Genomic DNA, 104,271 nt, shown 5'->3' on the forward strand with positions numbered 1-104,271 from the left:
GCAACGAATAAAAAGTTACAGCCGAAAAACGAGAACCTGTGTTTTCGACATTTTTCAGCAGGTGCTTTTTCCTTCGTAACTTCTCTGCTGTTGATCCCACGCCATTTTTGCTGCGTTTTCTGAGTTCCTGGGTGTCCAATTAGTCGAGTAAGGGTCATTTAAATCGAATCTGAGACCAAAAATTTTTTGCCCGAAAAAAAAGTAAGGCTAACCCCTTTGTATTTTTGGCGAAAATTTTGGCGATTCCGAAAAGTGCTGGAATAAATTATTTCTGGCACTATTCCGACGTAATTTTGCGAGAGAAATCGATTGGGCGCAGTCCCAATACGCTGCGAGCAACGAATAAAAAGTTACAGCCGAAAAACGAGAACCTGTGTTTTCGACATTTTTCAGCAGGTGCTTTTTCCTCCGTAACTTCTCTCCTGTTGATCCCACGCCATTTTTGCTGCGTTTTCTGAGTTCCTGGGTGTCCAATTAGTCGAGTAAGGGTCATTTAAATCGAATCTGAGACCAAAAATTTTTTGCCCGAAAAAAAAGTAAGGCTAACCCCTTTGTATTTTTGGCGAAAATTTCGGCGATTCTGAAAAGTGCTGGAATAAATTCTTTCTGGCACTATTCCGACGTAATTTTGCGAGAGAAATCGATTGGGCGCAGTCCCAATACGCTGCGAGCAACGAATAAAAAGTTACAGCCGAAAAACGAGAACCTGTGTTTTCGACATTTTTCAGCAGGTGCTTTTTCTTTCGTAACTTCTCTCCTGTTGATCCCACGCCATTTTTGCTGCGTTTTCTGAGTTCCTGGGTGTCCAATTAGTCGAGTAAGGGTCATTTAAATCGAATCTGAGACCAAAAATTTTTTGCCCGAAAAAAAAGTAAGGCTAACCCCTTTGTATTTTTGGCGAAAATTTTGGCGATTCTGAAAAGTGCTGGAATAAATTCTTTCTGGCACTATTCCGACGTAATTTTGCGAGAGAAATCGATTGGGCGCAGTCCCAATACGCTGCGAGCAACGAATAAAAAGTTACAGCCGAAAAACGAGAACCTGTGTTTTCGACATTTTTCAGCAGGTGCTTTTTCCTTCGTAACTTCTCTCCTGTTGATCCCACGCCATTTTTGCTGCGTTTTCTGAGTTCCTGGGTGTCCAATTAGTCGAGTAAGGGTCATTTAAATCGAATCTGAGACCAAAAATTTTTTGCCCGAAAAAAAAGTAAGGCTAACCCCTTTGTATTTTTGGCGAAAATTTTGGCGATTCTGAAAAGTGCTGGAATAAATTCTTTCTGGCACTATTCCGACGTAATTTTGCGGGAGAAATCGATTGGGCGCAGTCCCAATACGCTGCGAGCAACGAATAAAAAGTTACAGCCGAAAAACGAGAACCTGTGTTTTCGACATTTTTCAGCAGGTGCTTTTTCCTTCGTAACTTCTCTCCTGTTGATCCCACGCCATTTTTGCTGCGTTTTCTGAGTTCCTGGGTGTCCAATTAGTCGAGTAAGGGTCATTTAAATCGAATCTGAGACCAAAAATTTTTTGCCCGAAAAAAAAGTAAGGCTAACCCCTTTGTATTTTTGGCGAAAATTTTGGCGATTCTGAAAAGTGCTGGAATAAATTCTTTCTGGCACTATTCCGACGTAATTTTGCGAGAGAAATCGATTGGGCGCAGTCCCAATACGCTGCGAGCAACGAATAAAAAGTTACAGCCGAAAAACGAGAACCTGTGTTTTCGACATTTTTCAGCAGGTGCTTTTTCCTTCGTAACTTCTCTCCTGTTGATCCCACGCCATTTTTGCTGCGTTTTCTGAGTTCCTGGGTGTCCAATAAGTCGAGTAAGGGTCATTTAAATCAAATCTGAGACCAAAAATTTTTTGCCCGAAAAAAAAGTAAGGCTAACCCCTTTGTATTTTTGGCGAAAATTTTGGCGATTCTGGAAAGTGCTGGAATAAATTCTTTCTGGCACTATTCCGACGTAATTTTGCAAGAGAAATCGATTGGGCGCAGTCCCAATACGCTGCGAGCAACGAATAAAAAGTTACAGCCGAAAAACGAGAACCTGTGTTTTCGACATTTTTCAGCAGGTGCTTTTTCCTTCGTAACTTCTCTCCTGTTGATCCCACGCCATTTTTGCTGCGTTTTCTGAGTTCCTGGGTGTCCAATTAGTCAGGTAAGGGTCATTTAAATCGAATCTGAGACCAAAAATTTTTTGCCCGAAAAAAAAGTAAGGCTAACCCCTTTGTATTTTTGGCGAAAATTTTGGCGATTCTGAAAAGTGCTGGAATAAATTCTTTCTGGCACTATTCCGACGTAATTTTGCGAGAGAAATCGATTGGGCGCAGTCCCAATACGCTGCGAGCAACGAATAAAAAGTTACAGCCGAAAAACGAGAACCTGTGTTTCCGACATTTTTCAGCAGGTGCTTTTTCCTTCGTAACTTCTCTCCTGTTGATCCCACGCCATTTTTGCTGCGTTTTCTGAGTTCCTGGGCGTCCGACTAGTCAGGTAAGGGTCATTTAAATCGAATCTGAGACCAAAAATTTTTCGCCTCAGAAAAAAGTAAGGCTAACCCCTTTGTATTTTTGGCGAAAATTTCGGCGATTCTGAAAAGTGCTGGAATAAATTCTTTCTGGCACTATTCCGACGTAATTTTGCGAGAGAAATCGATTGGGCGCAGTCCCAATACGCTGCGAGCAACGAATAAAAAGTTACAGCCGAAAAACGAGAACCTGTGTTTTCGACATTTTTCAGCAGGTGCTTTTTCCTTCGTAACTTCTCTCCTGTAGATCCCACGCCATTTTTGCTGCGTTTTCTGAGTTCCTGGGTGTCCAATTAGTCGAGTAAGGGTCATTTAAATCGAATCTGAGACCAAAAATTTTCTGCCCGAAAAAAAAGTAAGGCTAACCCCTTTGTATTTTTGGCGAAAATTTTGGCGATTCCGAAAAGTGCTGGAATAAATTCTTTCTGGCACTATTCCGACGTAATTTTGCGGGAGAAATCGATTGGGCGCAGTCCCAATACGCTGCGAGCAACGAATAAAAAGTTACAGCCGAAAAACGAGAACCTGTGTTTTCGACATTTTTCAGCAGGTGCTTTTTCCTTCGTAACTTCTCTCCTGTTGATCCCACGCCATTTTTGCTGCGTTTTCTGAGTTCCTGGGTGTCCAATTAGTCGAGTAAGGGTCATTTAAATCGAATCTGAGACCAAAAATTTTTTGCCCGAAAAAAAAGTAAGGCTAACCCCTTTGTATTTTTGGCGAAAATTTTGGCGATTCCGAAAAGTGCTGGAATAAATTCTTTCTGGCACTATTCCGACGTAATTTTGCGAGAGAAATCGATTGGGCGCAGTCCCAATACGCTGCGAGCAACGAATAAAAAGTTACAGCCGAAAAACGAGAACCTGTGTTTTCGACATTTTTCAGCAGGTGCTTTTTCCTCTGTAACTTCTCTCCTGTTGATCCCACGCCATTTTTGCTGCGTTTTCTGAGTTCCTGGGTGTCCAATTAGTCGAGTAAGGGTCATTTAAATCGAATCTGAGACCAAAAATTTTTTGCCCGAAAAAAAAGTAAGGCTAACCCCTTTGTATTTTTGGCGAAAATTTTGGCGATTCCGAAAAGTGCTGGAATAAATTCTTTCTGGCACTATTCCGACGTAATTTTGCGGGAGAAATCGATTGGGCGCAGTCCCAATACGCTGCGAGCAACGAATAAAAAGTTACAGCCGAAAAACGAGAACCTGTGTTTTCGACATTTTTCAGCAGGTGCTTTTTCCTTCGTAACTTCTCTCCTGTTGATCCCACGCCATTTTTGCTGCGTTTTCTGAGTTCCTGGGTGTCCAATTAGTCGAGTAAGGGTCATTTAAATCGAATCTGAGACCAAAAATTTTTTGCCCGAAAAAAAAGTAAGGCTAACCCCTTTGTATTTTTGGCGAAAATTTTGGCGATTCCGAAAAGTGCTGGAATAAATTATTTCTGGCACTATTCCGACGTAATTTTGCGAGAGAAATCGATTGGGCGCAGTCCCAATACGCTGCGAGCAACGAATAAAAAGTTACAGCCGAAAAACGAGAACCTGTGTTTTCGACATTTTTCAGCAGGTGCTTTTTCCTTCGTAACTTCTCTCCTGTTGATCCCACGCCATTTTTGCTGCGTTTTCTGAGTTCCTGGGTGTCCAATTAGTCGAGTAAGGGTCATTTAAATCGAATCTGAGACCAAAAATTTTTTGCCCGAAAAAAAAGTAAGGCTAACCCCTTTGTATTTTTGGCGAAAATTTTGGCGATTCTGAAAAGTGCTGGAATAAATTCTTTCTGGCACTATTCCGACGTAATTTTGCGAGAGAAATCGATTGGGCGCAGTCCCAATACGCTGCGAGCAACGAATAAAAAGTTACAGCCGAAAAACGAGAACCTGTGTTTTCGACATTTTTCAGCAGGTGCTTTTTCCTTCGTAACTTCTCTCCTGTTGATCCCACGCCATTTTTGCTGCGTTTTCTGAGTTCCTGGGTGTCCAATTAGTCGAGTAAGGGTCATTTAAATCGAATCTGAGACCAAAAATTTTTTGCCCGAAAAAAAAGTAAGGCTAACCCCTTTGTATTTTTGGCGAAAATTTTGGCGATTCCGAAAAGTGCTGGAATAAATTATTTCTGGCACTATTCCGACGTAATTTTGCGAGAGAAATCGATTGGGCGCAGTCCCAATACGCTGCGAGCAACGAATAAAAAGTTACAGCCGAAAAACGAGAACCTGTGTTTTCGACATTTTTCAGCAGGTGCTTTTTCCTTCGTAACTTCTCTCCTGTTGATCCCACGCCATTTTTGCTGCGTTTTCTGAGTTCCTGGGTGTCCAATTAGTCGAGTAAGGGTCATTTAAATCGAATCTGAGACCAAAAATTTTTTGCCCGAAAAAAAAGTAAGGCTAACCCCTTTGTATTTTTGGCGAAAATTTTGGCGATTCTGAAAAGTGCTGGAATAAATTCTTTCTGGCACTATTCCGACGTAATTTTGCGGGAGAAATCGATTGGGCGCAGTCCCAATACGCTGCGAGCAACGAATAAAAAGTTACAGCCGAAAAACGAGAACCTGTGTTTTCGACATTTTTCAGCAGGTGCTTTTTCCTTCGTAACTTCTCTCCTGTTGATCCCACGCCATTTTTGCTGCGTTTTCTGAGTTCCTGGGTGTCCAATTAGTCGAGTAAGGGTCATTTAAATCGAATCTGAGACCAAAAATTTTTTGCCCGAAAAAAAAGTAAGGCTAACCCCTTTGTATTTTTGGCGAAAATTTTGGCGATTCTGAAAAGTGCTGGAATAAATTCTTTCTGGCACTATTCCGACGTAATTTTGCGAGAGAAATCGATTGGGCGCAGTCCCAATACGCTGCGAGCAACGAATAAAAAGTTACAGCCGAAAAACGAGAACCTGTGTTTTCGACATTTTTCAGCAGGTGCTTTTTCCTTCGTAACTTCTCTCCTGTTGATCCCACGCCATTTTTGCTGCGTTTTCTGAGTTCCTGGGTGTCCAATAAGTCGAGTAAGGGTCATTTAAATCAAATCTGAGACCAAAAATTTTTTGCCCGAAAAAAAAGTAAGGCTAACCCCTTTGTATTTTTGGCGAAAATTTTGGCGATTCTGGAAAGTGCTGGAATAAATTCTTTCTGGCACTATTCCGACGTAATTTTGCAAGAGAAATCGATTGGGCGCAGTCCCAATACGCTGCGAGCAACGAATAAAAAGTTACAGCCGAAAAACGAGAACCTGTGTTTTCGACATTTTTCAGCAGGTGCTTTTTCCTTCGTAACTTCTCTCCTGTTGATCCCACGCCATTTTTGCTGCGTTTTCTGAGTTCCTGGGTGTCCAATTAGTCAGGTAAGGGTCATTTAAATCGAATCTGAGACCAAAAATTTTTTGCCCGAAAAAAAAGTAAGGCTAACCCCTTTGTATTTTTGGCGAAAATTTTGGCGATTCTGAAAAGTGCTGGAATAAATTCTTTCTGGCACTATTCCGACGTAATTTTGCGAGAGAAATCGATTGGGCGCAGTCCCAATACGCTGCGAGCAACGAATAAAAAGTTACAGCCGAAAAACGAGAACCTGTGTTTCCGACATTTTTCAGCAGGTGCTTTTTCCTTCGTAACTTCTCTCCTGTTGATCCCACGCCATTTTTGCTGCGTTTTCTGAGTTCCTGGGCGTCCGACTAGTCAGGTAAGGGTCATTTAAATCGAATCTGAGACCAAAAATTTTTCGCCTCAGAAAAAAGTAAGGCTAACCCCTTTGTATTTTTGGCGAAAATTTCGGCGATTCTGAAAAGTGCTGGAATAAATTCTTTCTGGCACTATTCCGACGTAATTTTGCGAGAGAAATCGATTGGGCGCAGTCCCAATACGCTGCGAGCAACGAATAAAAAGTTACAGCCGAAAAACGAGAACCTGTGTTTTCGACATTTTTCAGCAGGTGCTTTTTCCTTCGTAACTTCTCTCCTGTAGATCCCACGCCATTTTTGCTGCGTTTTCTGAGTTCCTGGGTGTCCAATTAGTCGAGTAAGGGTCATTTAAATCGAATCTGAGACCAAAAATTTTCTGCCCGAAAAAAAAGTAAGGCTAACCCCTTTGTATTTTTGGCGAAAATTTTGGCGATTCCGAAAAGTGCTGGAATAAATTCTTTCTGGCACTATTCCGACGTAATTTTGCGGGAGAAATCGATTGGGCGCAGTCCCAATACGCTGCGAGCAACGAATAAAAAGTTACAGCCGAAAAACGAGAACCTGTGTTTTCGACATTTTTCAGCAGGTGCTTTTTCCTTCGTAACTTCTCTCCTGTTGATCCCACGCCATTTTTGCTGCGTTTTCTGAGTTCCTGGGTGTCCAATTAGTCGAGTAAGGGTCATTTAAATCGAATCTGAGACCAAAAATTTTTTGCCCGAAAAAAAAGTAAGGCTAACCCCTTTGTATTTTTGGCGAAAATTTTGGCGATTCCGAAAAGTGCTGGAATAAATTCTTTCTGGCACTATTCCGACGTAATTTTGCGAGAGAAATCGATTGGGCGCAGTCCCAATACGCTGCGAGCAACGAATAAAAAGTTACAGCCGAAAAACGAGAACCTGTGTTTTCGACATTTTTCAGCAGGTGCTTTTTCCTCTGTAACTTCTCTCCTGTTGATCCCACGCCATTTTTGCTGCGTTTTCTGAGTTCCTGGGTGTCCAATTAGTCGAGTAAGGGTCATTTAAATCGAATCTGAGACCAAAAATTTTTTGCCCGAAAAAAAAGTAAGGCTAACCCCTTTGTATTTTTGGCGAAAATTTTGGCGATTCCGAAAAGTGCTGGAATAAATTCTTTCTGGCACTATTCCGACGTAATTTTGCGGGAGAAATCGATTGGGCGCAGTCCCAATACGCTGCGAGCAACGAATAAAAAGTTACAGCCGAAAAACGAGAACCTGTGTTTTCGACATTTTTCAGCAGGTGCTTTTTCCTTCGTAACTTCTCTCCTGTTGATCCCACGCCATTTTTGCTGCGTTTTCTGAGTTCCTGGGTGTCCAATTAGTCGAGTAAGGGTCATTTAAATCGAATCTGAGACCAAAAATTTTTTGCCCGAAAAAAAAGTAAGGCTAACCCCTTTGTATTTTTGGCGAAAATTTTGGCGATTCCGAAAAGTGCTGGAATAAATTATTTCTGGCACTATTCCGACGTAATTTTGCGAGAGAAATCGATTGGGCGCAGTCCCAATACGCTGCGAGCAACGAATAAAAAGTTACAGCCGAAAAACGAGAACCTGTGTTTTCGACATTTTTCAGCAGGTGCTTTTTCCTTCGTAACTTCTCTCCTGTTGATCCCACGCCATTTTTGCTGCGTTTTCTGAGTTCCTGGGTGTCCAATTAGTCGAGTAAGGGTCATTTAAATCGAATCTGAGACCAAAAATTTTTTGCCCGAAAAAAAAGTAAGGCTAACCCCTTTGTATTTTTGGCGAAAATTTTGGCGATTCTGAAAAGTGCTGGAATAAATTCTTTCTGGCACTATTCCGACGTAATTTTGCGAGAGAAATCGATTGGGCGCAGTCCCAATACGCTGCGAGCAACGAATAAAAAGTTACAGCCGAAAAACGAGAACCTGTGTTTTCGACATTTTTCAGCAGGTGCTTTTTCCTTCGTAACTTCTCTCCTGTTGATCCCACGCCATTTTTGCTGCGTTTTCTGAGTTCCTGGGTGTCCAATTAGTCGAGTAAGGGTCATTTAAATCAAATCTGAGACCAAAAATTTTTTGCCCGAAAAAAAAGTAAGGCTAACCCCTTTGTATTTTTGGCGAAAATTTTGGCGATTCTGGAAAGTGCTGGAATAAATTCTTTCTGGCACTATTCCGACGTAATTTTGCAAGAGAAATCGATTGGGCGCAGTCCCAATACGCTGCGAGCAACGAATAAAAAGTTACAGCCGAAAAACGAGAACCTGTGTTTTCGACATTTTTCAGCAGGTGCTTTTTCCTTCGTAACTTCTCTCCTGTTGATCCCACGCCATTTTTGCTGCGTTTTCTGAGTTCCTGGGTGTCCAATTAGTCAGGTAAGGGTCATTTAAATCGAATCTGAGACCAAAAATTTTTTGCCCGAAAAAAAAGTAAGGCTAACCCCTTTGTATTTTTGACGAAAATTTTGGCGATTCTGAAAAGTGCTGGAATAAATTCTTTCTGGCACTATTCCGACGTGATTTTGCGAGAGAAATCGATTGGGCGCAGTCCCAATACGCTGCGAGCAACGAATAAAAAGTTACAGCCGAAAAACGAGAACCTGTGTTTCCGACATTTTTCAGCAGGTGCTTTTTCCTTCGTAACTTCTCTCCTGTTGATCCCACGCCATTTTTGCTGCGTTTTCTGAGTTCCTGGGCGTCCGACTAGTCAGGTAAGGGTCATTTAAATCGAATCTGAGACCAAAAATTTTTCGCCTCAAAAAAAAGTAAGGCTAAACCCTTTGTATTTTTGGCGAAAATTTCGGCGATTCTGAAAAGTGCTGGAATAAATTCTTTCTGGCACTATTCCGACGTAATTTTGCGAGAGAAATCGATTGGGCGCAGTCCCAATACGCTGCGAGCAACGAATAAAAAGTTACAGCCGAAAAACGAGAACCTGTGTTTTCGACATTTTTCAGCAGGTGCTTTTTCCTTCGTAACTTCTCTCCTGTTGATCCCACGCCATTTTTGCTGCGTTTTCTGAGTTCCTGGGTGTCCAATTAGTCGAGTAAGGGTCATTTAAATCGAATCTGAGACCAAAAATTTTTTGCCCGAAAAAAAAGTAAGGCTAACCCCTTTGTATTTTTGGCGAAAATTTTGGCGATTCTGAAAAGTGCTGGAATAAATTCTTTCTGGCACTATTCCGACGTAATTTTGCGAGAGAAATCGATTGGGCGCAGTCCCAATACGCTGCGAGCAACGAATAAAAAGTTACAGCCGAAAAACGAGAACCTGTGTTTTCGACATTTTTCAGCAGGTGCTTTTTCCTTCGTAACTTCTCTCCTGTTGATCCCACGCCATTTTTGCTGCGTTTTCTGAGTTCCTGGGTGTCCAATTAGTCAGGTAAGGGTCATTTAAATCGAATCTGAGACCAAAAATTTTTCGCCTCAAAAAAAAGTAAGGCTAACCCCTTTGTATTTTTGGCGAAAATTTCGGCGATTCTGAAAAGTGCTGGAATAAATTCTTTCTGGCACTATTCCGACGTAATTTTGCGAGAGAAATCGATTGGGCGCAGTCCCAATACGCTGCGAGCAACGAATAAAAAGTTACAGCCGAAAAACGAGAACCTGTGTTTGCGACATTTTTCAGCAGGTGCTTTTTCCTTCGTAACTTCTCTCCTGTTGATCCCACGCCATTTTTGCTGCGTTTTCTGAGTTCCTGGGTGTCCAATTAGTCGAGTAAGGGTCATTTAAATCGAATCTGAGACCAAAAATTTTTTGCCCGAAAAAAAAGTAAGGCTAACCCCTTTGTATTTTTGGCGAAAATTTTGGCGATTCTGAAAAGTGCTGGAATAAATTCTTTCTGGCACTATTCCGACGTAATTTTGCGAGAGAAATCGATTGGGCGCAGTCCCAATACGCTGCGAGCAACGAATAAAAAGTTACAGCCGAAAAACGAGAACCTGTGTTTTCGACATTTTTCAGCAGGTGCTTTTTCCTTCGTAACTTCTCTCCTGTTGATCCCACGCCATTTTTGCTGCGTTTTCTGAGTTTCTGGGTGTCCAATTAGTCGAGTAAGGGTCATTTAAATCGAATCTGAGACCAAAAATTTTCTGCCCGAAAAAAAAGTAAGGCTAACCCCTTTGTATTTTTGGCGAAAATTTTGGCGATTCCGAAAAGTGCTGGAATAAATTCTTTCTGGCACTATTCCGACGTAATTTTGCGGGAGAAATCGATTGGGCGCAGTCCCAATACGCTGCGAGCAACGAATAAAAAGTTACAGCCGAAAAACGAGAACCTGTGTTTTCGACATTTTTCAGCAGGTGCTTTTTCCTTCGTAACTTCTCTCCTGTTGATCCCACGCCATTTTTGCTGCGTTTTCTGAGTTCCTGGGTGTCCAATTAGTCGAGTAAGGGTCATTTAAATCGAATCTGAGACCAAAAATTTTTTGCCCGAAAAAAAAGTAAGGCTAACCCCTTTGTATTTTTGGCGAAAATTTTGGCGATTCTGAAAAGTGCTGGAATAAATTCTTTCTGGCACTATTCCGACGTAATTTTGCGAGAGAAATCGATTGGGCGCAGTCCCAATACGCTGCGAGCAACGAATAAAAAGTTACAGCCGAAAAACGAGAACCTGTGTTTTCGACATTTTTCAGCAGGTGCTTTTTCCTTCGTAACTTCTCTCCTGTTGATCCCACGCCATTTTTGCTGCGTTTTCTGAGTTCCTGGGTGTCCAATTAGTCGAGTAAGGGTCATTTAAATCGAATCTGAGACCAAAAATTTTTTGCCCGAAAAAAAAGTAAGGCTAACCCCTTTGTATTTTTGGCGAAAATTTTGGCGATTCTGAAAAGTGCTGGAATAAATTCTTTCTGGCACTATTCCGACGTAATTTTGCGAGAGAAATCGATTGGGCGCAGTCCCAATACGCTGCGAGCAACGAATAAAAAGTTACAGCCGAAAAACGAGAACCTGTGTTTTCGACATTTTTCAGCAGGTGCTTTTTCCTTCGTAACTTCTCTCCTGTTGATCCCACGCCATTTTTGCTGCGTTTTCTGAGTTCCTGGGTGTCCAAATAGTCGAGTAAGGGTCATTTAAATCGAATCTGAGACCAAAAATTTTCTGCCCGAAAAAAAAGTAAGGCTAACCCCTTTGTATTTTTGGCGAAAATTTTGGCGATTCCGAAAAGTGCTGGAATAAATTCTTTCTGGCACTATTCCGACGTAATTTTGCGGGAGAAATCGATTGGGCGCAGTCCCAATACGCTGCGAGCAACGAATAAAAAGTTACAGCCGAAAAACGAGAACCTGTGTTTTCGACATTTTTCAGCAGGTGCTTTTTCCTTCGTAACTTCTCTTCTGTTGATCCCACGCCATTTTTGCTGCGTTTTCTGAGTTCCTGGGTGTCCAATTAGTCGAGTAAGGGTCATTTAAATCGAATCTGAGACCAAAAATTTTTTGCCCGAAAAAAAAGTAAGGCTAACCCCTTTGTATTTTTGGCGAAAATTTTGGCGATTCCGAAAAGTGCTGGAATAAATTCTTTCTGGCACTATTCCGACGTAATTTTGCGAGAGAAATCGATTGGGCGCAGTCCCAATACGCTGCGAGCAACGAATAAAAAGTTACAGCCGAAAAACGAGAACCTGTGTTTTCGACATTTTTCAGCAGGTGCTTTTTCCTCTGTAACTTCTCTCCTGTTGATCCCACGCCATTTTTGCTGCGTTTTCTGAGTTCCTGGGTGTCCAATTAGTCGAGTAAGGGTCATTTAAATCGAATCTGAGACCAAAAATTTTTTGCCCGAAAAAAAAGTAAGGCTAACCCCTTTGTATTTTTGGCGAAAATTTTGGCGATTCCGAAAAGTGCTGGAATAAATTCTTTCTGGCACTATTCCGACGTAATTTTGCGGGAGAAATCGATTGGGCGCAGTCCGAATACGCTGCGAGCAACGAATAAAAAGTTACAGCCGAAAAACGAGAACCTGTGTTTTCGACATTTTTCAGCAGGTGCTTTTTCCTTCGTAACTTCTCTCCTGTTGATCCCACGCCATTTTAGCTGCGTTTTCTGAGTTCCTGGGTGTCCAATTAGTCGAGTAAGGGTCATTTAAATCGAATCTGAGACCAAAAATTTTTTGCCCGAAAAAAAAGTAAGGCTAACCCCTTTGTATTTTTGGCGAAAATTTTGGCGATTCCGAAAAGTGCTGGAATAAATTCTTTCTGGCACTATTCCGACGTAATTTTGCGAGAGAAATCGATTGGGCGCAGTCCCAATACGCTGCGAGCAACGAATAAAAAGTTACAGCCGAAAAACGAGAACCTGTGTTTTCGACATTTTTCAGCAGGTGCTTTTTCCTTCGTAACTTCTCTCCTGTTGATCCCACGCCATTTTTGCTGCGTTTTCTGAGTTCCTGGGTGTCCAATTAGTCGAGTAAGGGTCATTTAAATCGAATCTGAGACCAAAAATTTTTTGCCCGAAAAAAAAGTAAGGCTAACCCCTTTGTATTTTTGGCGAAAATTTTGGCGATTCCGAAAAGTGCTGGAATAAATTCTTTCTGGCACTATTCCGACGTAATTTTGCGGGAGAAATCGATTGGGCGCAGTCCCAATACGCTGCGAGCAACGAATAAAAAGTTACAGCCGAAAAACGAGAACCTGTGTTTTCGACATTTTTCAGCAGGTGCTTTTTCCTTCGTAACTTCTCTCCTGTTGATCCCACGCCATTTTAGCTGCGTTTTCTGAGTTCCTGGGTGTCCAATTAGTCGAGTAAGGGTCATTTAAATCGAATCTGAGACCATAAATTTTTTGCCCGAAAAAAAAGTAAGGCTAACCCCTTTGTATTTTTGGCGAAAATTTTGGCGATTCTGAAAAGTGCTGGAATAAATTCTTTCTGGCACTATTCCGACGTAATTTTGCGAGAGAAATCGATTGGGCGCAGTCCCAATACGCTGCGAGCAACGAATAAAAAGTTACAGCCGAAAAACGAGAACCTGTGTTTTCGACATTTTTCAGCAGGTGCTTTTTCCTTTGTAACTTCTCTCCTGTTGATCCCACGCCATTTTAGCTGCGTTTTCTGAGTTCCTGGGTGTCCAATTAGTCGAGTAAGGGTCATTTAAATCGAATCTGAGACCAAAAATTTTTTGCTCGAAAAAAAAGTAAGGCTAACCCCTTTGTATTTTTGGCGAAAATTTTGGCGATTCTGAAAAGTGCTGGAATAAATTCTTTCTGGCACTATTCCGACGTAATTTTGCGAGAGAAATCGATTGGGCGCAGTCCCAATACGCTGCGAGCAACGAATAAAAAGTTACAGCCGAAAAACGAGAACCTGTGTTTTCGACATTTTTCAGCAGGTGCTTTTTCCTTCGTAACTTCTCTCCTGTTGATCCCACGCCATTTTAGCTGCGTTTTCTGAGTTCCTGGGTGTCCAATTAGTCGAGTAAGGGTCATTTAAATCGAATCTGAGACCAAAAATTTTTTGCCCGAAAAAAAAGTAAGGCTAACCCCTTTGTATTTTTGGCGAAAATTTTGGCGATTCTGAAAAGTGCTGGAATAAATTCTTTCTGGCACTATTCCGACGTAATTTTGCGAGAGAAATCGATTGGGCGCAGTCCCAATACGCTGCGAGCAACGAATAAAAAGTTACAGCCGAAAAACGAGAACCTGTGTTTTCGACATTTTTCAGCAGGTGCTTTTTCCTTCGTAACTTCTCTCCTGTTGATCCCACGCCATTTTAGCTGCGTTTTCTGAGTTCCTGGGTGTCCAATTAGTCGAGTAAGGGTCATTTAAATCGAATCTGAGACCAAAAATTTTTTGCCCGAAAAAAAAGTAAGGCTAACCCCTTTGTATTTTTGGCGAAAATTTTGGCGATTCCGAAAAGTGCTGGAATAAATTCTTTCTGGCACTATTCCGACGTAATTTTGCGGGAGAAATCGATTGGGCGCAGTCCCAATACGCTGCGAGCAACGAATAAAAAGTTACAGCCGAAAAACGAGAACCTGTGTTTTCGACATTTTTCAGCAGGTGCTTTTTCCTTCGTAACTTCTCTCCTGTTGATCCCACGCCATTTTAGCTGCGTTTTCTGAGTTCCTGGGTGTCCAATTAGTCGAGTAAGGGTCATTTAAATCGAATCTGAGACCAAAAATTTTTTGCCCGAAAAAAAAGTAAGGCTAACCCCTTTGTATTTTTGGCGAAAATTTTGGCGATTCTGAAAAGTGCTGGAATAAATTCTTTCTGGCACTATTCCGACGTAATTTTGCGAGAGAAATCGATTGGGCGCAGTCCCAATACGCTGCGAGCAACGAATAAAAAGTTACAGCCGAAAAACGAGAACCTGTGTTTTCGACATTTTTCAGCAGGTGCTTTTTCCTTCGTAACTTCTCTCCTGTTGATCCCACGCCATTTTAGCTGCGTTTTCTGAGTTCCTGGGTGTCCAATTAGTCGAGTAAGGGTCATTTAAATCGAATCTGAGACCAAAAATTTTTTGCCCGAAAAAAAAGTAAGGCTAACCCCTTTGTATTTTTGGCGAAAATTTTGGCGATTCTGAAAAGTGCTGGAATAAATTCTTTCTGGCACTATTCCGACGTAATTTTGCGAGAGAAATCGATTGGGCGCAGTCCCAATACGCTGCGAGCAACGAATAAAAAGTTACAGCCGAAAAACGAGAACCTGTGTTTTCGACATTTTTCAGCAGGTGCTTTTTCCTTCGTAACTTCTCTCCTGTTGATCCCACGCCATTTTTGCTGCGTTTTCTGAGTTCCTGGGTGTCCAATTAGTCGAGTAAGGGTCATTTAAATCGAATCTGAGACCAAAAATTTTTTGCCCGAAAAAAAAGTAAGGCTAACCCCTTTGTATTTTTGGCGAAAATTTTGGCGATTCTGAAAAGTGCTGGAATAAATTCTTTCTGGCACTATTCCGACGTAATTTTGCGAGAGAAATCGATTGGGCGCAGTCCCAATACGCTGCGAGCAACGAATAAAAAGTTACAGCCGAAAAACGAGAACCTGTGTTTTCGACATTTTTCAGCAGGTGCTTTTTCCTTCGTAACTTCTCTCCTGTTGATCCCACGCCATTTTTGCTGCGTTTTCTGAGTTCCTGAGTGTCCAATTAGTCGAGTAAGGGTCATTTAAATCGAATCTGAGACCAAAAATTTTCGCCTCAAAGAATGAAGGAAACGTAAGTCTCAAGTAAGAGGGGAAAATCAAAAATGCAGGATGAATTTGATCGGAAATATCCACACGTTCTATTTTTCAGAGAAAACTGCCGACGAAAATCTTTTCGGTCAAAAAAACAGTAATTTTTTAACTGTATTCTTGCGAAAAGTTGACGATTCTGAAATGTTACGGAATAAACGATTTTGTGCTTTATAATAACGAAATTTTGTTGTGTCTTGTATCGCCGCGAACATTGGGCGAAAAGTTATTGGTGAAAAACATAAAATCCGCATAGGAGTCGTAAAGAGTTGGAGGAAAGAATTACATATACACAGCTACAGAAGTTTCAAGTTTATTCAACATGCTCTCATTTGAGTACAAGTGTCACCATACCAGTGTGTTATTATCATGCAACTTCACAAACAGAGCTACAGAGATAGTTGAAAATACGTACAAAAATGCTTCCATAGAACACATGAGATACCTTATAATATACGAGGAAATAGGTTTATAGTGTTCATTGTCTCTAGCACAATAATAAAAGTTATACATGACACAGTTATTTCAATATCTCTCAAATGCAACTGAAGTTCAGCCTTTGAACAGGTGCAGCACACCTTTGTATCGTCACTTGGATAGTAATAATTCAAAAGTCAACTGATTTGTATTTTTGCTGTATCCACTCAGTCGTCGGTCTGACGCGGTTCTAAGAGTCGTTGGATTAAACGTCAAGTCCATTTTCGATTGAATGTGGCTTTTTTCACGTCTCTGCGGTCAATTTTCTTGCTAATTCTTCACCTTGTTCAGTCAAGTGCTGAAATCAGTTAGGTAAATAATGTATCAGTTGTCACAAATGTCGGTTGTCACACCAAGATTCAATTCCAACTTTCTCTTTCGGTTTCTTTCTGGCAAGGACCGGTAATGTAGTAATCACTATTTCTGGAACAATGCAAAATTCAACTTGCGGTTAATATGCCAAAAATACAGTAAAACAATCATCTCGTTATTCATTCTTACCCTGGTGAAATATTATCGTAACGCTGTTAAACGGTATTTTCTATACCTACTTGCGAGTTTACGAAGTACAATCATCCGGTACAACCCGATATACTTAGATCAATTTGCTTTCTTGTTTACGAAAGTCTGTGCGTGTTTCACATATGAATGTTTGATAATCTACAAATGATCGACTGCACGATTTGTGGAATTGTTCTTCAACAACATCGTTCCCTTACACCGTTTCTCGCGCTCCGAAATGCGTCATTATCCTTGATGAAATGCAGACCCATACAATATTTCTGCTGGCTGCATTACCCGGGATCTTGACCGTGTCAAACATTCCCATACGAGATGAGAAAGTCGATTTATCGTCCGCCGCTGTCAGAGCTTATTCCAATTACAATTCATTTAATTCTTTTCTTTGTCGAAAGTACCATTGATATGTGTCCAATATTTCAGGTCAATATCATCGACGTTTGTTTCGGGACGCCAGAGACTGGGAGAAGTATCTTGCTTTCGGAAAATCTACCGATTGTGATATATCAACAAGTTTACGAGAGTTTTAAATTCAGCGTTTTCACCGTAAGGCAGAGAGACTTCAATTTTGTTGGAACAGAATCACCGGGCGAACTTATACTGAAACACTACGACCATTATTTGGAAGTACAGGGGAAGCCAAACGGAGTTGTAATGTACGCTGATCAGGTGGATGATCTCGAGTCTATATTGCATCATATGAAGTACGTAGCATGGACAACGTGGAAGACCAGGGAGCGTTATCTCGTCATTATACCAAGTATCTGCAACATATTACATTCGCTTTTATTCATATTATCAACTATATGTATCCTAACGTACCTTTTCAATTATTTTCGTGAAGTAAAGGGTTGTAATACTTGATTCACAGAAAGCATGTGCAATGTGGCTGACTGCAACGAGGTGTTCAGAGTTATTTGGAATCACTGGATTCTCAACACGGTGATACTGTGCTCGTCCGAGATTACAGAAGACTCGTTAAAATCCGCTAGAATCAAGTTGTACACCTATAATCCATACTCGTCCGATCACACGCAACCGTGGAGAATGATTTTTCAAGAGACCATCAATGTTCCTTTAAAAGCGGGAAATTTCAATCACCCCTGGTACGTCTATGAACAGGAATTCACCGAGATGAAGTCCCTTGAAGATTGCAAAGATTTGTACTTCGATAAAACTCTAAACCTCGACGGATACGTCATCCCGATAAGTATGTTCACAATTCGTCCTGAGATACTTTTGGATGAGACGAAATCTGGCGTTGAAAAATTTATTGGTACGGATGGTTTCACGCTCCAGGCACTTGCGAAAAAATTAAGATTCGACGTCGTTGAGGTAATGATTTTCCTGGTAATATTCCATGCCTCAAGTTTTCGTCGAAGTTGGTAATAAAATATTGTACAGCATGCGCTTACAGGTTTACAACAACGAAACTGATCGTTATGGGCAGCTGCTTGAAAATGGCTCGTACATTGGGGAATTGAAAGACCTCTTTTACGGGCTGTCCCACATCGTGGCCGACATGCATCACTTGCAACATTTGCCTGGTCTCGAAGCAACCTATCCCCACACCTCGACTGCGATATGCTTTGCATCTCGTATTACCGGCTTCTACCCGCAATGGATGAACATTTTTGTCGCTAAACAGATATGGATCGGAGTTGGGCTCATAACTTTATTCTTGACCGTGGTTCTTTACCTGTACAATAAATCGCAGGGCATTGTTTCTACATTCTTGGACGCCGTACGATTCGTTATCGGTAATTCGGTAATCCGATTGCCAGAATCCATTAATCACAGACTGACTTTCGGAATAATTTTTCTCGCCTTTATCGTTCTCGACGCGGTATTCAGAGGTAAGTATTTCGCTTATTGATCATCTCGTACGCATATGCAAACTCGTTTCAAATCACATCGCAGGTCGTTTCGTATCAATTTTGGCGTATGCACGCCGATATCCAAACCTGGATACCATCGAACAGGTCAAGGAACACGGGCTGGAATTTTACGGCTTCGGACCACTTCGATATTTGATTGATGATCCACTGCTGGGCGAACACTATCACGAACTTCTTCCCGAAGAGTGTCTGGCTAGCATAGAACGTGACGGAAAACAGCGTGCCTGTCTAGCTCACTGTTTAACGTTGCCATCGATGATGGTGAACTCGACGATTATCCACAGGGCTTCCGAACCCATTATATCCGACTATGCGACGCAAGTTTTTAATTCTATCATATTCATCGTCTCAAGATACAGTAACCAGAAGTTTGAAACCCACCAATTGTACCGATGATTTGAAAATCTTTAAGTATTGAACGTGATTTTAGGTTCATAGTAACCCTGAATTGGCCAATGACAGACCGTTGGAACTTTGACGTTCAGAAACTGGTCGAGGCTGGTATTGTAGAAAAATGGCGTTTGGATTTTGACCGAGTGATGGAGATAAAATCATGGAAAACACAGAGGATGATTGAGCCACCGCATGTTGAACCAATCGCTGTAAACACCCTGCTTTCCGCTTTCGTGATACTTATACTAGGACTGTTAATTGCACTTGTAACCTTCGCCTGGGAAATTAAAATCAAATGTAACTCATATTACCAATACTAATGCCTTAATTTCATTTAATTATCGCACGGATTTCTTCGTAGGATAATCAGAAACGACACAAGAAGATTCGCCATTGCCGTCGGTAGCTGGCTGGGATATAAATAACAAAGCAGAGTGATGTTTCTTTAGCAATAGTACAATATCAGTCTTTACTTTACTGAATATATGCAGTAAAATATATTTATTATAGTATTGTACACTAGCTTGTACTTTTAATTAGACTTACAATTAGAAGCTTATCTTTTTATTACATTACATTTGAATGTAGTTCTCACTGTGTATTTAATAAGTTTAAGATGTTACACCTGAACAATGTCGATTAAAAGAGATCCATTGAAATAGCAATCTTAAAACTCTAAGGCAGGAAAATACCGAGAATCAGAACTATTTGACTCGTAAAATAATAGCTAATTATTTTTTCCTCAATCGTTTTGTATACTTATTGTGAAATGAAATCGGGAAAAGTTAGTGAGTTGTACAGTCACTGTGACACCACATGCCTAGCTGCTGATTCTGCCATCTAACACGCAAGCCTAGAACTCATAATACTGCAGAGTTGTGTTCCATGTCCGATATTCTAGAAGTGGTGATTCTCTCTGTGCCTATGTATGTGTGTGTGGGGGTGTGCACCTTTCCCACCTGTATCTTCTTGCTATATTCCAGATAAGAATCTTCTTTTTTCTCTGTTTTATATGGTTAATTAATACAATAGTGGTAAATTGTGGTCCTTCAAGCTCTTTCCATCCACGAGCAATTGCCTGCTCGCATTATTTTTCAACAGCGGAACAGAAGAACTTCAGTTAAATATCAACGAATTGTCGCAGTCAACCTTAAGCACATTAGGAGAGATCAATACGAACTTTGATCAATAAAAAAGTAGCATATTTACCAAACAGCCATGGGTGAATCCGAGAAACCCTTTGCCTGTCCCTCGCCTGGCTGCAATATGGTAATTTGTGTTTGATATCAATTCATTATTCCACTCATAACCTCAATACTGTGTGGGGACTTTCTCTCTAATATACACTTACTACTTGTTTCTTCTTCGCCTTCGGTACGCAGAGTTTTGTCAACGAGGATCACCTCACTGTTCATAGAAAAAAACACGATATGATACTCAACCTTGGCTCAAACGGCAAAAGCGGTGTCTTCGTAGGTAAAGTATAGATAATTCAAATGACTAGGTCTACACTTTGCTTTTTATTTTGACCACATTTTATTCTTCCTGTTCCCTAACAGCTGACCAGACACCTACGCCAACCAGGTTCATAAGAAATTGCGAAGAAGTTGGGCTCTTTCAGGACCTACAGAATGTCAATCCGTTCGAAGAAACATTCCGACGAGCTGTCGAAGCTGGAAAGACAGGCGGAGGACTCGCGGTTCCAGAAGTAAGATCGATACTCTTCATTCTCTTTGGCGTCGAGTGATAAAGTATTAAAACTCATTCCATCAGATCTTGGGCTGTCAACTGAGCCTGAGAATCAGTAAAGTGATGGGAGATTTAGGACGAATTCAGAAAAATTGTATGTACGTCTTTTCAATTTTCTTCTGGATGATTTGATATGTTCATTTAAGTTTCCAGTCGACACCATGGATTACCATGCCCAAAACATTAACTATAACTTAGCTTCTCACCTGTGTATTCCCTCTTATTTCCATTAGGTGGGAATATCAGACGATACTCTGCACACACCACACATATTTCCCCACATAGACGTTCCGTCTACAAACAATCAAGCCTTGCTTCGGAATGGCATTGCGGAATCGCCAGTGATCAATATCGGAGATTCGTCGGATGATGATGAAAAGAATGCGAACAGAATACATGTCGATGTGCAAAATTTAGACCACGGAGAGAATTCTAAAGAGATAACGACGGTCGAGCTCGACACTGAATCCCGAGACTCGAGCATTGAGGAAAGTATTATTGTACAGGAGGCAGACGGAGAGTCTTTATCAACTACTGTAATCAATCTGAACGATGGTTTTGGGCAACAGAACGATGTTCCGCAGCTGTAAGCGATTTGAATTCTAGCGTTCAAATATGGATACATCATTTTAGGGTAATAAAATGAAATAAAATGTCTTTCGTTTCATCACAGTTCTATAAATGGCAAGGAGGTACAGCTATTGATAAAAACCGAGGATGGAAAGCTGATGCAGCTGTCAGCGATACCGGTTTCTCAGTCTCAAATGAATCCGACAACCATCGATATTCAGTCCAAATCTCAGACAGTCGTCATCAAGACCGAACCATCCCTGAATTGCTCTGATGGGAAGAGAACAACGAATTCGGCATCCTCTAGGCTCTCTATGGCAAAAATGGTTTGTACATAATCGTACCATTCCGCCAAAAAAATTAGTAGCAATCTTTGGCTTCACCGTTTTCAGAAGCTGAAGCAAGTGTTGAAGAAGAACGAAGTGTCTTCCGACAGCCATCGTCAGGACTTGCAAGCATCGCCGAGGATTTTGGTTGAAGAGCGTAGCCCTCCATCTGACAAGAAGCTGGATATCTTGGAGCGAAATAGAGCCAGTTCGATGCGCGCCAGAGCAAAACGTAAAGCGTGGGTTCAACAGCTTGAGAGGTCAGTCTACAATGTGAATGAGGCCAACGCTGCGCTCCAGATGGAGGTTCGTGCTCTTCGTTCCGAAGTGGCAAAACTGAAGACGCTGTTGCTTGCGCACAAGGATTGTCCGGTGACTAAAGCGATGGAGCAAGGTGATTGCCTGACGTTCTTTCTAAACGAAGTTCTGGTCCTCTTTTCCAATCAGTTTTTACCTTCTCGTATCTTGTTACAGGAAACAGTATAGTTCTTGGGCCAAAGGTGATATCGGTGAGCGCAGAGACGGTACAAGGAGCTTCGTTGCCCCTTGTCGGTTCAGCTGTGAAACGGAAGTCAGCGATATCGGCGGATGTAGGGGGTAAACCGGCGAAAAAGAAACCAACAGTATCGACGACTAAACCGATGATCCTGCCCAAATCGGCCGCCCCGCTTTTGCAGAAGGCAAAAATTCTGAGAAACATATCCGCCGTTCAGGTTGTTGACGTTGAACGGGTGATAAGTAAGGGATGTGATAAGGGGAAGCAGATATTGATAGTGCAGAACGAGAGGCGGGAGACATTCACGGAGAACAGTCAAAGGCAGATAATCAGGATGAATCCGAACTTTGAAATCGAAAACGCCGCTTCTAAAACCACCGGATCGTAAACGATTCTTGGCCGCATTTAGCCCAGGAAATAAGGCTGGATTTTTCAAATACAACATTTTTTGCCCGTGAAATGACGAATGAATCGATTTCACCAATTTATTTATTTACACATCCGTGTATGGGACGCCGATATTGATCACGATTATCGCGGTCAGCCCCATGCTGTGATGGGTTTCCGTTCGAGTATCCCGATAACCGATTTTTCAATCTGCGCTTCGTAAGTATTTACGTTTTACAAGATTTGTCGACACTTAAAATCACGCGTAAGGGATAAAATGACGTATTGTATTTACGCAAGGAATAACATTGTGTAATAAATATACCTATGTTTAATGAAAGTATACACGTCTCGTTCATTCACTTACCTCCTGTCTAAATAATTACATATTTTATACAAACATCGATCAGTTGGAAAAGTACGAGTAAGGAGGAAATCAAGAAAGGGTAAAGGGTTGAATTTTTCAAAATCTTTCCATAGGGGATTTATTTGTTTATTTAAAACATTCCGTTTACATAATTACACGTGTAATATTTTGTAAGTCAGGCTGAAATCGAAAAACACTGTAAATTGTTAAATGACAACTAGCCAAAAACTTCGGCGATCGCTCAATTAAACTCTTAGATACAAGTGCAAAATCATCTGTTATTCACGGAAATGTAAAATGTAATCATTCATTATTCTCCCGTGAAAAAAAAATGTTCTCTTTCGAATAAGGTAGTGAAGTGCGAGAGTCAAAATTTTTTTAAATACCTCTAATGCCCAATACTTTTATAGAATTGTGAGGGTAAAACTGAACTGCATTTTTCTACTTTCAAAAAATTGAACACATTTGGCTGCTAACACTGGCTGCCAGCTTCAGCTTCATTTCGGTTTATTGAACTTAACTCTTAAACACAGTATAAGCGAAACGTGCGAGATTATATTCGGCGTACCTCAAACAACATTCGAGACTTCAAAAGAGTACAAAACACGTGTTCGGCATTCTCGCGCAAAAGAAATAGTACGGTAAAGGAAGAAACGCTGCTGGATCTCTATTGTTTTTTAAACTTGTACCGGATAATAATCAAAAATAAACATGAAAAGCAAAATATAACATTACGAAATAATAACCGCGAACCAAATTGCGCTATATGTATATCATAGACTTGCTCACTTATGCACATGATTTGGCAATTTAGAAAGCGTAGTATAAAGTCTGTGAAGCAGCCTCTCGCAGATTGTCGTAATAATGACTCCAGGGTTTCCCAAACTGCCCTGACTAGTCCTTTTTTGCACTCATTTTTTATTCCTCCTCTTCAGAACTCGGCGGCTGCCAAATATCTCGGTAGACGTACACGTTTTCCGATCGCGACGTACGTGAGAAGGCGAAGGATTTCGTATCCGACGATGAATCAGATTCAAAGCCCTCGGTTCTCGTTCTCTTTTTATATCGCAACGCGCTGCGGCAACAATAAATTACTATTCGCAAAAAATCAAGTAGATGAAGCGAGTCGGAGAGATAAGAGCAAGCGAACAACGCAGTGATCAATTTTTATTCTTCAATCCAGCGAATCTGTACTTATTATTATACACCGAACGATATTATCACACAGTTTGTTTTTTCATCAATCCGTATACGGATTGAATTGACATTGACTTGTAAATCGCGAAGTTTCGCTCTTATGATAGCGCGTCGCGGTGAATCTTTCATCGCTACTGTCATACATACATATGATACAAAGTCGAAATTTATAATACTTGCGAAGTTACAGCTTACGAAATTATTGTAATTCCTAGGTCTCGTCTAACGATCTCAATATTGCATGGAATCAGTCTCGCGATGATTCATTTTACTCCTCATTCTTTTCGCAATTACCCAAAGTATCTCAACCATGCACTTTTTGGCCCCTGAAATTCGGGAAACGTGGGAATAATAACACGTGTCGAAAAAAAAAAAAAACACACACACACATTTACTTGACGAGTTTCGGGATACGAATAACTTTCCTGGATTCCGCTACGAAATAACGATGCACCGTTAAAATTCGAACTCTTCCCGTTTCTTTCTTTATTTAATACAGGAAGAAAAATTGTGAGTTTTAAACAATCTCTATACTTACTCGACCTTTGTGCGTGCCAACCCAGTACAAATTCTTGTTGGCATACAATGTTCAACGATAGATAATCTCTTACTGCTTAAGACTTCGTTTCTCTCATCCTCTTATTATCATATGTATACTTTATTTACAATGGCATGTAAGAAAAGATATTATAACTGTTCTAGGTTCGCGGTCACGGCAAACGCGTTCTCAATTATACCGTCGTTCGTAGTTTTCCCGTCCAATTTTCTGCAGAGAAATTCTTAAATCGTCGTCGATTGTTCTCTATGAATTTTCTTTCGTTCTTTCTATTTTTTTTTTTTTTTTATATGCATGAGTACAAGTGTAATTATGTGTACGTGAACAAAACGTGGGCGTTCTTTTTCACGCCCTGCGAAAAAAAAAGACAAATACGATTACCAATAATCAAAGTAACTAAAGAGAAAATTGATTCGAGATTGATTGAAAAATTTCCCACGATGAGTTCGTATCCCGCGGGCCCTTATCAGTTCTCCGTCCAGTAGGTATCGAACATTTAACACCGGGCTAGAGAATGATAAGGGACTTTGGGCACTTTGCAGTTATTCACTTGCGCACGTAGTACGGATATTCAGGAGAGAATATCGCCGTCGAAACGATGAAGACGACCGATGAGAGCCGCTGGATATTCTGCAACACGTATATAAATTCTTAATCACGATAACGTTATCATTATCATATCGTTATCTATTCGCCGTTATGCAAATAAATTAACAATTATGTGATGCGATATACCAATGAGCGAAGTTTAGGTGTTGAACTGAAAATTGATAAATATCGATACTGTTTCCTGAATCGATTTACTTTTTATTTCAGCTCAGTTCAATTTTTCAATGCAAAACACATCGAACTATTTATAGTTTGTTTTAGCAGTTATATTTTATTCCGCGCGCGTGGAATATTCATATTTAACATGAATTTGTACAGTAGGACTTTTTTTTTTTTTTTGTTTCTATTCATTAATAAAATATTTTTACTCGTGCATAGAACGAGACAACGGCATTTTATTAACCGTCGATACGACTGAAAGTATATACCTATAATGAAACGTAATTTATTTATAGCGTAATGCGATGCTCAACACTTTTAAATCAAACTGGCACGAATTGCTAGGTTCAGTTTTTCAACGGGGTGAAATAATTACACAACATTCTGCGAAAATTTTGCATAAAATAGTTTTTCTTCCTTTACCAATTGAACTACGTGAATAACTGTGACATACGATGTTCTGATTACAGATCGACCAATAGATTGAAAATTTTCTACACAATCGAATGATGGAAAAAACTGGTAAAATAAAATAAAATTTCAATCGTTTGACGAGTTTTGCTAACGCAACCCGCGGCTTGGGAACCGCTGCCATAGTCCAGACCATCAGCAGCAGCAGCAGCAGCATCGGACAGACGGACTCTGATCTGGCTGTGCAAAGCGGGGTTACAAAATAGGTATAAATAATCGAACCCGGCGTCGCGACGCGGCGAGAGGTTTTACGGGACTTCGGATTCCGTACAGGAATTACAGGTATACGATGCAGTGTATGGAAAAATCGCGATATTTGAAAAATGAATACCGACGGAGATGAATGATTGAATTATAGGAAAAAATGTAACGGTTGATTAAAACGATAATAGATAAAATCTCTGCCGTTAGAATTTTAGGTATCTAACAATTGGTACATACATATCGCGTTGTGGAACGTGAGTCCCAAGTTTACGAGAGCGTAGCTCTTTTTCTCTCTATCGCTCTCGTTTTCACCGCATATCTACGTCGTCGTCTTGTGCACACTATCGGTGCTCGGTCAGTAAATATCGCCGACATATCTGTATGTGTATACGTGAGAGAGAAAGAGAGATAAGAACGACCAAATGATAAGGTCGGTAGAGAGCTGCAGTCCGCAGCTTTGTATAAAAGGAGAAAAAGGAAAAGAAACTGCAGGCGGGCAGAGACACAAGCAGCAGGCCTTTGAGGGACCGGAAATTTCGATATGAACACACACGCGCGCACACAAGCCTTGCGTTTCAAAAGGAAACGGGTAAAGAAAAAGAAAAGAAATATTATTTACCCGACCTCTGACTCAGATTTAATTTAATGTGAAGAGGAAAAAAAAGAAAAAAAAAAAAAAATACCGCAAGGGTGCGGATAATTAATTCGAGCTTGTATTAATCGACGTTAATGTAGACGTGTGCATTTTTGGGTATACGATGCAATCTTTAATTGCACGCTGCGAGTGTGACGTAACAATTTTATGGAATTTCGTCCAGACGTTGGAATTGAGAATTACAAAAGGATGTGAGAAAAAGAAGAAGAAGAAGAAGAAGAAGAAGAATAAGAAGAATAGCGAGAAGGAGGTAAAAATAAACTGAATTTAAAAAAAAAAAAAAGAGGAAAAATGGCTACGACTATTACATGTAATGGCAATATTAACGGCGACGGGTCGCGTCTCGACGAATTACTTCAGACCTGGGGACGAAAGTCCAAATGTGATATTACACAATGCGCAATATTTGCCCATTCTAGATATACGTGGATGAATGTATACATACAGCCTTGAAAGACGAAGAGGGAAAGAGAGGGAGGCAGAGAGAGAGAGAGAGAGAGAGAAAGAGAGGGATCTCGGCTTCTTTTATATTGTGTGCGCAGGATATTTCGATCCAAGCCAGCTGCCTGGCCGTGTATCGTTGCGCGTCTACGCATATCTAGAGATTTAGACGCTCTGGAGTTTAGAAATCTAATACCGAGCATCAACGCGCTGTTGGAATATAAAAATTTATCGCCACGTATCTGGCTTCAAATAGTAACTATAACCAGCCCACCACGATGACCGGGCACGATTTAATCGGGGATATTTGCCCCTATCTTATTTTCAAATTCAATTTCCGTCACGAATGTATAAAGCTTGGCTCATCATCGATACATTTCATATTAAAAAAAAAAAAAAAAAACAAGAAGAAGAAATGGAACCGTTTAAACCATTTCCAAAATTGTCTTCCATGTTTTATTTTTAATTCCGTCAACTTGACTTTGAAAAACTGCCTTTATATAATTACAGGATATCACAAAGTGTATTATTCTGTTCCCAATATCGACGTAGCTGAATAAGAGATCGTTAATCACATATCCCGGGATGAAATTAATATGATTGCCTTCGAGGTAAATATATTAAATAGCGTGACAATACGATTTGAGCTCGGATTATGCGAAGCACCAGCGTCTCGTTAAACTAACACAACGGAATGCAGCGGAGAAAAGAGTGAGAAAGAGAGTTACATCATTGCGTTTATTATACGACGAACGCTACGTACGACGTCTGTTTTACATGCTCTACCACTTGAAACAAGTGCAGCTAATGCGCGGCTTCCCTGATATATTTTTATTACACTCCGCTATACCCTGTGTGACGACCACACGAGACTTCCGACATATGCAGCTTGCGTCTTCTCACGACTTGAATAAAACTGTTCAGAAACGGTTACTTTTTTTTTTTTTTTCTTTCAAGTCATACGCAGGCTGAATCTCCTTGAATTCGGTGAAACTGAAAATACTGAACCAGGATAAAAATGAGCAAGTTTAATAAGTTTTTTATTCAATAATTAACTGCACTTGTCGATCATTTAGCTTGAATATACTTTATGTTATAACCGTCGATCGGAACGAATGAAATGAGATTTTTTTTACTCTTAATAATATCAATAGCAATGATAATGATTTGAATAAAAAATAATTAATTCACGAATTGTGGGCGTTGAATACGTAAGAAAAAATTCTTATTGACAGAGAAAACTAAATGATGCGATTAAATTTTCGCAACTGCGTCGGCGGCTCTGACGGATTTTGTCGTCGTTCGGTAGAAGCGAGCATACGGAGAATTTTTACAATACCTCGGAGTTCGGTTGGCTTGAGTTTGCAGAATTGTATAGAGCCTCGAGGCGGCAAACACACCGCGACTACTATACTTTCTTTATTTTTATATCTAGGCCAAAACGCGGAATACACCGCGCCTACAAATACAGAAATAAAACCAACGATATAAATCCACCGTCTTGCCGCTCACCGTTCGCCCCACTTGTCAGCCAGACAGACACGCGTTCTCGCCTGTCCTGGTTACCCGTAAGCCTGTTTCGCGAAAAGCTGTAAAAAGCTTGAAGAATATCTAACGGATCAAAAACAAATAAAATAAATAAAAAATGAAACAGAAAGAAAATGACGCGAAATACACCATACCGTCAATTTTGGTTTCATGAAAAACAATTTCCCCACTTCACAGGCAATCTTATAAGCACGTTCAATTAATTCGCTTCGGGATTGATTGAACACGGAACACACTGAATATCACAATATCGTAAAAAAGCAAAAGCTGCGCGGGAATTTAATTCCGTTGCGTTAAAGTTAAAACGAATAAATAACCAAATATTAATCTCTCGATTATTCGGCAATGGTGAAAAAGGCGCGCGAGAGAGCGCGTCTGACCGACGCAACGATTCGGAGCTCGGAACATCGACTGAGGAGCGATCGCGGGTGAATGAGGAGCGGAGGGTGGAGTCGAGCGGGCGAAGAGCGCCGACGAGCGACGGAATCGGACGAGCGAAGGGCCGAGGGGTGGGGGAAGGAGGGACCTCAGTCGATCTTCTCCGTTGCACCGAGGCGGACCGACCTTGCTCCGTTTTTCTCCAGCGTAAGGCGATGCGGTGCGGATCAGAGACAGCATCCGCAGCAGCGTCCGAGGACTCGAATGGATTTCGTAGTAGCCGCTTCGGCGGCATCGAACAGCAATATATGGCAGGCGTCTCGTTGCGCGCTGTTATCCAGCCTCTGCCGGTGGACCGAGTTACTCAACACCGCCGAGATTAGAGCGGATCAAATTCAATCCCGTGCTGATGATGCAGGCGACCAAGAGATGCTCACGGAATTCACGCTGCTCGGTTACTTCGCTGTTCGAATTCTTTCCCTCGCTTATTCAATCCTTTCGTTCATTTTTCATTCGCTATTGGGATTCGAGGAATCTCCACAGACTTACAAATCGACTCGTTAACATTTTTTTTTCTTTATACGTATAGAGCAGTATTTTATACCTTGCATCGTCGAAGGTCTTCTTTCTGCTCCTGAATTTCGGTTTCGCTACGGAGGGACACGCACGTGTTTCCGAGACAAAGTCCGTGGCTGTTCAAGCTTCTGATAGAAAAGAAACGACCCTGGCTCTCGACTCGCTTGCCCGGTGTAAGCCGAGGACCGTTCCTTCGCCTTTGGGGGGGACTCAAGTGGCTCACACGCACACTCAGGCACGCGGAACTATAACCAGGGCCCAGTCGTCCGTTCGTTCTTGGTAAACTAATTATATTCTTGTAGTAGGTCCATGCAGCGCAGGCTGCTCCAGCCTTCGACTATAACGACAGCTGCTTCGCCGCACGTTTTCAAACTGCAATGAATCAGAGATGAATAAATTAGCGAATTAGCCACTTATTTACAGATCGATTATAGCGGTAAGTATCCTTACAACCTATTGTACAAATAATGGATTTATTTGTATATTTAGAAAACTTTGACAGCATATATCTTTGCGGTGTTTTTGCTACTTCCAATGGTATACCAGTAGGTTTTCAATAATCGAGAGTAATCGTTGCGATATAACGTAAATTATTACTGTTAGAAACAAATTGATTCAAAAAAAAAAAAAATGTGAAAATTTTACAGAATAATTCATTTCCGCCACTAGACATGTACATGTTTTACATGAATTACAAGTGTTGGGGTCGTTGATTACGAATCTGAAATCAGGCATTGAAATTTCAATATGGCGAACCCAAACGGCGAGCTCAAAAATCCCCGCCTAGAGTTTTTTCAACAAATTACTCGATCAAATTTGAAATTTTCAAAATCTGATTTTACATCCGTAATCAGCGACTCGAAAAATCATAAACCACTATCTTATTATAAAAGTTGCGTAAGCACAATAACATGTAACTCAAAAGTTTACGAATCGCAAACTTTGACGCAGAACATTGGCGAAAGTCTCATCTCTCATTTATACTTTTTAATATGGACGTGTTCAACTCAGGATTCTTATTCCTTGTGACAAATTTTTCTGGCGATAAAAATAATTACTCCACACGCGTAAAAAAAAAATCGATATCAAAAGAAAAGTATCATAGAACCGATCAAACGAGAAGGGAAACTTCGAGTCATCGTGAATTCGTATAGAAATAATCACGCAGAGAATATACATACGATATGTAGAGGTATACATACCGAGAGTTCTTTGTTCGTTAAAATTCTTTCCGCGATATTACTCCGTTCGAGACGTACGGTTACGTAAAGAACAAAAAAAAAAAAAAAAAACAAAAAAAAAAACAAAAAAAAAAAAACGCTTCTGGATATCGTCGCTGATATTTCGATCAACGAGGAGGCGGCTTCCGTCGATGGAACAAAACAGCACTTCACTCGCTACTCGCTCGCACGTTTTCCTTTCCAGAAGAATGTTAAATACCAACGACGACGATACCGCCGCAGAGAGATAGAGACGGAGACTTTTAGCGAGGATGTAGTGATCCATTAAGGTTCGAAGCGTTTCTTTGTCAGCGTTGAAAGCCGGTCTGCTTTTACGCACGGCCCTTCGTATTATACAGCGATCCCGTATTCCGACCGTTGCACCTCTTCAAATACACACGCGCACACACACATATATATATATACCTATACGATTATATTTTATCTACAGCTTGGGAGATAAATTTATACACGAAGACGGGAAGGAAAAGTTTGTTAACTTGTTTAAAAATTCTTTTCTTTTCCGTATTTACTGTGCTCTTGTTTACTCTGTTTTATTTATACTTGTTTGTTTATTTTATTTAATTATTTTTATTAAAAAATTTTTCGTCCCAATTTCGATGATCTCGTTTGTACAATTTGACGTTTCGCGTTATCCCTTGTACATCAGTGGAAAATTGTAGACTATAACGAGGAGTAATTTCATCCGCGCAACCCATGTCTTTGCATTACTTTTTTTATTTTTTTGTCTCTCCTTGTTTTTTTTTTTTTTTTTTACGTAGTCTGTTATTTTCGCATCTCGGTGAAAATTGTCGTGCAAAATATTTCAACTCAAACGGCGTTTGCGGGTATAATTTTAAGGGTGGGTTAATAAACGTAGCGTATAATTTTCTAATTGAATTCACATCAAAGCTCGTTTTATATACTCGCCTACCGACATTACATACACGTATGTATATACGAACATATATTTATATATATATTGTACATATAAAATGTCACGCCTCACTGAAAACGCGCCCTTCTTTTCAAAGATGAAATAAAATATACGGTGCAAAATAAGGAGGTGATTGAAGAGAGAAGAAACTGGAATAAATTGGTTAAACGAATTTACGTATAACACGTACGTACGCATAAGTAACATCGTAGATCGACGATTTGGAAACGTTGTACAATTCCGGCTCATAAAAGTCAGCCTCGGGCCTTCAATTGTTTGATTAAATATCACGAACCCTGGCATACAATACATTACGTATCACACATGCGAATACCTACCTATACGTGTTCATTTACCCTCCAGCGGATAATAATTACCTCTGTATCGCGGGCTGCCATTCAAGCTGCGAGAATGAAATTTAAAACGTTTCCTCTCATTATATTGTTTACACACCTAACGTACAGGTGTTCGGCCGCGAGCTTAAGCAGACCCGATTCGACAGAGAGCAACATTATCGAATACAAAGAAACACGTTATGACAAGTTTGAAAATCATGCTTAAACATCTTACTACTTTCACGGTGTAATCTTTAATCAAATTGATTAATATTGTCTCTGAGAAGTTTTGCTTTTCTTTTTTTTTTTTTTTTATTCAAACCCGATACCGTATTTTTTGTAAAAAGTAGAAAAGAAAGAAAGACGCGAATAAATTGAGAAAGCCCGATTTAATGACAACGGCAACAAGAATAATAATAATAATAATGATAATTGTTATTATCAGGCAACAGTGAACCCGATACGCACACGCGCGCATAAATTGTTGCAGGAGGAATCGGGAGGTGAGAGGAGGATGCAATATATCGTCACTAACGAGCCGGTAATGTGCGGAAAACCGTAGTGCCAATAATTTCTATTTGCAGTTTATCTACACCTGCCTATGTACGTACACGCGTGTTATGTATAGACATAACATACATTTACGTGTCGGGTATAACGGAGGCGTCCACGTATGCAGAATCGTTTACTCCAAGTTTATGCACCCAAGCGTATAGTAACCGTGTAAGGTTCAGGTATATCATGTATCTATAGACGTATGGGTATATATATTACGTATAACGGAGGAAACCGCGTTCGCAGCTTCTTGCCGTAATCAGTGTGAATCCTCGAGAAATATATCAGTCTAAATATTTCCCGCAGACCTTAATTACTTATATATATATATATATATATTATATTATATTATATATATACTGGGTGTCCCAATTTAAAACACGCCTTACGTTTTCAGCCGACTTAATCGTACAATTGGAAAATGTGGCATGCAAGGGTTGTACAATGGCTCAGAGGGGGAGACGTGAAGAATTTTTTTTCACGCATTTCGGTATTCTAACCGGCGACGCTGTGGAGGATGGATCAATTTTTTAAAATCAAATCATACGTTTGTTTGTTTCAACTCAGATACTCTTTATTCGAAAATGTACAACTTTGTCGGGAGTTTTTTAAAATTTTTTTTCTTTACAAAGTGAATAGTTCGTGAGATACGACAAAAAATGAAATTCTCGAAGACAAGGGGAGGTGGATCGAAAAGGATCGCGTTTGGAATTAATCCGCGGGCATTGGTAATTCTATTCGTCGTGTCTCAACTTCCCCGTGTCTTGCGGAATTTCATTTTTTCTATATTACAATACACGCTTTTGCTTCTTCAATTTTTTCTCCCCCTCTCTTTGAAAGGAATTCGTTTGATCGTTCGTCTCTATTTTTCGAACAATCGTTTGTTGTTCCTTCACTTTTCATCAAATTTTCATCACACTCGGCGTATGGATTTTGATCTCTAAAAAAAACTGCCTAAATCGAAATGTTCAACATAACGAAAGAACGTGTTTCGTATAATTTAATTTAATTCTAAAAGTGTTCTCGTTTCTTATACACGATGTAGCCATGCGCAAAATATACGAAGTATGTGTCGTATGCGATAAACTTTCCTGCGCAGTGTGAAAAACGACAGAAAAAAAAAAAATACGATTGTCAGCTACGTGCAAAAGAGATGAGAAATATTAGAGAAAGGGTTGGGTGAAAATAGACAATGAAAAGAGACAAAGTAATGAGAGGAAAAGAAAATGGGGGGAAAAGAGAAAGAGAGGGAGAGAGAGGGAGAGAGAGGGAGAAACAACCATGAAAAGTGGATGGATGTATGTACATTACGGGTACACGGTAGCGCGGTGAGGAAGAAACGTGAATATATGTATACAGATACATTCGAATACAATGGGCGCCTCATTATCATTCCGTGTCAGAACCTGGCTCACCTTTGACCCGGTGCAGCAGGCCGTCGGCTATGAAAACTCGGGCGCATTTTCAATCTACGAGTCTTATGTACATACGTGTACGTAAGCTTGGGAATATACGGGCTGCGAGATATGGACGCAATTCTCTCTAGCTTCGTATCGTGGAATATAGCGTACATGACATGGGAATTCAAAAGGAACGATGAAAATAGTAGAAACGATAATTCGGAAAAACGATTTTTCCGCGATACTTTTTATCAGACGTGAAAATGGAGGAGTCTGTCGGTTTGTTCGACAACCATCCGCGATGAGAACCTCGTTCGAATACTTCAAGATTCGTTAAAATTAAAAGAAAAAAAAAAAAATGATGAAAAGTAAAAATGGTATTGAACAATCGATTCGATGTAGTGTTTGATTCTTGTTTTTTTTTTTCAATCAATTTTCGCGTCGAAAGAATTTTCGGCAAAAGAGTCTGCGGCTGTTATAATAATTGAACAACATGACGCAATAACGTAGGATAAATAAACAAGGGTAAAAAATATTGGCGAGTAAAGTAACGATTATTTGTTGATGTTGTTTTTTTTCTTTTCATCCCATTTGTCACACCTTTTTATTTTCATTTTCCTCTCTAGTCAATTCCTGCACACCACGTAGCATTATTTTTCATTACATATACGCACACTCGCATACTGAAAATAATGTAGTTGTATCATGTTTGTATCGTTACATACAGATAACGCTTTATTGATTTACTATAAGTTTGTTATTAATTTCCGAGTTTAATTACACCCCTCGGCGGCGAGTGGTCGTCGACCGTATAAAATCTACGAAAGGAAATTCTATGAAACCTTATAACCAGAAGCTACGTTTCTATCGGAAAAATAAATCTAACCATTGTTTAATAAGAGTAGAATTAATAATAATAAAAAAAAAACAATCGGAAATACTATCACGAAAATGAGAAAAATTTCTTGACGTTAAACTTTCTGAATCACGTAATAAGAAGAAAAAAAAATGATCGTCTCAATTTTCTCTTCACACTTTTTCTAAAATACTGTCGAAAATCATCGAAAAAAATATATATATATAAATAAAAATGGGCAAACTTCGTCACTATTATTCATATATTATTTTTTCGCACTACTTTAAACAATTTTTCGTAAAAATTATCATTATATATATATATACATGTATATGATTTTACATCACTTTACGGAAAACGCGGTGCGGTGCGATACGATACGAAGGTTTGCGTAAAGTGTTTCAAGGCGTTTTATAGTCGAGGTCAGATAATCTGATTAACCAGAGTGTTTTTGATCGTTCAAAGATATCGCGTGTATATATATATATATATATATATATATATATATGTATAAAATGTATACATATGTATACGTGTATACCGATAGTCGTAGATACTTTCCTCCCAAGTATATAACAAGAGCACGAGTCTTCCGCCCTTCTGCTCTCCTCTACACGTATGCCACCCATACGTACACTCTTGCACGCTCTCTCTCTCTCTCTCTCTCTCTCCCTGTATATATATATACACACATCTATATCGCAATTTTGTGCTGCTTCAAGATATCCGTCGTGCATCCGTATGGATCGCGGACCAACAGGCAGCGAGACGACGCTCAGGTGCCTGTCGTCCAGAGTCTACTACCTGATTCGATTACGCTACGGGAATGCAAACTTTACCCACGTTAAGCCCCCTCGACCAAAGCTAATGCAAGTGTTGTCGCGGATATTCTCGAGAATCACTCCGACTCGATCCACGCGAGCGATGACCGTTGCATCTCGATTGTTGTATCCTCGATAGATCCTACATTTTTATAATTTCTTTGGTTTTCAAGATTCTTAATCTTATTCGACGAGGCGATGGTGATGGTCGACAAATATCGACAACGATACGTAACGAATGAATAATTTTCTTGGCAACAAGTTTGATATTTTATCCAAATACTCTACGCGAAACGTGTGAAACGCGGCATTTCCAGGACTAAGGTAAGCCCTGAGGATACCAACGCTCTGCCATCGTCCAGGAGGCGACAATCCATTCCGGTTATGGTGGTGCAGGGTAAGGTCAATGTTTTCGGGACGGCGGACCACCGGGGTGAGAGAGTTGTTGCCATGGCGACGATGGAGAGGAGAGGAGAGGAGAGGAGAGGAGAGGAGAGGAGAGGAGGAGAGACGGGGTTCCTACCAGGGAGGAGGTCACGGGGTTCAGAACCTCCTTCCTTCCTTCCTTCCTTCCTTCCTTCCTTCCTTCCTTCCTTCCTGCCTTCCTGCCTTCCTTCCTTCCACCGATGGTAATTTCCTCGTCAGTGCCACGAGCCATTATGTCTAATAAATATTTCCCTAAACACACACAATTACAATCCTCCCGCGAAAGAGGAAAGAAAAGGCGTGGCGCGGTTCCTCGGCTCTTACGTGCAATGCCTGCTGCGAAACGACCGGAGGTCCATTCTTCTTATTTCTCTTCGACAAAGCCTCCGTCGTCAGTTTCAATTTCAAATTCGCAAATTTCAAGACACGTACTTTGAGCAAAGATTTTACCAGAATCAATCAGAAACAAAGGACGAAAATAATTGAGAATCATAAAAATTATAATCGTCAGAATTTGGGGGTGACGAATGAGAAGTTTCGAAGCGGAAAGCTTAGAAGCTTTGGTATCATCATCTTCTTCTTCTTTTTCGATCGGCTGTCTCTCGCCGCTTTCAATTAAAAATTCACAAATCCCCAAAAATTCGTTAAGCAATGTTTAGTCTAAACAATTTACCGATAACTTGTGACCATCGTCGTTGTCATTAAAATTTAATTTTCTCATCGTCTTTATCGCTGTTGATTATTTTCTCCGATTTTCATCTTATCGCAAAGTATTCGACATTCTCGACCAGACTGACTTGGACAAAAATTGCGAGGATTTTAACGCCCCAAAAATCGAGGTCTCACTTATCGAAGCAGCGCAGCCTCTTAAGATCGGTCCGAAATGAGTAATCTCGACGCCTAGCTCTCAGGTCAAAGGGTAAGAAGGAACTTAAGCCCGTCCTCGATTCCGAGCTTAACGAGACGCGACGGCCAACGCTGTTGAGAAACATTAAGTTTATAACACAGGGAAAATTCATCACCTAAAACCCTCCGGCGTTCTCGGCCCGAGGCGAAACACGACCGTCGGGATATAAATCCGCCGGATAATAATTGTGAATGGCGTTTAACCGGGATCGAATTATAAACGGCGAACGACCAAAACCGTCTGCATGTCAACGTCGCGACGCGAAACGGCGAAGGGCGAAAAAGGATGCGATTATTTCGCTCTGAACCCCTGTCTCGTCGCCAAAACGAGCAAAATTCATTCTCGAATTTGGACACGAATTTTCCCCTTTCGGTCCGTATCGTCTCATCTTTCGTACTCGCGGCAGAATTTTATCACTGTACTAGATTTCTAACAGACATGTCAAACAGAAGAAACGATTAAAATATTTTCAGGAACCGTACTAACGTGGGAAAAAAATCATTGATTGAAATTTAAAAATGTTACGGTCAACCTTTCCCTGACTTGGCGAGGAATGCCCCGTATATATGTACGTTCGTACATTAATGTACGTCACACCGGCGGTAATTAGCGCTGCGATAACGTACGGCATGCAATGTGAGCTCACAGAGTTTGTATCCACATTACGTGTATGCGTATAAATTACGTACGTATTTACGTGCGAATATGTACCTATACATGTACGCGTATTATGCACGCGTGAAAGAAAGTTGCAAGCACGGTTCGCAGAGACTCGCAAGTTTTCACGGTGGAAAAAACGTTAGGTGTATACGTATAGAGCGGTAAGGTTTGTAATTGAGCGAAAAGAGTAAAAGGATAAGGAAACGGGGGGAAAATTTTAGTACCAAAGACGAAAAGAGAGGAAAGAAAAGAAAAAAGAAGAAGAAGAAGAAGAAGAAATTGACGGTGAGATGAGAATATTGCGAATAATAACGAGCCTGCGCTGTAATTTTCATCTTTGTACGAATTTTGTTTGCGACATGCGTTATAATTTCTAATTAGAGAAATTATTCGTGCTTGTATAATTGATTTTTTATTTTATTTTTTTTCACATCATGGATGATGCGATATATCTGAAAACAATTTACTATCCTCTGAAGATCAACAATAAATAAATCGAATGTATTGAAAATCTGTTCCTTTTGTCGAAGAATTTTTCAAATGTATAATCGTGTCTCCTTTTACTTTTCAAAAATTCCCGTGTTATGTTCTAATTTCAACGAATCTCGAACTTTTCGAATCTCTAGGATCTGAAAAGGAGGCATTTACAAGAATGCACCAACGCGTCAATCGTTGGACCGAAGATATATTAACAATAATAACATACAATAATAAAATTTAACGACAGATCGAACGCGTTTAAAAAATTTCCTTGTAATATCCGAAGCCTGGTTAACGTTGTCGTTGTTGTTTTGAAAAATATTATATCACATTCGTCAGCCGTTCCTCGACTTCCATTTATTTCCGATCGCGGAAGTTGGAACACCTGTGCACACGTTAGTAACGAGTAACCGATAAAAAGTAAATACATGAGTGAAACAGGCAAGTTAATTAGCAGTATCATTCTCGCAACGATCAACGAGTGATTTTTTCTCAATCGTTCGTTCAACGCAACTTGACAAAGCCACGTTAATCACACGCACCTGTCGTGCGACTCTTGGTGCAAATTCTCAACACAGTACAGGAATAACGTTCGATTGTTCGAACAAAGTCCGAATCCAGGCGTAAACGACAATGCCGATACCTCGTTAATTAAATTATAACGCGGCGAATGTAAAGAGTGATAATAAAGGGAAAGAAAATAAAAGTAAATAAAAAATAAAAAAAAAACACACCTGAACGAGAGAGAGAGAGAGAGAGAAATAGAAAAACCGAGGGCATCAAAAGAATTCTACCGGAAGGCGAACACTTATCAGCGAACCGTTATCCGCACTCCCGCGATTTCTCTACGTAAGTAATACATACCATTTTCACCGTGGCTGTAAGTAACTGCACATACTTTACGTATGTTCGTCTATACGTATAAACGTACGCGGTCGGCGACCGGAACAAGTTGGAAAAAAAATCTCGGAGAACGAAACTCAACCCTTACCGTTTCTGTACCACACCACTTTTGCACAGCCTGCCGGGTAGGAAATATGCATGCATGTGTGATACGTGTGTGTATTTGCATACGTATTATCCGCATACCGAGTACATACCTCACTCGACGAGGTTACATATTCTGCGTCACTGATGACGAGAGAGAAAGAGAGAGAGAGAGAGAGAGAGCCGGATAAAATTATACTTACAGGCACGGTTCGCGTCTTGGTAAAGGTATGAAATAACGTATATAGAAAGAAAAAAGAAAAGAAAAAGAAAATTGTCTAGTAAAAACGAGACAGTTGAGAAAGTTGAGTTGACTGTTCGTCAAATTATCAACATACCTGATATTTGAAAATATAAGATAATGTAATTGTAAAAAGAAGAGGCTTGGATATCGATGATTGTTAAAAACCAAGTAGATCGATTTGGATTTCACTGTACCGCGGATAATTTTATTTGCAATAGTATATTCACCCTACAATATCGTTGGGAACAGATTTAAAAATTTTTTCTCTTCGCTGGTCAATTCGATGTCGATTACATTTGTTCGTCATAATCGATATCTGTGCAATATTGTATAACAAAATATGGAACGACGTCAACGCGATGAAGTAAAATATAACCTACCGAACCATCGTAGAAATCGAATTGAACGAATCTGTTGAATTTTCAACCATTTTGCTGCGATTTGAAATAAAGTATCGACGTAGTGGCTTTTATTTTTATAATTCCATCGGTCACTCTTCGTGAATTTTCACAAACACGAGCTTGCAAATTTCGAATATAATTATTCGAAAAATTATCAATGTTCGGCTATATCGCGTCTGACAATGTTTGACGAAAAGTATCACCCTTTCAACTCCAACAATGTTAAACACACGTTGCACGTATTCGTTAAAGATTAATTCAACCAATTACACAAGTTTCATAATTAGGTGCTACATTTATTAAAGACGTAGGTTATACGCTTGTGCGTATAATGGCTACGCATGCTATTCACTGTTTAAGTAACGAAACGCCGTCTGCGGGGAGTTAAGAGGTCGTCACTAGGCAACAGCCACATGTCGAGAGGTGGGCACGCGAGCAAAGAAAGAGGGTCTCCTTCTACAGTGACCAAAGTGACAAGTTTCACAACTTTCGCAGAGTTAATTAATTTCTCCGGCAGGTTAATTACAAATGCGTAAAAGCTGGAAATTTCCTCGTCGCAGGTGTGCGAGAAGCGACGAAAACGAAAAAAAAAAAAAAAAACAACAACATAGGGAAAAATTTTGCCAATTATTTTCAGCATTTATTTATCGTCAATAATTTTATGGCTGTTACCAGAAATTCTAGTATCCGTTACTCTATATTTCCTTCCAACCGTTGCAAAAATTTAATGCTCGTGCAACGATAAATTAACGTTAAAGCCTCGTTTAACTAAAAAAAAAATCAATGTAAACCTCGCAAACTGATTTTGCGTTGCAATCAGCAAAAAAAAAAAAAAAAGTATCAACGATAGCGCAAAATGTTTACGCGTACCTAGTTTTTCGTAATTCCAACAATGTTCAAACAGTTTTTGTTTAACGATACCCGTTTTACTGAATTTTTCTAGTTACTGTTAACGAATGAAATTTTTCTCAGTGTATCTCGCCACACTTTTAACCTACAATAAAAATGTAGGAATCCGATCACAGCGGCAGTTTGTCGCACAGACCGGAATTTCTCTAAAAACCTTCACTTTTCTCGCACCGATGAAAAGTAAAAATCCGCAAGAGCCCATATCACGAGGATTTTTGCGACATGGCGCAAGCGAGGGGGGGGGGGGGAGGGGGGACGACGAGCGGACGTGACGATTAGGCTAATCTAGATCCGTACACACACACGTGCGGACGCAAAAAGATAGGCAGGAGAAATGCGTCGAGGCACGTAAAAGATACGAAACGTGCACAACGAACTATACCTATTAGTTGAACCATCGATACGTCTGCGCGTAGATAAACTATACATATAGACACGTGTATGCACGATAAGCGTTGAGGCTGCATTCGGTGCGCGTGTGTGTTGAAAAAAAAAAGAAAAAAAAAAAAAAAAATTCCATACAATTAAAATATTATTTTTTCCTCGACGACAACAATCGTCGTCGCTAATCAGGTATTACGCGCGGAACGCCGATCGTAACGTAAATAATTTTTGCACACACACACGCGCATTCTTACATCACGTTGTATAATATTTATAAACACACGTAGAGATATTACGTGCATCGTACACGCGGAAATAATTATTCTCCTCGTTTCGCCGGAGCTAACGCGTCGTCGTAGCGATAATATTTACCGAATACTCCGAAAATTACGATATATAATAAAATACTATCGTACCCGTGGCATGTGTATTTGATTAAATAATTCGTCGTATGCGTGTAATAACGACAAGACCCTACAATTTTATAACCCGATTTTATACACGACGATTGCGTTATCGCACCGTTTAAGCGAAACGACATACGCGTAGGTCGTTCTTTCTTTATCCTCCGAGTACAAGTAAAAACATGGTTAAAGTATGGAAAAAGAAAGAAAAAAAAAAAAACAACCGAAATGGTAAGCGGCAGAAATATTTATACTTACAAAGTTGAGTTGGGGCGGTCCACGGAATGGAGTGTGCGTGTACACGATATGTTATCAGCTTCTCGACCGGATCTCATTCAGCCACAAACTATATCGACGATAAAAAGAGAAGAAGAAAATTCACTCACTGTACCGCACGCCGTTAAAATATCATTATTATTATTAATAATAATACCATCGTAATTATTATTATTACTGGCAATTGCGTACGTAACCGTTTTGAAACAAAAAAAAAAAAAAAAAAAACTCCGTTTCACACTTTGCACCGAATGGATAAAAAAAAAAAAAAAAATTAAGGCCAGAGAAACGAAACAATAAAAATACGCGCGTTGCGTAACGAGCGGTAAATTTCATTCAATGAATGACCGAGGTCCTCGTTCCAGTTCACACTGCGCGCCAGCACAAATTATAACAACAACAACAAAGCGCGACATATATGAAAATTCGCGTGTGAGAAATAAATTAACGCCCGAAAAAATTATGTACGCATAGGCGTCTTCGCGTTAATTGCTAGTATTATTATCCATATGGATAAAATCCTCTGACGAACAAATTTGACCTATCGTTTATATATATATATATATATATATATATATATATATATATATATATACCTATATGTATATGTATTATACGTATAATGTGATAGCGTGTATCACATATTCGTTTATCGAGAATTTCAATATCGAGGCTCACGGTTAGCTGGCGCGAGGTAGACTGCCGGATTATTCAACGCTATCAGCTGAACCCCCCCACCCCCCACCCCCCACCCTGCCACCCGCCCACTTCTAGTCGCCAAGTCGCTATACATTCGATACATGTAACAGCGGGGGTGGGGGGGTATTATTAGTTTCAATTCGAAATACAAGTAACTAGGTATGCAAAACGTGGTTCAATTAATTTATTACATCTATTTATTTATTTATTCTTGAATTTAATAGACTTTAAACACGGTGAAATGTAAACGAACGATAAATTGATGATGAAAAATTTAACGGTCTTTCGACGTATTTATTTACACCGAGTCTATTGTTGTAACCTAAATTTTATTATTTTTATTTTGCAGTTACTCGACAACGCGTGTGTATAAACTGTCAAAGAATTGAAGAAAAATTATACGCATTAAGTAAATAATAAACGATCGTCGCAGTTTTCCGATTTATTCTTCGTCGTTCCTCGTTAGCTTTGCGTGTATGCACGTTACACGGACCGTGGAAATGAAAAATTGAGTTTTCGAATTCGGAGCTGCTTTCATTCAATGTGTTACAGAAGACGGAGAATAGCAGCGATTTCCAAAGTTTTATCGAAATCGTTCGATATTCAAGGATCGCGAAATTCAAAAATGTGCGTTGTTTCAACGATTTAATCCATTTGTAACATGAAAATTTTTTCATCAGCTTTACCGCAACAAATTTTAATAACAACGCGATAAATCGGAGCGAAAATTTTTCATTTTAAAATTGCACAAATCATTTAAAAGACACACAGATTTTTCAGTTTCACAAATTTCACTACAATGAAACCTTTGGGAATCGCTTTTATTCTGCGAATCCTGCGTAACATGTCGGACGAGGCAGTTTCAAATTCTAAAACTCGATTTTTTCTTCTTCTTCTTCTTCTCTTTTGGCAAAGTTTAACGCTCGCAATATCTGTGTTTCCTTACCCCTGATCTTCTCCCCTCATTAATTCTCATTAACGAGCTAATTGCGACGCATACGTTTACCAGGTGTTTGAATTTTATATCGTTTCGCTTAACACCAGCGGTGCACGAACACTTGCGGGTTAATTTCTAAGGTGTAACACCGTTCGCTACCTCGCGCACACACACGCGTAAGCATGCGCTGAATCCATTTACAAATAGATATATACGTATACGCGAACTTGCCGCCAAGGTATTCTATCGTAGATTATTTATGGGTTATTTTAAGCCCCCTGAGTGTGCGGCTGGTGTAATAATTAACAAAAAGCATTACCGCTTCCAATCCCTCCCCTCCCCTTTTTCCTCCTCCTTCACCCTCGCTCCCTGCTACTTGTATTGTAAAGAGGGGTTGCTGTTCGTTCGTTCCTTCGTTCCTTCGTTCCTTCGTTCGTTCCTTCGCGTTTTGCGTAAATTATTATACTTGTGGATCATCATGTACCTTTAATAACGACCCTGCAAACGGAGCAAAGATACCACCTGGTCTCCCGCCTCCATCCCTTCCATATTCACTATCACCACCCCCCCCACGATTTTACCCCAGGGTTCGCTCATTTACTAATGACTAAGTCCCCATAGATCACGAATGATATTTTTTTTCACCCTCTTCTCCCTCCCCGCGAGACAAGAAAAAACCCCGCCTCACCTGCACCCTCCTCCGGTTAATAATATCTGTTTGTGTGTTTAATATCGCATCTATTATAAGTATACGGAATGCCAACACAAACTCACCGATATTACTTTTCCTTCGCCGTTTAACCGAGCTACCAACCCCCGTGATGCGGTAAATTATGGTACCTACGGGCTTTTTCCCGGGTTCGATAATATCACCCTCTCTCTCTCTCTTTCTCTCTCTCTCTCTCTCTCTCTATTTCCAGGGTTCCGACGCTGCGCGCGGCGTGAAAGAATTTTCATACTTATATTGGAAAAAAGAAGGCGGGGGAAAAAAAAAATCACCCGAATCGGACGATTCTATTTTTCTCGATAGTCAAAAATGTCCAGTTTACACAGAAACTGATCGCGTGGACGAGCGTTGGCTCCTGGCTTATATCGTTCGATTTTATTGCCGGACATTATTGCATAAACAAAGACGCGCGAACCTGACAACGTACGTCGAAAATTTGATAAATCACTTTTACTCAACGCGGCAGTATTAATACGTGGTTTTCCTCACATCGTTCCCCGCGTCGTTTCTCAAGCTCGTTTATCCCCGCGAATCATTGCTTCGATTCAAATCTTGGCACTATTGCGCTTCGATGCCGCGTTTTGATGATACGGGAGAGAAGGACGTGACGCGACGACGAAGTTCGTAGAGCGGTATTTTAATCGAACCGTGGCACGCCTGGTTAGATCATCGCCACCGCATAAGCATAAGCAGAAGCAGAAACAGCAGCAGCAGCAGCGGCGTAAAGACTAAACAAACACATGGCGAGTGAGGCGAGAGTCGTGAGAAGAGACTCGGATGGGAGGAGGACCGTTTTCTAACCGCCTCGCGGTCAGAAATTTCCCGGTATTCGAACAATTTGAGAGATTTTGAACCGCCGAAAAGTTTTCATCCCGACGCTCTTAGCTCAGCCAGCTAGCCTGGGTACCTGCAACGATCCATTCTGTCGCAAAACCCGGCCTAGAACCCTCGGAGAGGCGAGAGGACCCACGTTTTCACAAAGGTCAAGTTTCCGTTCGGGTAGAATTCTCACCCCCGGAATCCAGCGACGTCTCAAGAATTTATCCGAGCCCTGAGAAACCGGTAGAATTTTCTCGGTATTCGACGGAAAATTTACGTACGGTGAAAATTTTTTAAATAACCACGAGTTCCGTTTCCACGTTTTATCGAGAAAAAAAATAATATATATATATATATATATATATTGAATGTATTCAACGCTGACCGGAAACGCGGCGCCGGATGCTCGGGTCCGTTATTCTTGAGGTAGATAAGAACGGGACCGAAACTCTTGTTCAAATTTGACTCTATCGGTCGAGCGATTGCGGGCTGCGGATACGTAGAATTCGAAAATTGTACTCGAAGTGCACTTTGGTAGAACGAACAACGCCGAAGGTATTTTTTCTCCGACCGTGTACACGGATTACCCGGGTGTAAAAGTATTTCGTAAAATTTTACGTCGTTTCACGCTATAGGCGAAGCTATCTTTGCCGTTTAATTGTTTCAACAAAGGTCCGTGGCGACACACTCGTACACAACACTTGCCAGATATGAGTTTGTTATCTTAGTCACACGGTTAGCTGCCTGCTGACGTCTCCAACTTTATCGAGTCAACGTTACGCGATGCAAAATATATATTGCCAGATCCGTAATAATAAATTCTCCGTAAATCGCCTGAAGCGAACTTTCGTCACCGAAGATACCCTTCCGCGACTGTTTTCACGTTTACGAAATTGTCATTTCCGATACAGCGATGTTTAAAAAATTCTATCCCAATCGATCGACTTCGGTCCGTGCAATTGCCAACAACATTTGTCAAATCGTACCCAATTGATCGTCAAGAGTGTAAGATTGATCAAAGAATCGATCGATACCACAGTTGCAAGTACGAGCGAGTAAATGGAGGATGATTGTTCATCTTCGTCAATTGAGCAGAGAAGTATCGACGTCGAGCCATTCGGGAAATCCGCGTTTTCGATCCAACGTCCGTGCTCCGAATGGTCAGGGAACGACTGACCGTGAAGCGATAAGAGACGTTGTCGCGTTAGTTGCAATAAAAGTAAGAAACGCTTCGTGTTCGCGTAGCGGGACACAATAAACAGCAACACTTGACCGACTAATAGATTTATTGCCGGACGTTTCAACGGCACGCCGGCATGACGAGGACGGTGAAACAGCTTGGCAGTTATCCCTTGACCGTTTACACTAACTCACCAATTTAGTACTCACGCTCTCTTGCCCGACGCACAAATATTTACGAACATAACGCGCAGCTGGAAAAGAAGAAGAAGAAGAAGAAGAAAGAATTCCGCGGTCAATTATTCCGCAACGTTTCTTCATCTCCTTCATTAATCACAATTTTTTTCCTCATTGCCTCCGTTAGCTCAACGTCACCCCAACGTAACCATTGAACAGACATCGTTCCACGTTTGCACAACATTTTGTAAAACGAACGCTGGAGGAGCCGCATGGGAAAATAATGTCAGGTGAAAACTTTGGAAGACTAGATTTCCGTTCTGGCATTCGAATTATTCCCGGGTCGAGGTGCCAAAAATTTGCAATTAGTCCGATTAGCCAACCGGCGGATCGTCTAACTTTGGCAATTGTTCCGGGCCGCGGTGTCCCGGGTAATAATATGTTCCCGGTGACAGGTTTACCGATCTATCTAAACGCTAAAACCAGTCCCCGTATCCAATCTATTCCCGGATTGTGGGGCACTAAGATCCGGCAGTGGTGGAATTATACACACCCGTCTGCGTGGTTCTGCTGAGTGTATTATTGAAACGGGCATTCGGAATCCACGATTGCTGGCAAGTAATCGTTACGAGAGCAGAGCGAACTCAGAGCCGGTTAATTTCAGAGTTGTTCGAGCGTTGTCAGCTGCGAAGTTGATTCTAACCAATGTTGAATGGATTATGTCGACGGGATTGAGGATCTTTCAATTTCAATACCGTGACCATTGACAGCGCACAAGTGAAAATCAGGATAAAAGGATGACGGATCGGAATCTCGTGGTCCCGGAGGAAGAGAATAACGAGTTCGACCGTTAGTCCCGGGGATCAGCAATCGCCGGGGTCCCCTTCTCAAAGACAGAAACGCGGATGAAAGACGCGCATTGGTGGGTAGGTAGGTACGCGTACCCCAAGCCTCTAGTCATCCCTGAAAACCGGTACTTTCACAGACGCACCTAAGCTCGTGCGGTTTACAATGCAGAAGTGCAAGCAGGAATTTCACACAGACGGATCTGGGGTACGGCATGGAAAAGACGCGACACCGCGTCCATAAATACCGGAGAAACGCACGTGTGTGCAACGTGCGAGCGAATGATTTTTCCGACCTATGAGGAACAAAACTGCCTGCGTCTTGTTCCGCAGACTTTTTTACTACAGAGTCTTTCAACCGTGATCAACGAAACTCCGAAGCACGTTACATTCGGTCGTTTGTATGCTTGGCTGGGTTGGATTCGACTTGTTTTCAAACACCGTAACTAGACCGTTTCATCGTCACTGTTAATTCCTCTTCTCGTTTTCCGTATAATTGGAAAAACTGGACCGAGTACCTGTACTGTGACACTTTCAAGTTATTCCCAATTCTGCGTCAAAATATTTTCAACTATCGACGTCCTCTCGACTCGCTGTATTCCATTCAATTTGCCAAATGGATGGTTGTTCGAAGGGTTTCAAGGTTGGCTTGCGGTTTGACTCGTCCAAAGTATGGACAGTTTCGAAGATTCTCACCCACCAACGTTCTACAAACGGTGTTCGATGTTCGATGTTCGATTCGACGTCGTTCCTCCACTCTGACAATTCACGCTGTCCAACTTCGCCAAATTCCAACATCACCGTTATTCACAGTGTACAACCGAGCTTTGCTTTCGGCGTTGATCGTTCTGGTTGAAAACGATGGTGTTGAACGACTTTACGAGTTGTGTATCAGCCTGTAGTCGATGGGCAGAGCCGAGTGGCTCGGGGACAAAAAGATCTTCTACTTCCACTTCTTCTTCTTCTTCTTCTTCTTCTGCTTCTTCTTCTGGTTCTCCATATCCCCGTCACATGGAGCGAGCCGTGGAACCGGGTGAAAAAAAGAGGGCGAAACGTGCATGCATGCCTCTGAATGCTCATAGACTCGGGACGGGGTCGCGGCCGGCTTTGTCGAACGTTGAGGCCGCCTCTCCTCTCCTCTCCTCTCCTCTCCTCTGCGCCTCTTTTGTCGCGAAGCAACAAAGAGCGAAGAATACATCCTATCCTTGAAATGTGGAGCACAGCTGCCGGTTATAAGCCTCGATTCCTCGGCTGATCCTCGGGCAGAGTCAGTGCGCCGTGTCTTCCCGATTGATACGAGCCCGTCCGTCTTCAGAGGCGCAGATTTTCCAACGGTGTCCGACCGGAAGTCGGTTTCATGAAATTCGGACCAAGTATGGAAGTCGGGAAGCCGTCGAAGCCGCCGAGGCTCGCACACCGCGACTACTTGATTCGACGGCTGGCATTCTAATGAGGAAATAACCGTTTAGGTGATGTTTTATCCATGCCGCTGTTGGCTCATACCCTCAGCTTCTACGCTGCATATGTGCCCGCCGCCGCAACGACCAACGACTACAATTATCGTCACATTGCGCAATAACGCGTGCGTTCGTTTTGACACGCCTTATTTTTCATTCGCAGTAAGCGCGAAATTGCGTGGGTAGCTAAATAAAATACGTCTCGTCCTCGGTCCGATTAATTTTTCATTTACTCGTCGAATTACTAATTACTAATAGTATGATAATATCAACCCGTCGCATCCGTACGTAACGTGTGTTTCAATTCGATATTTTCAACTCTCCAGTGCGGTTTATTTCCACATGACAGAAACCGCCGGAAGATTAGCCGATCGATCGCCGGCTAATTCGCTGTAGTCTGATTTTTTTTCACCGTTGCAACATTTTCGTCTCTTCTTCTTCTTCTTTTTTTTTTTTACGCTTCAAACTAGCAACGAGGAGAATTAACTCCGCTGGGAATGGGGATTATACCTGTGTCTGTGTAAAATGTATCTATATACGATCGTTCGATCCTCCTATACATGTATACTTATATATGTGTATGCATATACACGTCAATTTCATCCGACGGTACTCGACGGACCGCAGAGTTTCCGTTATGTATCGGTTTTCGAGGGTGAAGAATAAAAGAGAAAATAGAAATTAATACGGCTGAATAATCAATTTTAAATGTTCTCTTAATCAATACAGGGAATAATAATTTTTTCATTAATCCATTTCCAATATCGTCGAATAATTTTACGCGCAAAGGAAATCTTTCCGAATTACATCGATTGGTTAGGTACGTCGTGTTTCATGTTTTATACGTCGCTTGTACATTTAATCATGTAACGACGACAGGACGAACAAAATAAAAATTAAATAAAAACAAACTCAATGACGGTTGTACGCGAAGCTCGACGAGAAACCGGAAGAAGCGCCTGATGCTGTACGGGTTAAAATTTCGAGTTATTCATTTATTCATATTTTCATTATTCTTCCGTACCGTTAGGGAAAAATAATGAAAAAATTCCAGCTTTGAAGTATGCGTAACGCGTATATACACACACACACATATATATATATATACACAGAGAGGATGAGAAGCTTATCGGAATGCGTTACATCGTTCGTCGTGTCTCATCCCCATCCTCTCTCTCTACCTTTCTCTTTATCTCTCTCGCAAAATTGATTGATAAAAAAAAAAAAAAAAATCAAAATTTGATGGTATCTTTACAAAATTACAGGATCGAATTTAGGGTGTTCAATTCGATTCGATTCAATTCGATTCGACGTCGATCGGTAGAGATATTTTGTCATCAACGAAACGGTGCGCGTCTCGAGTTTTTCAAATCGACTTTATTGTTGTCTCCAAATCGTTTTTTTTCGCCGGACTTTCCCAACGGCGAGACATTGTCGTCCGACCTCGTCGCGTCACGTAAAACGTCGGAATTTCGTCGCCTTCGGCCTCTCGGAGGGCGAGGTTATAAATCTCTCTCCTCTACGGTCTAGCCGAGTTCACCGGGCTCTTAGGATCCGGGGATGAAATTAATTCCCAGATAAGATACCGCCACAATTAAACACACCGACGTCTAATTTAAATCCCATAACCCAACCGAACCACCCCCACCCCTTTACTTTCTCATTCCCTGACTGGAAATGCCGCCGTTTTAAGGAACCCTCGACTTGCTTCTGGCACCTATAAACACCTGTCAAACAAGTCGGCGACTGTCGGTGCGGTTTAATCGTCGCTATCACACGTCGCGATTCAAGTTATCGTCTACGACATCCACCGGCGTCGAGTCACAAGCTTACGTACATCAACGAATTCCTTTTGCAAATAATCCAGAAATTCCCCGGACAAATTAATTAACCCAAATGTTTGCCTAAGAATTATCTACCGGGTGAATTATCATCAAGGGGTGAGAAATTAATCTGTACAAAAACTGTGAAGTACAAACTTTGACACTATAAATTTCCATGCGCGTACCTAAGTTCAATTGTTTTTTTTTTCTTCATTATTCGCCGATAATTTGTCAATATAATTAACAAGAAGAGGAATAAAGAGGGGAAAAAAAAAATATGTCCACGTTTTTCAATGAAATTATTTACAATGATTTGTCAACTTGTCCGTCATTATTCTTATCTGGTACGTAGATTTACAAATAGGAAAAAATAAACGAATAAAAAGCTGCGTGTTCCTTTTGCGAAGAGAGGCTCGTTTTAATTGACTCCATTTGTTGATCAACCCTCCCCCCCCCCCCCCTCCTCCTCCCCTTATCTCGTATACACAGTGTAAACGAAAATCTTTTGATCATCCGCGAACTCGCGGATATTCGTAAGGAAATGAGAAGAGAGAAAAAAAAAAAAAAATGTACAAATTCACAGAGAGAAAGAAGTAGGGAACAAAAGGAACGCCACTGTAAAAACAAAACGATAGCACAGGTGGAACAAAGTAGAGCGAGAAAATAGCCAAAGAGAAAATAAAAAAAAATAAATAAATAAAAAAACAAACGATCAACAATAATAAAAAGCAAAAGAGGAAAAAAAAAAAAGTGGAAGAGAACGTCGAAGCGAAGAAGAATTAAACTTTGGCGAGATTGCGAGCCGGCCGAAAATCGTACGCGTGTGTATCCGCGGCTTATACGTACCTGTATACATACATGCATACGTACGTATATATATGTATATATAGATATATAGTATAAATACATACTATACATATGTATACAGGGGCAGAAAAACCGAAACGGCGTCAAGCCTCAGGCCGGAAAAGCACTCGGCGTCGGCGATCCGGCAGCTCGCAACTTTTGTTTTTTATTTTCCTTGGTCGTTTTTTGTTGCTTCTCTTCCTCCTTCACTCTCACTCTCTCTCTCTCTCTCTCTCTCTCTCGTATTTTCATCCCCTGGGGACGAACGGCTGCTACTTTAGCCTTATTATTTCCCCGCGCTTTGACCGACTTGCACACTCGCCTCTCGATTCCCCGTGACGGTCTGTATTTTCATTGTCACCCAAGGGGCACGCAATTCGAAATTCGAATGTAGTACAGGTTACGTGTAAAAAATCACTGCGGAATCCGCATCGATACCGTCACCCCGTCATCGAGGGGTCAGATTCTTTCTTCGTATACTTATAAACTCGTTCGTTTACAATAATCATTCGCTTACCTTGCCAATTATACCAAGGTGGCTACGCAATTTATCATTACATAATATAATTTTCTGCATTTTCATCTCCGCACAATGCTGCGCTGTAGGTCCAAGTATACGTATTATTTAAATACGCGATGCAATATTCCCTGGGACGATACGTATATACACATATATATACACGCACACGTATAATGGTGTATCGTGTACCGAGATATGAAGAATTATCGCCCACCTCTTCCTTCCATTTTTCCTCTTCCTTCCCTTCCACCCTTTTCTTTCTTCCTTTCTGCACGACGCTCTTTATCCTGCAGAATTTTCTTACAGACATCATAATAATTCCTTTGCAGGTGCCGAGAGGGGGGGCGGAGGTGGAAGGGGATGGATACAAAAGGTCCGAGGGCCGTTCTCTAGCTCTGGCCTGACACTAACCACCGTTATAGGCTTTTCTTGCAGGGGTGGGTTGCTGTATTGTATATAGAAGAAAGAGAGCAAAAGCCTCGCAAATTGGCGAACTTTCACCGCTGCAACTTTTCCCGTGTGTGTCTACCTTTTGTGTTGTATGTATTTGTCTGCTCGCGCTCGCTATTTCGCTTTTGGCTCTGTCAAATATATTTATAAGTATTAAGGAAGTATTATTATCCAATAATACACACACGTTTATATATATATATACATACATATATTATGTGGTGTAGTCCAAACGAACGTGAACGAGTTTTGACCCTGACCTCCGCCGAATTGGTCGCCGATTTACTTCCTACTTCTACTCAACCAAATATACCTTTTCTAATTTTTTCAAATCTTCTCCACCCACCGTTTAGAAGTATGTATTTTAGATCTCATCTTCCGCGATGCGAGAATTGTACGTTTGGGAAAAAGTTGCGAAGGGGAAAAAACTGTGTGTGTTCTTTTTTCGAACGGGTCGAAAATAATTTTTTCAGAATTTTTCGGAAATCGTGAGTCATCATTTTCAACGAAAAGCGCACAGAAATTGATTTTTCTCGAAAAATACGACACTTTTTGTAAATATTCTCCAACTGAAGAGAAAACTTTTTTACATCTGACACAAGAAAAAAAAAAAAATATCAAACCTCGTTCTCGAACGATTAATTTCATTCGGTGAGTTCGAGAGGAAAAGAAGAAACTGAAAGCAACGTTCAAACTTCATTCTCCCGAAACTTTTGCTTCACTCAGATTATCACCTCGGACAAGTTTATCGAACATCGCCTCTGCGCATACCGATACAATCACTAATTTACATAAATGGTAAGCTAAAGTCGCTTTCCGTGTTCAATTTTTGAGCAAAGCTTTTAGGTTGGAGTAAAGTGATAAGGGAATGAAAAAAAAAAAAAATTAAATAAAAAAAACAAATGCAAGGCTAAACAGAAACTTGACAAAAGTTAAAAAGGAAGAAACGAAATAAAATATGTGAAAATTAGGTTCAAAGTGCGGCGGTGGTTTAACGGTCAGAAGAGATAGTGACCGCCATGTGAATACGTCACGTGTACAATGTACGTACATGTCCGTTAGGATGAACCGTATTCAGGGTGTTGACGAATTTTTTGTCGCCCTACCCCCGAAATCAACTTTGAATAATTCAAATAAAATTGGCTAATTTTTATATAGTCTGCATTGCGATCAAAGTCTCTTACGGAAATTATATCGAGAAATCTTGTTTTTTTTTCTGCATATATTTTATTTCGGAAAAATTCGTCCACACCCTAAATAAGGATCAGCTTAATCACACGTGTCCATGTATATTCCAAAATTATGTAAGAGATGCATTTGCGGGTAGAAAGGTCGAAAATTGCCGTTTGTTTACGGAGACATGAAAAATCGACACGCGGGTTTTCACGTGTATAAATATTATGTGTCACACGAGTTAAAGCTGGAATTCGCTTATCTCTCGAACGAGCGACTTGCACTTGCATTATACGCGACACGTACCGCTGTGCGATACATCGATATTCGCGTTGCTGTTTGAAATGCCACTGTGTGGACATCGCACGATCCCGCATGCCGCATTTTCCTACAGTAGGATGAATTTCTCTATTCCACCATTCTCAATGATCTGCTCTCTTCACTTCACTTCACTTCACTTCACTTCACCTCACCTCACTTCTCTTCTCATCTCTTTTATATCGGATAAAACGCCAGCAATGTGCGTTCGTATTAAGGATTTTCTTCTATCGACCCCTATGCCGATCCCCCGTAAAGAAGAGTAAGTATACCAATAGAAAAATTGAAGATAAAACGAGGAAGAAGATGAAACACGCATATCTTCATCCCGTTCCCTTGCATCGCCTAACAATGAGCCCGCACTCTGTGACATAAAACGAACGTTGACAATCAACGCTGTACGTGCATAGCGCGTTGTATTATCATATCCTCCAGAAGCCTACGATGGACAAAACAAATTTATTAACATACGTCGTAATCGTAGATAAATGTATACCGTATAATATACCCATATATGTATAAAACAGTTTGTGTCGCGTTGTTGTCGACAGACGAAAGATATTCTTCCCTCTCACGTGTATAACCTATGACGTCGATTGTCCTCCTGCATTGTGCGTCAAATCCTCCTCCTCCCCCCCCCTCCCCCTCCCCCCCATCATCCGGCGGTTCAAGGGATAGAAAATAAGATTGCTTTTCACGCTCCGACAAACGGCTCGACTCGGCTCGGCAACTCCTATGCACTTGTATGATTCTTATCGTTCCACGTGGATCCATTCGCGGAGCATCGAAACGTCTCTTACGTGTAATCTCTTCTTCGTTTCACCTTCTCCGTGCAGCGAGAGAATAAAAAGAAGAGAGAAAAAAAAAAAAAAAAAAGGTAGAGGGAGAAAAGGAAAGGTGAGAGATAGCCTGTGACAAAAATCGTTTCATTTCCGGTTCTCTGTTGTAATATAGGGCTCGTCTCACCACCGCGCTTCATCTTTTGTTCATCCATTTGCCTCCCCCCCCTCCCCCCCCCCCCCGCCGTTACCTTTCCCTCAACATTTCTCCCTTGGATATCTTTGCCACTATCCTACTGTGAAGCATCGTTCGAAATTCTCCCGCATGAATGAACAACGGGGTTTAAGGTACCCCGGAGATTTTAAATAACAGATTCTTCTCCGCCCCACCCTCGTTTAACAAAAAGCAAACATCAACGAAGAAGCAGAAGAAGAAGAAGAAGAAGAAGAAGAAGAAGAGGAAGAAGAAGCGAATCGAATATAATACGTACATTTTTTTTTTTTTTCTTCTTCCACTTTCGTCAAAATTCACGTTCAATAAAATGCCAAGGAGAAGTAATTTTTCTTCCGTTTGAAAATATACACGTATATTCGTGTACCGCGCGACGCCAACTTCTCTCAACGTCAGTCGACTTATGATATGTTATACGTATCTACCGGCGTGTCTCAAGTGTCGGGAGTCAAGCTAAGTCACCGTTAATTAGGTACACACAGGTGTAGCTTCAACACAAATGGCCCATATTTCGTCAACGTCAGGTTGGGTTAGGCTTAAAAATTGGGTATAAATGTGACGCGCGTTACGTGTATACGATATACAAATGCACGCGTGTACGTCGATGCCCTCCCCCCCTTCCCCTATAAAATTCACCCAACTTTACAGAGGCTGATTATAGAAGGGAAAAAAAAAAAACACAAAACACAAACTTACTCTGTCTCGACGATCGTAATCCAAGTAACTCTACGTACCCCGGTGATGAAACAATTATCTTCTGTGCTTATGCACGAGGAGTTATAATCAGCCGATCTAAAGTTCAATGAATTTCATCAGAGTTCATCGATCCTTCGTACGTAAATTGGCGAAACGCGTTCCGCAGCTCTTTAACATCCGGGTAAAAAAATTACCCACGTGGCGATGTTGCTGACTCTATATTCACCAAAGGTTTAGTCGTGTGTGTGTGTGTGTGTGTGTGTTTATACACATATCGCACGTACGCGTGGTCAAGTATTGTATACGCACATTCACCCTTCGCGATCGTATGTCTCTGGTATCCCTCTCTGCAGAGGCTAACGAGAGAAGCCTTACAGACGTATGAAACATTGATTTTAAATGAATATCCTCCTCGCGAAGGCGCGAAGACCGGCTTGAGAAGTTGGAGCTGGTTTAAAAAAAAAAAAACAACAAAACAATGTAAAAAAAAAAAAATAAAAAAAATACCATCAAAAAAAGGTCGAAATTTTGATTTTGTTTTTTGGTTTCCTTTTTCGATACCATCGCTCGAACGCGGTACAACGAGTAGTTGCACGAATAGCGCGGGGATGCGAAACTTTAAAAAAAAAAAAAAGAAACAGAATGTCCACGACATCTCCCACGTAAGACGCTTGGATAATAAACAGTAGCGTGAAATTGATCATTTTAACGATATGAGGAAATTAATCTCTCCATCTCTCTCTCTCTCTCTCTCTCTCTCTCTTTCTCTCGGGGAATGCGAGGCGGGTGGCGAGGGTTTGGGATTCGGTGAGGGGTTGGCATAGATTATGAGACGGGTGACATTCTCTGACATTTTAGTAATGTCGAGGAGCCGGTTCGCTTCCTCCCTCAGCAACTCCGCCTCATCGTTCGTCGGTATCTATCCTGCCCGAGGGGAAAAAGCACGAGGCGAGTGGTAGTTTCAACCCTACTCTCCGACTGCTAAGGGCACCAACGTACACACACATGCATAATTACGTACGTACGCGAGTATGATACAGAGATAAATGTGTAATAGACGGTTGTAGAATGACACCTAGTAAAATTGTGCGTTCCATACGCACTTTGGACATACATTGCGTCTACGTATTTAGCACACCCTGTGCATTCTCTCGAATGGTAATGTTTTTTTTTTTTTTTTTTTTTTTTTTTTCACCAAAAACCCTGACGTGTCCGTCTTTTCCAATAGTTTCGACTAAAATCTGCTCTTCTTCTCCCCGCGCATGTAGCAATGATAATGTAGTAATTGTATAACGAAGAGCGATTAATAATGGTGTGTATATTTTTTAAATTTTCAATATATATGTTTACATAATATCTTGGGTGTACGGTAGAACGACAAAATATTGTGTGCATAGGGAGCATCCCGATCCGTCGTCGCAATATTTGAAATTCCGGTCAGCATTTTGGTAAAATACGTATATAATATACACAGACGCATATACATATGTGTGTGTGTGTGTATATATATATATGTATATAATATTTCCGCTTGGTCGTCAGAACGGTAACGACCGAAATAAATAATAAAATACGGTCCAGCACCTAGATGCGGTACGTGCTCCGACATAATTTCACGCGTTTCGTTGTCCCTTCGCCTGCTAAATTCAGTCTCGTTTCATCCCCGAACGTCAAAAGCTACCTTACAAGGTACTCTATGCTGCAACATGCCCGGCTATAATAGACCCAATAGAAGATTAACGTATAAATAATTCTTTACGGCGAGGTCTATTTTTATCTTTTTTTTTCCAATCAACGTAATTTACCACGTACAAGTTTTATTTTTATTTTAATATTTTCGCTATCGTCAGAGTCTGGTTCGACGTTGACTTTGCGCGAAACGTCAACCAGATTTCAACGATCGAATAACATTTTGCATCATACGTACAGGAATTCTGTGCATAGGTGATGGATAAATTTTTGATTCGCCGTATTGAGAACCGCTGCTAGAGTAATTGTTCGACGTATCTGCGGCGATATATAATAAATATGTATTATATAGGGTATAAGTATAGTAACGACGAGGTGCCGCGCTATGCATCGTATAAACACCCACACGTTGATACGACTTCCTAATATTTGTACAGTTTGATTGGAGTCTGTCCCACGGACGGTGATCGCATCCCGTATATTTATGTTTAATTCACGCACATTAGCGCCGATGTTTCACATTTGTTTCGTTGGTAATAGCGATAACGGTGTCCCTATATTACCGCAGAGAACAGACCATACCTAAATTTTTTTCTCATCCAAAAAAATCATTCGACAATCGTTGTGCGTTATTGTTATTTTTTTTTTTTTTTTGATAAATTTGTCGTTGAATTTAAACGAATCGAATGGCATGAATATTTCAAAAATTGAATAATAATAAATAAAAAAAATAAATATCTTAGCCTACGTGGAAATCGGATTTTTCATTCTCTCGACTCTCGGCTCTCGCTCTAGCGTCTCGAGGAAATAAAACATCGTGCAGCGACGTGAGGATAAATCGAATCGTTTCGAGGAATCCGTTGAAGAGATAAGCGAGGAAGAGTCGATCGAGAATAAACGGTAACCGTTATACATATGCGAAATGTTTTGAAGCGGAAATAAATTCGCGTCGAGGATTGCGGTTTTTAGGCGAAACGCGGGGAAAAGGTTTCGAATCTATCGGCACAGCCACCTTACGTCGCGTGCGAGGATCCAAGCCCGCAGCTTTCTTACGGGGAGCTTAAGTTCTCCACGCCCGCGCTGCTGAAAAGGAACGAAACGAAACGGAACGGAACGGAACGGAGCGAGACGCGAGAAACGTGGCTCGCTTCTTTATCGACGGAGCGTCAAGACGTCGCTCGCGTCACTCCGTCGGATGAGAACACGGCTTATGAGAGGGAGGGAGGCGATACGAGTATGCGGTAATTCTCATGGCTACATACGCTTCGAGATACAGGGTGCAGGAAAGGGCGCAGTGGCGTCGAAATAGAATATTTTCATTGCGTAGAATTTTGTCTAAAAATTTCCCCTAGTTATAGCAATTTATGAACCGTGATGCGAGAATTGCGAAACGATCGAAAGCGCTTTCGTTGACTCGGAAAAAAAAAAAAAAACTTCCTCAAGGGTTGCAAATTTTTGTTTCGTGAACTTTTACATCGTGATAATGTTTTTTCATGACGTAGAAGCGATAGAATTAGATTTGAAAAAAAAAAAAAACAAATTCGCGTAATTGAAGAAAATAATGACGACAAAATATCTACAAACATGATGTCTGCCTGGTAGTCAAATTTTTCCGAGGAGTTACGCCAGTGAGCTAGGGACGAAGCTTATGCCTGGCGTGGGAGAATCTTCGTGATAAATGTACCCGTATATAATATACATATATGTATGCTATCTCTAAACCGTTTCTGACTCCCGTTTGTCATCCCCTTTTTCTCCTCATTTTTTTTCTTTTTTTTTTTTGTTTTTTTTTATTTCTTTCTCTTTATTTTTTGTCACATCGTGTAATCCGGCAACATAAAACGATATAAAAAAATGCGACAAAAGAATACGTCCGAGGTGACGGACAAAATGGCAAGTTCGCGTAAAACCTTTCGTTTGAAATCGAACGATTTCTCGAAAATTGGCCTTAATTCTGTCGACTTCCGAGGTCTTCTCGAAAAGTAGAAATTTGAATTCATTTTTAATCTCTTATGCCGACGACGTATCGACAATGCATACGAGGCTTGTAAATTACTTCGGGCGTTTTCCGTGAACCTCGTCGCTAAAGAACCCGCGTACAGAAACTGAACAATTTTCAACGTGTGACAAAACACGGCAATAAAAAAAAACACAAGCCTCTGTAAGCCCGTGTAATCTTTCGGCATTTGGCGATGAGTTTCACGGAAAACTCTCGGTAAACAGTAACGAGACCGAGGGAATTAGACCGAAGCGAGTTTGGCAGTACCGGAAATGTGTCTGGAATGAAACCCCGGGTTTCGCTCGTCGCCGCCGAGATTGCGTGTGTGTATCGTCGAAGCACCGCGAGGATGCGATCATGCCCGACATTCTCAGCAACAACAACCGTCCGCAAAGAGGGTCGCGAGTCCCGCTGTTTGAACAGGCGAGAATGCCGCAGGGTTTGTACACGAGGCAAACACGTACGTGCGTAAATATTATATACGTAACAGGATATCTACACGCGTATTCGGCGGTACCTGATGATCCGTGTACACTCCGAGACGGTGATTCTGTCACGGTTGATTTTTTTCGACGATCCGGTTCCGTCGGTAATGCAGATTCAGTTTACAGCGCCACCGCCGGCCGGCCGTGAAATCAGGCTCAATCGTTGTAAGCACAACGTAACCCGTGACCGTCGAATCTGGTACTTGACCGTAATCGTAACCGCTTCCGTAATCGTTTCGTGTTTCTCTAAAAATTCTAGGCTCGTCTACGATCTCTGTACGGTGTAAACCTGTAGAAACACGACGGTTCGAAGTTAAAATTTGGCAAGACTCTACTGAAACCGATTCTGCGAAAGCGTTACCGATATTCTTAGTTCCTTATCCTCCAACTTTGCAAAGACATTGTAAACCGTTCTTGACCTAAGAATACGAAATTCGACGATCATAGGTTACGTTATATTACGAAGATTGAGTCTGTTTGACGGTCGGCCGACGGTGGCGCTGCAGGCTGAATCTGCATTACCAACGTAAGGTAAGTGTACAAGTTATTAACCCTCTCCCAAACATTGATCTTTCTCGGTTCTATCTGTACGATCCTTAGTGCTAAGATCACCAAAAAACAAATTCCGAGTGTCTAACCCTCTAGGAATTTGTCTTAGTCATCGAGAAATTCACAATCCGTGCGCGTCGTCAATTTGTAATTTTGGAGAACAAAAGGGTCGATAATTGTTGTGTATAAACGTGTCAATAACTGGTACACTTACCTTAACCGACAAGAATAAAAAAAATTAGGCGTCTCGCAATCGGTATCACTGCGACTAAGTGTACGCAACAACCTTCGCGTATCGTTACTACGATCGCCTATTATAAATACGCGCAGGTAGTCGTGTATAATTTTCGCGCATGTCGAATCCGCGTCGCGACTTCTCTGCACGTGTGAGATTGCGTGGCATCGATCTTCGCAACCCCGTCGTTACGGCTTATCCCCGGATGGGAATTCCGCACCGCGAATCCCGAGGCCTTCGGGGGCCACCGCAGGATTTCATAGACTGTCGGCCGATCGAGCTGAGCGATGCACCTGCGCCGCTAAAGAGACGAGTAGTTGATTCATTTTCTTACGGCTCGAATCCCCTGAGTACGAACTGTGCTCGGAAATATATAATAATAATAACAATGATAATAATAATAATAATAATCGATTTTTGTCAATTTTTTTAAATTTTGGATATTCAGCAACACACAATGACATTGAAGAGAATTGATATCGGTTGACGATGAGTTTAAAGACACATACAGGTTGATGAATTGGTACTATTTTATTTTTGTTCTTGTAGATTTGAAAGAATTTCATTTGTTGCAGCAAATAATATGTAATCAGAATAACAATTCGGATTATTTGTCGTTAGTGAAACTGCATCAATTCGAATCAAGAAAACGTGTTTTCCGCCCTGTTCTCTAAATTCAACAGTTTTTGCAGTGGTTCAAAGCGTATTCCAGACACTTGACATTGGTTGAAGCCAACAATTTTCATCGAGATCCAGAACTGTTGAATTTTGATATGTTTTTTTTTTAACCGTACAAGCTATAAAAATTAACAATACGAACACAATTACTTCGTTGCAAAGCATTTGACTGACAGAAATTTCGTTTATAAGGTTCGACGAAACACCGCTACAAGAAATCCAAATTATTTCTCATTATACCGATATCAAATCCAAATGATGACAAAAAAATGTCCCAACTTCCGCAGGTTGAACGCTGCTTTATCCGATAAATGTCTCGTTAGATTTGACAGGAAAATATTTCGACTAGAGTGGGAGAAAAAAAAAAACGATCTCGTACAGTAACGCGGAGGGTGAAAACGGAGCGTCTGAATCAATCGCAGGTTACGAGGGTTTATATATAACGAACCTAACCTAACCCAACGCGGACCAGCCTAAACCATAAGCCTGCGAATGATCAGGTTGAGATTATTATACGCGCAGCCTATAATAACGGTATCAATGCCGATCGAAGGGTGGCGCTGAGGTGATCGAGGGGTAAAGACGTCGCAACTTCGCAAGGGCGGGATATAAGATCGATGCACGGAGAGGAAGTGGGAATTCTTAGATTGAGCCAACTCCGAGGAAATTCTCACCCTCTCTCCGATTGTTACCTTGTCTTAGTTTTCTCGCTGCCTCAGCGAAAAACCCTCGGTAATCCTCGAGAGCATGAGGCCAAATTAAACCGAACCCGTGGCAAATTTTTTTTTCTTTTTTTGTTTTTTTTTCCAACCACCTCGCGGTTAACCCATAATAAATCGAACGATTTTTACAACCACTGAATTCCCCCTGAATCGTACAATTGCTGCAAATTTTTCCGATTAAAAAATGATACGAGAATACATGATACTACACCGATGTTCTTGTCGTTAATGGAATCAAGGTGTATTAAATTTCAATCTATTAAAATTTTCTTCAACCCTCACGTATTACGGGGGAATCTTTTTACTCGGATGTAAGTTCTGATTAACCGTCTCGAAACTCGAGGGACAAAAATTGTCCCCGAAAGGCGGCAGCGCATTATTTATACAGATATATACCATATACTCGTATATATATATATGTATAGATACAGGTATACAAGTAGACGTAAGATAAGAGAGCTTATTTCCAAATTGTAACAAATGATCTCCTGCCAGGTTGTATCAAGTCTCTCTCCATTTATCCATTTATTCATCCATCCGTAACTCGTAGTTGTCAGATATACGGTACTTTATCCCTCGCGTCATCCTGACTGAATCTACCCGAGCAAAACCAAACGTCGAGACCTCTGTTTTATTTCTTAAAAATTCAAGATTGCCTCCTCCTCTCAAAATTCACGATACTCGAAGCCTCGGTTGGCAAGTCTCATTGCACAAATTATAATACACGGCTGAGAGAGTTCCGGTCAGTGAAACGATGCACCCTAAAAAGTCGGACAAAATTGGTCGGTCGATTTGAAACGAAGCATCGATATCTCAGCTTTTGCAACTGATTCCGGTTTATTTAATTTTTATTCACTCTGTTCCTAAAATATCTTCGATACTTGAGCATCGCTAATGCAAAAATCGCGAATACGAATATTAAAAAAAAAAAAAAAAGTTTTGTCTCACTCAACAACAATGCCAGAAAATGTATTGCCGTAATTGAATTTCTACTTACTACAGAAATAAATACCCTTGCGTTGTCCTGGCATGAAAATAAAAAAAAAAATAAAAATTTCATTCCTTTCGCTGGCCACCGCAGGCGGAACACATCTTATACGAGTAACGTTTTTTTTTCCGTCGGCGACGCTTGCGAGCGTAAGTGAAGAGAGTGAAAATAAGCGATATTTCACTCGGTCGGTAAAGACTGACTATAGCTATCGTCCTCTTAATCTTCGTCCCTGGCAAACCGGGTTTATTATTTACCCCGAAGGATGACGACGCTCGGCGCGAACCGTCGTCGTATATAAATTGGTAAAAGAGAGTGTTTATTTTTCCAACCCCGTGGATGGCGGCCTCGCCTCCTCAGTCATCCCTCACCCGATTTTTCCCTCCCACGTGGGGTCGAGCTGTACCCCCGGTTTGGGTTTCGTAGGATCATTATACAGGCAGGCGGAAAAATCCCGAACCCCTGGGATACCAGCTCCGTTTAGTTTTGCCATTTTATGTATTATATCTAGGTATATATATATATATATTATATACGAAGAACCGTTTTCCGCCACCCGGGCATGCAGACGACGCGACGCGTCGCGACGCCTCCTTTGCACCGCCGAAACGCCTCGGGCCGTCGACTGCCTCGCTAACGACGGCATTGTCAGCTCCTATCCATTGTGCATATTCTAGTCCTCCGATGAGGAGGCGGAGAGCGAGAAAAAGCGAGCGAGAGAGAGAGAGAAAGCGCAGGGATCCCACTTCGCGCTTTTGCGAATAAAAAAAAAAATTCCGATGTATATATATATATATATCTCTTCTGCACATGAATCCATGACTTATACGTACTGATATCTAAACATATATACATACACGTACATGTATAGGCGTCAATGTGTGCACACGAATGAATAATTGCGAGCCTCGAGCTATACGGAATTTATTATTATACGCGAACGAGTGTAATTGCACGTTATTGTATCTGATATTATATATCACGACGTCATATATAAACGTATAAAAGTTTCTAATTGAATCAATTAATTTGCGTTGATAATCATATCTGAAATTAATTTTAGCATCTTTTTGTTTTTCTAAATTCACGATTGCGGATCAATCGATTCGAGGTTTTTATTTATTATTTGTCCTTTATTTTTTATTTTTTTTGTCTCTTCGTTACTCACAAAGATCGCGACGCTTCACCTAACGTACGATCTACTTACGATGTATCTACAGAATTTCAATTAACACACAACGATAATCATTACAATTTTCATTTATCGTTGCAAGCATTATTCGACTGATAATTGGCTGCCCACGTACCGAAGAGTTCAGGCTAGAGATGAAACGGAGATAAAGACCGTCGGTTAAAATTGACGAATCCGAAAAACAGGAACAAAAAAAAAAAAATATAGAAAATAAATACCCACAACGTACACTCGACGCGTAAAAGTTAGTGAAAATCAAATATTCAGATTTGAGTTTGTTTATGTTGTAAAAAAAAAACTTTTCCTCTTACTCGTGGTTCAATCTTCTTCACGATAACAAGCAAGAAAGTGAGGAAGAGGAAGCGAGTTGGATTAGATTTAATTCCCAGATCGTGGCGAATCACGAATTTCACGCGCATTTCGGTTTAAACGCGGTGACACGCGATCTCTTCGTTTAGCTTATACCGACTCCACGCCTCACAGAGGTTCAGATTGCCGGAGGCAATTTGACAAGAAACATATTTCTGCGAACGTGAGGAAAAAGATCTTGTGTCATATTGTTCCAGACAATTCTCGTCGCTTTGTAAAAAAGTTATTTCCTGAATCACGCGATAATTAATTAACATTTCCATAAACCGTACGCGTTTTGCATTAATATTCCATACTGTTTTTCATTCTTCACAAACATTTTTCAACAAACATTTACACGTATCACCTGTTGATGTTAAAAATAATTCCGTATAAAACGAACAAGAAAAAAATAATACGTAGAATCGGTATAATCGTAAGTAGAACAGAAACCTGTCGATTTGAATAATAATTTTTCTTAGGGCCCGATTTTTTTAACCTGTGGCAAAAAAAAAAAAAAAAAATTCACCCAGCAATTTTGCCGTGCAGCGAAAGCTCCGAGAGAAATTCTAAACTCCCCTCCAGATCTTTTATCGTGCAAAGAAAAAAAGTAAATCTTTTCTTCGCTGTAAATTTGATTGTAAATTTTCAATTGCTGCACCGAATTTGTAAATTTACAACCAGGCTATATTCACAATGTATAAATAAATGCACGACGTTGCCGAGAAATTTGATCGTCATTTTATCGGCCTGCAATACCTCCCGGCATTCAACGATCCTTTCTACCTATAGGCAGGTTAACAACACATGTTCGATATCGGGGCGACCGACCCTGCATGCCATATGCGAACCAAAACCAGCTCTGGACCCTCGGAAAACTCGGAACTGGTTGGGCTACCGAAAAGCCTTTTTTCCGAACTTGCCAAATATCTGTTTTAATTTCGATTCTCTTCCCTCTTTCTCTTTCGCTGCTCTCTTCCATTTTTTTCTTCCATCCATTCACCTTCGACTGTTTAAATTTTTATCTAACGAGGTAAAAGGCTTCGCGATTTGTCGATGTTTTACGACAATTATTGTCTGTGATTTCGGTCTCTTTTTAAGCTCCTCACAATCGTACAAGCTTATTTATACCACGCTTATATTAAAGACGCGAATTTTTACAAAAGCAAGAAATTTCCGTGTATGTCTGTTACAAAAAAAAAAAAAAAAAAAACAAAATCGTTCCCACAATGCAGGATAAACAATGTCTTCTTGGGATCGCAACGATTTTCGAAAAGAATATAACTCGCGAAACGTGAATCTGGACCATCTGCGATCGATAAAGATTTTCTACTATGCAAAGTCGTGTTCGAAATGAAATCCCTCTCAGCTCAGGGTATATATACTACATAGATATATATATATATATATGGTAGAAAGGAATATTCGCGCGCGGATTATCGTCTATACACGTCGGTTTGAAGTAACCCCCGTCTAACCGTCTGGCTTCTGAGAGAGCCGTTGCACCCCTTTGTTCGCACGAAGATATTACGCAGGGTGTAGAGTCCAAAGTTAATGGCGAGGTAAATTTGCCAAATCAAGGAAAAAACGGAGAGATCGCGAGAGAAAGAGATCGCGAGAGAAAGAGAAAGAGATAGACAGAGAGAGAGAGAAAGAGAGAGAGACAGAGAGACAGGGAGCGAGTAAGAAGAACAAAAAAAAATAAAAAAATCTGTTACGAAATATCTAATGACGCAAAAAATGAAACTTGGAACGAGTGTACAAAGGAAAAAGAAGAATTATTAACCGCCCCTCGTGTATGAAAATACAAATTAAGTAGCTGACTCACGTTTTACGCATCCTGGAACACCGACGAGGATGATGACCAAGCAGAACTGGATCAAGCATGATGATCACACAAGGGTAGGGGGGGGGGGGTGGGAGGGGGGCCGAAAGAAACTGCACGTTGATGATTTTCCTTTTTTTTCTTTTTTTGTTTTTTTTTTTTAACCCCAGATTCCGTCCTTCGTACAAGCGGTATAATTACGTTGCCGTTGTTGTTGTTTAGTATGAATCGAATCGTTGATTCTTCGATTCGTTCGTAATAACGAACGAAACAGAAATGAAAGCGTGCAAGCAAAGGAGCGAACGAACGAACGAACGAACGAATGAAAATGAAAAGAGAAACGCAGCCCAGTGACCGTCGTCGACTGGCGACGGGTGTCAGGGTGAAAATGTCTCAAATCGACGTCACAATACGCTCCTCTCCAACGTACTGAGGTCTCCCCCCCACGTCCTAGCCTTATATAACACCCCCTCCCCTAACTTCCCCTCGTTCCCCTGCGGCGACCCCCTCATCCCCACCCCTTCGTCATCCCGGAATGGTAGGGGATGATGGCTCGGAGGCCGTGGTCCATGCACGCCGCCCTTCCGAAACTCGCTACTTTTCCAGATTCCTCGCCCGCCGTCGTCCACGTTCGTCTTTCGCCACCTTCGCACGCGTTTGGATCGGTCAGACTGTAAGGAACACAATCGCGTCGCGTAATACACGAAACACTGTTTCTACAGGGTGAATCGGAATTGGAATTAAAATTCGTATCAGCCGATATTTCACCGCCTATATTGTACGGTACACAGAGATATAATCGATCATAGTTTCAAAATAACGCTGCGACGGTGAAAATTTTCCGATCGGCTATGCGAGGTGGAGGAAAAAGGAGAAAGAAAACAAAAAAAAAAAAACAAAAACGAACGGTATTCGTTGCGCGAATGACCCTAATGAAAATGTTCACGTGTTGAATAACAAAATGTTTCTGAAGAATTCTGCTTGTAATTTATTCCGTCATTTGTTTTGAAAAATTCGATTAAATTTTTCACGCAATCGCGTAATAAATTACGAATGCACAAATTATCAGATATACTGGATTAAAAATTCGTATTGTTCGGCATATAGTTGATTACAGCATTTTTCATTCGGTATATCTGATGATTCGTACTTTCGTAATTTACTGTCCGAATTTTCATGTATAGGTACATATATGTTATCGAATTTTCCAAAATAAATTATATAATGAATTACACACTGAATTCCTTCAAAATGTTATATGATCTTACACAACTTTATAAATATACCTTGACATATATGGGGCATTTTACGTCAAATTTGCAACCCATACACCTCGGACTCCTCGATTTTGAAAATTTTTTAGTATGATGTTGCAGCTGACACGATAGGGTCTCGGAATTTTTATCAGATTTTTTTTTAGCCACCAGTGAAGTTTACAAAACTTTGAAAACCAATTCCGAAAACGGCGTTTTTAAAAATGCGAATAAAATTCATACTGATTTTATGATTCTAGATACGATTTTCAAGCATGACACGATAATGGGATCTCGATACTTACGATAATGTTTTCGCAACTTTTTAGTCTTTTCATCTCGGAATTCGGATTTTTTCTTTTTCTCTTTTCCCCGATCTAAATAAATCACGGAATCATGAAAAATAATGTGATTCCGCAATCTATGCGGCCATTATCACCTCATACTTGAAAATAATATTTCAAATCATAAAATCCGTGTGAATTGTATCACATTTGAAAAAAAATGGCGTTTACGAAATTGGTTCTTGGATCTTTTTTAAATTTCACCGCGGTGGTTGAAAAAAAAAAGTCCGAAAAAAAAATTATCAAAATCCAAGGGGGATGAGGTCATGTACCTCACCCCCCTTAGTTGCAAATTTCACGTGGAATGCCCCGTAATAATATATATATATACAAGTAGGTTGTTTCCCTGTTCAACATTGCTACGGGAGATAGCGAAAGGTATAATACCGGACACCGTTATTGCTCCGTGGTATCAGATCCGCATTTCCTGTTGCAGGTTGCCGCCGACGAGGGGAAAGAATTAGAGGCAACGTGGACGCCTAATGACCGCAAAAAGATACACAGAGGTGATGCGAGGCGAGCGGCTCGCGCAAGCCCGACGAATCCGATCGAGAGAGAATACTCGGAACGAAAAATCGGCTCTCTTTCTTGTTGCGTGTCGTATACACAGATCTGTGAACGTATCAACGCCTGTCGTCGTTGCATTCTTTTCCCGCGTAACGACGAACGGAGTGACGCAATCGAAGGAAAAAAAAACGAGCGTTGACGTATTTTTTTTTCGCGATCCTTCAGCGAGATTCGAACACCCGGCTGCAAGTCGTGTGAAAATGAAATGGAAAAAGCTGCATGCACCGAGTCAGCTCTCGCAAAATTACTCGCTCGGCTAATCTTCTTGCCCGTCCTCTCTTCTCGAGTTATACCCACGTTTTCATGTTCTTCCAACGACTTCCTCTAACTCTTTTCCTCTGTTTCCGGTATTATTCGTTTTAAATTTGAGTAATCACTTTTAACAAATTTAATACGATTTTATAAAAAAAAATAAGTAAAATGAATAAATAAACTGAAATGGATGCACCCGTACGGATATCTGAATTTTCCCCGAAAATTTCACGAATATAACCGACAGCCGCATATTTGCGCGAATATTATCGTGAAATTCCGACGTTCCCGCGAGAATGCATCGAAATTCGAAACTGAAAGAGATGAACCGGGCGAGTTTGGACGTTTTACTCCGACGCGGGATAAAAACCGTGAGCAATGGAGAAAATAGTGAAAAAACAAAAAAAAAAAAAGAAGAAGAAGAAGAAGAAAACAAAAGTAAACAAACAAAAACGGGGAGACGAAAAATTACAAAATATTCCTTCACCATTACGTACCGAGTAAATAAATAATTAGCACTGTGTTTGTAACACATATGCATACGTATATATATATATATACACACAGCGGTTGCAACGACGAGTTTTAGGGTGGAAAAGGGTAAAGGTGAAAGTTTGGGCTTAGAGCAGGCATGAATAGTACGAGTTGGTAGAACAGGACCAGTCATAACCGTATCGTACATGTCACGTGCATAAATATCATTATCTCCAACAGGGCGAGTAACTCGATTTCGTTGAAGTAGGCGGGACGGCCGTGGTCGGTAAGGCAGATCCCGGCATTCCCGCAAACCCCGAACTGCAGGGGTTTTGATTTATTTTCTCTACATTAGGTTAAGTACCCGTTGTTTGACGGTTCTGTGTGTGTTTCGCCGTCCAGACGAAATAACCCAAAGCACCCTGCATCACGGGGTTTCTCCAAGGTGTTCGGGCCTTCGTCTCCCTGGCTGCGTACGCCACGCGGAGAAAACTAAGTAAATTAGCTATACAGGCTTAACTCGATTTTCCCACCCCATCGACTGTCTCTCCGACTCCGTGTGTGCGTGTGTTTGTGTTTGTGCGTTGTTTGCGTGCAAGGCGACGCAACGCCCTGCACGACGACGTCCGGCGTCGCCAAACCCTATGGACCATTCTTTTCGCGTCACCCGTGGATCTCCGCCCAGCCGCTCGGTCGGTAAATGAAACGAAGTCCACGCGAGGCACGATTTTTTCATATAAATCGGAAGAATCGCGAATCTACGGTCACAGATTTGACGCGGTTCGGAACCTTTTTGTTTCAGGATACGCTCGGAAGGAGTCGATTGAGCACAGAAATTGGACAAAGCATCGAAATGATGATTAGAGATTCTCGGTGTCAAGGGTCAGTGAGTAAAAAACACATTCTTCGAGAGGCTATCCTCAGAAAAAATCAATGTACTTTTGATTTACTCGTAAAGGTGAAACTTTCTTGTTGAAAGAGAACAAGCAGGACCGCAGCAACGGTAAATTTAAGCATTAAATTTCCATAATCTAAGTATTATCCGTTAAACGAGGTTGGATCCAAATTAATTAGCCACGCGATCATCAATATCGAAGGAATTAAGCCTTCAAATTATTTGTCCGGTTCTCTCGGCGGCGTTATTTGATCGAAGTTCAACTAATCGTTAAACAACAACAGATTTCACGTACAATAAAGTCGTCGCTCAAGAAACAGGGACGAAGAAAAAGAGGAAAATCCGCGAGACCTTACCGAGTCTATTGGGTACCGCATCGTTTCACAGGACGAAGGACGAAGTGAAATAAAATTAACATAAATCCGTGAATCTGTAACCATTGCGACGACTATCGGCACAGGATTTTTCTTACGTACCTGTATACCTTTGAAAACAAATCGAAAACCAGCGTACAGTTGTAGCTAAAGACGCGATCTGTGAAAACAGGAAAAGAAAGTTCAAATATCAGCGAAGCGCGGTGAGTTTCCCTCGAGCGATGCATGCGTGCATGAAAAATCGTCCAAAGTTTTCTCCAGGGTTTGCACTTGACCCGCGGTTGGAATTTTTTTCGCGAAATTTTCGAGCCGCCTTGCCAAATACTAGAGCAGTATACAGGGTGTTCCAATCTAGAAGACGCGTTACGTTTTCAACCGACCTAATCGTTCAATTGGAAAATCTGTTCTACAAAGGTTGTACGGCTCGGATGAGGACACGTGAAGAATTTTTTTCACGAGGTCCGGGATCGTTACTCGTGATGCTGCGGAGGGGATGGAGCGATGATTTCTTTTTTTATAAAGTAAATAGTTCGCGAGGTACAAGAAAAAATCAATTTCTGCAAGACAAGGGGAGGTTGAGACGCGATCCAAGAGAAATCCTTTATAACCCATCTCCCCGAAAACGTAACGCGTCTTTCAAATTGGTACACCCTGTATGTAGCGCGGTACCGGAGTACTGGAGTAAGTACTCTAGCCTCGCCCGATGCTCGGTAAATAAAGCTGCCTAGCAGCCGCATATATATTCAGTCGTACGTAGTAGGTACGCCTACGTACAACGCATGCGAACTTGCAAAATGAAAAATGAAACCACGTTTTCGGTACTTGCGCCCGCATCAGCATCTCCCCGAAATATTCCCAGGAGCGGAAAGTCGAGCCTCTGGAAAGCGGATGTACTCGGATGGATGTAAAAAAAAAAAAAAAAAAAAAAAAAGAAATCGGCGCTACTCAAAATCATGCTCCGTTCTTCAATTATTCATCTTCCATCAATATTTTTTGCCACATCAATTTCCAAAAACTACATTCATACATATTTATTTTTATATTTCACTCTGCTTATCTCAGTGTCGCGCCTGAATCGCTTTTCTACAACTTTTTTTTTTTGCAATCCTATTTCATTCCACGCTTACTTTGTACATTTACAATTCGTCTGGTTTCCTCGTTGTACATCGTCCTAACCGTTAGTCTGATTTCACTTTCGGCTTGTTAAATTTTCTCGGTAAATCAAGTCGGCGTCTTTCTCTTTCTTGGCTAAAAGTTGTGAAAGAGAAATCGTCGTAAGATGAACCCCTCTTCTTAAAAAGAACAAAACAACAAAACTCTAAAAACCGCGACATGTCGAATAATCGCCGCTGTATACGTATAATAATAATCGAGCCGCGAATGAATCGGGCGGTCGTTTTCGGGGGGTGGTTGAAAAGTGCGCGGGGGTGGCGGTTGAGGGAAAAATTCTTTCACCGTCGGTTTCGCCGTATAACCACCTCGCGAGGAGCGAGTAGGTACCGTCCGGGGTTCGGCGGGGGTTGGCGGTTGGGGGTGGGTGTCCTTCCGTCCACCCGTAGAAATTCCTCGTCGGAATCTGGCTGCCTCCCCTGAAACGGGCCTCCACCCCCACCTTCCTCGCCCACCGCGCCTGGTGGGGATGGAGGGATGCTGTATCCATGGATACGCGATGCGGAGGGGCGAGAGAGCGAAGGGCCGTCGACATTGATCGCGCGCCTCTGCGCCCCGAACCGAGGCACATATCCGTCGTCGTTGCGAGAGCGTAGAAGGGGTGAGACCCCTACCCCCCCCCCCTCAAACTCCCGTTTTTCCACCCTCCGCCGCCCCCTCGGACAACACTCGTTCGTTTTTTTTTGCCCCCCCCCCCCCCCCTCACCCCGTTTTTCCGTTTTTGCGATATATTTTTTTTTTTTTGTTTTTTAGCCTCTTTCTTCTTCATAATCTATACGCGTATCGATGCTCTTCGATTCCTGTCGTTTTTATTTTTATCTTTGTTTATTTACTTTTTGTTTTTTTTTTTTGTTTTTTTCCCACATCCCGCGAGCCAACGGCCGCAACGAATTTCAATCATACGTGCGTACAATTTACCGCATTTCTATAATCACGCTTCCCGGAGACGACGTATCGTGCGATCGATTTTACGATTTTTACACGGATTTTCCGTGTTTGCGTTGCTTTTTCGTACGGTTTTTGCTGGTTTGGACGAGAGAATGAAAGATGAGAAGAGAAGAAAATTTCATAAAAATTTCATCAACGGTTAGATTTACAAATGTTTACTCATTCGATCACCGCTGTTGCTTTAATCCGTTCTGAAAAATCTATTGCCCAATATTCGGTAAAGATCGATCAATTTCAATTTCTATAATATTCAGGGAAAAATCACCGTTTTAGGTTAGACATATCACGTACGTGTACAATCGTTCGGGATCTTTGTCTGTATGTCTATATATATATATATATATACACACACCTACGTTTATGTACCAACCGAAGGGTGGATAACATAAATAGAAACATACGATACAAGATTCGAGCACGGGTCAACATCTCGGAGTCACGGAACACCGGAACTTGATGAAAAAAAAAAATAAGAAGAAGAAGGAGAAGAAGAAGAAGAAGAAGAACAACAAAAGTGGCAGAACATGAAAGGCTTCAAAAATTTCTTATCCCCGAGGAATTTGTCGTACACGATTAATTATTAAATTTCCACACATTTCATTTATATCTTCATCCCTACGTTATCGTTCGTTTAAATTCAATTCTAGTTTATATAATATACGAAAATAAACCTGATACATTAATTATTTCAGATACAGTTCGAGGAAGTGAAAAAAGTAAAAAGAATTCAGGGAGTGAAAAAACATACGCCTCGTTTAATTAATTAGCTACTTTTGATTTCATTATATTATACAGGCATATATATACCTACACATATACGTATATATATATATATGTATGCATCCTCAACAGCCGCAGCAGTATTGTATAAGCGTTTATAAATAATATACAATAATACGATATGAACTTCTTTTTTTTTCTTTGTTTCTTCTCTCCTTCGCTTATTCATCTTCTTTTACGTATTATCATTGCTATTATTATATTATTTTTTCTCCTCCTTCTCTGTTGGTGAATGTTTTTTTTTTTTTTTATTTCATTCTCTTTCTTTCTTTTCTTAGTTAGCAGAAAATTCAACCAGCCGCAGCCGCCAGGAAACGACGGTGAAAAATAAAGTTTTCTCACCCGCAGCAACTTTTCATTGAATACACACCCTCGACTCCGTCTCATCCTCCTCCCCCCCTGCCATTTTCCAACGACACTATTCAAGTATAAAAATATTTCCAATTTCCGTGCGATGCCGCAATAGATGGATATATAAATATATAAATATATGTATATTTATTTATACATACGTATATATATATACGGAGGTCCGGGCTTCTAATAATTATTCTTGCAATTGTGCAAAATATATATATATTTATAATAAAGTATATACCCATATACTTACACGTCGTTTATACTTCGCGGTTCATCATTAAATTGAGAATGCTGCAACGTATATTGCAGCCTTTGTTATGTATACGCACACCAGCGCACTTCTCTGCATTGTGTATCAGCATACAATGTAATAAAAGTTGACGGGCATTATTGTTACTATTATTACTATAGTTATCGTTATGATTTTCTACGTTATTAAACTTGCTTCTCTTCGATAACCGCACGTACCATATATTTTAAATATACATATTTATGCACACTCGGTTGAACTTTTTAAACTCAGGGAATCGTCGATGCGTGTGTGATAGAAAAAAAATAAATAAATAAATAAAAAATAATAATATAAAGAAATAAAAAATATACACATATATGTTTGACGGACAATTTCTTCTTGCCTCACCCCCAATTTGCCGGTAAGTGAGACAAATTTTCGTTCCTCAATTCCTCGGGAATCGCTAAAAAATTAACGAGGCTAATTATCGTTGTTCTGCTCGTGGAGGGGAAAACGGAAAGTGAACAGAGTTCTTCGATGTCGTCTGCATTCGTGTTTGCGAAACAACTCGTGATTGACTTTGATTTGAATGAAATCGATGATAAAACGGATAAAGCAACGCGAGCGATTGATCCGAATGAATTTGAATTTAAAATAAGAATTATTCTAATAAAAAAAAAAAAAAAAACATGAAAACGAGAAAAATTCAATTACGCAAGAAAACATCGTCCATCGACACGTGCGATATATTTTCCCAACTTAGGCACATCTTGTATCCCGCAACTATTTTCACGTATCAGAAAAGCTTGAAATTAATTGACGGTCTATCGATCGGCCGATTAATTAAATAATTAATCACCTCGATCAAGGCGATATACCAACATATATGTATATGCGGGGGAGTTTAACGGGGGTCGGAGAAGATCAAGCGCAACATTTTTCACCTTTATATTATTATCATTGCTCGACCTCCCCCCTCTCACCCCCTCATCCCTTGTACACCGAAATGCCCCATACAAGATACAATTATTATACTTGAGTGACCCGCGAGATGAGTATACGTCACGCGATACCCTGAGGCACAGCCCTTACGCACGCACCAACTACGGTATTACTACTTAATAATGTCCAATAGATCCACTGCTCCCGATCATTTCTTCCTTCTCCCCCCATTTTACCCTGAATAAAATAAAACAAAAAAACAAAGAAAAAAAAAACAGCTATTCCCACTCGCCGAAACTGCGATGGGCGGGAAGTATGTAACAATCATTTTTATTTACTTATTTATTTATTTATCGTTTTCTTCAAATTTCACTTTAATACCGACGGACGAATCTTCAATGATCGTAGTAACATTTTGGTATTATTTCGCGGTGTTTTTTTTTGCTACCTCGACAAACGTATCCTCGAAACAAATTATTACGAACGAGCGAGCGGCGTTTTAACATCGATTCAAGCTGGACAGACTGAAAGAGACGGTGGCAAGAGTGACCTTTGGACTAATTGGAAGCAATTGAGAAGCGACGCGAAGCCTGCCGCGAGAGAGAATAAGCGTACGTACGCGTATATCGGGTTTTTTACCCCCGACATTTAATACGGCGTGCGACTGACGCCTCCGCATGTGATATTCCGAATGGTCGAAAGTGTATAATGGTAAATTATACGTGCCGCAATATTAGCGTGTGAAATACGAAGAAGAAAAGACGCGTGTCACGGAGATCGATACGCCGATACCTCTACCGTAGTAACGTGTAATCTATGACGTAATACATATACGAGTATATCGCAATCTATACGTGTAATAAACCTTGCATATCACGGTGACGGAATTTTACACGTGCAGCTTTGCACGAATACACATCGCTAGTGTGCGAACCGATAATTTGCTGTGCACCGTCGTTCCGATGGGAATTTTTTACATTTTCCTTTTAAAATTTTTTTCCGTTTTTATTTTTCACCGTCTCTCTCACTCTCTCTGTCTCTCTCTATCTATCTCTGCTTTTCAGACACGTTCCACTAATTAAAAAATTCCAGCGAAAAATCTGATTTCCGTTATTACCTGATTTTTTTGTTTTCGTTGTTTTTTTTTCTTCCCCTCGTCTCCCCCCTGTATCTATTTTGTCGGTTTAGTTTCGCGTGTTTTTTTTCCTTCTTCTTCTTCCTTCGGTCCCGTTTCGTTAACTCGCTTCGCGATGCAGCGAGGATCATCCTCACCCCTCTCTTTGATCGAACAGACGTCTCTTGCATCGGTGCGAAATATGCGAAGTTTCCGGTGTGAATAGAAGAAGGTTTTTTTTGTTTTATTCCAAAGAAATTACACACGCTGCTAATTAGAGTGAAATATTAATCTGAAAAGCTAATGATGTTTCAATTCGGATTTCGATCGAAATGCAAAAAATAAAAAAATAAAGATTCCATCTCACTGTACGAGTTATCGTATGTACGGGGAATTCCATGGGGAACCCAACGGACCTTTGATTCATACGTCATGTTTGATTTTGTTTAAACATTTTTCGGCAATTCTCCCAATTCCGAGACCGTACCCTGATTTTTTTTTACATTTTTTATCCAGCCGGTTAATTATTTGTAAATATCGAGAGTGATTTGGAAAAGGAGCTTTTCTTAAAAATCTGTAAAAAAAATTCCAAAAACTGTGTTTTCATTTTCCTACATTTAAAAACCGGATCCGTGATGGACCGATGTCTTTTTTTTTTTTCTTTTTTCCTATCTCTCTTTAAAACTTTTTGTCCTCTTGGTCAAATCTCCTGTTTCAGAATTTGGACAATCAACAAAGTCGAAAATAGCAAGGATCAGACCTTTGGCGGATTCGAATAAAATCCATCCCCATATATATATATATATATATATATATATATCAATCGTACATCACATCGCGCGTACAATTTTCCGCTACAATATTTTCCGACAAAGCTTATCACGTATCGAATTCCACTTCGTACGCTTCTTATAACAATACGTCTACTTTCCATCCGACAATGAGTTTATTTTTATTCGCAACGTCTGATATAACAAACGGCATCGATATGCAGCCCACGTCATCTATCCATTTATAAATCCATCTGTCCGTCTGTCCGTACACATACATATAATTAATCTGCCACGAGTACAGCAACAAAAACAAAAGCAACGACATCAATAATAATAACAATAATGATTCAGCAACACCTGCGAACGCAAAGGTGCGTTCGCGTCGGAATAATTTACGAGGGGTAAAATTTTTTTACACCAACATTTACGCATAATCCTGCTGCGGTTTAAAAGTTGCACAACCGCGTCGTCAGTGATTTGAAACTTGTTTTCCTTTTTCTTTACTCTCTGTCTCTCTTTTATATTATATATATATATATATATATATATATATATATATATATATATATATATATATATATATATATATATATATATATATATATATATATATATATATATATATATATATATATGTATAGTTAATAGCAGAAGATGGTTGCGTTGGTGTAATAGTTCATTAAAAGTACGATAATGCAATTTTTAATTCAAAGCGTTGGTGCAGCCCAAGTTTCCCGCGCCAGCGGTTAAATTTTTCGCCCCCCTTTGCCCGCCCTTTACTTTTTTTTTTTTTTTTTTCCCTTTTTGTTTTGTTTTTCACCCTTTTTTGTCCCCTCCCCCGCCCCGTTCCCCTCGTTTAAACCACTCGGCCGTTCCACCTCCCCGTTGCGGCGACCGTCTGCGGCTATCAAGGAAATTAGCCGCGGAATGCAAATATGGTTTTTCACATCGTCCAAGCGTGCCTGTGTACACGTAACACGCGTTACACGCGTGTGCGGATATAACACGGGTATTACAATATTTGCGTTTTTTAAAAAGGGATGACTATATATATATATATATATATATATATATATATATATAATTATACACATATATCAGATATACTATACGTTGCATTCCGTTATCCTTTTGTTTGTTTCTCTTCGTCTTTCGTTATTAAAATTTCTTCGTACGCGTTTAGGGTGAGGGTTTATTTTTTTATCTCTTCCTTTCTACAACTAGTTCCCATTAACCGTACCAATCGACGATATATCGCACGTGTATTGGTTATCTAACATAATTTACTCGCGATCGTTAATAATACGTGCACGGTGAGGAGTTGGTTGGCTGTGAAATTCGCCGCTAGGCGCCAGAAAATACAGGCAATCGTATCTAGGATCGGTTATCAATACGTAGTCTGCCTGTTGGTCAGTTTTGCAAAACAACTCGCGATACGGCATCGGGCGTGTGGTGAAAATAAAAATCGTAAATATGACGATAAAATTTTGAAAATTTCATATCCTTTATACGCATGGGTATACAATCGGTATAATGCGCGATTAGTTTTCTATCTGTTTGAAGAAGAAGAACAAAAAACTATCCTCTCTTTCCTCCATCCAAATAACGAAATTCACATATACGAAACGTAGAAAAGAATCAAACAGCCCGATTCCATGCATGCGTACAATTTTCAAAATCAATTTTTGTTTGACGCAGAAATGAATCAATGGCGTATGAGTTTAAAAAATTTACCACCGCCATTTCGTAGAATTTTTGCCGTTTCTTTGTTTCTTCGTCAAATGAAAATTCGTTGGTAGTATTTTTGTTCACAATTGTGTACAGAACGGGTCTGTTAAGCGTTTGAGATACGTGGATCTCGATATTCGTTGATTATACACGTCAACGTCGAAATCGACCAGGGCACCCCTCTAAGCTCCCAGTATTTTTATTTTTTTTTCTCTTCTCTTCTCGTCCTTTCTCTTTTTCAAATTTGGCAAAAGCTTGTAAAGCGAGTACGGCCGTTAACGTTCTCCTGGCAACGCGTACAAATCCATCCATCCATCCATCCACGTGGTGCATCGCATGTACGCGTCTGCTATCGGCGTCGTAGGCCTATTGTTTGTTAGACACAAAACAGAGTCGAGTCGAGCCGAGTCGCCTACAAAGTGGCTGCGCGAGCTTCGCTCTATTGCTGCGGAGAAGGTGAAATGGGGGGGGAGGAGGAGGGACGTTGTCGTATTTGTGTTTGTCTGTCAGTGTAGCCTGGCATTGCGGGGGTGGAATCGCAGCGGTATCGGAGAGAGGGTATTGTCTACAGAGCTAATCAAAACCACCCCTTTCAACAATACCGAACACAGGGAGACAGAGACCCCTGTGCTTCGCAACCCTGTGTATAATATTCCGTCCTGTCGTCTGTCTGAGGGCTCGAATTCGTATATTATAAGAGAAATATGATAACGCCGTAACCGCAGTTATACCTTGGACATACCCTGATCAGGCTGGAGGGAATCAGGTTTCTCGAATTCGTATTGAAAAATGTCCTCGTGACGTCAGAGCCTCGTTTTCGGCGCCATTTTGTCATCGCATAACCTAAGTTTTTAATTTTAATGGAGGCGAAACGTAATTCTTGAGATTTCAAATCACTTTCGTTACGTATTATCGAATGAAACGTATTCACAAGAAACACGGTCAAAGGTCAGCTGTCAGCCTGGTTCTGTTAGTTTGATTTTTTTACCACCAGATGACGCGATGCAAAGCGAAGAACCGATTACCTTTAATATAACCTACCCGAAAAGAGAAAGAGAAATTGGATTTATGGAAGAAATTTGGTTCAGGTTTTTATAGAATGTTGGAAAACTTGTTGGTGAGATTTCGTTAGTGTTAGTTTCAAGTTGATACGAATTCGATAAGATTTCACTTCGTAGATTTAAAATCATATCCGGTTTAATCGTTGTCTCCGCTATCTTTACGTGTCTTTAACGACACGTTTTTCGCATCAATTTTTATGGAGTGAAAAAAGAATCCCAATATCAAAGTGAAAATACGAGTTTTCTACACCCTCGACCGAGTCGTTTCTGCGTCAGCCTGCAGGGTAAGCTGCAGATACGCTAATATCAACTTTTGCTCGAACAGTCGACATTCGTCTTGACGCGGATTCCCAGTCGGTAAGACAGGAGTCTAGATTTTCAAAATTCGCAACTTCAATCTCGAAGTCGTTCGTGATCGATTTGAATCAAATTTTCGGTTCAATCGTCAAAGATGCGAAATTTCGATTTAATATCAGAAATCGATGGATCGAGGAATGAACTTTATTCAAATTTCGTCCCTTTTATTCTCCCGCAAGTAATTCACACAGTTTTCCGCTTCGTTCTGACGCGATGTCGACATCCCGGATTGACCAAATCAGGTCTCAGGCTTCAGGATAAGAGATCGCGAATCGGACGCGACGATTCTACAAAGCTTGCAGCATTAGAAGAAAATTAGAAGCATTATCTGACGATCTCCTCCAAGTCCTATCTCTCCTTCGATCATTCCCACTCGGCGTTTGAGAGACGTTGAAAAAAAATCGCAATCGTATTATTACCGTACACCTCGTTCTGTAAACATTATTCATCGCGTTCGCGTTTTTCCCCATGTTTGCAAATATTATTCTCTATAAAACGGTCGAGAAGCTCGATTGTGAAAAATAAGGGTAGGTACGTAGCAAATAAAGAAAAAAGAAAATAAAAGGAAAAAGAAAAAGGACGAACGAACTACACGCGTATACCTATAATACGGGAAAATATACGAGGTCCCGTAAGATTCGAGAAAAACAAATATATTAGAGAAAAAGCCGCATGCTGCAGACAACTTTCTATACGCGGCAGAGAGACATAGATATCTATCCAGCGGTAGGTAGAGGTCTCATAACCGAGACACATGCGTTCGCTTTCTTCGGCTATCCTTCATCCAGGGTAGCAAAACCTGGTAAAACCTCTCGCGGGAGAACTCGGTAATAGATTTATTTGACACCCGTTACACGACACTGATACGCCCTATCCGGTAGGCCTAACCGTATTTATTACATTCGATGCAAGGTAAAATTCTCTCCAATATTTATCTCACATATATAAATTTACGGGAGATATTAATTATGACGGGGGAAAAGATTTTACATCGTTCTACGATCTTTCTTAAAAATCAGGAACTTGAAAACAGAACTGGTTGAATTTCTTATTTTTTCTATTTTTTTTTCCATTCATTTTAAATGTTAGGTTTCTTGTAGTGAAAAATAAAATATTTTGCACTCTCATCCAATTTTGATACCACGACATTATTAGAGGTATTGGTTTTGACCGAAACAAATGACAAAGAAAAAAAACCCGTTGCTTCGACGTGGAATGCCCCGTATATAATTATTTTCCGTTCAACTATGCTCCGCGTATCGTAATTCCTAATTTTATGCCTACAAGATAAATTTACATCTTTCGAATCGATCATCATTACTATTTTCATAATTTTACAATATAATTAAACCTTGTATACCCGCACAAACAAACGACCGTGCGCACAAATTTTCACTAAAATACGATCGTATCTACGCTGACATACACGTGTACGTATATACGATATATAACGGGCATGAGATATTACAGGGGTGCAAGTAAACTGTGCGTGCTAATTAATAATCGCCAACTATAAATTTTCCGATATAACCGTAGATTCGAAATCGAATTTTCCTTTAAATTATACCGGATGTTGATTAATTGTACAAGTGCACGGAAATTTCTTACCAAGGTATACGTAACAATAACAACGTTACAAGATGAACGCAGGCATAGGTATTATAATGATGTACAAAATCGCGTCGATCGTGATTATTGGATAATCGAAAAATCCCTAACAAACGAGATCGATATGTTAAATAAAATTAGTTAAATCTGACATATAACGTATAACCCGTATATTACAGTAACAAAGATTGAGGAAAAATGAAACAACAAATATTCACGATACTGTATATTCGTAAAGTGAATTTTAATACTCGTCGCCAGTCTACGGTAAAAAAAAAAAAAAAAAAAAACAAAAAAAAAAGGTATAAAACTGCAAGCTCTGAAATTTCCGCAAGCGGGTGGAGCGGTATTAACTGTTACAGGTATGCGTATGCGATGCTGGGTATACGCGTGTGTGAAAATTAAACAACGCGCGCGATGCGAAATCGGTTGTTCAATGATCGAGCTTGCGGCAACGGGGTGAAGGGACGGGGAAACAGCCACTTTCCAGGCAATTGTCACGGACAAAACGATGCGATAAGAGAGAGAGGGGGCGAGAGAGAGAGAGAGAGAGAGAGAGAGAGAGAGAAACGTGGTCTGCGGGTTGAGTTGCGAATTGTGCAGCGATATATACCATGCACGGTGAAACGGAACGGAAACGCTGAAGAAGTGCAGAGAACGCGGCTCGAGAGGTAGAAAGAAAGAAAGAAAGAAAGAAAGAAGGAAGGCAAAATCGGAAAAATACGAGAGGTAGAGTCGGAAAAGCAGCGGAGAAATCGTCATTGTGAAGAAGAGATTTCGGATAACAATGACGACGGCTGACACTGCGGTTCTGGATACAGATCATCCCTGGATATTAAAAAGTCCTCCCACTGAATATCCGCGTCTATACATACATATATATGTATATACATATATATGTATATATATATATATATTTACGTACGTACATTTTGCACATAGCTTTATGTATTTACCTACCGCAAACAGCCTGGCCGCTTATGTTTCGAGAGACGATTTATACAACGGGTTTTTACGTATTTATGGGAAATTCGATGCAAGCCCGATAAACGATTTTGTTTAAAAAAAAAAAAAATTCTGCTCCAAGTCCCGACTCTGAAACAGTGTCATGAATTTCTTTTCAAATTTTTTTTACGCAACTGCCCGATTATTCATAAATATTTAAAGTCATTTCGAAAAGGACGTTTTTTTTTTTTTTTTATTTTTTAAATAAGCAAAAAATTCTCACAAGCTGTATTTTCTATTCCAAATATTTCAAGACTGGGCCGATTTCTTTTCCACTTTCTTTCGTGGCTTTTCATTTTTTTGATCAACTAAAAAATTGTTCAAGGGGTCTGGAGATTCCAAAAAATAAAAAAAAAAAAAATCGTTAAACTTCTATTCTTCATTTAGAACATTTTTAGAACGATTCGATAGAACTATGTTATGAGAAACACGGTGTATCGCTTGAATTATCACTTCTCTCCCGACATTTACATTCAATCCACAGATCACGATCCATAACACAGCGATATATCGTCCGTGATTCTTATTCACCCAACTTAAAAGTTCACATCGACTTACGACTATTTCGCGAGATTTAATTAACAATGAAAAAATCCTCGGTTAAACTTCTCGAAACATGAACCGAAGACTTGACATTACCAAGCGCGAGTCTTCTTTGCGACGTAAATCGACATTACGATTAAGAATTTCATTCGCGATAGGTCGTAAATTTCCAAAAAAAAAAAATGTGTCGATAGTGAAAAATCAACTAATCGCGATCATCCGCGTGACGTATAACGATCATCTTTTCCCAGCATCCTTCTTTTCACCCAAACAAAACTTTTCACGGGTTTTTCACGGTGGAAAATCGTCAATTACGTTTTTTTTTTTTCTCGCAACACTCTAACGCGCCGTCTATAGATCGTGTATGTAACCATACAACTATAACCATGACTATGCATATCTCCCCCCCCCCCCCCCCCCCCCTCTTATAACCCCTTCATCCTCCAGTTTCCGCACAAACGGCGCAATGCAAATTCCGAACTCGCATGGTCAATGACGTCTAGTGCTGATCTGTCGGTGACATTTACTGCCGTAACGCCCGGCGCCTCTTCACTGCCCGTGGATATGAACACGCATCTGCGTATAATCCATTCCGCTATACATATGTATAGAAACTGAAGATCGTGCAACTCGACGTCGTCATTTATCGCTCGTTATACAATGTAACACCGAGGTTCGAACGTCTTGTTTACTTTTCATCGTGGGAAAAGTATTTTTCTTTCGGTAGAAAATCAATTTTTCTAACGTCAACGAATCTTGAAGTTTTTGGAAAATCTACAATCCGAAAGACAAGGTTTTTTAGAAGATTGTCGCGCAGATTTATTGCTGATAAGCCGTTTTCGTGATCATCCCGTCGAGTTTGTCGAACAAACCGACAGATTCTTATCTCTTTTCACGACGATGAAAAGTATCGCGGAAAAACTGTTTTTCCTTTTTTTTTTTTTTCTTTTTTTTTTTTCTCTTGTTCTATACCGATATAAAACTTCGATACGGTCGAAAAAATGTCGCAAACCGTCCGACGATTTGCAATAATAATTCTGATATGGCGGATTAATTTAGGGGTTATCGTTACTGTATTATACATAATATGCAAAATCCACGAGAGGTAGTAAAAACCTCGATAATAACGACAAGTTTCACGTGAATTTAATTACATATTCCTTCGGGTTATACCTTCGTTCAAAACCGAAATTCATTTCTCGTGTGAGATGCAAAAAAAAAAAAAAAATTCAACAATTTTCGCTCATTCGCGAATATATTATTTATAACATATATTCCGTATGTAGGGGGAAAAAAAAAATCTCTACAATGGATATTGATTCCGAGTCATACGTCCAATGCAGACGCGGCGCTAAATCTACCCTGTAAATTTTCATACGGTTCTCTCAATTTCTTTTATCTCTCCTTTTCTTTTCCTTTCTTTTTTGTTTCTTTCATTCCTCCTTCTGATTTAAATCTGGTTCCATTGTCGCGTCGATAGCGAAGGCAACCGGATCTCTCGTTCCGTCTGCTTGTACCACTTGTTACAAGTGTGCGAGAACGAAATATGACAGATAGATAGATAGAGAGAGAGGGAGAGAGAACGAAGGGAATGTAACTTTGTTCCAGAGATAAAGGATCAGGAATCGAGAGGCGATGAACATCCCGCATTGTTCAAACCGATTCGACGTCGAGTGGCCGACGGATTTTCACGTCACCGGAATGTATTTTTCCTCTTATTTATACAGCCTGAGGCCAAGGGAAAATTTCGAACAATTTTCAAACACAATCGTACAACTTTTGTCGAATATTCACGAAAAAGTAGAAAAACTGTGCTAGTGAGAAATTAAAAAAAATCCACCGTCGATCTTCAAAATTGCGTTCGGTGTTATACGCCCCGTGCGTAATGAAAAAAAAAAAAAAAGAAACAAATAAGAAACAAAAAGTATGAGAAAAATACTTGATTGTTAAATTTCTTTGGATACTTTGGAAATAAGAGACAACTAATGAGAAAAATTTTTTGTCGCCGCACTTTTCTCTTTTCTCGAAATCATACGAACAACGTTCGACGCCGAGTGCAGAGATAAAGCCGACAATTCGCATTGAAATTGAAACGAAACAGTGTACCGTATAATTTGAGCAGCGGCAGCGAAAGGACGAACGGACGGATGGATGAGATCTGTCGGTTAGCGAGGATCAGCGAATAACGGCACAATAATGGCAGAAATAACAACAACGAGAAAAACAACAACAACAACGCCGGAATACGGGATTGGCACTAACAATAAGCCGTTCGACTGGCGATGATCGTCAATGGAGCCAGTCATTCGGGTCGTAGGAACGTGCGTACATTAATAATGTATAACTGCGGTTTAAATTTCGGCAGCAGGTGCAATGATCGATTTTAACCGTCAATCGACGAGATCGGATCCCCATCCTCGACCATTCATCGAAGCCTTTATCGGCCCCGAACCACGCCCGATTTTCTCTCGCCGAATTTTGCTACGATATCTGTAACAATAAATTCGAGAGCCGGTGGTAAAAATTTGATAATCACCTCGCGCGCTGCGTTGCTCAATTTTGGTCAGATAGGAAGGCTCTTGGTTAAACGGATTTATCTATTATTCGACCGTACAGGGTGTCCCGTTTGAGTTGGCTAACTGTTTCAGTTTTTTTTTTTTTTTTTTTTGCCAAAGTGAAGGGAAATAAATGATTTTTTACAAATTTTAAGAACTTTCGAAAATCAAGATATATTATTAAATTTTTGACGATACACGTTCTTCGTAAAAATTTGCGTAAGATTTCAGATTTTCTGCACCCAATTGTCAAAAATTTAAATCCAATCAGCAATCAAATAAAACCGATGATTATCGTTAAAAAAAAAAAGAAAGTTAAAACTGTGTGAACAAGTATCTATAAATTTGTTTCTACGAGTTAAAAAAAAAAAAAAGAATAGCAAGTTGTTTCTATTAATTATCCTACCGAGTAACGAAAATTGAGATCCATTCTCCGATCTTGGAGTTGGGTGAAGAATATTACGATCAGCCGAAAAATCGAACGAAACAGAGAGAAGAAGGTGAAACAATTTTTTCGGAGTAAAAAATGTCACGTATGCCGGGCTGGACGCCGATTTCGTGCTACTCGAATTGATACACGGGTACGAAATCATGATTTATGATCGACAGTCTCCGCTCGATTAGGTTGAGAAAATTTTGTGACACGGAAAATTCACCGGGTAAAGTCCGGCGCACTCCGAAAACCGCTTCTTAATATTATCAAGCATGGAGGGGTTGAAAACAATCCTGGCAATAGAACGGGGGTCGTAAAGAAAAGTGGCGATAGAATTCAGAGAAAAATATGAAATTTTCAATGCTATTCATTTTGACAATGGTCACAACCGTAACCGTACTCTCTCATAAATGTTGCAAAAATATACCTTTAATGCAACAATAAATTATCGCTAAAAACCTTACTCGACTGAAAAAAAAAAAGTACAGCAAACGATTCAACATTGATTTCTCGTTACGATTACTATAAAATTTTCCATCGACTAGGTATTGTAAAAAATGTATTGTGAAGTAAAGAATCGGACTATTTCCCCCAAAAAAACTCCCTCTCTCTGTAAGAAAAAAAAAAAAAAACAAATTCCAGGAAAGGGTGAATGAATACGCAAAATGGTGCGGTACGGGTTTCGCTTGCCAACGTACACGACACACCATACGCAGAGGCGAGTCCGATTCTGTAAGAATTACATCTCGTGTCGCGTAGCATTTTCACCGAGCGAGGTATAAGGATTCCGCGGCCGTCTTATTCAATATTAAGTGGGTGACCAGACCGGCCTCGAAGCCGTTGGACAATGCGTCTCACTATTTCCGGACGTCCCCCGAGAGGCTGAGGACGCGATGCGAGCTTCGCCAATTGATACCCACAGTCGGGGGGGGGGAGGTTACAAATAGCTCCCCGGGGTTGAGTCTCTTTCGAAAGGTAAGCCTCGAAATTAATTCCATCAACGGATATATTTGAAACCCTCGCTCACCCCCTGTGACCAAAAAATGAATGAAAAAGAAAGACGGGTAAAAAAAAAAAAAAAACATGTAAAAAGTAAAAATAACAATCCTTGGTTGTTGCGCGTGTGAAAATATCGTCGCACTTGTTCCACGGAAATAAAATATTCGTTATATAATGCAACGAAACGGACACGAACAATTTTATTTTCAGCATGATTTTTTTCCCGGAATCATTCTAAACGACGCATTTACAGCGACGATTAATTTTAACTTCCGAATCTATTGGAAATTGATCGATTTTCAATGTTTTATCGTCGAAAATATACTTCTTCTAAATAAACGATGGTGTTTTTGGCCAGCTTGTAGATTTATTTTCAAGGAAAATGTATACATTTTTTTTTCTTTGTATCAAATTCAAAATTTCCACGTCTTTGAAGAGAATTTTTAGTAACCGAATCTGTACGTGAAAAAATATTCCCCATTGGTGGAATAATTTCTCTTCCTTGGGAAATTTCGACATCAAAATAATTCGAATTTCAAAATCAGTGTATCAAATAATTTTGAATAAAAACCGTTACGCGGATGAAAAAAAAAATATATATATAAAAGAAAAATAAGAATATACAAACTTAACTTCACGATCACGAAAACGGCGAACCTCGGCATTCAAGACTGACACGTGGTCGGTCGTCCAGAATCTGGGCGAGTGTTAATTAGGTTCGAAGCGATTGAATCGATCATTAACTGCAAGCCGGGGTGACAAAATTACCGGAGATGAACCTCGGGTTCTAATAAAGTGGTCATTTTACACCCCTCTGCAACACACTCGGGACGTTGACGGGACGCGTTTGGCGGTAGAATGAATTAGAAGTAGGAAGAGCGAAGGACGGCGATATAGAGATTACTGGCGTGGCCGAGAAAAAGAAAAGAAAAAAAAAAGGATAGAAAGAAACCGACAAACATCCTCCTTCCTCAAAGTGCACGCGAAGATCGGTGTGTCGGCCTGGCAACTAGCAACTCCTCTCTCTCTCTATCTCTATGGCGGGGCTAGATGAGGTTTAACTATTTACGGGAAGCACTGGGATAACCCATTCCTGAATTTTTAAACCCAGCAATCGCCCAGCGGCCGGTAAACTTGCGCACTTCCGGCGTTCCCGGCTTTGCGACATTGTCTCAGGCTCGATTAACGCTCGATGCACATGCGACAGAAATTCCGATCAAAGAACGGGGGTAATAATTATAGACAAAAATTCTACACTCCTCTCTCTATGATTCAGTTGATTTTTTTTTTTTCAATACTATTCCATACGGACAGTTGACCGCCGGTTAACCGCATTTCAGTCATAGTGATACAAACTATTCTTATCACCTATTTTGTATCCATTTTTTGTACATTCAGAGAACTTTCATAATACGTATATTTCTTTGCGACTTTTGCTGTTTCTGATGGTACAGCAATAGGCTTTCAACACTAGAGGGTAATTGTTGCGATCCAATGTAAATTATTATTTTTAGAAACAAATTGATTGGAAAAAATAACGTGAAAGTGGAAGGAATGATTCATTTACGATAAAGTTACCCCTCTACGCGTAATATACACGTTTTGCACTAATTATACGCGTCTGGGATCGCTGATTACGAATCTTGAATCAGATTTGAAAAATTCAAGATGGCGGATCCAACATCGCGGACGGAAATTTCAAATTCCAACGAATCCGGATTTTTGGGGTCACTGCTCGCGAATGTGAAATCTGAAAATTCAGTATAGCGAATCCAATCAGCGATCCCGAAAACCCCTGCATAAAGTTTTTTCGCCAGATTCGATTAGATTTGAAAATTTCGTTGGTCGTATTGGATCCGCCATTTTGAACTTTTCACGAATCCGAGTCAAGATTTGTCATCAGTATTATAATATATTGTTATAAAAGTTGACTAATTTTCAGTACAACGACGTCGTGACTCAAAGGGTTAAACTTTCCGCTGCGCCTTAAGTGAACTCGTAGAGAATGAACTTTATGAAAAGTGCACAGCCTGCTTTCTGGAATATCGTTATCCGCAACGGCTAGACTAATATTTTTTACACCTGAGATTCTCCCGTCAAAATTTTTTTCCCCGTCTTCCTTTACGCCGATTGTTTTACATCGATAAAGAACGTATCAACAGAATCGTTCGTTGAATTTATCGACCCACAAATATTGGTTGAAAACGAATTTAAACTCGACATAACCGATCGTTGTTTTTCATTCATTGAAATAAATATCAACACTGTTTCTACCTTCTATAAAATATTCCAAAATTTGTCAAATTTATTTGTAATCAATTCCTCGTGTAAAGTCGCAGTTCGATTTTTCATTCCAATCGAATTCCAATCGTTATATTCTACTTTTGCCAAAGCGAAGAAACATTCTTGCTTACGAAACGTCGTCCGTTAAATTGTAAAATAAAAATATCAGAGCGGTGATAATTACTGAACGTAAATAAGTTTTCCACACGTAATATAATACACGAGCCGCTGTTGCTCCGCGCGTTATTAAGACGATCCGCACACAACACAGCGGGCATTAATACACATTGGACGTATAAGTTAGCTTGCTAAACGCTAAACTATGTGTGAGAAACTCGAAGGTATATTAATTAACGATAGAGCCGAGGAGTCGAGTTAAATATTAAAGGAACAATCCAACTTTCCAGACGTGAATGCATTCTCGCGAAGCTTGACAACCGTCGCGTTAAATCCCATAATTTACTGCAAATTCAAGAATATCTATGCGCATGTAACCCAAATATCGACGCGAGAAAAGTTTACTGGCTGCGTAACGTGTAACCGAGTCTTGTTTTTTTTTTTTTTGCACAGAGAAATTAACTCTGGATGATAATTTCCAAGAACTAAATGAATAAATTAAAAAAAAAGAAAATGTCGCGAAACAATTTTTTTACGATACTTTTTCATCATCGTGAAAAAGGATAAGAATCCGTCGGTCTGTCCGAGAAACTTTCGCGACGATCTCAAAAATGGCCGAGTGAAAAATTTGAAACTGACGGGACTTGGCAGGCAATGGAAAAAGTTTTGAAAAAAAAAATTTCTGGCAAGCAAAAAATGTATTCCTTTTTTTTTTTAAAAAGTAAATATATAAGCTAGGAAAGAGTATACGTTTGTTGACTGAACATTGAAAATCGATTCGTTTCCGGTAGAATCGGAAGTTCAAAGTGAACGTGACCAAGCAATTTTTCATGCCCATCGTTTGATTGTAAAATCTTGTAAGTTTCAAATTTTTTCATTCAACCGTTTTTTTGAGAAAACCTGTTTTTCGGATTCTCTACGTTGCGAAAACTTCCAAGATACGTTGAAATTAGAAAAAAGTGATCTTCGACCGGAATCGCAACTTTTCCGACAACACCAAATCAAGTGACGGAAAGGTAACAAACAAAAATACCTGAAAATTTATCGAACACCGAGGCTAAAAGATCTGCCCAGACGCGAATAGAGTAAAATTTCCATCCTTTAGATCCCGAATGTTTCCGTATCGCGTATACCGTTAAACTTTTACGAAGGTCGCGTAATCTCGCTTTTCCCATCCAGCAATCTGCTCGACGACTACGACGCGTCATGAACTTCCGGCTTCGCCCGTAGTTTCCGGTCGGCAATAACGGTGAAAAATTTTTAAAAGTAAAATCCCCGTCATGGTCTAGAATTCGGGCCATTGAGGATTCCTGGCTCGAGGAATCTTCGTTGTCACTTTTTTTCTTCCCTTCGTTAATTTTCTTCTTCTTCTCTCTCTCGTCGAAATATCACACAGGATTCGTAGGCATGCACGTATAGGTAACTACGGCTTAATAGATATCGTAGCGTGCACGCGCGCGTTTGCGAATGCGGAAGGCGAGGGAAGAGCGCGCAATATATCAGCCGGCGAAATTTGTTTGTCTTGTTTTTACGACGGGGGCAGCAGGCTGCATATAGAGGCGTCTGTCTTATTGGATTCGGTATCGCCGTCGAAGATAAAAGTCCTCCATCTCTCTCTCTGATATATCGTCCCGCAACGTCCTGCAACGCACTTATCTATTCCTGTAGGTACGCACTTATCTATATATATATATACATCTATATATATATATATATATATGTACTTGTACGTACGTACCTGTCTCGGAAAGACCTGAAATCACTGATTCCGGTTCCGGTTCTCGTTCCGCTTTTCCGACCTCCTCCCCTCCATTTTTTCTACCTATCGTTTCCTTTCTTTCCTTCATACGTCAACCTACGACCCGATTCGCTAACCCAAGTATCACTAATCGGGGAACAATTAAATACGATGATCGGTTTTTTTGCTTTTCAACGTTAGAAACTGAAGAAAAAAAAATCCGACACGTTCACTGGCGGCGAAATGAATGTTTATTTGTATAACAAAAATGTTTAGCCGGACTATTCGAATCGACGAAAAATTATGTCGAACCAACGGATCTTGAATCGATTAGAATAAATATTATTTTCACCGGCCGCGAACGTAAGTTTCAGTTACGATTCAACGATTTCTTTCTCTCGGCTTTACCGACCAAGAATTGTGTAAGGATGAAATCTTCAGAACGGACTAAGTAAAAAAAAATAAATAAATAAAATAAAACAAAGAAACGTTTTGTTGGACATTATTTATTTATTTATTTATTTTTTTCTTGTTCTCAAACGGAACCGGCACCAATAATCAAAACCTGTGACAATCTGTCCGTACAAGCGGACGTGTATTAATAATTATGAAAGAAAAGCTATAAATTTGCAAAGTTGTTGGTAAACGTCAGGCGGGGCTTTTGCCGGAAGCTTGGAAGTAAGAGCAGCACGCAGGTGTTGCCGGTTCCGAGGTTATAATCGAAAGACAATTATTAAGACGTTTCTCGTCTCGGTACGGACGGCGTTGCAGGTCCGAATAACAAGCGGAGAGTCCCGTGGGGTGAGCACCAGGTGCCCGGCTAACCCCTGCGGCTTACGTTCCTCGCGAATCCTGCGGGAAGAAGAGGAAGAAGAGCCGAGCCGAGGGCTGCGGAAAAGGCTTGCGGCGTGTGGGTTGTATAGGTGGGGGGGGGGGGGGGCGTCTAGACGTGTCTCTTTCCTAGTTTCTCCCTCTTTTTTTTTTTTAGTTCCTTCCTCCCTCCCTCCCCCCCACCCCTCACTCAAACCGAGAAAGAGTTTCGCAGTTCCCTGCAGATCGCTCGCTTCTTTCATTCCGTATTATTTTCCCCGCTTTTTTACCCCCTTGGGCTTCAAATTTCTCATCCTAACCCAACCTATCCTAGACTAGACGGAGTATAGAAAAGTTTCGCTGATTTTTACAAACTTTTTCCTTTTTTTTTTCCAATTTGTGTCACGGTCGTATATCACGTACGTACGAACGGCAGTAATCCCCCCTCCCACTTTCCCATGAAACTCTAGCCTCATTTGATATGTTATATTAAAACAGTATGTTCTTCAACGAGTGGGTAAAAGTGACGATTCCGAATGAGTGAGGATATCATACGAACTCGGAAGTGTCACTTTTGAAAACGAGTTGCAAGCGATAATTTTTCGCAATAAAAACGTAAAATTAGACAATTTTTGTCGTCCGATAAAAATGGGGCGCAGGTTAAAAACTTGAGATAAAACAATATTTGAAACGGTCGATGCATAGAAATTTCGAACATGCGGCCGAAACAAAATAACTAAAGATGAACTGTCGGAAATTTTGATTTTTCAAAGTGTCGCTGATAAGAAGTCGGTGGTCGTTCTAATCGGCGACACTATCGAAAATCAACATTTCAAACAATTCGTCTTTCGTAATTTTATTCTCGTATGTTTGAAATTTCGATACGTCGGCCATTCCAAATATTCATCCATCCAAGTTTTGATTCCCATCCTGAAAATGAACAAGAGTGGCTATTTTTCAATGAATCACGTGCTACTTGTAAAATGGCGAGAACCGTTTCTTATCGAACGATGAAAAAATATTTCGCCACTAGTGGGCAAAAAAAGTTTTTCTCCACTGGTGGAGAAATTCGCCATTTCAACAATTGGCATTGTCAATCGCCTGTCTTTACGTTTGCCTTGTGAAAAATGATTTCTGACACGATTGAAAACTTTTAAAAATTCACGTTCCATCTTTGTCTTCGGAATTTTACCACGATCTGAACTCAATTTGTGAAAGACTTTCTTCATACACTCCTTATTTATATTTAATCCTTGTACGGTCTATTAATAATGCAATACAAGGCTGCTTTCGTAGCGTAGGTATAATTTCGAACATTAAAGTCGTAAAATCTTAACGTACCTTACGCAGCAATTTTTAATTCGCAATACATTTTCACTTTTTCAATTTACAATCTGCAGTTTTTACACGTTCAAGCTGGATTTTATACGAGTGTACAAACGATAAAAATTACACAAATATAAACTCGGTTTTATGAAAAACTTTGTACAAGCGTACACCTAACGTAGTATTCAAAGCACACAATTCTCGCTTCGCGTTGGATGTATTGCGGCGTAAATAAAATAAATGAACGAACAGTTTGTACGAAACAACACACTTTATCCATACATATGTACAGGGTGTTTCAATTTCAAAAGAAATTTTTTTTCAATTTCCTGAGAAGGTTGTACATTTTCGAATAAAGAATATTCGAGTTCAAACAAAAATGTATGATTCCATTAAAAAAAAAGTGTTCCATCCTCCACAGCGTCACCAGTCACGATGCTGGAACGTTTTAAAAAAAAATTCTTCACGCGTCTCCCTCTTTACCGTACAACTTTTGTACGAGACATTTTTCAATCGAACGATTAGGTCGACTGAGAACGCGTAACGCGTGTTTTAAATTGGGACACCCTGTATATTAATACATTATACACGCGATGTTGAATCGTCAAAGTTTAAGGATTGAATTACTCTAGGGGGTTTGAAATTATTGTACAATACGTATCTGAGGATGAAAAAATAATAAAAACCAAGCGAGTGAAATATGCATACAACGCGTAAAACTCGCTTTGTTATTCAATCCGCGAATCCGCGTCTGTGCACCTGCAGCTTTCTTTCATCCATGTAACACACACACACATATATATATGTATACAGGTGTGTATATATTATTATATACTCCACGAATCACCGTCTTGCCCCCCTCGCCGCAGTAAATCGAGTTGTCTCTTTTCTTTATTTTTTATTTCATTTTTTTTTCTTTTTATTTTCTTTTTTTTTTGCATTTAAATTCTATATAAAATTCATCCTGAGCTTCGTACGTTTTACTACGCAGGATTTCATGTCTCGACACAGTTTTTCATCGCAGCTTGAATTTTTATTATTCCACCGTTTGTGCGCGGGTGCAGCGTAGGTAGAGTATATTAAAATGCGCTTCGGGAGCTGGTCGATAATTGAATGCAGAATGGATGAAGAATAAATTACCAAGTTACGATTTAAAGAAGTTAAAAAAAAACGAAGGCAAGAAAAAGAAAATGAGCAGAAAACGCCGCATATTTATAACTGAGCTTTTTCGACCGCGAGTAAACGAGTTTCGATAAAATTCCATTCGCTCTCGTTGCCACTTTTTTGAAAAATTCGGAAAAACTTGAAAACAGCAAGGTACCATTAGGCATTGTTTGAACAATTTTCAAAAAAAAAAAAAAACACACACGCGCGTTTTCTCCTGGCCATTGAAATTTCCTAGAATACGATACAACCAAGTACCTTAAAAAAACAAAAAAAAAAAAAAAAAATATACAAACATACGTACACAGATTTTAAAACCTAGGACGAAAATTTTGAAAATTTCAATGGGATCTCGAGCCAAGAGAGGATTGACCTCCGGTCATGCACTGCAGGGTTCGTGTCTAAGGGTAGTAATAAGAAAGACGATAGACGTAGGATGAGGTACGTCTCGCAGGAAGCCGCCGGTAGGTATAATAAAATACGGAGGTCGGTCGGTCGCGTCGATACGACGAACCAATGGGAAAAGGGTATATCCCAGAGTGAGGGGTAGTTGGACGTCGAGGTTGGGTCGGAGGGTGGTGGGTGGAGCTTGTAAAGAGGGTTACGCCCCCGCCCGACAGGTAGAACCGCAGGTGAAAAAAAGTTTGACGGGGGTGTTTTTTTTTTTGTTTTTTTTTTCCCCCCATCTCTCTACGGCCGATAAGACGACCGGGAATTGGGGATATTTCGGAAAGTCGGTGCGAAATTTTTGATAATCGTTTCCACCGGATATCAACGATGTTTGGCGATAACGTTTCTACAAGCGTTCGTGATCGGACGCGGATGACGTATTCCACGTACCTAGGTTTGGATAGCAAAACCACGAAGACGTACCTACGTTGGGCACGTACCTCGGTATTTCTCTGGCTTTTACTCCGCGGGCCGGAGCGAATGTAAGAGCGAAGGGGATGACTGGAAAGAGGGCCTGACACTGCACGTACGAACGGCTATGAAGAGAGAAAGGTAGGAGATGGAGAGAGGATGAACGAACTTGTTCCGTGTGTATAGCCTGGCATCGTGAGGATACCGCGAAGCGTACCGCAACGCTACTAAAAATTTCATTCCCTCCCCTTGCAGAGCAAGGACTCTTGTAAGACCGAAAGAAAAATTATCCTCCCTGGATAACTCGAAACGCTTTCTTTCTACCTTTTGTCTACCAAAGTGACTCGAGTGACGCGACTATCGCGGAAATGTCAAAACTCTAACCAGGAATCGTAAGAAATGTTTTCTACGTCGTCGTGGTATACCATTCGTAACCTAATTCATATCTTTCGTACATTTGGTGGTGGGTTTGTTTAAAATAATGCTCCTTCCGTTCTCAGCGATGGTATTATACCGTTGGAATGGAAGAAAAGGACGACGGCTGAGAATGCAGAAACACCGAAGCGGTGAAGAAGGCTTTCGGAATCGTCGTGGCATGAATCTATGAATGAAGGGTAACCTCAATTTCTCTTTTACGTCTTCCTTCACCTTCTCTCTCACGATACAACAGACAAAAGATGACCAATTGATGAAGAAGAAGAAGAAGAAGAAGAAGAAGAAGAAGAAGAAGAAGAAGACGAAGAAGAAAAAGAAGAAGACTAAGCCAAAGCAAATCTGCGGTACGAAGTTCATTCGGAATCCCGCAATGTTTTCTTTCCAACAAAATCGTACACCTATAACCGTTTCGTCGTTTTGGTGCCTAAGATGGGCATGGGTATGAAATTCATCACACTAACCCAAATAATAAAGAAAACTATAAAGCTCGCGTGAGTCAGTCTCAGCGAAAGGAAAATAAAACGAGTAATAAAGGTTGGGGGGGGGATGAAGATGAATCCTTGATCCTTCGACAAAAAAAAAAAAAAAAAAAAAAACCCGTATAGAATTCTCTCGTCTAAAGTCAGGCATTTCAATGTTTTCCAGCAATTATAGCAAACCGTCAAAATCACACGTTGAATCCACAATTTCTTACATTTTGATTTAATTTAATTTAATTTCGTCATTACAAACCTTACGAAGTAATTATTTACCGAGAAAATTTCCTCCGACGTAATGTTTTGAAAATAACGATTCCCCGAGACCTTTTTTTCCCTTTTTCAAATGTCCAACAATTTTTTCCATATACCATATACACAGTAATTGAATGCAGCTACCGCATATTCCGCAACCCTTTCATTCCCCCTTCGTCGAAAGAACGAATAAAATCCGTCGCCGACGTATAACGCGTGCAACGATATCGAACCAATATTTCTATCGTATTCTTCGGCATTCTCAAAGCGATACCTACAAGTACAAGGTATACAACCAGTGGCAGACTTGAGAGACAAATTCTCGATCGGATCGAAGATGTTGACGAAGGTAGAGGGTACATCCTACGTACAAGGTAGAGTTCTCCTCTCGACGGGTATAACGACGACGGTAGAAGGAGAGAGACGACTATTTGTGCGATGATTTTGTCCGACGTTAAACGAGCATGGAATAGGAGGAGGAAGAAGGAGGGAGAACGGAAAACGGAGCGGGATAGCCGTAGGAGCGAATGTCGCATGCGGCAGCGTTATCTGTAATGGAATAAGTTGGCAACAATGGGGCATTGTGGTATCCGTGCCCCCCTCTCCTCCCGTTGACGGACACTATCGCCGGACGCTCCCTTTGCCTAGGCCTCCCTTCCTCCTTCAACCCTCGCGGCGGCGGCGCAGCGTCAAGACGTCAAATGCGAGGAATGTATGCCACGCGATACCCGGAAACGCAACTATCTAGGTATGTCTCTCTCTCTCTCTCTCTCACACACACACTATACGTCTTGCATGTACACGTCATCCGTAGACATACCACGCGGTATCAAGTATACGCCGTTCGCAGGTGTCTCGTACGCATACATAGAACGCTACCCGGTTGTATTCGACCTGAAATTAGGCGCTTTGGATACGTAATAAGCTGGTTCGAAACTCACCCTGCGTTGTTCCCGGATAGGAGCGATGCTCTGCAATTTCATCGTCATCGGTGTACCCTTCTTCTTTCCTCGTCCTTTGTTTCACTGATTCCTCCATTTCGTTCCAAAACTGGGAGGCTGCGAACAAAAGAAAAATGTCTAACCATTTGCAATGACGAAACAGCTGTTTTTAAAAACATCTTCTTCACTCTAAACAAACTTTTCACTGAATAATTTCATTCGAAAAACTTTTCACTTAGTCATGAAAGTCGAAAAACTCTACTTTTAAAAAGTGTAACGTTTCAAACATTTTTATTGAGAGATATTCGAAGAGGTTGGCCGACCGGACGTAATGTACAGAACGAATCGCAAACGACCGAATGATCCGTCGTCTTCTGAAATTTAACGCGCATGCGCTAAAATCCGAAATCAGTTGTTCGTCAGGGCCACCAACCTCCACGAACGTAACCTGAAACATTTTCACAGCTGTCGTTATTAATCACAACTACCAGCGACAACCGTCAACATTTTTTTTAAGCCAATTTCACGACGGTTGGTAGCCCTGACAAACAACCGATTTCCAATTCCAGCGCATGCGCGTTAAACTTTATAGCGGACGACGTACCGTTCAGTCGTTAGAAATTCAACCCCGCGTAATCCTTTACTCGTTTCCCTTTTGAACCGTGGTACAAAGAGTCGAGGACGCTCGCCGAAACCGAGACGTTTCGTACGAATACTTCGACATCGAACGAAAAATTTTCAAAGCTGTACCGCAGTTCATCCCCGACTTTCCGCGCAGGTAAATTATTCCGGGGCGTAAGAGAACTGATGGGAAATCAACAAAACCCGACCCTTCTTAGCCGGGTGAACTTTGATACCCCGGAGGCACCCTTTCCTCTCGAGAAGTCAAGATCCTCGATCCACACGCGGACGACATCCGACCCCCCACCTCCCATCCTGGCGAATTTTTAACTGATCCTGTCCGGCTGGATGACTCGGCGAAGTGCCCCGAGTGGAATATGCAATTCAGACCCCTGTTCTTTTCCTCTTCATCAAAATTCAGCCGCCGATGCTGAGGGCGACGAGCTTACAGCTTTTATACACCTATTCTCAAAAGAGTTTTCGGTTCTGCCGTTATTTTTCGAGCAACGGATAGACGCGTTCAATGTGAATGTAAAACGAATCAGTGTTCAATATTTGAGATAGGATATTGCAAAGTTGAAATTTTGAGCAAGCAAAAACTTTGCGTTGCTGATTGTTTTTCTTTTTTTTTTGGAATTCACCGCAAACTAGCCAAATCGCGCGAGAATAGTTGGAGCAGGCGGAGTGCGGTAAGAATCGCTTGACTCGCAGACTGCTTGTTCCGCTATTTAAAAGTGTCCCTGCGTGCAGGCTGCAGGGTGGAAAAAAAAAGGTTGGAAATCTGTTGGCGTTCGATAGGAGGTGACTCGCTAAGCGCGGTACTTTGGCATTGCCGCAATAGATACGCCGGCGTCAAAAATGCCGCGACGCTGTTTAATATTAATAAGACGGAGAATGCTGCTGTTGGCAGTCACGTAGATGCATATCAAACCCTGCATTACCAAAAGACGCTACTTTACCACATCCGAACAAGAAAGAAGAGCGCAGGGAGGAGAAGAAATTTTCGTCCCTGGTTTCAATTTGAATATCCACTCTGGGAAAGAGACTGAAATCTTTACTTCCACTTCTTCTTCTTCTTCTTCATCTTCATCCCGATCGTCAAGTCACGATTCTACCGTCTCTCGAGCACTGCCTCTTCGCCTCGCACTCGAACGTAACGCCAATTCAACGCTCTATTCAAACCCAACGATTTCCTTTTGCAGTCCCACTTACCGCTCTCCCCTTTCCCTAAACGATTACGATCGTCTCCAAATCCTTGGGAATCACCAATTCAAAACACGATTTTACACACGTTTAGGTGAGAAAAAAATTTTACACGTAGGTACATGTATAATGGGCTGGTCCTTGTTTGGGGGTCGGAAAAATTTTCCTTCCACGTCCCCGGGATCTGTTCCAAATCGTTAAAAAAACAAAAAAAAAAAAATCTGCGTAAGGTTTCAAGCCGCTACTTAAATGGAAAAATGTGCCACTAAGCTCCGAAAGTTTTAAATGTAAAGCACATGTAGTTTTTATAACCAGTTGTTTCGTTTTGTATAACTTTGGTATAAATTAAAGGATCGATTTGAAACTTGGCAGAGTTGTTGCTTGTAATGACAGGAAGAAACCCTGAAAGTTTCAAAATTTCATAATTATTGGTCCCTCGTGTATATCAGCCTAATAAAAGTGGTGGTTTTATCAATTTACTCAAAAGAATAATTATCTTGTTACTTTTTCCACGTAGGAGGAAAAAATAATCGCTGCTCGATCACTGGAAAATGACTGTAACTATAAGGATAACTCAGATCTTAAAAACCGCGATGATGATAAATACGTATAATTTGCGTAGCGAAGGGAAGAAATCCTTCTCGCTTCACCCCAAGGGTGGAATATTGCTGAGACAGCGGCGAGGCTGCGAACTTGTCCATTAAAACACTTAAGTAGTATAACAATAAGTATACGGGACATAACTGACAGAGGCTTGTAAACATGTGTATATATATATATATATACACATACACACACGTATATAATACAGCAAGACGTTTCCTCAGCCTGCAGCGACGGATTAAAGTGTCCAACTCGGTGAATTTCTCGCACTCTGATAACAACAGGCCTGTGAAATATAACTTTTAATTTCCCCTAAAAATAATAATGCTTTTATTTTTTAATTATTTAGGTATGTTGAATTAAAATATTTTTATAAATAAATAAAATATAACGAATGTAAAACCGAATGTTTAGTTATAAAACGAACAGCGTTAGTTTTAAACGAGACTTAAGAGACTGGACAAATCAAAGAGACTTCTTCAAAACGCCCGTTCAATCTTTGCCTGTTTTACTCACGTAGCTCTAAATATGCCCGAAATCATCGTAAACGACAATCAGTGAGATTTGTAAGTCCATATAAAAACAAGCGACAAAATATACGCGGCGTAAGAAGAATGTTTGCATTGTGTGACCGAGGTGCACGCGAAGATGAGTTGCGAGAAGATACCGAATGATAAGTATAGAGGATAAAAAAAAAGAAAAAAAAAAATCCGCATAACAACGACGTTGCAGGTATAAGTAATTGTAATAACTCCTCACCGAGATTCAACTTCCCGATATCGTCCTATAATAGTTTTTCCTCGATGCATTAAGATCCTCGATAACCGTATAATACCCGATCGTTTGCACGTGCCTCGGGAATCGACGTACTATCGCAATACTTCAATCTTAACAAGAGACGTCAAGGAAACATAGGATATTTTCATAAATCTAAAGATATTTCGGGGTTCTGCAAACGGGAGATTGAAAATACTTTTCATGCTTCCGTGTAGCTACAACAATCAATCACGTCGCTTGCTTGTTACGGTGGCGTAGAAAATAGAAAAGATTTAAAAAAAACGTCACCAAAAAGAAAACGAACACGATGACAAACAAATCCGTGTGCCTCAATGATTTTCGTATCGTAAGCTACTTTTTTTTATACCACATGTTTAACGCCGTCGTTGTTTCAACCCTGTTAAATAAAATTATGCATAATATACGTACGTATATATCACACGTAATATATTGAATTATCAAATCATGTTCCAGAGATTTAAACCGCGGTGTTTCTATTTTTCAAGTCCCAAAACGCGAAGTGTACATTGTGCGGCGTAACGCGCGGCGAATCTTCGGGGTTCGTATATGAATGTTATTACCACGTGTACATACTATATATATATGTATACATATATATATATACACATACTATGGTTTGTTCTTGTCTTGGGACAGAGAAGGGGGGTGTCTTGGATTTAAGCCGCCCCCGGCTCCTCTTCGTAACGCGGTAATTCCACAAATACCGGAGATTAGGAAAACAACCCCTTTCGACTATGCATAGGTATAGACAATATGGTATATATATATATATATACACACATATATACCGTATACGTATATAGTACATCTCTCTACTAGTGTGCGTTGCAGGCGTGCTCCGTGTAGTATGTATTCAAAGCCATACCGCCTTGTTTAACTTCCTTACATACACGCGCTTTAACGCGCAACCAGCACCCCCTCCGTTTAATACGATATAGGTATACGAATGCGATTTGCACCAAGTCAGTTACTTGTCTTATGAGAAGATCCTGCACTCGTCATTTTTCAATCAGATTTTAACAGACCAATATGGCGGGTGATTCGATTTGAAAGGGTTTTCTTTATCGCAGTTACAGTATTGTTCGTTCACAGGTAACCTGTGACTCGCTATTTTATACGGAAATTTGACGTGTCTACGATCAACGATCCTTCTGTTATTGATTTCAATGAAAAAATTTAAAAATGTTTTTGAAACTATAAATAATAAAGCCCTGTAACTGAAATTTCTCCAAGTATTTTCATTTTCTTTGATATCCTCCTGATATTCAAGAACCCGGACGATCGAGAGATAATAAATTTTTTCGAAATATGTACGAATCGGTTATAAATTATTGTAGACAGACGGATAGAATTTAATTCCACGGGACAATGTCATGGGTAAATAATTTAACTATTCAAATATTTAAGTATACAAAAAAATAAATTCACACACATAAAACACACTCCTGCCGGATTATAAAAATTAACGAATGACTGTAATAGAAATATGTTTATACCAAAAGTACAGCTGAATCGGTATACGCGCGATTAATTACAAATACAATTAATCGCCATGAATTACCGTCGATTAAAAAAATGATCAGAAATGGACAAATATTAAAAAAAAAAATGATTGTCAGGAGAAAGAACCATGGAATTTTGAAGAAAAAAAAAAAAAAAAAATTGAAACACATAGAGTCGAAAAGACAACGACTCACTGGGATAGCGAGCGTGAAAAGCCGCGAGTCGGAGTAGTCGAGGGATGACGAGATACGAGGGGTTGAAACTGTAGATGCGGAGGCGTGTATGATCAACGCGGTTAGACGGGCTGGTTGAAGAAGAGTCGAGTCAAGTCGGATTTCGAAGTAGTTAAAGGCATTAAAATCAAAATGTATTTCATCTACAGACGCTTTCGCATCTCTACACGTTGGCTTGGTTATAAGTAGAACCGTACGTACATACATAGGTATATATACGTACAATATACGAAGAGAGAAAGAGATACCTCGACACCCGCGGTACCAGACTGTAATTCTAAATGCTTGGGGGCTCGGATCGCTCCCGTGCAACAAGGCGAGAGAGGGACCGAAGAGAGAGAGAGAGAGAGAGATAAAGGAGAGAAAAGACTAGAGTGTATAAGTGCTCAGCCTGCGGAGAGATGAAAGATGAAAGCCGTACACCGCTCCCGCTTTCTCTACGTCCAAAGTACAGAGATAGATATACGGATCTACGTACGTACATACCAAGCTCTATATATATTTTTCATCGAGGTTGCTTTACTCCTTCAGGGTTGATAAAAAGTGAAGCAAAAATATTAACAAAAAGGGTATGAAGGAGGTTCGGGGGGGGATGAATATACCCCGAAAGATGCACCCGAGCCCCTGCAGGTTCAAATATTTTTCTGCAACTCTTTTGCGACGTGTACAGCTTTGGCTTTGTTCTCTTCTCCTTGTAACTTTCGCATTTTCTGTACATCGTATACTCTCCGAAGACCAGTTTTTTTTTTTTTTTTTTTTTCCCCCGATATTACCATTATAACGCGTTATATACCCATTATCGATACGATGATCAATTTCGGAAACTCACGTTTATACATCATTCTTCGGCAATCGTTTCACCTTTACGTTACACGTAATTACAAACGTTTGAAAAGCGTAATACCCGAAGCATCAAATGCCCGATGTTCGAAATCACCGTTGAAAGCTCTCTCGTTCCCCCTTGATCGGAAGAATCGAGAATCAAAGATACTCGGAGAGGTTCTCGAATTTCCTCGGAAGAAAAGAGAAACCAAGTCAAGTGACCGTTCGCTTTTCTTTAACACCATTTCCAACGAGTGATTATTTGCCACGGTATACGGTCCGATGAAATTTCAATACTAATTGCAAGAACTGTCCCGATCCTCGGGAACTCGGATCGAAAATTTTGGCGAAAGAATCCTTTCCCGCTTCGAACGAAGTAAAAAAGGAAGCACGGATTACAATGTGCTCGGGAGAAGGGATGAGGTGGGTGAGTATTTCGCGTCGGGATGTCGGAGCGCCCCGAGTCCTTTGGGGTACCCACCTACCCTCAGGGATATCGGAGGAGGACTCCTTCCTTCCTTCCTCTCCCTCTCACGCCTAGTCACCGCCTGCCTGCCTCCGAGGGATGAGAGAGGAACTGAACGAAGAGACGGACCGAGAGGGATGGGGATGGAATTAAGCATCTCGCCTGAAGAGACTTCAAGTCACTTCACCGCGTTTCCTCCTCCTCCTCCTCCTCCTCACTCTCGCAGACACCAACCCACTTTTCGCTCCATCCCTCTCCCACCTCCCCCGTTCACCCCGCGCCACGCACGACAAGGATTAAAATCCGCCTGCCACCTTCCCTCTTTCAACGCTTTCCAAGGTTTTCGAATCGAACGGACGTTTCTCAACTCCGGAAGAACTGCACTCGAACGATTCAAATGGAATTCAAAAACGCTTCAAGAATCGTTTCGTTCTCCCGAATCTCGTGGCTGTGAAAAGGAAAAGGAACGATTTGAAAATTGTATAAATTTCTGCCGAACCGGTCAAACCGTTATTTCGCATAACATGTTGTTACAAAAGGTGAAATCACTCGTTTTATCCTCCCCAGTTTCTAATGATCTAGTAGTCGTCGTAGATAAAAGACATTATACGAAAGCTATCATACGTTATAAAATGAATAAGGTAATTGCACCATTCCAAAAACAATCTTGTCTCAGACATTAAACCGATAACACGTATCGCTAATGAACGCATCATTCCCATCTTTTGATTTCAGCACGTCTTGGTAACTTCTTCGTCGCTCAACGAACCCGATTAATAACCGTAACACCCAAAAGTGTTACGTAAAACGTATTCTTGTTCCGAGACTGTTTTGATCCAACCGACGTCCCATACATCATTTACAAATAACGAATCAACATCTTTCTAACAAAAATTCATCGATATTTTCTACGACTCGTATTCGATCTTCTTTCATCCACCGGCTAGACTCGTTTCTTATACCTAATTTCAACGACGATTGAGC

General features: G+C 40.5%; 2 protein-coding genes and 1 long non-coding RNA gene across 5 annotated transcripts; 2 read left to right on the plus strand and 1 right to left on the minus strand.

Moving 5' to 3' along the window:
• The first annotated feature begins 17,781 nt into the window (after positions 1 to 17,781).
• LOC124177389 lies at positions 17,782 to 18,907 on the plus strand. The gene is made up of 3 exons (XM_046559718.1): positions 17,782 to 18,152; positions 18,217 to 18,511; positions 18,625 to 18,907. Exons 1-3 carry the CDS (start codon positions 17,819 to 17,821, stop codon positions 18,905 to 18,907), a joined length of 912 nt encoding a protein of 303 aa, XP_046415674.1. The 5' UTR covers positions 17,782 to 17,818.
• Positions 18,908 to 19,475: 568 nt separating this feature from the next.
• On the plus strand, positions 19,476 to 22,798 carry LOC124177812 (cyclic AMP-dependent transcription factor ATF-2). Of its 2 annotated transcripts, none has more exons than XM_046560645.1 (7): positions 19,476 to 19,856; positions 19,970 to 20,063; positions 20,147 to 20,295; positions 20,570 to 20,922; positions 21,010 to 21,232; positions 21,302 to 21,626; positions 21,707 to 22,798. In XM_046560645.1, exons 1-7 carry the CDS (start codon positions 19,806 to 19,808, stop codon positions 22,114 to 22,116), a joined length of 1,605 nt encoding a protein of 534 aa, XP_046416601.1. In that variant the 5' UTR covers positions 19,476 to 19,805; the 3' UTR covers positions 22,117 to 22,798. The 2 variants fall into 2 exon arrangements, with proteins under 2 accessions (XP_046416601.1, XP_046416600.1); XM_046560644.1 differs by having other exon boundaries at positions 19,478 to 19,856; positions 21,299 to 21,626.
• Positions 22,799 to 24,449: 1,651 nt separating this feature from the next.
• On the minus strand, positions 24,450 to 66,275 carry LOC124177813. Of its 2 annotated transcripts, none has more exons than XR_006869667.1 (4): positions 65,869 to 66,275; positions 41,461 to 41,548; positions 29,305 to 29,648; positions 24,450 to 24,865 (listed from the first exon to the last, which is right to left on the minus strand). It is a non-coding gene; the product is annotated as an uncharacterized LOC124177813 (long non-coding RNA). The 2 variants fall into 2 exon arrangements; XR_006869668.1 differs by lacking the exon at positions 65,869 to 66,275 and adding an exon at positions 42,075 to 42,090.
• Between the last annotated feature and the right edge of the window lie 37,996 nt (positions 66,276 to 104,271).

This window comes from Neodiprion fabricii, chromosome 3 (assembly GCF_021155785.1).
Source record: "Neodiprion fabricii isolate iyNeoFabr1 chromosome 3, iyNeoFabr1.1, whole genome shotgun sequence".
Taxonomy (NCBI): Eukaryota; Metazoa; Arthropoda; class Insecta; order Hymenoptera; family Diprionidae; genus Neodiprion; species Neodiprion fabricii.

Excerpts from the sequence above, each read along its gene's own strand:
- LOC124177389 (XM_046559718.1), top strand. The coding sequence starts at position 17,819 with ATGCATCACTTGCAACATTTGCCTGGTCTCGAAGCAACCTATCCCCAC. Across the intron at positions 18,153-18,216 it reads TCTCGACGCGGTATTCAGAG|GTCGTTTCGTATCAATTTTG; the intron begins GTAAGTATTTCG and ends ATCACATCGCAG. Across the intron at positions 18,512-18,624 it reads ATTATATCCGACTATGCGAC|GTTCATAGTAACCCTGAATT; the intron begins GCAAGTTTTTAA and ends ACGTGATTTTAG.
- LOC124177812 (XM_046560644.1), top strand. The coding sequence starts at position 19,806 with ATGGGTGAATCCGAGAAACCCTTTGCCTGTCCCTCGCCTGGCTGCAAT. Across the intron at positions 20,296-20,569 it reads GAGGACTCGCGGTTCCAGAA|GTGGGAATATCAGACGATAC; the intron begins GTAAGATCGATA and ends TATTTCCATTAG. Across the intron at positions 21,627-21,706 it reads GACTAAAGCGATGGAGCAAG|GAAACAGTATAGTTCTTGGG; the intron begins GTGATTGCCTGA and ends ATCTTGTTACAG.